This window comes from Camponotus floridanus, unplaced genomic scaffold (genome assembly GCF_003227725.1).
Source record: "Camponotus floridanus strain SB8 unplaced genomic scaffold, Cflo_v7.5 scaffold12, whole genome shotgun sequence".
NCBI lineage: Eukaryota > Metazoa > Arthropoda > Insecta > Hymenoptera > Formicidae > Camponotus > Camponotus floridanus.
The window spans coordinates 880991-989771 of NW_020229237.1; the positions used below are offsets into that span (position 1 = coordinate 880991).

At 29.7% G+C, this 108781-nt stretch overlaps 21 protein-coding genes and 2 pseudogenes across 40 annotated transcripts; 10 read left to right on the forward strand and 13 right to left on the reverse strand.

Moving 5' to 3' along the window:
* Positions 1-357: 357 nt before the first annotated feature.
* Positions 358-1617, reverse strand: LOC105258942 (annotated as a pseudogene).
* A 1025-nt stretch (positions 1618-2642) lies between these two features.
* On the forward strand, positions 2643-3078 carry LOC105258950 (histone H4). Its single transcript, XM_011270544.2, has one exon. It carries the CDS (start codon positions 2673-2675, stop codon positions 2982-2984), a length of 312 nt encoding a protein of 103 aa, XP_011268846.1. The 5' UTR covers positions 2643-2672; the 3' UTR covers positions 2985-3078.
* An 863-nt stretch (positions 3079-3941) lies between these two features.
* LOC105258951 (histone H1B-like) lies at positions 3942-4857 on the reverse strand. Its single transcript, XM_020029930.2, has one exon. It carries the CDS (start codon positions 4762-4764, stop codon positions 4090-4092), a length of 675 nt encoding a protein of 224 aa, XP_019885489.1. The 5' UTR covers positions 4765-4857; the 3' UTR covers positions 3942-4089.
* A 2243-nt stretch (positions 4858-7100) lies between these two features.
* Positions 7101-8699, reverse strand: LOC105258952 (annotated as a pseudogene).
* Positions 8700-9977: 1278 nt separating this feature from the next.
* Positions 9978-10534, forward strand: LOC105258953 (histone H3). The gene has a single exon (XM_011270546.3). The coding sequence runs from the start codon at positions 10103-10105 to the stop codon at positions 10511-10513; it is 411 nt and encodes a 136-aa protein (XP_011268848.1). The 5' UTR covers positions 9978-10102; the 3' UTR covers positions 10514-10534.
* A 1056-nt stretch (positions 10535-11590) lies between these two features.
* LOC105258954 (transmembrane protein 145) lies at positions 11591-14432 on the forward strand. Its single transcript, XM_011270548.3, has 5 exons — positions 11591-12473; positions 12571-13078; positions 13400-13537; positions 13630-13885; positions 13960-14432. The coding sequence occupies exons 1-5, from the start codon at positions 12091-12093 to the stop codon at positions 14148-14150; spliced, it is 1476 nt and encodes a 491-aa protein (XP_011268850.1). The 5' UTR covers positions 11591-12090; the 3' UTR covers positions 14151-14432.
* Positions 14433-16448: 2016 nt separating this feature from the next.
* On the reverse strand, positions 16449-17665 carry LOC105258956 (cytochrome c oxidase assembly factor 4 homolog, mitochondrial). 2 transcript variants are annotated; one of them, XM_011270550.3, is made up of 3 exons: positions 17493-17665; positions 17260-17405; positions 16808-17086 (listed from the first exon to the last, which is right to left on the reverse strand). In XM_011270550.3, the coding sequence occupies exons 2-3, from the start codon at positions 17359-17361 to the stop codon at positions 16982-16984; spliced, it is 207 nt and encodes a 68-aa protein (XP_011268852.1). In that variant the 5' UTR covers positions 17362-17405; positions 17493-17665; the 3' UTR covers positions 16808-16981. The 2 variants fall into 2 exon arrangements, with proteins under 2 accessions (XP_025271106.1, XP_011268852.1); XM_025415321.1 differs by lacking the exon at positions 17493-17665 and having other exon boundaries at positions 16449-17086; positions 17260-17400.
* A 376-nt stretch (positions 17666-18041) lies between these two features.
* On the forward strand, positions 18042-22242 carry LOC105259092 (ras-related protein Ral-a). Of its 3 annotated transcripts, none has more exons than XM_025415318.1 (6): positions 18043-18143; positions 19628-19747; positions 19994-20202; positions 20333-20507; positions 21247-21363; positions 21930-22242. In XM_025415318.1, exons 2-5 carry the CDS (start codon positions 19643-19645, stop codon positions 21361-21363), a joined length of 606 nt encoding a protein of 201 aa, XP_025271103.1. In that variant the 5' UTR covers positions 18043-18143; positions 19628-19642; the 3' UTR covers positions 21930-22242. The 3 variants fall into 3 exon arrangements, with proteins under 3 accessions (XP_025271105.1, XP_025271103.1, XP_025271104.1); XM_025415319.1 differs by lacking the exon at positions 18043-18143 and adding an exon at positions 18179-18509; XM_025415320.1 differs by lacking the exon at positions 21247-21363 and having other exon boundaries at positions 18042-18143.
* A 2212-nt stretch (positions 22243-24454) lies between these two features.
* On the reverse strand, positions 24455-29056 carry LOC105258957 (mitochondrial proton/calcium exchanger protein). The gene is made up of 7 exons (XM_011270551.3): positions 28850-29056; positions 27851-28314; positions 27571-27741; positions 27093-27407; positions 26550-27026; positions 25929-26366; positions 24455-25724 (listed from the first exon to the last, which is right to left on the reverse strand). Exons 1-7 carry the CDS (start codon positions 28905-28907, stop codon positions 25317-25319), a joined length of 2331 nt encoding a protein of 776 aa, XP_011268853.2. The 5' UTR covers positions 28908-29056; the 3' UTR covers positions 24455-25316.
* Positions 29057-29602: 546 nt separating this feature from the next.
* LOC105258958 (alpha-endosulfine) lies at positions 29603-31212 on the forward strand. The gene is made up of 3 exons (XM_011270552.3): positions 29603-30009; positions 30491-30607; positions 30725-31212. Exons 1-3 carry the CDS (start codon positions 29968-29970, stop codon positions 30890-30892), a joined length of 327 nt encoding a protein of 108 aa, XP_011268854.1. The 5' UTR covers positions 29603-29967; the 3' UTR covers positions 30893-31212.
* A 2117-nt stretch (positions 31213-33329) lies between these two features.
* Positions 33330-47425, reverse strand: LOC105258959 (very long-chain-fatty-acid--CoA ligase bubblegum). 2 transcript variants are annotated; one of them, XM_025415383.1, is made up of 14 exons: positions 47318-47425; positions 37958-38016; positions 37251-37307; positions 36870-36921; positions 36419-36626; positions 36002-36136; positions 35644-35839; positions 35462-35563; positions 35220-35366; positions 34582-35057; positions 34240-34454; positions 33978-34129; positions 33749-33874; positions 33330-33590 (listed from the first exon to the last, which is right to left on the reverse strand). In XM_025415383.1, the coding sequence occupies exons 2-14, from the start codon at positions 38009-38011 to the stop codon at positions 33396-33398; spliced, it is 2115 nt and encodes a 704-aa protein (XP_025271168.1). In that variant the 5' UTR covers positions 38012-38016; positions 47318-47425; the 3' UTR covers positions 33330-33395. The 2 variants fall into 2 exon arrangements, with proteins under 2 accessions (XP_025271168.1, XP_011268855.1); XM_011270553.3 differs by lacking the exon at positions 37251-37307.
* Positions 47426-49264: 1839 nt separating this feature from the next.
* LOC105259093 (translocon-associated protein subunit gamma) lies at positions 49265-50696 on the reverse strand. Its single transcript, XM_011270833.3, has 4 exons — positions 50425-50696; positions 50019-50146; positions 49825-49916; positions 49265-49636 (listed from the first exon to the last, which is right to left on the reverse strand). Exons 1-4 carry the CDS (start codon positions 50552-50554, stop codon positions 49438-49440), a joined length of 549 nt encoding a protein of 182 aa, XP_011269135.2. The 5' UTR covers positions 50555-50696; the 3' UTR covers positions 49265-49437.
* A 707-nt stretch (positions 50697-51403) lies between these two features.
* Positions 51404-53848, forward strand: LOC105258960 (TBC1 domain family member 20). The gene is made up of 5 exons (XM_011270557.3): positions 51404-51821; positions 52063-52306; positions 52402-52605; positions 52691-52910; positions 52977-53848. Exons 1-5 carry the CDS (start codon positions 51404-51406, stop codon positions 53280-53282), a joined length of 1392 nt encoding a protein of 463 aa, XP_011268859.1. The 3' UTR covers positions 53283-53848.
* Positions 53849-55068: 1220 nt separating this feature from the next.
* Positions 55069-58277, reverse strand: LOC105258965 (group XV phospholipase A2). 2 transcript variants are annotated; one of them, XM_011270564.3, is made up of 7 exons: positions 57085-57424; positions 56775-56917; positions 56456-56690; positions 56099-56326; positions 55703-55874; positions 55498-55620; positions 55069-55371 (listed from the first exon to the last, which is right to left on the reverse strand). In XM_011270564.3, the coding sequence occupies exons 1-7, from the start codon at positions 57188-57190 to the stop codon at positions 55152-55154; spliced, it is 1227 nt and encodes a 408-aa protein (XP_011268866.1). In that variant the 5' UTR covers positions 57191-57424; the 3' UTR covers positions 55069-55151. The 2 variants fall into 2 exon arrangements, with proteins under 2 accessions (XP_011268866.1, XP_011268868.1); XM_011270566.3 differs by lacking the exon at positions 57085-57424 and adding an exon at positions 58108-58277 and having other exon boundaries at positions 55070-55371.
* LOC105258963 (heat shock factor-binding protein 1) lies at positions 58111-60002 on the forward strand. Of its 2 annotated transcripts, XM_025415348.1 has the most exons (4): positions 58117-58426; positions 58514-58580; positions 58832-59022; positions 59396-59999. In XM_025415348.1, exons 1-3 carry the CDS (start codon positions 58328-58330, stop codon positions 58918-58920), a joined length of 255 nt encoding a protein of 84 aa, XP_025271133.1. In that variant the 5' UTR covers positions 58117-58327; the 3' UTR covers positions 58921-59022; positions 59396-59999. The 2 variants fall into 2 exon arrangements, with proteins under 2 accessions (XP_025271132.1, XP_025271133.1); XM_025415347.1 differs by having other exon boundaries at positions 58111-58580; positions 59396-60002.
* LOC105258962 (protein FAM92A-A) lies at positions 59500-61924 on the reverse strand. Of its 2 annotated transcripts, XM_011270559.3 has the most exons (8): positions 61771-61924; positions 61573-61674; positions 61331-61459; positions 60788-60968; positions 60295-60519; positions 60072-60104; positions 59773-59934; positions 59500-59686 (listed from the first exon to the last, which is right to left on the reverse strand). In XM_011270559.3, exons 1-8 carry the CDS (start codon positions 61800-61802, stop codon positions 59555-59557), a joined length of 996 nt encoding a protein of 331 aa, XP_011268861.1. In that variant the 5' UTR covers positions 61803-61924; the 3' UTR covers positions 59500-59554. The 2 variants fall into 2 exon arrangements, with proteins under 2 accessions (XP_011268861.1, XP_011268862.1); XM_011270560.3 differs by lacking the exon at positions 60072-60104.
* An 18-nt stretch (positions 61925-61942) lies between these two features.
* Positions 61943-65195, reverse strand: LOC105258961 (secretion-regulating guanine nucleotide exchange factor-like). 5 transcript variants are annotated; one of them, XM_025415345.1, is made up of 6 exons: positions 65075-65195; positions 63844-64414; positions 63241-63498; positions 63006-63170; positions 62519-62690; positions 61943-62113 (listed from the first exon to the last, which is right to left on the reverse strand). In XM_025415345.1, exons 1-5 carry the CDS (start codon positions 65144-65146, stop codon positions 62521-62523), a joined length of 1236 nt encoding a protein of 411 aa, XP_025271130.1. In that variant the 5' UTR covers positions 65147-65195; the 3' UTR covers positions 61943-62113; positions 62519-62520. The 5 variants fall into 5 exon arrangements, with proteins under 5 accessions (XP_025271130.1, XP_025271129.1, XP_025271131.1 ...); XM_025415344.1 differs by having other exon boundaries at positions 62022-62090; XM_025415346.1 differs by lacking the exon at positions 61943-62113 and adding an exon at positions 64962-64994 and having other exon boundaries at positions 62498-62690; positions 65086-65195.
* A 115-nt stretch (positions 65196-65310) lies between these two features.
* On the forward strand, positions 65311-67932 carry LOC105258966 (cell division cycle protein 23 homolog). Of its 3 annotated transcripts, none has more exons than XM_011270569.3 (8): positions 65311-65404; positions 65584-65704; positions 65781-66436; positions 66603-66782; positions 66872-67036; positions 67107-67353; positions 67424-67691; positions 67761-67932. In XM_011270569.3, the coding sequence occupies exons 2-8, from the start codon at positions 65604-65606 to the stop codon at positions 67869-67871; spliced, it is 1728 nt and encodes a 575-aa protein (XP_011268871.1). In that variant the 5' UTR covers positions 65311-65404; positions 65584-65603; the 3' UTR covers positions 67872-67932. The 3 variants fall into 3 exon arrangements, with proteins under 3 accessions (XP_011268871.1, XP_025271195.1, XP_011268872.1); XM_025415410.1 differs by having other exon boundaries at positions 65399-65513; XM_011270570.2 differs by lacking the exon at positions 65311-65404 and having other exon boundaries at positions 65601-65704; positions 65781-66006; positions 66081-66436.
* A 591-nt stretch (positions 67933-68523) lies between these two features.
* LOC105259094 (kinesin-like protein Klp61F) lies at positions 68524-74391 on the reverse strand. Its single transcript, XM_025415414.1, has 16 exons — positions 74101-74391; positions 73689-73836; positions 73430-73579; positions 72873-73033; positions 72606-72755; positions 72282-72518; positions 71452-71827; positions 71111-71382; positions 70832-70971; positions 70610-70728; positions 70176-70529; positions 69823-70050; positions 69521-69700; positions 69210-69432; positions 69027-69148; positions 68524-68920 (listed from the first exon to the last, which is right to left on the reverse strand). The coding sequence occupies exons 1-16, from the start codon at positions 74163-74165 to the stop codon at positions 68843-68845; spliced, it is 3003 nt and encodes a 1000-aa protein (XP_025271199.1). The 5' UTR covers positions 74166-74391; the 3' UTR covers positions 68524-68842.
* Positions 74392-75080: 689 nt separating this feature from the next.
* On the reverse strand, positions 75081-76712 carry LOC105259095 (probable oligoribonuclease). Its single transcript, XM_025415412.1, has 5 exons — positions 76569-76712; positions 75962-76041; positions 75683-75844; positions 75370-75590; positions 75081-75207 (listed from the first exon to the last, which is right to left on the reverse strand). Exons 1-5 carry the CDS (start codon positions 76573-76575, stop codon positions 75081-75083), a joined length of 597 nt encoding a protein of 198 aa, XP_025271197.1. The 5' UTR covers positions 76576-76712.
* A 569-nt stretch (positions 76713-77281) lies between these two features.
* Positions 77282-77925, forward strand: LOC105258967 (histone H2A). Its single transcript, XM_011270571.3, has one exon. The coding sequence runs from the start codon at positions 77458-77460 to the stop codon at positions 77830-77832; it is 375 nt and encodes a 124-aa protein (XP_011268873.1). The 5' UTR covers positions 77282-77457; the 3' UTR covers positions 77833-77925.
* Positions 77926-80226: 2301 nt separating this feature from the next.
* Positions 80227-104795, forward strand: LOC105258972 (transcription factor GAGA). Of its 6 annotated transcripts, XR_003123758.1 has the most exons (8): positions 80236-80587; positions 81378-81818; positions 81906-82008; positions 85587-86014; positions 86115-86336; positions 89328-89471; positions 96856-97163; positions 104612-104795. XR_003123758.1 is itself a non-coding variant. In XM_011270585.3 (5 exons), the coding sequence occupies exons 1-5, from the start codon at positions 80408-80410 to the stop codon at positions 86334-86336; spliced, it is 1374 nt and encodes a 457-aa protein (XP_011268887.1). In that variant the 5' UTR covers positions 80236-80407; the 3' UTR covers positions 86337-86474. The 6 variants fall into 6 exon arrangements, 2 of the variants coding, with proteins under 2 accessions (XP_011268889.1, XP_011268887.1); XR_003123760.1 differs by lacking the exon at positions 96856-97163 and having other exon boundaries at positions 104612-104692; XR_003123757.1 differs by lacking the exon at positions 104612-104795 and having other exon boundaries at positions 96856-97737.
* On the reverse strand, positions 86135-108346 carry LOC105258971 (neither inactivation nor afterpotential protein C). 2 transcript variants are annotated; one of them, XM_011270581.3, is made up of 25 exons: positions 108099-108346; positions 104191-104458; positions 103886-104067; positions 100986-101090; positions 95489-95874; positions 95302-95392; positions 95065-95160; positions 94810-94995; positions 94371-94559; positions 94104-94303; positions 93340-93680; positions 93010-93220; positions 92736-92877; positions 92103-92549; positions 91607-91893; positions 91211-91470; positions 91021-91089; positions 90541-90719; positions 90098-90312; positions 89796-89896; positions 89275-89498; positions 88564-88745; positions 88376-88460; positions 87482-87804; positions 86135-86201 (listed from the first exon to the last, which is right to left on the reverse strand). In XM_011270581.3, exons 2-24 carry the CDS (start codon positions 104414-104416, stop codon positions 87496-87498), a joined length of 4713 nt encoding a protein of 1570 aa, XP_011268883.1. In that variant the 5' UTR covers positions 104417-104458; positions 108099-108346; the 3' UTR covers positions 86135-86201; positions 87482-87495. The 2 variants fall into 2 exon arrangements, with proteins under 2 accessions (XP_011268883.1, XP_025271169.1); XM_025415384.1 differs by lacking the exons at positions 86135-86201; positions 108099-108346 and adding an exon at positions 104537-104666 and having other exon boundaries at positions 87496-87804.
* Between the last annotated feature and the right edge of the window lie 435 nt (positions 108347-108781).

The following is a 108781-nucleotide window of genomic DNA, read 5'->3' on the forward strand; positions in this document are numbered from 1 at the left end:
TATCTTTTCATATCTCGTTCGTGCGCAATCGATATTTATAAAACTTGCATAAATTATAGTATTTATTAATAGAGGAATATAAAAATCTAATAATTTTTAATTAATTAATTTCTATTTATTATAGTATGAAAATTAAAGGCGATGTAATAAATACGCTGTAAATATATAATATAACATTAATATAACATAAATATATAATATATAAATATAAAATATTGCATAAAGATAAAACTATAAATGCGAAATTTATATTCAATTATATCAAAAACGCGCGCATATTATGTTAGCATATGTGAATATATATATATTATTATTCTCACAAAATATATATATTATTCTTTAACAATTGATAAAATACATACATTTTTGTAAGAGACAGATTAATGTTACATTTAAAGTGAGAATTTGTATAGCCAAAGAACACAAATTCGTCAATATTTAAATTTTCAACGTATTTTTATCTCTCGCTCTTGCCCAACTAGAGAAAATTCGATTTGTGACCCGCCGGTCTCGACGATCCAGCTCGATCAGCTGTTCGATGGAATAAAAGTAATCGAATTAAAAACAAGTCACATACACCGAGAAAAAAATTGCTAATTCGATTAAATGAGTTCAGTCAATTGTCACTTTTTAGTTGGAATATTTAAATATTTCAATTCAAAGAGTGATAATTAACTAAACACATCTAGTCAAGTTAACAACTCATCTCCATCAATTTATTACATATCAATTAATAATTAATATATATTTATTATATATCAATTAATAATTAATATATATTAATCTATATCAATTTATTAAACATTACCTTTATACAGGTAAAGATCGTGCGGAATAATGAGGGAAATCCACGGCGTATGATGGTTGATCATCCTCGCTCACCCAAACCGCTCCGTTTTTACCTTTCCGTATGAGATCTAGCATCGCGGCGGCCGCATTCTCGATTGACTGGGTCTTTTTAAGGACAATCTCTTCAGCGTATTTCGCGTCGATGAAATGGATAACTTTGTCCAAGATGTTGTCGATTAGCTTTGTTTTTGTGTCGCCTGGACACATTATAAGGACTTGCACTCCGGTGTAGTCGTACAGATCCGCCAGAGCCTGACTGAATCCAAGCACGCCGTGTTTCGAAGCCGTGTATACCGGTGCCGCGGGAAACACGCTTAATCCAAGTACAGACGAGACATTGACGATAACACCTCCCTTGCCGCCCTTGTACTTTCCCATGTGCTCCAGGGCCAGATACGAGCCGCGAATGTACGCCTTGAGATTGATGTCGATGGTCTCTTCCCACTTGTGTCTCTCGTCAAATATACCGGCGTTGTTGATGAGAATATCGATAGTCCCGAACGTATCGATGACTTTCTCGAATGCTCTTCTTAGGTCTTCGGCCTTTGTCACGTCACAGACGACGAAGATAACGCGTCCCGTTCCAGACTCCTTCTGCAACGCGATCGCCGCGTTTTCACCGTTCGACGTCGGCAAATCGATTATTGCCACATTTTTGACACCGTTAAGAAGCAATATTTCCGCGTACTTGTAGCCTAATCCTTGGGCTCCTCCGGTGATCATCACCGTCTTATCGCGCACGTTGTCCATCTTGCCTTCGAGAAGCGTTTAACGAATGCGAATATCACAAAGTGCGATTTGAATTCGATATAAATACATATAGCCCTTTATCGCGCCTTCACTATTCGTCGACGAGCAAGGTAGAGTAGGGATGAAGGAGTATTCGTTGTGTTGTGTACACTTTATTATTTGCAATTTTGATAGATTATTGATTTTTATTCAAATCAATAATCTATCAAAATTGCAAATAAAATGTCTTAAAATTTTAATAAATTTTATAATATTTTTGTCTTTTATATAATTCAAATATTTATTTCGTGACTCGAATCAAATTAAAGATTTAAATTCATACTCTTTGACCGAAATAATTCATTATTTAAATCATTAAAATAAATCATTCTTTTTGCATATTTTGTTAGTGCAATCGTTATTTATAAACTTTACATAATTTCTAGAGATCTATTAAGAGAGAAATTTGGAGATATAATAATTTTTAATTAATTAAGTTCTATTTATTATTATACAATAATAACAAATATATAATATTGTACAAAAAGTAAAACTATAAGTATAAATTTTATATTCAAATTACGTTACGAATAAATTATTATTGTCATGTAAAAATGTGCAGAGTGCGAAGAATTAGTGCAGCTAAAATTGCATAGAAGTTAAAATATTGTATACACACAATATACAAAATATCGAATATAAATATTATGACTATAAAATTGTTCTATAAATAATATTTATGTCATAAACATAAAAAAGTGGCAATCCAGTATTATTATAATGTATATAGCTAAAGTACATGTTATTCTTTAACAAGTCATAAGCTATATACATTTTTGTAAGAGATAGATTAATGCTAAATTTAAAATGTGAGATAACAGCAAAATAATTTGTGTAATCAAAAAGACACAAATCAATTTCGATTTTCAATGCTAACAACCTGCACTCATTTCTCACTGGTCAGCTGATCGGGGATTGGCTGTTGGTGCAGTGGTGGGGATAGTGCTGTCGATGCAGCTTTATAAGAGGCTTCACTCGACTCTCGGCAGCACATTCTTCGTCGAAACGTTGTAGAATACGTATCGTAGTACAAGATGACTGGTCGCGGTAAGGGAGGAAAAGGGTTGGGAAAAGGAGGAGCTAAACGGCATAGGAAGGTCTTGCGTGATAACATCCAGGGTATCACCAAGCCAGCTATACGTCGTTTGGCGAGACGTGGCGGTGTCAAGCGCATTTCTGGCTTGATATACGAAGAGACGAGAGGTGTCTTGAAAGTCTTCCTGGAAAATGTTATCCGCGATGCTGTAACTTATACCGAGCATGCCAAGAGGAAGACCGTAACCGCTATGGACGTGGTCTATGCCTTGAAACGGCAAGGAAGAACCTTATATGGTTTTGGTGGTTAATGCGATCCGAGACTCTTCAGAATCAAAACGGCCCTTTTCAGGGCCACCAATTTGTCATACGTCGGAATTGTCTTAGAAAGCATGTATTATACTATCCAAATTTTATTTCAGAATAAGTAATTTCAAAAGTAATAAAAATATAGTATATTGAAAGTAATTTCGAAAGTAATAAAAATATATAGTATATTAAAAGTGATTTCGAAAGTAATAAAATTAATAAACTTAAGTTATTTAAGACATTTATCGTATAAATAATAATTAATATGTAAATAAGAATTTTATAATTTAAATTCTATATAGATTAATTTATTAAATCGGAAAAAGATTTTATATAAAATTGATAAATATAATATTAATAGATTTACTTGTAAATATAGTGCGCAAAAAGTATAAGAATTATTATTAATTTTGTTCTAAGTCAGCATATTTATGTAAAATAGATGCGCATAAACATTAATGCGCCGTCGTGTGCATACGTAGCATTTTTTACAATCACGTGCATCCTTTTTATTTCCCTCAATTGTACTTTTAAATTGCAAATTTTAATATATCATAGTAAATTTATTAACTTAATTGTGCACACATCAATATAAGGAATCTATATAACAATTTTAATATTATTCATATTTATGTAATAAATTATATATATGTATAATGAAAAAAATATAACTAAGTAGTATCTCATCAGGTACTTTTAAATATTATGTAGTTTTACTATATTTTAATATAATTGTTATCATTACTCTCATACTTAACATTTAAAATTTCTTAACAGAAAACAATATTTCTTGTTATATATTAATCTTATAAATATATTTGTTAATAGATTTAATAATCTCAGTCTCAAATACGTCAAGGTTTTTCTATAATATAACATGATTCTTTTTCTTAAAGTAACATGCTACATTATATTAATGGAAAAAAATTCATGTCAATTTTTATCAAAAGATCTGTCAGGAATATAAATTAAAATGTCTAATGAAATATATTTTGGGAGAGGTAGAATGAGGTATGTATCGATTGCAATTTTTCGAAATGTTCCTCGCGTATGAAATGTGATTTGGGCCCTGAAAAGGGCCATTTGAAATTGTAGCGAGCAGAATAATTATTTTTTTGCAGAAATTACTACGGCTTTCGCTGCTGCTTTTTTCGGTTTTGGCGTCTTGGTCTTCGCCGCGGGTGCCTTTACAGCTTTCTTAGCTTTCGACGGTGCCTTCGTCTCTGCGGCAGCCTTACTCTTCTTCTTTCCGACAGATTTAGCAGCAGCGGCAGTTTTCTTCTGAGCGGGCTGTTTCTTCGGGCTCTCGGTCACTTTCTTAGCAGCGGCTGCTTTCTTCGTGGCGGCTGGTTTTCGCGCTGTCGTGGTCTTTTCGATTTTGTCTTTCTTCGTCACCGGTTTGGAAGCGCGCTTCACTTTCGCTTTAGGCTTAGGCTTGGAAGTGTCCGTCGATAATTTGAAGGATCCGGAAGCGCCTTTGCCTTTGGTTTGCACGACGACGCCCGACGAGACGGCAGCCTTCAAGTATCTCCTGACAAACGGCGCGACCTTCTCACCGTCTACCTTGTAAGTCGCCACAATGTACTTCTTAATCGCTTGTAGAGACGAGCCCTTGTGATCCTTCAATTCTTTGATGGCTGTTCTCACCATCTCGGAGGTCGATGGCCGCGTCGCCTTCTTTTCCTGCGGTTTAGCCTTGCTCTTGTTAGTCTTCTTAGCCGGAGCGGGATTGCTCTCGGCGGCCTCGACGGCGGAGTTTCCAGTGTTAACTTTGTCCTCCATTTTTTTTTTAACGAGTGAGTTTTGCGTACAAAACGATCGTGTCTCTCTCTTTCTCTCTGTGTCTCAAGATTCTACAAAGTGCAGAATAGTCAGTTTGTTCTCGGATCGCTAGCGACGCGCTCTAGTACCGGGAGCGCGGACCATGGAGAGAGTCCTACCCAATATATCGGCCCGTTAGTTTCGTTGAAAATGACGGAGTGGTAAATGCACTTTGACTTTGCGACGTTATTTCTCCGACACCGAGGCCCCGCGAAAATCGCGAACCGGACCGATCGATAGCCAAGTGTATGCGGTTTCGTCCTCGATCGTCCCCGACGTCCCTCGCGTCGTCGCTTTTTATCCATGATGAAATTTTGTCGTTCGCGTCTCTCGGTGCCGATAGCAAAGGTCACGGAAAAACATGAAAACCGAGCTTTTCCCTCGACATTTCCCATGTCATCTCTCCGAGAAGATATTCCGGCGGGACGACCCCGTGCCCCCGATCAATCGTTTCCGACTCGTATCGGCTTGTATTCTGAAAATAAGAAGCTTAATTCGCAGCCTCTCGGGATACGCGCGCTCGTAAGATGCACGAGGCAAATGGCCTTGTTGCTTCGTAGCTTAATGGTATATAATGCAAATCGATGGATTCTTCGATCGAATTTTAATCATCGTCCATAAGGAAGTTTATGGCCGACGTTGCAAATCAATTGTCTGAATAATTAATTCTAAAATGTTTTTTTTTTGACGAGACGAGGAGCGAATACTGCGCAGATTTTCGTACAGTTATATACCTATCCTACGTATTCGAGAAGGATATAATAAATCGATTCAATAATATATTTTTCGTGAATTTGACTCTTTTAAATTAATAATAATTATTATTAATGCAGCAGAAGTGAAAATTTGATTTGTGCGCTTTTAAAGCAACGATAAATTTGATTTTTCCAAACGACTTTGATCATCTTTTTAAAATCATGTAGGTCAATATAAGGTGATTGTGCAAAGTTATTTTATTTATTTCATGTCGGTTAGTTGCAAGAGATAAAGGTATAAAAGTTGATAGAAATTATAATAGAATTTTTAATACTATTAAATAATTTTCATACGATCATTTTGTCACAATTTTTTGCTAAATCAATAGCGTTACTGTCGCTACATATTTGACACATGTTATATCGACAGGACGATATAGTAATTTGTTACATAATTGCATGTATTTGTGACATACTGAACAAGCAAACTAATAAATGCAAATGTTGGAATTGTTATATATATTATTATACATATATTATATTACACATATAGTATTATACATATGTATTAATGATATTTAAAAAAAAAAACTTTTGTGTCTATATTTATTAAAGTCTTATACCGACTCGTACATTACTTCGTTTATTAAAGTCACACTTATTTCATTGTATTTCTCTGTATTTACATACATATTTATATATATATTTTGTAATTTATTAAATTTTCAGGTATATTTTTCTAGAACATTTGTGCTACGTATTGTTTTCTAATTCAACAATATCGATTAAACTGTACCAAACTCTAATATAAAGGCAACAGTTTCTTTGATATCTATAGTAGATAAAAAATATACTTAAAAAATATATTTATATCATCAGTATTGATTCTACAAATTTCTCACAAGAAACAAAACCCTTAAATATATGTTAATAAATCTAATATGTTATATTTATTTTTTATATACTAATATAAAAAAAAACACAACAGATTACGAAATATATTCATAAGCAACAGTCATAATTAGTAGCAAGTATAATTTTTTTAAAATTGTAATTTATCATATGTATTATTTATATTAATTTATTAAATTTTAATATTTTCTGAAACGTGATATGGACATATATATATATATATATATATATATATATATATAAAACTTATAATTCAAAAAATATATTTTATTTATACTTTTCTTAATTAAGTAGATAAGAAACACTTATGTAAACTGTTTATTTATATATTTATATCATACATACATTAAGAATATTTGATAATATCAGCAATCAATAGCAATGTGATATGTATGTTTGGCATTTTTACAATTGTTAACGAATAAATCATTAATGATTTAACAATTGTAATTAATAACTGTAAAAATGTCAAACATACACATTGCTGATATCAGATCATGTATAGATAAGAGAGAGAGAATATTCTTAATGTATGTATGATATAAATATATATTCTAAATCATTAATGATATTAATTATGACTATTACTTATAAATATATTTCGTAATTGTAATGATTTTCTTAAATTATATATAAACATCTTCATGTTTTACGTCTTAGAAAAAATAAAAAATTAATATGAATAATATATAATAAATTGTAATTTAAAAAAAATCACGCTTGCTGTTATGAATATTGCTTGCGAATACATTTCGCAATTGTCGACAATTGAATATTACTTGTACCTTCATAAATGTTACCGATTTTAGAGTCCCTAAAATACTTTTCTTGAGGAAAATCAGTTGTGAAACCGACACCTCCCATAATATCTATACATTTTGCAGTGATACGGCTTGCAGTTTCGGATGCGACGAGCTTCGCCATGGCCGCTTCTTTCATGACATCTTCTTTAGCCTCTACCAATCTTGCCGCATTGTAAACAAGTAATCTAGCGCATTCCAGTTCCGTTATCGCTTGGGCTATTTGATGTTGTAGAGCTTGGAAGGAGAAAATTTCCTTTCCAAATTGTTTTCTTTCCAACGTGTATGGTACAGTCGCGTCTAGGCAGCCCTGTGCTAGACCGATCATCTGCGCCCCGATACCGATTCTACCCTCGTTCAGAAATCCAGCCGCGTACTTATATCCATGTCCAAACTCTCCCAATAAATTGTCCTCAGGAATTCTGACGTTGTCGAAATGGACCATGGAAGTATACGAAGCTTTCAGGCCTACTTTACTCTCCGGTTTAGCTACCGTGAGACCAGGTGTATCGCGGTCCACGAGGAAAGTCGTGATGCCACGATAGCCGGCGGAGGGATTAGCATTAGCGAAAAGCACAAAAACTTGCGCTACGTCGCTATTCGAGATCCACATTTTTGTACCATTGATCACGTACTCGGCACCAACTTTTTTCGCTTCGGTTTTTAAAGAAAAGGCATCCGATCCTGAGTCAGGCTCCGTCAGACAGAAACTACCTACAGAATCCTGAGCTAATTTGGGTAAATACTTCTGCTTTTGCTCCTCGGATCCCAGTTTAAGTATCAATGAATTTATCAAAGTATTGTGAATGTCAACAGGAACGGCCACCGACGGGTCGACTTTGGCGATTTCTTCGATAATCAGTATCGTATTCATAAAGTTGCTTCCCGTTCCACCGTACTTAGTTGGAATTTCGATACCCATCAGACCATTTTCGAAGAGTTTCCGAAAGACACCGTCATCTATCCTTCCTTCCTTTTCCATCTTTCGCACGAGCGGGGCGATCTCTTCTTTAGCCAGTCTAGCAACCATTTCCTTCGTCATAAGTTCATCGTCTGTAAAGTGTGTTAAAGGACCGGTGTTATGACGAAAGCGCGACGCGTGTAAATAAAATTTATGTGTCGCGCATACGCCTTGCTGTACGCAACGTGAAACAGACCGAAATACAGACGGATACATGATTGACGTAAAGCTTCTTCTCTCGAGGAAAAAAAGAAACAACGAACAAGAAATATTCGTAAGAATATAATCAGCGAAACCTGCACTCTCTGATGTTAATTTACCGACTGATAACGTCGATGTTGGACGTGCCAGTTGCAATAATTTTACACAGTCTGATTCGTTAGAATACCTAATGCTGCGATCTAACGAATCTCAAACCGACATACAAATATGAAACGTTACATGACGTGGCATTCGATTAAAAGTCGGCACGCGGACCATGAAGAGATAGCCTTTAACGTTTAAATATCTTGGAAAGGAAATATTACAATACAACAGAACAATGCAACAGGAAACAAGAAGTATTAATTTTAAAAAAAGTAAATAAATCTGTAAAATCATTGAAATAATCATTGACAAATGTTGAGACACTTGTTAAGTTTCATGTATTTGAAGGAAACCTTATGACACTTACCCAATTTGCGTTTTTTATGTTGCAATGATCGTACATTTATTTAATAAAAATTATGATTAAAAATAGATTGTAGAGAATATTAAACTTATTTGCTTTTTACTAAGACGAATATTTGCAATAGAATAATTTCTCAAATTAATAAAATAGTTCTGAAAACATCGAAATATATTCTTTAAATTTAAAAGAAGCACTTTGTTTCAAAATATCTTTTTTTCGTTGTTGTTTAAACCAAGTCAAACTTGTCAAGGTGGCATTCATGCTTTATTAAAGATAAGCATGATTTGAAAATTTTAGATTCGAGAAAGTAACTAAATGCTATTGTATTTATAGCTATCACTCGTCGCTGCAGTAATATGAGGAATATGATTAAAAATGGAAACAATTGATTATTATGACTCATTTAAATGTCTAATGAGTCATTAAAATTTATTTGCCTGCATGAGCCTGCAATATAGGAATATTTAATTTCAAGTCAAGTAAATTCAGCTGAATCATTAAACTATAGAACTAACTGGAACGAGCGCTGCCTTTGTTATTGCCCGGTGACTTCGAGCCGAGGAAGACAGTATCTATTTGGTACTCCCGTCTCTCTTTTTCATGTATTACCTTAACTAAAAATATATATTTGCGCATTAAAGTTGTGTATAGAATTTTTTCACCAAAAATTTAACAAAATAGAACATTACTTTATTTCGTTTATTGTCGCCATTATATTTTCTTAAATAATTCATTTCATTACAATATTTTTTATATATTCGTTATTCGAACATATACTGACTAAGGTATGGGCACAGATAGTACGTCATGAAATTATAGGAGAAATATACTATAGCATGTTAGTGTAACAGAGAAAGCGATTCCAAATAGCGATGGCCTTCGTCGCACAGGCAGACTCGGCTCGTAACAAAGGAGCGCTCTTTCTAGTTAGTTCTATAGTTCAATGAGCTGAACACGATACGTTGGCTACGACATAAAACTCACAAGGCATTAAATACTTAAAATAACAGCACTCGCTAAGAGAGATGTGCGTTGGCCAACGTTAACTGACGAAATGAACGAGTATTCTGGAGTACACGCATTGTGACCTCACCGCCACCTGGACTCGCAATCCAGACTCCAGCATAGGTTATGCATCCCCACCACCGTTCCGCCAGCCAATCAGCTGTCTGCAGACGGAGCGACTAGCCTATATAAACGAAGCGCGTCTCGTGTCTTTCCACATCGCTATAGCTCGCTGTTGTGTACGTATCTGTCCGACATGGCAAGAACTAAGCAAACTGCTCGCAAATCCACCGGTGGCAAGGCCCCGCGTAAACAGTTGGCCACGAAAGCGGCGCGAAAGAGTGCGCCTGCAACTGGCGGCGTAAAGAAGCCGCATCGTTATCGTCCTGGAACCGTTGCTCTTCGTGAGATCCGTCGTTACCAGAAGAGCACGGAACTGCTGATCCGCAAACTTCCGTTCCAGCGATTGGTTCGCGAGATCGCTCAAGATTTCAAAACCGATCTTCGCTTCCAGAGCTCGGCCGTTATGGCCTTGCAAGAAGCGAGCGAGGCTTATCTCGTCGGTCTATTTGAAGACACCAATCTCTGTGCTATTCACGCCAAGAGAGTTACCATCATGCCTAAAGACATCCAGTTAGCTCGTAGAATTCGTGGCGAGCGTGCTTGAATTCATTTTCTTCAAAAAAAATCGGCCCTTTTCAGGGCCAAAAATTTTTTTACGGTGGAATATTTTACGCTTGCATATTAATTTTTATATACACAACTTTATAGATAATGTAAATTTTAATTTATGTAAACTTATATGCATTTATTTGCAAGATATTTAAATTTTTCTAATAAGTTGCGTTCACAGTCTGACTTATATAAGGATCAATTTATAGTTACATTTATATTTTCAGTACAAATTCTATTTGTACTTTAGTCCATTATGCAAATTTCTGTTTCTAGAAAATACTTCATATAAGTAACCGGATGTCGCCGTGATAAGACGCAGTACATGATAAAAAATGATAAAGAACGACGTCAATTTCATTTTTATAAATTATGAATATACGAGTATAATTTTAGCGCGCTTTTGTAGTAGGCGCAGAAATAATATAATATGTTGTGTCATTTTGTACATTTTGTCGGTTAAAAAACGAAATCATTACAAATTAAGAGAGCCAATCATTTTTCTGCTTCCTGCAGAAAATAATATATGCAAGACGATTATGCTTGACAGGTTGTATAAAAAACTTACTGAAATTTAATTTTCCATCTATGATAATTGATGTCATCATGTAAAATGATACGATAAATATCGCTTGATCTTAAAGTCAACATGCAATGGTATTAAATTTATCTATAAATGCATCAATTTCTTCTGAATCATTGTTATTCAAGAAACAAATCTATTTGTACTCGTTTAAAGAGATATTATATTATATTTTATTATTTTTTTTTCATTATCATTTTTAATATTGTTGAAAAAAAATACAATGAAAATCTGCGCTAGAGAATTCGTTGCGAGATTAAATAACGTGGTAATATATGTATATTAAATATCGTGCCCTTCGTATCGCCTTTAGTCGTGCTATATAATAATATATTTTTGACAATTGGCAAAAGACTCGTTATGCTAATGAAAAAGACTCGTAGAGAATCCACGCGCTATAAACGCGATCGTCAGCAGTATTCGTCAATGTATTTAAAACCTCTTTCTCTCTCTCTCTCTCTCTCTCTCTCTCTCTCTTCTGCGCGATTTCTTAACGTCCGGCAGCTCGGGAAACGCGCACCTCGTGGAGGAGAGTCACATATCACATCCACGAGGCGATGTCAGATGAGCAATTTCTCTTCTCCGAGCGGACCGTCTGTTTGGGTGGGGAAAATCGATAGGAAAAGGCGAGTTCAAAGCGCGAGGGAGAGTACACATGACGACGGGTCATTAACGCTCTCCCGACCCGACGTGCCGACAGCTACGTCGACGGTAACAAGACGACGACAACAACAAGAGGAGAATGTCGCAGCGGCGGGAGTGTCGCGAGGGTCTCGTCGCGCCTCGATGAGAAAGGTATTCGCGGGCCGAGTCGGGACGGTCGAGTGTTCGCGTCGCATGCGGTGCGGTAACAGCTGTGGCGCGCGTTATCGCGCGAGAAGATGCTGAGGGTGCCCGTCGTCGGCTCGACGTCGTGACGGCTCTCTCGGGACGAGGCGATCGGGCGAGCGGAGGAACGCGCTCCGGGAGCCGCGTCCGCGTTTCGAAAAATGACCGCCCGTCGTAGGCTGACGCGCGTCCTGTGCGTGTGGCTGCTCTGTCTGTCGCTGCAGCCGGACTACGCGCACTCCACGCACATCACCGGTACATTCAACACGAGGGAGTTCTTCCGTTTCCTCGTCAAGTTCGGCTTCCAGAAGACCGACCGTCATCGGCAGAAGGACTCGTACGGTTATATATTCGGCAATGTGACCGCGACAACGGACTTCGACGTGCCCATCACCCTGGCGATACTCGATCGTGGTCATTTCCTCGAGTATTACGGCAATCGCACGCTGATGGACAAGAGCACCGCGTGCGCCTACATGTTCAACACGTTGAAAAAGAGTTCCTACGATCCGCACTGCAACGAGGAAGGTCAAGATTTCCTGAGGTATGTAACGCGAGATTATCCACTATAATTGGTCATTGGCGTTATTTCTTTTGATTTACACACGTATATTTAATGCAATAATTTTGCCTTCTTGAAGGCGAGTCCCGTGTCCTCGAGATAAATTATGTCCGGACGAAGACTCTGTATGGAATATTGTAAAAGGACATCAATTCACGTACGTTATACAAGATTTTTGGCAGCCACGATTCTGGTACATGAGCCTGGTTGCATGCTATAGAAACAGAACAACTTGTCAGTGGGAATATTACAGCAAACACGATGAGTTGAAATATGATATCTGGCTAGTAAATGGCAATCCAAACATTAGTGGCCTAAATAGCTTGACTTATCAGTTCTCCTACGACAGACAGGACACCATGGAGCTATACTTATTGTTCTTTCTGTGTTACATCATATTAGTGCCACTGCAGTTGTACGCAGTAAGATTGCAAAAGCATCCTGTAACAAGATTGTTCACTGCTAGTTTATTATTAGAATTTGTGGCAATATGTTTAATCTTGATACACGTATTGAAATTTGCACTAGACGGAGTGGGTTATGAGCAATTAGAAGTTGCAGGTGATATTTTTGATATCCTATCACGGGTAAGGAAAATATCTCGTAAATCATCTTTTCATAAAAACTATATGCTGTCAAATTTAAATAATTATAAATTTAATATGTACGTATAAAATTAAACGGTCCAATATATATTTTATGCAATGTTTGCATCCTTTAATCTAATTAATTCTTCAAAAGATTGTTAAATGATTTGAACAGTAATTTATAAAATTCTTAATAATATAATTAATTTCAAAATAATAATTTATGTGACAAATGTGTGTAAATATTTAAAAATTAGATAGTAACTTAAGAAATAGTGATATGTGTGCATCGTAAATACTAAATTAATTTTATATTTTTAGACATCTTTCATGTTATTATTGCTCTTGCTTGCTAAAGGATGGGCAGTAACGAGAATGGAATTAACATGGAAACCACTGGTGTTTGCGATATGGTTTTGTTATGGAGTAGTTCACATCTTGTTATATGTATGGAATATGGTAACTATACGTTGCATACTCCTCCATTAGTTTTGTACATTTGCGATAAATATATAAATTTATTTTGTTAACATACAAATTTTGATTTTCAGACAGAAGTTGACATTATTGAAGACATAGACGAATATCAAACTTGGCCAGGATGGTTCATATTATTATTCCGAAGTGCCATAATGGTATGGTTTCTGTATGAACTTAGAAACACCATGACATATGAGCATAATACTCAAAAATTGAATTTTCTCCTTCATTTTGGTGCATCATCGTTAGTTTGGTTTATATATCTACCTATTATAGCACTTATAGCGCTTCAAGTGAGCGCACTATGGAGGTTTAAATTGTTATTAGGTAAATAAAATTATTAAATTTATAAAATTTCAATTTATTTTTTAATCATATTTTTTACACATTGTTATTTATAGGTATAACATATTCAGCAGACTGTTTTGCTTATTGTGTAATGGCTCATTTATTATGGCCCACCAGAAGTGAACAATACTTTCTACTTGCGCAAGGTACGGATAACGGTGATGAACTCGATGAATTTAACGAAGCGCCGCATGTATTAAATAATTATGTAGAGCCGCCAGAACTCAGTAAAATAATCACTTAATATTCGTCCATTGGAGATATATTAAACAATGATAAACGAAGTTTCTAATTACAAATGATGTGATGTACATTTGCCAAATGGTCACTCTAATAGAATGAATATTCTAATATGTACTATTGAACTGAGATATTGTTGTACACATCTTATAATTAGAGATATGTTGATCATCAAATTCGGCTATGTGATATCAAGTTAATAAATGATGCAACTGGTGAGTAACTGATGAGTATGATATGAGTATGTGCTAAATACAATTTTCAATTTTATATATGCAAAACTAAATAAAAGTATGAATTTTATTCTTAGTAATTTTGTACATATGTATAAAAAAAAAAAGATTAAATATATTAAATACTCATTTGAAAAATAATATATGTATCTTGATAGTAGATGTGTATTCTTATATTATGTTACTAAGATTACAGATAACTAATTTACATATATAATTACACTAGAATATAAAAATTATATATAATAATAATAATATAGTCTCTAAAACTTATTGCGCAAGTATTTTCTCCAAATAGTAATTTTACTTACTCATATCATATTCAAAATTTTAAACTTATAAATAAATATCATTCAAATATATCATTTCCCAGCCATTCAATATACGTTTTGGTTATAAGAAGAATCCTACAGTACATTTATTAATATTGTATATCATAAAAGATCATTGCAAATAATATTGTATATTATAAAAGATCATAGCAAATTGAATTTTATAGTAAGATATATACATTTTTATATTATTATTTAATTTTTCATTATTTGTCACCATCTTGTAGTTATTCCATGTCTCCGTACGAACAATATTACAATGTGCGTTTGAACAAGAATGTGGTGGTAAATAAAAGTTATGTAATTTTCTTAATATTTTGATTTTAGTTAAATAATTTAAAAGTTACACATGTAGTAACTATATATTTATGTATAAAAAATTATAGTGATTTATGTATTATAACAGAGTGCGATCTGTACAAGATGTTCTATAATTATCATATGTTCTTTTAAGTGTAGATTTTTTGGCCAATTTATAGCATCAATAGCCTTTAAATAATTTATAATTGAAAATAGATAATAAAATTATTTTCTTCAGAATTATAATAGAAATTTGAAATTTAGATAAAAATAACAATTAGAAAATTAACAATTAGATAAGATAAATAATAACCTTTTCTATCTATATATTTCAATTGGAAAAAAAGATCGTTTCCAGATTGACCAAAGAAACTATAGTTAAAAGACAATATTATTGGGATATTTGTATAACAAAATTTTTATATCTATTATTATTTTATTTAATTTTAAAAAGAAAAGTGTTTAATTTTTATTTTTTTTTTCAAAATTTTATTAATGCAGTTATTAGGTGCATAGTTTTTAATAGTATCATATATCAGAACAAGAAAAATTATATATATAAATTATTTCTGTAATTTTAATTAAACAATTTAATGTTGTGTTATTCAAAGAGAATGTAAATTATACAATGATTGAGAAAATCTGATATACAATTTTACAATAGTTGCGAATATTTTTCAATCGTACTATTATTGCTCAAGCTTATAACTTAGATTTAGATGATATAATTATATGTATAATTTTTTTATTTTTTTGGGAATATTTTAATGTTTAGCACATATAAATATATATATGCATATATATTTGTATGAGATTATAAGATATGTAAAATCTTTATGTGATATATTTATATCGATATCAACTAAATGAAGACAATTTTAGTATAAATTATATTTTTGACTTCAGTTGTTTTCTTTAATGTATGTACGTATGTATGTGTGTATGTTATAAGATATTACTGACAGTTATAGTTAAAATTTTAAGTACACTTTTGAAAAACTCAGATGAAAAATAAATTGTAGATATGAATATATGCAATATGTATATACAGAGTAAGGAAAAGTGTCGATATCTCTAAATTTTTTTTCTTTTTTTTTTAAGTTAGCACATATAATTATATAATGTTCTTTTTTAAAAGCAAATAGTATGTTTAAATGTATGTTTAATCATTAATAATTAAAAATCATTATAATCTTATTTTAATAACAGATGAGGTTCAAGTAATTATGTATTATATAATTTCTAATATTTTATCAAGAATGCTAAGCAAGGGAGAGAATTTATTTAGTAATACTCTGTAAGTGCAGACTATTTTTTGTTTTTGGTTTAAGAAGTGCTTAAACTACAACTTTTTTTTAAAGAAAAAAAGATTTTGTGAAGCTTTTGTATATATACATGATGCTAAGTTATAATTTTTATTAGGAGATTTTTGCTTGTTTGAAATTTTATCCAAGTTTTTAATATCCTTCAAGATTTCATGTGAAAATTATCACTAATATCTTTCCTTAACATGTATTTTATTTACAAGATACATTTATAATAATCTTAATCTTGATGTAAGACTATCAATAACCTCATTAGATCCTGGTCCTATACCTACAACTGTGACTGTACCAGGTTTCAACTGAGTTCTACCAGCATCTTTTATTATGGCAGTAATTAAACCAACACGTTGAGCTTTATCTGCCAAAATTAGTAACTCTTCTTCGTTTGGTATTTTGACAACAATTTTTGGCTGTCCAATTCGTAACCAAGAATTAAACATTTGTTGTTTTTTTTCATTATTTAATGTTTGCCGGCAACATTCTAATGCAGCATGAGCACATTGAGCACCAATTTTACCCTTTCCCATGGGTATATCCGATCGAACCACTATTACCATTTTACAATACTGTCCATCCCAAGCAGGAGCAAATAGAGATTTAATATATCTATTTATCAACCACATCTTTAAATTCAAATATCTATTATTAATGTTTTAATTCTTGCTGCTTTGTATGTTCACTCATACATTCCTTAAACTTTTTTACTTCATTTTGACATTTCCTCCAATCTCGATGCTCAGCTATACATTCCTGAAAAGAATTTATAAACATAAATATTTCTAATGTATAACTAAAAAATTTACTTTACAGTAATCAATTTATTTTAATTTCGTTTAGATAAAATTTTTCTAAAAAGAAAAAGTTATCTAGATTTTAATTAAAATTAATCAATATTGATATAATTATTACAAGTAAACACACACTTGAACTTGATAATGCAATTCTATGCAACCGGTCTTCTTTAACATCCGTTCGACAGGATCTTCAATTTCTTTTTCGACACTAGTATTTGATGATAAAGTCATATTATGATATTGATGCTTAGATGAAAAGAATCCGAATTATGCAACTAGAATATATAATCATCATATTAAATTATCAAATAAATATTGCTTACACAATTCTAGCGAGATACGTATGCGTAGAGGTTAATTACTTGATAAATAATTTTTTATATCTTTCGATCAAAACGAAATGATAAATGTATCGAAAGATTGAAGATCATGATCAATCCGAGCTTATTATTTGAATCTCTTTTAGGAAATGCCAATTTATCCAAATAAAAACACCGTTATAAAAATACGTATCTACATCAATAAATATAACCTATTCTCAAAAGAGGTATGTAAACTCGATTACTCGAATATCTCGAAGGTTATTTTTATCACTTTTCCGTGATGCTGATTGGTTCTCTGACAATGGCGGCGGCGATCAAATATTTCACAAGTTAGATCATATAAGTTTAATATTTAAAGGATGTTTATCATTATATTATTTTCTTAATAACTCTCTTTTTCCTATAAATGTATATATAAATATACATAATATGTATAATTATATATTTAATATGATGTATGTTTATAAGCATATAATTATATATATATTTTTCGAATTATAGTAGAACGAATTTAAGCATGCGCCTTGTAATGTTTGAGTTTGTTACAGAAAAGATGAGAGATGATTCAGCGATCGAGGCGCCACCTGTCAGAAAGCTATCAGTTTCGTGAAAGTAAATCAACGCGTGTGACGAGTGACGACTCGCACGGATCGCTCAGGGCATTCCGCTTGCACGCATTGACTTTAAAAGGTATTTACTGATAAGAGGCAGCGCCTTTGTTATCGCGTGTTTGAGAGATTCCGGGACGTCGATGCGAAGTATTTGATAATTTCTGACATCGGTGACTATATCCGGCTTTTTCCTGGATTCCGTCCGGAAACGCGGCACCGCCTTGTTTTGTTACTCACATTGCACATTCAAGAACGGAGCTTTTAATTTATTTAATTTCGATCGGTATATTCGCTCGATAATTGTGACGGGTTTCGCACAACGATCCATCGCGCGGATTCTTACCTGTCGCGTAACAATTAAATTATTGATAACAATCACCTGTATCGAATTACCTTCGCGAGAGATATCGAGAAAAGAAAGGAAGTGAATTAAAGCACAGTTACGGTATGAGTAATTTGCGAAATGTGTTTCACATTTTTTGTTTGTTTTTTTGTTTTTTCTATTTTGTGCTCAATTCTCCCTTACGTGAATGAAAGTCAAAGTGAATCTTAAGTAGTAATAAAAATTGTAATATGTGCATCAAAGTTTAATTTGATTAGTAAATTTTATGTTCTTTTTTTATGGTTTCCATAACAATATGTGATGACATCATGTCATAACTTCTAATATTTAATTATGTTATATCTGTGATTAGTTGTAACTCACACAGATACAAGATAAATTATGTTAAATATTAGTTAATTTTTATAATATTAAAAACAAATTCCTGATTATTAAATTCTTTATTTATATTTATGTTACAAACTTTATCTCTTAATGTATGATTTTAATAGTTTTATTTTGTGTGTTTAATGTATGTATGTGAAAAATATCTGAAATTTAAAATAATCTATTTTATTCTTCACATTTATGAGTCAACAAAACTATGAAAGTCTAATAATAATCTTATATGTATAAATAAGTTTTCCTTTACAATAAGAAAAAAATATTTAAATGTTAGATAATAAAAAATTTCTTGTTTCTAATTGCATACATTGGTATTCTAGATTATCTGCTTGTAAATGTAGAAAAGATATACAATGTGTATATTTCTTTATATAGTATATAAGGTACATTATGAATACTTACATGAAATTATATACTTGATCCTAGTCTTAGATTTCTCATACTGACAACATAATTCTCACATCCTGGCATTGTTAACCTTACCCTACTTTAATTAAGATAATTATCACAAAAAAAGCTCTGTTTCTAAGAATTGCAAGATATCTATATATTACAATTATTTATAATTTTATTATTTTAATCTATTGTTATAATATGAAACATATATATATATATATATATATATATATATATATATATAGAGAGAGAGAGAGAGAGAGAGAGAGAGAGAGACTTCTTTAGAAAATAATATATAAAAATAATTAGTAAATAAATTTAAACAAATTATGTTATAATAATTGCATTTATGTATTGAGTATTGCAAGTACAAAATTCCATTACTACATATTTTTTTAATTTGATGATAGAATTTAATGAGTACTTTATCTTAATTGAAGGTAATTACCACAAAAATGTCGAAGAAACCAGGAGCTACCCAAGCAATGCATAAAGTTATAATGGTTGGGAGTGGAGGTGTTGGAAAATCTGCTCTTACATTACAGTTTATGTATGATGAGGTAAGGATATATATACTTTTATGGCAAATATAATATTTGCTTATTATTGATTTAACAAATATTTAGTTTATATTAATATTATATTATTTATATTTCTAAGTTTGTATTATTTATAAATATTACATTTTAGGAAGACATTTTTAAATATTGTATATTTATTTTTAAATATACAATATTTATTTTTAAATATTGTATATTTATTTTATAAAAATTTTCTTTCAACTTTAATCCTGATGTAAAAATTAGTTTGTTGAAGATTATGAACCTACAAAAGCAGATTCCTACAGAAAAAAAGTTGTATTAGATGGAGAAGAGGTACAAATAGATATCTTGGATACTGCAGGACAAGAAGATTATGCAGCAATTCGAGACAATTACTTTCGTAGTGGAGAAGGATTTCTTTGTGTATTTTCGATAACAGAAGATGATAGTTTCCAAGCAACACAAGAATTTAGGTGAGTAAAATTTAATAAAATTTATTATTTTTTTTAATATGTAGTTACTGAAGAAAATTTTAGTATACAGCAATTCCATAATTTCTTATTAGTTTTATATAAACAAAAAAAATTGTTTCCTTTTTTATAGAGAACAAATTCTCAGGGTAAAAAATGATGAGAACATTCCATTTTTATTAGTGGGGAATAAAAGTGATTTACAAGAAAAAAGGAAGGTTAGTTTAGCTGAAGCTCAAGCAAGATCTCAACAATGGGGTGTTCCTTATGTGGAAACAAGTGCTAAAACAAAAGAAAATGTGGACAAGGTAAAATATATTGTGTATATAATATATAATCTTTATTTTTAATGTGTATGTATGCATATATACATATTTACACACACACACACAAGATATACACAAATGTTATTCATTGTTTATAAATATTAATAATATAAGATATATATTTTTTAATTATTAATATTCATAAATAATTTTTTCTTTAATTCTAATCTTTTTTATGTTGTTGTTTTTATGTCTTTATTATGTTTATAGTATGTTGCCCTAAGTTTTTGATATATGGAACAATATACCGTTCCATATATAGTTTTAACTTTAAATTAGAATCTTATATAAAATCAACTGTTTCCCCTTTTAATTAACTTTTATATTAATATAATACGAAATTACATTAAATTTATATTATATTTAACTATATACAAAATATTATACATAAAGCATATATGCCTAAATGTATGTGTAGTTAAATTGTTGAAATTAGTAGATGCAATCATTTTTTTATGTTGCTTTCACTTTCAATTTATTCTCAATGTAATGTAATGTATGGCATATAAATCAATTGCACGAAATATGTATTTTTATATAAGCTTATTTCTGCAATCTATGTATATGTGTTATGTCACAATGTATTGTGCTATTGCTTATGTGCACATTTCTTTTTTCCCTCTTTATAAAGGACTCCAATATAAAGGACATAATATTTATTTTATATTGCACATTTTATATGCCTTAAAGCTTTGAGACAGCATCCATTGCACATTTGCAGGTATTTTTCGACTTGATGCGTGAAATAAGGTCACGCAAAATTGAAGATAAGTCAGCAAGCAATGGTCGAGGTAAAGACCGCGCCAAGAGGAAGAAAAAGAAGTGCATTATTCTATAGGTTTGCTGGTTTTTCTTGCACCATATTTTTTACGTTTTTACGAAACAATATGTAGAACTATGGCATTTTTTTTATTTTGGCACTTAATTAATGTATCTATGTCAAGTGTATAGAGAATGTGTGTGTTAAGTTTAATGCAATTTCTCTATAGCTATTAAAGATATGCCATGAAAATTATGATTAAATCATTATTTTATCTTCATTTCTTAGAAAATATTAACACACAGATATAGTAATTCTCATTAAATATATATTTTATTACATCTCCATTTTTGCTTTGTTTCAAATTTGATATTGATATTTAAAGTATTCAAATTCATATTGATTTAATAAATTATTTACAAATATTTAATAAGTGTGAAATGATAACACACACATATTTATTTATAAAGCAGCTTATGCAAAGCATGTGTGCTTTTTTCTTTTTTTCAAATGATGTCACGATGTTCCATTATATGTCAATATTCTATTATATCTTTCAGTTGTTAATAATCAATGTGCAGGTTTCAAAACATCAGTTTAAAAAAAGAAATAAATTAAACCATATTTACTCCATAACATTGCAGGTTTTCTTTGATCTAATGCGAGCAATAGCTGCTCGCAAGGCACAGGAAAACCAGGGAGATGGGAGTGAACGTAAGAAGAAAACAAACTGCTGCATCTTGCTATAACAAACAACATAAAACAATGTGTAGCTTATGTTACAAAAGGTTCAACTCCTATAATTGAAAACTAAGCATAAGAGAATTGTATTTATACAAAAATGAAATGAGTTTTCTGACACTTTACAGTGAGTTGACACTCTTAATCTTTGCTATTCACTGTATTACGTACAGAATATATTCGAATTCTCTTAAGATACACACATATACAATTTACTCTAATATATTTATATACATATATACTTATACGTATATATTTATATATATATATATATATATATATATATATATAAAATATATATTATGTATTATATATTCACAAAACTTTTCCTATTCAAAATATTCAAAAAATATTAAACGTTTTTTTTTATGAAATTATTAAAAACAAGATTTCAATAGCAATACATTTTTCTATACTATTTTTTTGCCATATTACTAAATATAATACATTCCTATAATGTATAATTTGAGCTACAAGACGAAATTTTCGTGAGAGCACAAAATTGCGTGCAAGATTACTTGCAAAATTATTTAGAGTGCTGAAACATAAATGATGTTAAAATTTGAGAATATTAAAAATGTAAATAATACTTATATATCTTCTAAATAAATATTATTTGTTTTGCATTTCCGATATATTATTTGTGCAAATGTAATTACATTCATGTTGAAATAAAATAATTGCATTCTTAGTTAACCTCTTTGCATTATTTATTTATGGATAACCTTCAATGAGTTCAGCACTCTTGATTCTATTTACAAATTATTAAATAAAAATTATGAAATTGTATTGATAAGATTGATGATAAGAAATCTTTTAAATATTTCGATTTATATCAAATAAAATTGTAATAAGCAGTCATAACACTGTAAAGCAACGAAAAAACTATTACATAAATTATATAAATAATATTTGTTTATATATATATATATATATATATATATATATATATATATATATCTGTGTGTATTTTACATAGTTTTAATATTGCTATGTTTTATTTTATATTTTGTAGTTATTTTTGTTACAGTTTTTATAGTATAACAGTTTGATATCTCGTGGGTGTGTGTGAATTTTATAACATAAATCCGGGATAAAAATTTAAATTTAAGAAAACTTAATTATAATTTCAAATTTTTGCAATAAAATATTGCATCTTATGATAATATTTGTCATTGTTTTCGCACATCTGAAATATCAAACTATAATAAAATAAATTTTTATTTAATATGGTAGACTGGTGATTATAGAGACTGATTGTATAATTATAATATAAGTCGCTTATGTCCAAAAAAAAACTACCTCCATGAGGCGCATTTATGCAAATATTTAGAATAACCAAATTTTAATACAGCTTTTTGAGAAAAATAAATTGACAACTGTTATAAAAAATAATTATTAATGTTCGCAAAATACATGTACTATAATAGTTTTTTTTATGAAAGAACAGCAAAATATCTGTGTATTTAATTTTGATATTTTTGTACTGTTGATATTGATTGTGCCTTTTAAATGTTCACACTGTTAATGTAACGAGAGAGGTCAATCAAATTTTAAGATTATTTAGATAAATTTTATAAACATTTAGATTCAGATACATACATATACACACTACACCATTATTCACATTACATTATATATATATATATATATATATATATATATATATATATATATCTTTGCAATTCTATATGTTTAATATGCTATTTTGTCATAAATTAAAAGCCCTTTTATGTAATCTCAATGTACTTTAATTGATTATTTAACCATGTCATTTATCTATTCCAAATAATTTGATGATTAGCACATTCCAAAACATTTATTAAATTTTAATTGTTAAAAAGTTCTAAAAAATAAAATAATGATATAAAATTATGTTTCTTGTAACACAATATTATGTGGTATTTAGTTGGAATTGAATATTAAAATTAAACATTTTTTTAAATCTAATTATTTCTGAATCAAATGTGAAGAAGTAATAAAATGGAGGAAACAAATGAAATAGAAATATATAGCAATTATATAAATATCTTAGGATACTAAATTTACAATTTTATTTCTGTTTTGAAATAGTATATCCTATAAAAATTTAAAAAAATAATACATGTTTTTTCTTATTACATATACATTTGGACTTTCATGTGCAGAAGTAAAGAGATAGATCATTCTAAGTTTTCTCGTAATTCATATTTTTATAGTACATCTTAGATATACGGTATGCGCCCAATAATATATTTTATAGATGCAATATAATGTAAATGTACAATTAATACTTTTTCCTATTTTCTTATATACATATAGTATTTAAAAATTGATGTAATATTTTGTTTACAGAAATATTTTTTTGAAAATTTTGCAAATTTAATTTTCTATGTGGTACAATTGTATGCAATCTATTTTTATATTACCCCTTTTGTAACGATAGAATAAATAGAATTTTGTTTTCCTGTGTGTTTTATAGATGATAAAATAAATTTTAAATTTACACATTTGTTTTGCTTCACGTAGCTCAATATTGAGATTACGAAATAGTCCATGTACAATGTAAAGCTGCTGTTTTTAATTATGATATATGATCAGAATAATATATCATAAATAATATAACAACGATATTCAAGTAGATGGAATGATTACATCTCGATTTATACTGAACTTGAATTGCACTGCTATAAAAACCGAATATTTTTCTCTTATTTTTTTATTCCGTAATTTATGATCAATGTTAAAAATATAACATCGATAATGAATTCCAGAATAAATATTTAACGATGTATTTAGTATCAATATAAGTTTATCACTGCAAATAAAAGAGAACAATATAAATGATGCTGTTAAATGCATCACAGTCTTCAATGAGAAATTTTTTTTGTGTTTGCATATAAATATCGGGTTCTTGTGTTTGTATATAAATTTCGGGGGTTTTTGTGTTCACATATAAATTTCGGGTTTTTGTGTTTGCATATAATAAAGTATGAAATTAAAATTAAATAGTCAAATATTTCATATAGCAAATATGTATATCTACATATTTTATAACAAAGCAATAAAATACTAACGACTAATTATATTGATGAAATCATCTTTTTCTTATGCAAGTATAAAACGGTTCTTTTTAATTATATATTCTATTTGTTGAAAATAATGTTGGAAATCTTTTTCATACATAAAAATGAAAATATGTATACAGGATATCATACAGACGAAAATCCATACCGGGCTTTACATTGATAAAAATATTGCTTTAATATAATTATACATACATTTTCAATTTATACTTTATTGTGCGCTAATCATAGGTGTTTTGAACCTTCCGCCTTTTTTGCTGCCGGTGGACCTGATGTAAGTGGAGGATTTTTAACTTCATCGGATTTAGTATTACTTTTTAGAACAGCAGCCGATTTCTGTTTGCCTTCTTCGACACATGGACCTGTATAAGATTTGCCAGTTTTTCTAACGGCATCGTCTACTAGTTCCTCTTGTCCAAATCCTGGTTCAATTGTTACTGGTGTAGCTGGAACTGTAGATTTATGTGTAGCTTTTATGTTACCCTCCTCCTGCGATATTTTCAAATCCTTTTCTAATGACTTTTGTATTTGTTCTTCTACTTCTAATACTTCTTCCTTATCCATTAATTCTATTAATTCATCCACCTGCTTTTTACTTAATTTAACTTCTTCTTTTCCTATTAATTCTATAACCTGCAGAAAAATTATATAATTAATATAAAAAGTATATTGTTAATAATATTAGAATATATATAGTTGTGTTTATGTATGTATATATATATGTATATGTAATTATACTTATGTAATTATATATATATGTATATGTAATTATACTTATGAAATTATATATGTTTACATGTTTATTATAGTTATGAAAGTTCGTAATTTATCTTATACCTTCAAGACATCTTCTATTTTGATAGAACCATCTCGATCGTCATCGATTTTTTCCAAAATTTCTGCTATGCGTTTTAATCGATATTCATCAGGTACATTTTGAATTTGCTTAATGGCTGCAACCAATTCGTCTATTCTAACTAATTCCTCGACATCTTTAGCATCCGGTTTTTCGGGACCTAATGACTCCATTCTTTGTTTAACTTTTTTCTCAGATTGTTCGAGCTCTGACAAAACGGCATCCATTTTCGAGATCATTTTGTTTACTTTATTAAACAGCCGTTTAGCACCTTTTGATACTTTAATATTCTCTATATCTTCTTGACCTTTTGCCTCTGCCTTAATTTGATCTAATTCCTGAATATCTTCTTGATATTCTGCCATTTCTTCTTTAAGTTCTTTAATCTCCTCTTTTTCTACAGCCATATTTTTATTGTCCTAAAAATATGGATATATTAATATGGATATATTAAAATGGATATATTAATGGACATATTAAAAATATACAAGATTAGAAAGAGAGAAAATTAACTAATATATGTATATGTATGTGTATATATTATCTGATATATGATATTTATATATAAATGATAGACTTTGTATGTATGTATTTCTTCTTACCTTGCCAATTGAATCCAGAGCTTGCTCCAAAACTTTGACATCTGTAGTAGTAATTTCATCTCCTTTTACATTAGATGATTCCAAGATGATTGGCTGTGGTTCGATTTCTTTCTTTTCCTTTCTCTCTTCTTCAATCTTGCGCTCTTCCATTTTTATAATTTCAATGTTTGTCTTATGATCCATTATACCCTCCTTCTCCCCAATAGCACCCTTTGTACGGGCCACAACTGCATCAGGTAAAGCCGAAATAGTTGCTTTTAACTTATCTGACACAGGCATTGCTTCTGGTATCATAAGCGCTCGTGATAATAACAGTAAGGAGGGTGAAACCTTTTTATTTAAACTCAAATCTAACCACAATGATAATTGTTCCCTTAACCTGCTTTCTGGCAATCCATAAGCACGCATACCACGTGCTTTGCATGCTTGTTGCAATTCAGTTCTAGTTAGAGAATCAACTCCTTCTTTTTCAATTAACTGTAAAAAAAAGTTTTTTAAATATTTTTAGTTATATTAATTTAAAAGAACCAAAAAGATATACACCTTATCATCTGCAGTAAGACTTCTTAATCTCATTCTGAGTAAGAATCGTAAGAAATTGGTAGTTCCAAGTGTTTGCACATCTAATACACGACATAAAGCAATTAATTGCGGTCGTGACAGAGAATCTAATGTAATTTCATCCTCGAAAAGTTTACTAAACTTCATAATTTCTTCATTAGTGGCAACAGCACCGGTTGTTCGTACTTTGTAGAAAAATTCTACAAATTCTTTAGCCTTCTCAGATCTGTGATCTGGTGATTGCACTGCCATTTCATCTAATGTTTTTTGTAAAAATTTTGCCATTTCTATTTTAACCTGTTTATAAAAAATATTAATATTTTTTATTAAATTTTTGTTAAAATATGCTGTTTACATATGTAGTAGTTAGATATATATACTTTTGTAATATACTTTCTTATTAAATATATATGTATAAATGTATTCTGTAATATTTTATTTTAATTTTAGTACTTTATACCTTTAAAGCCTGTTTAAGTTTAGCTTCCTTTTCAGTTGCCGTTTGAAAAGTAGAAGGTAACATACCAGGGAATAATTTAATTGCTACTGGTAGTAAAAATTCCATAAATGGAACAATAATAAAAACAGAGAAAGGAATAAGTCTGAACACATCTCCAGTTGTTTTCACCAGCTATTGAAAGAAATAATTTTTAATAATTGTTTAATATATTTTAATATATTTTAATATATATATTATAGATATAAGATTTATATAACAATTATTTTGTGTCTTTACATACCAAGCGATGTTCCCTTCTACTGAGCTCTTTTCCATGTAAAATTCTCCATATTAACTTTGCCGAAATTTTCATGTCAAGTCCTAATAGTCGAAATCCATGATAATAATGCAATATTTCTCCTTTGACTTTCTGCCATATTGTGACCTTAGCAACAGCCTTTTTTGGCTGCTCGCAGCTTATTTTTGCAGCATTTTCTGCCATTTTATCTTTAAGCTCTTTTTCCTCTTTAATGTTCTTCACTGTTTCTTCAACCTTAGATGATGATTCTTGTCCCATCCAATGAGGAGTTATATAAAATGTACGAACATACAGATGTGTATATGTTACATTATTAATATATTTTGGTGATACTGTGCTGTTGTGTTCCAGTAATAATCTTTTTGGATCCCTCAAACCTGTATAAATTAGAGCTATACCACTCATTGTATGATTGGTATTGTGCCATAATTTAAATGGAGAATATCCTAAAATAATCAAATTTTTTATTATATTTGAATATTTTGTATAATTTGAAATATTATATCAAAAATAATAATTTATTCCAGTACAAATTAAAATCTAATAATAATAAATATAAATTTGTATAATTAACAAAATAAAATAATTATCAAATAAAATAAAATAAAATAAAATAATTATTACATATTTTTGTCAATTGATACATTTACAAAAAAATCATGAAAGAGCAATAGAAGAGATGCATGTTTTATAATAAGTTACAAATAATCATAATTATTAATATCATAAATAATATAAACATGTGGCAATGATATAACCTGTGATTCTTTTTACTATGTAACAGCAATTGAATTATAATAAAATATCACAATTTGAGAGATTATTTAAACGATTGAAACGAGATGCAATTTACAACAGATGTATTCTAAATATATATATAATAGAATCGCATTATCTATAATGCAAATATTACAAGTATTACAAAATCATGTGTATCGGATCTATAATAGGACGTGAAGTAATACACATTGGTACACGTACGTCGTATGATTCCGGAGTGGCCGTTTATCATTGTCTTCGTATAAATTAGACTATTCATGGCGTATTATATTTTTGCTAGTCGAATTTCTTGAAATCGTTATATCGTTTCGCGACAGATCACGGCCATCACAATTCACCGTTCACTTTGAACATAGCAGCAGCAGCAGCAGCTAGGGCCAAAGATCAGCTGGTAGTACCGATGTTACTGTCATGGAATCATGAGTCACGAGATGAGAAACTCTGAGAAAATATTTTATTCGAATCGTCATAAGTCGACCAATGGAAATAAAAAAAAACTGTTCTCCTCTCTTTTTTTGATTGGTCAAAAAAAATTGATTAAAACATTAAATTGTTTGTAACGTCATCGTGTAATGATGGCATTATATTAAAATTCATTCTGATCCATTCATTGTCAGATCCAGATTCAAATTTTTAAAAACTTACGACAAATTGGACTTCATTAAACTAATTCAGTTTGATCCAAATCCATCTCATTTAAAAATAATTAATGGATTGTTTTTATACTTTTGATGGAAAAATAATAGTTCACGGAAGATCAAACTCGCGCGTGACAAAAAGTAATTAATCTCAACTTTTATGAATATTTGCATTTAATTAGAAATGTATTTGATTTGCACGTAAGATCGTTTGTTAAGTATTTCGAATTTTTCGTTTTACATTTAAAAATTGACCTTAACTCGTCATCTTTCAAGTGCGGCTATGAAGATTGGATTAAATTGCATGATAATGGAAACTCGCCACCAGACGCGAGTCGATGTAACGGCCATCAGAAAACATATGACCCTGCATGTGACGCTGTCGCTGTTTTTGAGTGCGTATATGAAAGTGCTTTCATTGTGACAGTCACTTGCAGTTGCTCGTTGTCGCTTGTTTTCCTGGAATATGCGCGTATACTTTGTCGGCTAAAAAAGCATAACGTTTCGAGGATAGAAAATTTAATTGATAAAACGTCATTGACAATATCATCCTTATTACGCCGCTCTCTCTTAGCTTATGTATATTATATACGTTAGTGTCGAAATTAGTATTCGAGAGATAATTGGTCAACCTTCTAAAGGAAGCGATCACTGACGAAAAGTGTTCCAAAATTTATAACGATGAGCGACGATCAGATAAACGAGCAGAGTCCGACTGCAGAGGTAAGAATTCCATTTATCAATCGGACGACACATTTGATTTTAAAGTGGATTAAGGAAATGATAAAATGATCGTAATATGATGTAAAATTATTAGGGAATTTTAATATTTTTTTTATATTGGAAAATTATTAAAAAGTTGACGTATAATTCTTTCTACTCCATTATTTGAAAGTCATTTTATTGTTCTATACCGATTGATTATACACTGAACCTCTTATTATGTACAAGTATACAACATATAAATAGAGATAAAACATTAATGTATGTATGTAAAAAAAAATTATTTATATAAAATAATTTTTAGGTATAAATATAATATATGTATGACAGGACAAAATAAATCATTAATACAGTATTATATATTGATATAGTTTTCAACATAAACTGCTCCATAAATAGAAATTTTTATGATAAAAATTTTGCTTGTGCAGAACATTGTGTTCATATTCAATTAACAAATCTTTATTGAATTTTATTATAGTTGTCATCGAGTGACATAGAAAAGTTGGAAGAAGCAAAGTTAAAAGCAAAATTCCCAAATGCAGCTCGACCATTTGGTGGTCATTCTGCATTTCTGCAAAAAAGGCTAGCCAAAGGAGTAAGTATCTATTTGTTAATATTCTAGAGTCTCATTATTTTAATATTATAGAGATATTTATATTTCTTTTAAAATTTTTTGCTTTGCTAAGATAGTCAATATTTACATTGCTTTCAGCAAAAATATTTTGATTCCGGGGATTATCAAATGGCGAAACAGAAATCTACAGCTAAGCCAAAGCCAGCTGGTGTTCTGCCAACAGGAGACGCTATACCAACACCAGAAACAGTACCACAACGAAAAACATCTATCATACAACAAAAATTTAATACATCAACATCATAAGATAAGAGTGTCATTTTTTAAACTATATTTTGTTAATTAGTCTTATATTTGGATGCTAAAGTAATATGGTTCCTTATAAATAATTGAAGATTTAAACAGTTTCATGTTTGAACAATTTATTTTAAAAAGCTTTCCTGAATTATTTTATACACATAGTACCATAAAATTCTTGTGTCTTTAGCAAATTGATTACTTCCTAGTTGCTTATTCTTAAAAGAGCATCTGTAATATTACAATAAAAATGATGTTCTTTATATGTGCCACAGTGATATCTAAATTTAATAATGTATGTGAGTAAATAGGTTACATATATTATTTCTCTCCCTCAATTTAAAAATTTGTGACTTTTTCATTGGTATACTTTTATTAATTATTCTCAGATATCCTTTTAGATTATTCATTTCATTCAATATATAGATATTTCATTCAATATATAGTAAAAAGACAAAGAAAAAAATTATGAATGTTCACATGTTTATATTATTATATTAGCAATAAATATGCATCTTAGATATGCATATATATATTAAAATTTATATTGAAAATAAATGAGAAAGTAAATGTAATAAGAATCAATATTTACTAACAAATATAAGAATTTATTGGTGATATAATTATAACTTATAAACCACTTGTGCATAAGATTGAAGGTAAAAAAATACACACAGATCTGCATTTTTAAAGCTACTGTGATGTGCTTAGTAAGACTATTTTCTTATGGAACATTCGCGTATATTTACTATGAAGATCTGTAAAATGAATATAAATATTTTAAATGTAACTATATACAGTTTTGCTTATTATATATAAACCATATTTAGTATAATACATTGCAACTAAAAAAAAACTTTTCTTTATTATTTATTGTTACCTTGACGTTAATTGATTTAATTACATTTATTATATGACACGAAAAAAATTATAGAATTTATTATGTCAAAACATTTTATTTCAAATTTCAACATAAAGGATAAATACATATTGATATATTTACTTTGAGCCATTGTTTTATAGTATTTTTTTCTTTAAACAATATATTGTGCAATTAAGAAGAATCACATTATAATTTGTTACTTAACATTATTTGATTATTATTTCTATTAATATTATATTATTTAATTGAAGCTTTAATACGAGTTTACAGAAAATATAGTTTTTTATATTTATTATTCAAAGAAGATTATATCCAAGCAACAAAACATGGAAATATATAATTTCATCTTGAGTAATATTTCGTACAATTTCATTGCATAATCATCACTCATAAATAAGTATTATGTTTAAATAAGATGTAATCCATATAATATTTGATCAATAAATTGTGTTAAGAAATATTTTTATTATTTCTTTTAAACTACAAACAGATTTTGCCCATTTTAATACGTCGAGATTCAGTGTATCTAAAGGTTCACCAGTTTCGCTATTGATATTACTCTAAAAAACTAATTAATAACTAAATTAATATAAATATCTAATAATCTATAAGACAATTTACATTTATATATTTCTACATATTTATACCTTAAGTGTGACAAGAACTGTCAAATATTTTCTTTTGTCTCTAATTATCATAGCATTACTTAATACCGGTAACTTTGACAATATTGCTTGCTCAGTATTTAATTCACTATATTTTCTTCTCCACTTGTGATTATAAGTTCTAAATATGTATAGAAATTTATATAATATATATATATATATATTTATAGAATAAAAGAACTTCTAATCACAAGTACAATACACACATACACACACACACACATACACACACACACACACACACACACACACACACACACACACACACACACACACACACATGTATATATAATTATTTCCAATAGGTATATCATTACATAAAATTATTTTTTAGCACAATTATTGAAATATTACATAAATTACATTTTATTTAAGTATGATACTTATTTGTGAGTGAAAATTATATTAATGAAATAGCAATATTACTGAAAATGCTATACTTGGATATAATCTTCTTTAAATAGTAAATTTAAAAATTATATATGTGTAACTATTAATAAAAATTATATATGTGTAACTATTAATAATTTAAAAATATTTACAATTATAGTAAAAAATCTAGATTACATATAATGTAAATACAAATGTGTGTGATTCATTGGTATTTAATTGTGTCTTATAGATAATTCAAAATACATAATCCCATTTATATTATATTTATATATAACAAACTTGCATTGGTTTAATACAATATTATTTTTTCAATATTATTTTGAGTATATCTATTTAAAAAATATCTATATAAAATATTGGAAATATTGAATTTTGCATATATCAAAGCTTATATAATGTTTAATAAATATATTACTATATATTTTGATTTATTTTTGCGTTTATAATATTGTATATCAGAATATACAATAATTTTATAAAAAAATGGATAATATGAACAGATAAGGAACTTTTTATTATAAACGCCAAAATAAATCAAAATATATAACAATATAACAGAATATAGTGGATTTTACTGATACATTTTATCTATTAAATCAGCATACATTTTCAGAACTATATTCTTTTTAAGCTTTAATGTAGGTCCTAATTCACCAGTTGGAATAGAAAAGTCATGTGGAAGAATTTCGAATTTTTGTACTTTTTGAGCATTACTTATAGCTTGCTCGTTTGCTCTTTTGATCGCTTTGTCGATTTCCTTATATATCTGAAAGGAAATATATATTTTATAACATATATTTCAACTTAAAACATATTGTATAACATATTTTATAAGATTATTTTCTATGCAATGAGATATAAATTTCATTTTAATCGTTTAACATATGCATAAGATACAATTATGAATTTTTTAATCCAACTTACGAGTGGATCATGAGAGCTTATGACATCTGTAACTGTCTTTGCATTACTACCAATAGATTTTGCCCATTGTAATACGCTAGGATTCAGTGTATCTAAAGGTTCACCAGTTTCGCTATTCATATTGCTCTAAAAACATAATATAAATATTTAATAATCTATAAGACAATTTACATTTATTATATACATTTATTATTTACATTTTTCATATATTATTTCTATATATTTATACCTTAAGTGTGACAAGAACTGTCAAATATTTTCTTTTATCTCCAACTAACATAGCATTACTTAATGCTGGTAACTCTGACAATATTGCTTGCTCAATATTTAATGGTGATATATTTTCTCCTCCACTTGTGATTATAAGTTCTTTTATTCTACCTGCAAATACGTAAACAGAAATATATATATGATTATTTTCAATAGGTATATTATTATATAATGATGATTGTTAATTGTATTTATTGTATTTATTGAAAACAATGTTTTACCGGTAATAGACAAAATCCCATTTGAATCTATTTTGCCAAGGTCACCACTATGTAACCAACCATTTTTATCTTTAGCTTCTGCAGTTTTCTCTGGTGCATTTAAATAACCCATAAATATGTGTCGTCCGCTCATGCAGACTTCCCCTTCACCATATTCATCTATATTATCCAATTTTGTATATGCCCCAGATAAAGTAGTTCCAACACCATCTAATCTAATAAAAAATATTTTTGAATACGTATATAAATTTTTGAAGATATATGAATATTAGATTTTTTTCGAAAGCGAATATTTTTTCACCGTAAATACAATATAAAAGAATGAAGGAAAATACGATTTACCTATATTCTGTATAATTGCTTAATGTATGGCCACCACCACATTCAGACATTCCGTATGCCTCTATTATAGGTATATCTAAACTTAAAAAATATTTTTTAATATCGCTATTTAAAGGTGCTGCTGCAGTAACAAATATTCGGCATTTCTGTAGACCCAATGCTGCCTTTATTTTATCAAAAACAAGCCATTTTGCAAAAATATAGCTCCAGTTTTTATAATCCACGCCATTAATTTTATTTGTGTGATAATGAAGCCCTTGCGCTTTTGCCCATCTAGCTATATAGGTCTTTATTACTCCGTTACTGCGTGCCTTTTCTTGCATTTTTTCGTATATCTTTTCCCATACTCTCGGTACCGCTAATAGAAGAGTTGGTTGCGCCACAACCAACGTTTCTACTAACGAACCTTTGAGCGCGTTTTTATCCGCAAAATATACTGTAGTTGCTACAAGTACACTTCCTATAATATCACATAGCTGAAATTTTAATAGAATAATACATTATTACGAATTCTATTTTCCCCTCATGTATATCGTGATAAATATTATTGTGTTAATTGTTATGTATCTAGATATATAATAATTAACACAATAATATTTTCATTTAAAATATGTATATGAAATTTCGAAAAATCTCACCTGAGCTGCAACATGAGATAATGGTAAATAACTAACTACAATCTCCGATTTTTCATTTACTTGTATCGCGGAAAATATCATTCGTACATCGTGCAAGAGATTATCATGGCTCAACATTACAGCTTTCGGGTTTCCAACTGTTCCTGACTATAGGAATAATTGTAAATTATGAAAAAATAAAATTCTACAAAATTTAAATTCTACATATATATAAATGATTGATTGAGATGAATTTAACATACCGTGTAAACTAAAGTACAACATTCGTTTGCTCCAATTGTTTTTAACACAGATAGTAATTTACTGTCTGATTCCTGTTTACCTATTTCCAATAAATCATTCCACTGTAAAATACAAATATAATAAATCGTATATTCTAAGTAAAAAAAAGAGAAAAATATTGAATAATAATCGATTTACGCACGCTTAAAATATCTTTTTCAGTAGGTATACCATTGTATTGGACAACCGCTTTTAAATTAGGCAGATTTTGTCTTATTTGTAAAATTTTCTCCAATTGTTTCGTGTCTTCAACAACTATTATATTTGCCTGACTATGTTCGGCGCAATATTGGCATGCATCTGGAGAACTTGTGGTATAAATTCCTGTAGCAAATCCGCTAAAACAAAACAATAAATCATTTATTTAAACAATCAATTTTAAAAAACTGTAAAATAACTGTTAAAAACATTATATGTGATATTTTATTGTCATATCGTTATAAAATTAGTAATATAAATCATGTATAACGTGCTATTAGATATAATGATCAGAATCTTACCCAGCATATATAGCTGCAAGATCGGTGATGAACCATTCCGGACTATTGAATCCTAATATACAAACACTATGATATCGCTCTAAACCTAATTTTAAAAATGCTTTAGCGACAGTCCTTACAGCCTGTTCGTATTCTCTGTAATAAAGATTGATGCATTTTTTATTATTGTACTGTTTATCATATTAAATGTAGTTGCCAAATTCGTTGAATTTAATTACAAATTAATTCGTGAAAAAAATAAGAGATAAAACGAAAAGATATATAATTAATTTATATCTCGTAAATTAAAGTACAATTAAAGTATAATTAAAAAATTTCAAAAACAAAAGAATTTTAAACATCGTATTATTAGATTTTATAATAATTTTATTATTTAATAATTTAGATAAAAAGAATTATCACAAAGTTTATTTATACCGATAAGTATACATAGTCCTCTTGCCATCGATACCAGGACTAGAGACCAACGCAATATGATCAGGATAACGATTTGCTGTTTTCATGAAAACTCCAGGAATTGACATAGGTATGCACGAATTGTATCCATTCTTATCTAATTTTATCCGCACTTTACCTTTAGCTTCACACGTAGTATCTACGTCTGTAGCCAATACCTGATCGGGTCCTGAAAATGTTTAAACAACATTTTATATAATGCAATTAAAAAGATATAAATTATGAAAAATCATCACACAAAAGAAAAAAAAGAGAACGTATTCCACGTTTTATTGCAAGAAAAAATTGCAAGTAATATTAACTTAATTTTATAATAAATGAATAAGTTAAAGCTGATACGACTTTAATCGCTATGATTATTTTAGAAAGTCAGATACAGATTTTAAAAACCTTGAATATGTGACATTATTACCATCAAGTCCAGTTTCACTAGCTGTTGCATATCTGACCGATAGATTTATTTCCTGTAAATTTTATATATATTTTATTTACATTATTTTATTTACATATATAAGCTAGATGCTCAGATTCATTCATAGAAAATTCAAGATTCGTTCATACAAAAGAAGGAAAAATTTTTTTTTCGTAATGAAATCTTTTTGTTAAAAAGAACATATTATACTTGAACATATTATACTTGATAAATTGCATTGCATAGAATCATGTATTAGATTCATGTAAATTATAAAAAAATAAAACTAGTTCTCCTAAGTAGAGATGATTATATCTACTCCTTTAGTATAACTATCATTTACGTAGTTTTGCAAGAAATTTTAATGAAATGAATACATACACGTATGGAATGTGATAGAAGAGACTTAAAACTGCCGCATTTCTCATCATTTCTTTTCTAAAATTATTAATTCGTGTGATAAGATTGAGATCTTATATATTCATGACAGATTTTTTAAATTGAGGCAATGGAAATGTCAAAATATGACATTTGTATATGATATTTGTATATGACATTTGTATATAATATTTGCATATGATATTTCATTTATATATAAATATATAAATGATATATAAATTGATATATAAATTGATATATAAATGAAATATCATATACAAATATTTCTCTACGGCCAAAAGTTTAAAAAAATAAATATTCAAATTTCAAAAAAAGATTTAAAGAAGCAGGCATATTTAGTGTTGATAGAACTAAATAATGACGATTTAATTTAAAACAATGTGACGATTAAATAAATTGTAAGCAATTAGGTTCTATATGTATTAAACAACACGATAAGAAAACTAGCGATTAAGAGCCACAACGGATGGTAATGCCTAAAAATTCTTTAATACGCGAAAATTTAAACGAGAACGAGGCGTATGCATATATTTTACTTGGTGCATTTACCAAGATATAGATTCTCATTTTTGAGAATTCTATAAACCCTCTTTATCCCTTTAAAGAGATGTAGACGAGAAAAATGTGACGATTTTTCAAGTGTATATTTTTTATATATCTATATTTAATATATATATCTATTATAATACCTTATTGTCTTGTGTAAATCCATTTGTAGCTTCATGAAATTGTATGGCTGACATTTTATCTGAAATAATAATAAACAATAAATAAAATAAATAAGTACAATAAATTAAATCTTGGCGAAGTAATGATTTAATTAATGAGTCTACATATAAAAAATTAAACTCTATTAATGGTAACCTTGCTACGGGATTATGGTAAGATTCGCAAAACGAGTTTTTGCCTAACGGGGTTTGCCTAAGATTCCTAAAACGAGTTTTTCACTACGGATTATTGTGTCATTACTTGGCAGTCTGTTATATAATGTCGCGCAATACATTCACGATATACTACAGATTTCGATTTTGGAACCTAAATTTCATATTAAGGATGGTTGGACTTTGGCCAAAAATTTGAAAGATAAATTTCTTAATGATGACGATTTAATGATTTCACTTGATGCTGCATTATTTACTAATATTCCTAAAGATTTAGTTTTAAATGCTGTTACTAAACGTTGGAATTACATTGCTCCTAACACTAAATTTAACTTGTTTCAGTTTTTATACGCGATAGAAACGGTTTTTGGATTCCACTAGTTTTTCGTTTAATGGACAGTTTTATGAACAGATTTTTGGTAGCCCTATAGGGTCTCCCTTGTCACCTATTTTGGCAGATATCGTGATGGATGATTTAGAAACGCATTGTTTAAGTTTGTTGAGTTTTAATGTTCCGTTGTAGATATATTGATAATATTTTTACCATTGTTCCACGCTCAAAGATTGACGAGATTGTATCGACTTTCAATAATTATTATCAACGTTTAACATTTACACACGAAACTGAGTCTGATTTTTGCATTAGTTTTTTGGACACGATGATTATTCGTTCGGATGATGACTGACTTTTGACTTGTCGGCTTTTGACTGATAGGTATAGAAAAACCTACTTATTCTAATATATACATTAATTTTCATTCCAAGTATCCATTTAAATATAAAATGAACATCATTTATAATCTTGTCGACCGCGCTATTTTATTATCAGACATTCGATTTCATTTTAAAAATATTGACACTGTTAAACAGATTCTTTCCAACAATTGTTTTCCAACTCAAATTATTAATCGTTACGTTCAAAAAAGACTTGATTTTTTAAAACATCGTGATAATGTAAATATGAATACTGAATGTGATAATGCAACTACACTTTGTTACATTTTTTTAAAATGTAGATCTTAGGCCCGATTGCACCAACGTTATTCTAGCCCGTTATTCTTAGCTTTAAATGAGACTTAAATATATATCTATCTTTATCTTTCTTTCTAAATAAATAAAGACAGACATATATTTAAGTTTCGCTTAAAGCTGAAATAACGTTGCAACCAGGCCTTAATGTTGTCTATAATATACCTAAAAAACTGAATGCATTGATTAAACGTGGAAAAGATAGATTCTCTATTAATAGCAGGACTAAAGTCGTTTATAAATTAGACTGTAATGTAAAATTGTAATAATTCATATATAGGCCAAACGAAAAGACATTTAGGCACTCGTGTCAAGGAACATTTTAACAACATTAAATTACATGAAAGCAATCTGTCTGTTATTAGCAAAAATAAATTGGTATTTAATCATGACTTCGATTGGTCAATACCGGTTATTTTACACAATGAAAGACATGTGAGAAAGAGAGAAATTGCTGAAATGTTTTTTGTCAAAAAGTTTGACAACACGATTAACTTACAAAAGGACACTGAAAGTTTAAACAATATTTATGATAGACTAAAGGTTGTTTAGTCTTTCTCTTTGTGTTTGATCGGGAGGTTGACATGACGGAATCTTGACATAGTGATTTCCTCTTTTCTCATTATATATTGGTTAACTAAGATACTGTATTTACATAATTTTTTCTCCTTTTTGTTTACATTTTATTGTAATTTAATTACTGTTTATAATATTAGAAATTATTGTAGTTCACTTGATAAGGACCAAAACCCATGGTCGAAACGTTGTAATTCTTTACCAACCAATAAATTGCCAGTGTGGTCAATTTAAATTACGTTATTTTAAAATAAATAAGATAAACATTAACAAAATTGTACTACAATAAATTTTTATTCACATTTATTCATTTTTATAATTGTTTTTTTCTTTTGTCATTAATCGTAGTTCAAAAGTTATATTTCATCTTTTTTATCATGTAAGAGCTTGTTGATTAATAAAAAACTTGTTGATTAAAAAAACTTGTTAATAAAAAACTTGTTGATTAAAAAAACATTTTAATAAATAAATCAATCTATTATTAAGTGAATATTATGTTCAACAAATTTATTTGTATATGTAAAATATGTATATATCTATAAATAACATGAAAATGTAAGTATTAATAAAAGAATGAAGTAAATAAAAAAAATAAAAGTATATGCACGTTATGCAGAGTGTATCAGAATTCGCGGATGCAGAATGTACAGCGTGATAATTCGTGCCAAAAGAAATAACTTTTTCCTTTGGCAAAATTGCATCTGAATATTATTTTTCTAATGAGAGCAACATTAAGCTAACGAAGCACTTTAGATTACACATGATCAGGGGCGGTACGTGCACAGCTTGCACAGCGTTTGAGCATATACGCTATTTTATTATTTTGCTAAAGGTTTAACTAGAACTATTATGCTGCGCATTCCGCATCTGCAAATTGTGATACATCCTGTATATATCAATAAAAAAGAGAAATTGCTGATTATGTAATTGCTGATAATACAATTGCTGATAATGGAATTTTACTACGAGTTTAGATAAAGGGTTAACAATTATTATTGATATGCGATTTACCATTACTACTAAGTAATATTATAAATAATGTTAAAAATAATCTTAATTAAAAATATAACAATATTAAAAAAAACATGTATTTGTTAAAATGATATAATTTTTTATAGAAGTGTATATTTCAATTGTTTTATAAAATATTTATAATTTTTGAAATTAATGTATATATATATATATATATATATATATATATATATGGAAAAATAGAAAAAAATTTTTATTTAAAATATTACATATTTAACCAGTTTAATATTACTCAATAAATTATTATAATATGATGTTGTAAAAACAATTTATAGTGCATAATTGCAATAAATTATAATTATTTAGGAAATTTAGTAAGAATTAATATACATATATGAGAAATATTAATATGTAAAATTTGATATTTTCACAGGATGATCAAACTGAAACATATTTCGATTTTTAATTTTTTCACCATTAAGCTTCTTATTTTTTATTTAAAGATAAGATTTTGAATATTAAAATATATAGCGTAGGTATTTTAATTAATTAAGAATATATTATACATCGATGTATCATAAAATTTTATGTTTTAATGTACAGGGTATACCAAAATGCATGGAAATGCACAGCGTAATAGTTCGTGACAAAAGAAACAACTATTTTCTTTGGCAAAATTATGTCTGAATATTACTTTTTTAATGAGAGCAACTTTAAGCTAATGAATAAGCGTTTTAGATTATGTGTGATTAAGGAGTGGCGTGCACAGCTTGCATAACATTTGAGCATATACGTTATTTTATCATGTTGCTATATGTGTGTTTTACAAGAATTATGTATGATAATTAAATATCGCTATTTAAATAATTTACATAATGAAAGAACATTTTTTATTTGATATCACCGAAGTAATGACTGGAAGTAAAGTAAATAAATTAGATAACATGTGAGTAATTTTAATCTAAAATTATTATTCCAACGTTCTAAGAATATTTGGCCCTGAAAAAATTAATTAAATGTCTTAAAGCATATTTTGAAATGTAGACTTTCTATTTGTACACATTTTTGCTCTGTGAATAAGATTTTCTTGTATACGTTGGACCATTTCTGATATGATAATTGCTAATACACAATGAAACTGTTCTTCTAAACTTAATATGTGTAGATCAAAATGATTCACATGTTACCTAATCTACTTATTTTACTTTTAGTAATTACTTCGATGATATCAAATGGAAATTTTTTCATTAAATAAATTGTTTTGAAGATAACGATATTTAGTTATTATGCGCATTTCTTGTAAAACCTTTAGCAAAATAATAAAATAGCGTATATGTTCCAACGTTACGCAAACTGTGCGCCCGCTGCGCTAATTAATGCGTAATCTAAAGCGCTTATTCGTTAGCCTAAAGTTGCTCTTATTAAAAAGTAATACTTAAACGCAATTTTGCCAAAGGAAAAAGTTGTTTCTTTTGGCATAAACTATCAACGCTATACATTCCGTATCCGAAAATTCTAGTCTGTATATTATAGTATGTACATTTTTAGAATTATCAATTACTGAGTTATCATATCATTAATTTGAATTTTCACCCCAATCACGTTTAACTTTAATACTTAATTTAACTTAGTTTAACTATTGCTTTAGAAAGAGACAAAGAGTGAGTTAAATTAATTGTAAGATTAAAGTTAAACGCGGTGAAATCGGACATAAAGATGAAAGTTATGTATACATTTCTGGATTTTTACTAAAAAAATACTTAATTTTTTTCTCTTCTTATATTAAATTTCAAATATAATTTAAATTCAATATATATATACATTTGAAATTTAATATAAAAAGAATTAAGCATTTTTTAAGTAAAAATCTAGAAATGTCAAATTTTATAACTCTAAAACTTATTTTAGTATTATTGTATAACTTCTTTCTTTCTCTAAGTAAATTATATCATATTTTTCGACATCTCAGTTCATGTAAAAAAATTGTTAGAGTATTTATAGAAGAGAATATTATAATTTTTCATATTATTTACAATAAATACTGAAATTAAAAGAATTTATTAATTATATGAATAAATAAACTTCTACTCTAATGTGTACTCTCTGTATACAACTGATACAGTGTATACAACTGATGCCGAAAAATAACTGGAGTAACACACAGTTGATTAATACATATTTACGAGATGCTTTTTTTTTAAATACTTGATTGAGCATTGTAAACGTTAATCGATAATTTTCTGTACAATTATATTATATATCGATATAAAGTAAGCTAAGATTTTGTTGAAATGAGATGGATGACCGGTGATGACTACGATATAATTTTGTTTGCATCAAACATAAACATGTTACGCGATACATGGTCAAAGTGCATCCGCAAGATATTAGCATTTATTGAAGACATGTATTACGTAAACTCATAAATTATGTTTAATTCGTAGGCTGCAATGTTGTAAAAACACAATTCGCATTCAAATATACCGGTTGTCATTTCGCTTCAGGAAGAAACAATTTTTTTTATAGAAAGTTTACATATGCCATATGAAAAAAGTGCTGTTATCGCGCAAAATCTCCAACGTCATAACACTTTTGCAGATGATGCAAATAATAGACATAATAAAATTTGCTACCGCTGTTTTTGACTATTTATATTACTAATAATAATACAAAATTGAATTTTAAATTCATATCAATTTAATTTTAAACTTGTTAAGTTCTTAAGCTTGAAAAAATTTATTTACAAATAATATATTTGTTTACATACGTTTACAAGCAATTTAGATTATTATGACATTCCATATAATCAGAAAAAAAATTTTATATCTTTATCTGAAATATAGCAAGATATTAATTATTCAAATAAATTGAGAATAATACTGTTCATTTGCAGAAAGCTTGTAAACAAAAAGCAATACAAATATAACATAATAATATAATTTTGATCTAAATTAAAAATATTTCAAATCAAGAATATTTTTGTTTTTAAATATTTTGAATATTAATCAACAAAGCTCAGATAATCGATTTAAAAAATAGATGATCTTTTAAATTGTAAAACAATGATTCCTCATTTCATCATTACAAATTACAAGAACAAATCACAAATTATAATAAAATATGTATCTCGTTCTTTTTAAATATTTTTCTTTATTTTGTAGAATAGTGCTTTTCAAGAGTCCTATATTAGTTAATTACATTAGTTAAAAATGTTGCTATGTATTAATTTTGCTATATATTTTACTGTAGTATTATCTTACTTCATATGTTAAGATTGACCGATTTTATTTAACACATTACATCATCAAGTAAATTCTTATTTTACAAACAGATTTTGTATTTTAACGGACTTTCTATTTTTTCCTCATTAGATTATTAATTGTTTTATAATATGCATATTTTATACATATTATGAAGGAATTAATTTAATAAAGTTTTTTGAATTTAATAACTAACAAAAAATCTATTAAAATTATTGCTTACAATTCAATCCAATTTCTCCATTGCTTCTTATAAAATATAAATTAATTTTAAACAATAAAAAAACTACAATTAATGAAAAAAGTTAAAATATTTTATATTTCTTCGTTTTTTCATGCAGTATTAATTTCTGACCGACATATTTTTTGTATATTTTATGTTTCTTTGAATAATCACTCAATATTCATAGATAATATCAATATTTTATTTATAACATTAATTCCAAGCAGATTTTTGTTATATGACATTCAAAAAAATAGACGTTACATAATTGCATAATAAATAAAAAACATTTAATTACATGTGATGTATGACTTGTAACTTTGAATCGTAACAACTGCAAATTAAAATAATAAAGCAATGTCAGTGTATAGCAATGTCAGCGAAAAACATTTACGCATATATTACTTTAAAAAAACTGAATTTAATCCTTCACAGCATTACAACCATTCAAATAATATGTATTCATAATCATCAAATATTCATAAATATATTCATTGCCATTTTCTATAACCATCAAAATACACTATAAAAAATATTTTAAAAATTTATTCATTTTAAAATAAAATCTCATGATATTTAAAAAATCGCAAAAATATGTATATATATATGAAAGCATAAAATATTTAGAAATTTTTGTATAAAATATTTTTCATAAGTAAAAATCCAGTGCAGATAGTTATTCTTTGTTTTAATAGTTTTATTTTAATTTTTTGGTTTATCATTACAGTCATATAAATTACATAAGAAACGAGAAATACATAAAATTTTTATAAATTACGTAAAATTTTCATAAAATACATGAAATTTTTTGCATTGAAATTTATGTCGAAGTGAATATCTCAGACATAATAATATTATTATACTATCTACAAATTTATCATAGATATATTAATTACTATACTATCCAAACACACACACATATATGTATATATATATATAAATTTTCAGATATAAAATATATAACAAGAATAGAAAGAAAAAATGAGATTATTTTATGAATAATAAATTTATAATGTAATAATAATTTATAATGTTTATAAGTTCTGTTAAAATAACTTTTTTATAAAACCATAATTTTTGTTATATATATTTATTGTATTTCTAATTTAATTCAAAATATATCTATGTAGAGGCTAAGAAAAAGGAATATTTTTTTATTTTCGATACATAAGCAAATTTTTAAATATGGAAATTAAGATATTATAAATTTGGTCAATTCATCAAAATTATAATACATAAAACTGAATATAACTTTATATTTTTATGTGTAATATATAAATTAATAATTAGTGGCTTGATGTGTTTTCATCATATTAAATTTTAATCTAATCTACAGATTAGATTCTTTTTGATATAATCATCAATTTTTGTTATAATTATCAATTATAATTTTTAAATTAAAGTAATTTATTTAACATTTTATATATAGCAATATGATCGTATTCACACGGGCATATTTTTCTCTTTTCATAATATTAAAAATGTATAGCAACTTTTTCAAAATATAATTATTTGAAAATTTATACGAAACTCTAATATTTATTATAAGTCTTGCTCTTCAGTAGCAAGTTTCGAATAATTATTCTATTAGAAAAATATAATTGTCAATTAATATATTCGCTTGATATCGGAAAAATCTATTATAAATCATAAAAACAAATAGTGTGCGCATATATTTGTACGTCTTGTAATATAGTAAAAAATATAATATTATATAAATAATGCATATATAAGGCATATTCAAAGACGTTTAATATGACAATAACAAATATATAAAACAAAGTCATATAAAAAGATAACAATTGTAGGATATCAAACGGATCATACACATTTAAATATGTCTAAAATATTAGAATATCCAAATATTTAAAAATATTAATATCAAGCATAATAGATAAATTGAGAGTATTAGTAATCATTATATTACTATTTAGTTATCTGAAAATTGATCGCATCTAACCGGTCAATGTTACTTAAAGGCTTTAAGTTAATTGCTATGGACTATGGGATTGCAACGATTATAGTACAATGTGAAATATTAATGTGACAGCCTTCGTCGTCACTTTGAAAAGAATTTCCATAGTATGTGTGCGGAATCATGTCAAAGAAACTATTAAAATACAATTATGTCATATTTTATAGTTATGATACAAGCTATCAGCATATACATGTAATAAAAACTTTGTGTAATAAAAACTATTGATAAATATGTTACTAACTTCTTCATTCCTTATGTGTGAATATGTGAATATATATGTGTGTGTGTGTGTGAATATGTGCGCGCGCGCGCGCACACACACACACACACACACACACACACACACACATATATATATATATATAATCATAAAACATAAAACATAAAACATAAAAAATGAAAAATTAATCTAAGTTAATGTGGAAATTCAATAAAATAATATTAATGAAATCTAATTATTAAAATTACGTAATGTAAAAAATTTATAATCCATAATACATTAGCATATAATAGATATTAATACAATAGGATTTTAAAATTCAAATTTTGTCAAATAATTCAAAAAAATGCACATGATTAAGAACTTTACTACTATTATTTTTTATTATTTTCCTATTTTTGTCACGGATTCACAATTTTCGATGTTAAAGAATAAACTGTAAATTAATATCTTATATTAAAAATTGAAAATCGTTTGTTTAAAATTAACTAAGTGCTATTTTCCAATTCTCATAATTTGCAATAAGTTCAATATTTTTTTCTACAAAGATTATTTCGAAGATTAAATATGGAATATTTTTTTAATAACAAGACTGCTAGATCAAATAATAAGTTGCATTTCTTTTCTTTTAAGAAACGGAAAAGTTAATTAAATTAGTTCTTTATTGTAACAATTTTATGCGATTTTATATATATATATATATATATATATATATATATATATATAATATATATATATATAAACCTCTATATCGTGTGTAAAAAACGATTTACAATTTGTCACACATATTTTACCTTCTTTTATAACCATTTAAATTTTCATTTTTATTTTAATTAACACATTTATACATTAACATATTTATTTTAATTAATATATTTAATTTAAATATATTTCACTATATCGTACTTACCTTATTGCTCTCACTTCTCGATCACTTGTTAAATAAACATGCACAGTTCTGAATAAGGACGTGAATTACTCTGAACTGTATGGAAGCTCTTGCAATACTGACTTTTCAGAAAGAACTTGGTTTGCTTCTGTCGATCACGTCACACATGGACACTTGGAGCATTATATGTATAGCGGGAGAACGTTATGAAATTTTTATTTATAATTCTTAATTACAACCGGAAAATTGAATCAAAATTGTAGCAAATTACGCCAATTATATTCTGTATTTAAATCAGTCTCAAACACGGTAAACAATTTTATTTTTTTATGTTAATTGAAAAAACCTTAATAAAGATCGAAATTGGTTCTACAAAATATAATAACGAGGAATACTTTTTAGCATATACATAAATATTTAAAAATTCGTATTTACCTATCATTGTTACTTAATCCTTTGAACTCAATAATTTTTTTGCTATAAGAAACTAGCAACTCAAAGCTGCTTTGTTAAAAATTGATGAAATTTTTTAACATAAAAACAAATTATATATAAATTATAGCGGATAGAACTACTATTATATTTCAATATATCTTCATTGTTTCATCATTTGATTTCATTTTTATAACCCTTAAAAGTTATTCTTTTATTGCTACTGTCCTTTTTGAGAAACTGCTGTCCAAGCAATGATAAGAGTCTAATTCTTAAAAAAAAAATCTTATCGCCTTCTTAAGGCGAAACGTGCTGCGTATGTTAAAAGGAAATACAATTCATTCCAATATTCAATATAAAAACTAAGCTTAAAATAATAATTTAAAGTAATTTAATTTTACAGTTAAACATAATAGTTACAAATAAACATAATACTTTACTGTGGATTGCATTCAAATCAAACATGAATTATTATCGCCTCTCATTTGCCATTCGAGTTACTACATTAAACCAAGTGGCAACTGAGGATCATTTCTCGAGTATGCAAAAAGTTATTAAATATATTTCGTAGGTAATATATAAGTACATGGCGAAGTATTATCTTTTCCTTCTAGTATCTTTTTCTATAAATTAGTCATTTCCGAAATAATTAGAGTCAAAGTTAACTGACAGCCATATAAAATCTTGAATAAAAAAATATTCTAATGAATAGATGTATTTGTGGCATAATGGTCAGCTCTTAATCTCCTACTTTAATTTGAACATCAGCCCTTTAAAAATTTTTATCATTCTATATTTTTTTAAAATAAAATAAACTAATAAATTACTATTAAATTATTATCAAGATTGCAAAAAATAAAATTATATTAATAAAACAATTATAATTCTTAAAACTTACTTTATAGATGATTTATAATTTGCAAAAAAATTTACAAGATATTCCATTTATAATTTTATTTATCAGGTACAGAAAATATTTGAAGTAAAATATACATATATATAAAATATATATATCAGAATATTACAACAAATATATATCAGAATAGTACATTAGAATGTGATACAAAAAATTTTATATAGAATTATCTTGAAGTTGCATTGCACTATTATACATCATCCAAAGCAAGTTTAAGATAAATAAATAAATATATATCTATCTAAAATCTTTTTATGGAATGATATTGCTTATGGATAAAGTACTAAAAAGTCAGTCATCAGTATAATATATATATGATATTCAATATTCGTAATTAATGTAAACAATTTTTAAATTTGATAATCAACGAATAACAAAATCAATGGTTGTGTACAGCAGAAAAAACCGCTTAACAATTGTTGTAAAATTCATGAATCTAATTGGCATATGCTTTTAATTTTAGCTGAATCTAAAAGCATATGCTAATCAGATTCATTTTGTAACTGTTGCTAAGTAGCTTTTCTGCAGAATGCAGCCATTGACTTTATAACTTAAATGTATATATGTAATATTTAATACATGTTAACTTTGCATAGAAATAACACATAATTCACAGCAAATAGTTTTTTTAATATAAATGGAAATGTTTATTATCTATGATTGTGTTTATATTAAAATAGATAAATCAAATTGACAAAGAATCAATCTTATGAAACAAGTTAAGTAGAATGTATATATATATATATATATATATATATATATATATATATATATATATATTAGATAATATACATTACTGAGATCCTGTTGATAATAATGCTAAGACTGCACTAGTAACTCCTACTGAAAGTATATAGTTTACTGCAGGTGTGAATGTTTTCAGAATATAAAATGAAGATACAATAACAAATGCCAAGAAAAGAGCGTTATTGTAGAAAATTGAAAATGTTGTTGCCTCGTAATCCGCCACTTCGTTCTTTTTCCACAAAATCCTATTTAAACATAATTATAAATTAATATATATGATGTAGAGAAAATAAAAAATAATCTAAGAATAGTGTCCTTTGTATTCAAATTAATACTAGTGGTTACTTAGGAAATATTAAATGCAAAATATTACTAATCGATTTGTTACTTATATTTTATAAAAATATAAAGGAGTATACAAAGAATATAATACCTTTCATCCTTTTCTTTCTTGCTCATCTTCTTATCTTCTGCAAGTTTGCGGCTTATTTCCTTCGTTACAGCATCTTCTCTTTTTACAGCAATCTGTATAATATATAATAAAATATATACAAAAATTATATTTTCATTGTTATATAATTATGTATTCTCATTATTTTTAAATATATGCTGTACATATATACATACCTTATGCTTGAGGATAAATTTGGTATTTTTATATGCCAATGCAAGAGCATATGTACTTGCTAATGTAACTAATACAAAAGAGATTAAATTGGAATATAGATCGATTAAGTGTATTCTCCAAAATAACCCTGTAAATATATATAATATATAATAAATATTAATTAAAATAGTAAATATTAATAAGTAAATTAAAAAAAATATATATGTAATCATAAATAAAAAATATATATAGAATCTGACTATCATGTAGCAACAATTTACTTTTTTAAGACATAATTGTCCAATTTCAGCTGTTTTTTAAATTAGATGATGCAAAATCAATGTAAAATTTTATAATAAAAATCTTAAAACATATAACAAAAATAAAAAGATTAAAAGACAAATTTCTAAAAATTTCTGCACTCACAAATGGGTATCGCCGAAACGATGAAAGCATTGCCATAAAATAACGCCGAGGATTTCGTTGAGACATTTCTGGAGAAATCCTGTAGCAGTAGCTCCTCCTCTTTCGTAAATGCTTTAGATTTTCCCGACATTTTCAAATTAATTTAATTTACTAATAAGCGAAAGATCGAATAACCAAACAACTGTTCGCCACGGGATCTAGATGCGACAGATGAAAACAAACGATACGCATGCGTAAAAATGATATGCAAACGTGTGATATAACGACGTTGGACTTGGACGACGTGTCCAGCGAAACGTCATTGCTATCGATATCGAACGCGAGTGCTGCCTCTTATAGGCATCCACTCCAAGCTTTCATTCATGAATGATTATTATCGACCGTAGCTATATTAATAATTTAATTTAAAAATTATTTTTTCGTTCTCTCCCTCTCTTTCTCTTTATAATTTTCAGTGATATATATGATATTTTTTTACAACTAAAAAATGAGAGGGTAATATCAATAAGTTGCTTTGTCAAATTAAAAAAAATTTAAACCACAGTTTTATAAAAATAGATTAAAATAAAAAATAACATCTTGAAAAAAATCTGTTTATTTGAAAAAATTCATTTAAAATTAATTAGATTAATATATTATACGAATAAGATTTTAAGTGTATTTCTTTTCTTGATGTTTGATATTTTCACATTTATAATTCCTCTTGTATCTTTTTACCATCCGTCATTATGATAAAGTTCATGACTAACTTTAGCAACGTTCTCGCGTTTGGTTGGTACGTCTGGATAACGTCAATCAGCAGTATGTGTCACTTCGTTTTGCTGTCATTCTTGACGGATTAGTAGTGATTAGTAGTCCTGTTTGTTCCTGTTGGAATTTGTAAGATTCCTAAGGAACCTTTTTAACGAAATTATCAGTATTACGATACGCATCCCCTGATATACCTGATGCATAAATTCGCGTGAAAATCGAATAAAGTATGGATGCCAAGAACGAAGAAGTGCAATCCCTGACGGATACGTCAACGCCGATCGAAAATCATAATCGCAACAAAATTCGTAGGAGAAATGTAGCGAATGAATCGGCAATCAAGGAGGACAATTTGTGCGATCGTGTGCCTCTCGTGATTTTGCCTGATTCCACGAAAGCGTGGTATGACGGTGTTGCGCCGCGGATACCCGATGTCATCGACGATGCGGCTACGTCGGGTAAACAGCAGAACGGAGTAGTGCTGACTCACGAGGATGATCATGAATCGGATGACAACACTTCGACGGATCCCCTTACTAATCGAGAGAGGATGAAAATGAACGTTATTCGCGGTACCATCGCCAACCCGGATCTAACTTTAGGAGAGCTAAGACTACTTGGTTGCAGTAGCGAAGGCTTCGTTAATGGTACTTTGCCAAGGTGACAATATATTAGAATCAACAAGGAACCTTACTTGTTATTTTCAAGCTTTGTCGAAAGATTTTAAGAGCATTTCTAATAATTTTGATCATCTATGTCATCATCCGTGTAATTTACAAATACTGATAGTAGTCAGTCAAGCTGTAACATTATCTAAAATTGGTTCCTTTTTGAGAATAATCTTATTTTTTGTAAGCCAAATCTTGAAATCATAAAGATGATCTGTAGATGATATACGAAGGATACTGTGGCCAAAACTTTTGAGACTAGTACAAGAGGAATTTATACCTATTTATGGATTAGAAACTATACATACTCGTATACCAAATGAAGTCTATCAACAGATATTGAAGGATGTAGCACGTAGCGGTAGTCATATTTCTCAAAATGCAACAGAAAAAGAGACAGAGAGTTTTCAAGAACAATTGACACAGCTTATGTGCTGGGTACTTCATAGGCATTCCGAATTAAAGTTAGTATTTTTAAAAACACAAATAATGTATTTTCATATACAAATTATATGTAACTTATTTTATTGTAATATAAAATAAAATAATGCGTACCTAGTTACTACCAGGGATATAATGATGTAGCAGCAACTGTATTACTTGTAATGGGCTTACCAGCAGGCTTATATGTTCTTGAAAGTATATCGTTAGAGTTTTTGGAAAGATTTATGGAAAAGACTATGGAAAAAGTAAATCAAGAATTATTTTACATATTTGCATTATTGGAACGAGTGCATCCAACGCTCCTGGAACATTTAGAGAAGTTAGTTATACATTGAAATATAATATAATATTTTAGATGTTTTACATATTATAGTAACTAATAGCAGAATTATTTTTTATCTTAGTGTAGAACTGTTTCCACACTTTGCTTTGGCTGAGTACACAACATGGTATGCACACAAATATGCAGAAAATAGGACATTATTACATAGATTATTTGATTATTTTCTGGGCAGTCCTCCACTCATGCCTCTTTATTTGAGTACAGTTATTGTTGCACATAGAGCTACCGAAATTTTCAACACTACACCTGATATGGGACACACACATAAGATATTATGTACGGTAAGTGTCATCAAAGAAATTTGACAATAAAAAAAATAATATAATTATAAAAGTTTATATTTTCAGTTACCTGATGACTTGCCATTTGAAACACTTTTAGTAGAAGCAAAAGATTTATATCGAAAATATCCTCCTGAATCTATCAGTAATGACGTCAAAGATTATGATCATAAAAGGAAAATTAAAGAGCAAGAGTGGAAAACAAAGGCAGAAGCAAGCCGTAAAGAAAGAGAAAGGAAACGAAAATTAAAAATTGTCCAGACAACATCAAGAATATCTTATCGCATCAGAAGTTATAAAACTATCACTGTTGTGACTATTTTAGCTTTGGGAATATATGCCTTTATAAGATCTTCGACAGGGCTTAACTGACATTAAGAGATATTATTTGTTGTAAAAAGCTTTCACAAGAATTTTTTCACATTTTTTAAAGCAGAGACTCTCTACTTCTTTGATAAATCAGGAAATAAAAATTGATTGTGAGATTGAAAAAAGATATTAAGATATAAATAAATGGTCAAAGGAATAGCAAGAAATTATGTATTAGGAGAACAATTACAAGAGGTTTAATTGTCAATATTTGAGCAAATCTGTTTTAGGATATATGAATGAATCAGATTTTTATGCATTCCTATGCTGCCTTTATACTGTGTTCTTTGGAGATTGACCTAAACTTTTCGCATACATATGTTAAAAAAAAATCGTAAATATGTAAAAACTTGAAAAGGAAAAAAAATAGAGAGCACACTATTCCAAATATTTAAAATTATTAAAAGTACGAATGTGTGTAAAATAAGAGTTGCATTCGAAATTTACTTTTTAGAATAAAATTGTGTTTGACTAATCAGGACATAAAAAAATTTCTTTGTTTAGATAATCAAACTATTTTATTCTAAAGAGTCAATTTTGGAATGCAATTTAGATATTTAGGAAAACTTTATAGATTGTGTATATAATTGTTATTATAATCTATAATAAAAATTTTGTGTATAGTTAAATGATTGCAATGAAAATTTATAATATAATTAATAATGTTATAATCAATAAATATCTTTTTTTTCAACATTTATTTATTAGCATCATTTGTGACAAGTTTCTTGTTTATGGCAATGATTTACATTATAACATTTCATCTTATAAATGTATGATTAGTGTTACACATTATCAGAATGAATTTAATCGTTATCAAAATGATATCAGAGATAATGAAATGATATCAATAATAGAAATTGAACAAAATATTTATCTTTTATTTTGTACCAATATAACTTTGGAACATTTTTTATGTATTCTGATAAATAATTATTATATATTCATATATTCATGGATTTATATAAAAAAAAATATCTTGTATATGAATAAAATATCAAGAGGAAATTTTGAAATTATAGTAAAAATCTTAAAAAGTTTGTTTATCTGTTGATATTTCCTACAATAATACTTTATATTATTTTTCTTGATTTTCAAATATTCTATATTCTATATTACCATAAATATTTATTACACATTGTGAATAAAGATGTAAATATAACACCGATGTATATTTATAATGCAATAGGTTTGTAAATTATATATAGAACTGGAATTTTATTGTTATTCTAATTGCGCTATGTATCAGCTATTAAATATACATATACACATATTGTATATAATATGGCAGAGATATGAAATATAATTACTATACACTAGTCATCTTAATTGGATCTTTGTTTCATGTGAGATCATACGATTAGTACAACGTAAAAATTGATAAAACGTGTACATATATATACTAATTGTGAGTATAAAAATATATATGTATAAAGAGGAAATATAGTATTATATGTAAAAGATATGAATTAGAATGGAAGTATTGATATTTACAAAATGTTTTTTTGTAACTGCACTACTTTATAATATTCCTGATTAAATTGATGGTATGTTATGTATTGATATATTTTAATGAACAATGTAATAAAAATATATTTTCAATTATGATGTCATTTTTTTCAAAATCAATGAATCATTTAATTTTAATTTTACATAATATTGTTTTGATAATTTAATAGAAACTTTATTTGAATCAGTTTCTTATCATTTTAATCAATTGTTCAATATGTTCATATTTAATGACACTTTTGTATTGCATTTTAAGTATTAATTTATTACCAAATAAAAAATGTTAAAATATTAATGTTATCTAATTTGCTGCAATCTTTTCTATGTACCTCAGTATTAATAAAAATCAACATTATAATCATGTTAAACTTTTAAAACTTTCTTGATATATGTTAAAGTATCGTTATTTCTTAATATATTAGTATGATCTACTCCAGGAAAATCTTGATAATAAATTTTTTGTTTTTGTGACTTCTGCCAATGCATACATGCTTCCAAACTCCTTATATTTACAGTTCCATCCCCATCTCCAGATACTAATTGAGGATAGCCATCTATAGCTATGCCTGGCTTATAATACAACCTGTACATATAAAACAAAAATATATATAAAATTTAAAGTCTCTAATCTCTTATAAATCTCTAGTATCTTTAATAATTAAATAATTATTCAATTATCTAAACTTTCTATATAATAAAAATGATATACTTTTCCACAGTCTGCACTTTGTTGCCATATAAACAATGTACTTCGACACCTGGTGCTGTAAAATTTAATTGATATTTCTCATTGTCTTTTCTGAATTCCCAAGCATTAGGTACATTTATGTCTCTACAAATAAAAATACTTTTAAAGATATTTCTATGTAAATGAGATACACACAAAGATACAATGATTAAATAATCTATCATACATGAAATATTGTTGTAAATCATTCAATGTGTAATTCTTTAAATTTGATTGTATCAAAATTTCTGTTTCTTTCCAAAATAATTTTGAAGGTAATAACCATCCCAAACTTGGACTTGTTATCTGTTCAGTTCTTAATACACTTTCACGAAGAAAATATGCACCTAAGTCATCACCTATAAATTCAAAATGTATAAAAGAAAAAGAAATTATTATACACATACATATATATATATATTTTTTTACATAATAAAGTGGTACTCATGATAAATATTCTTACGTGTTACATTAACAGACACATATTTATAAACACATTATATTTATACACATATAATAAAACTGTAATCTATTTATTAATGATTACAAATAACAACTTTAAGTAAAAAAATGAAATGCTTACCAATGGCAAATACTTTGATAGCTTTAACAGATCCTGCCCACACAGCACTAAGAGTGATGAAAGAATTTATATATTTATCTTTCCATTCCTGACTCTGACGTTGTAACATTATAAGAGTCATAGGTCCACCCATGCTATGAGCCAATAATGTTACTGGTGTATTATTATTCATTGCATATGTTTCCTCAACTAAAGTTTTTAATTTGGCAAAGAATTCTTCATTTTCGCCTGAAATTTAAGATCTGTATCTCGGTAAATTTGTAATATAACTGAATAAAATACATATCGCAAAATATCAGAGCATTTGTCTGTTTGTAAATATTAATTAACTATTAATTAACAATATATTGTACATACTAGGCCCTTTTCGGAAATCATAAGGTGCACCGCGCAACGATAAATTCCTGACATATCCTATATCATTTACTAACATATTTCCAATATCACTGAAATATGAACCTGGTGAAGCTCTACTGGGATCTATATACTCGACTACAAATGGATTGCCCCAACCTGGTACTTTTATATCTACTCCAGGCTGATTGCTAGTAGTTCTCGTCACATTGTTATAGTTAAGCTTTAAGTTATCAATCTGCAATAAAATAGATTTTAAAAAAGCTGTATTTCTGGATGAAATAAAGAAAAATAGAAACATATAATGAATTAACAATCATACAAAGCAGTCAATCACGAGAGGTACAAGAAGTTCCATATTCAACCATAGGCTGAAATAATCATTGGATATTTTCTGACATATATAATGCACCACTGATGGCTTATTAATCTTTGCTTCGATTTGACTACCGCCATCACCTGGAACTGTATAATTTTTATAAATTAATAAACATATTCTTTAACATTTCGATAAGTCGTTATCTCTAAAATTTTATATTCTATGAAAATAATATAAAAAAGGCTGAATTCTAAAATGTATCAGATAAGTGTAACAGAAAATGCTTCTCAAAATACGAATCCAAATTATTTACCTAAAATAACGGGTGATATTTGTTTCGTTTTAATGTGCCAAAGTTTCACCGGTTGCATAAAAAATAAAAAAACGATTATCGTGTTTATGAGAACTACCAGGCGCATTGTTTGTTACAACCACAATATTAAAACCGAAAACACACAGATTCTAAAAATATTTGACACTTTTCAGATAAACTTGCTGAATAATTTTCGTGTATTTCTCCTTGTTTAGAACGAAATGGTACTCATTTGACAACTGTGACTGTAAAGCTATTGTTTATACGCAGTTTCAGTCGGTGTAATCAGCTGATATCGTGCACATGCGTTAGAAGCGAGGATAGATGACAGCCAATCGGAGTAAGATACGACAAGTATTAAAAGAAAACATCGTTTCATTGGTACCTAAGCTTGCTCGAAAGATTATGATTACATCATCTTGCATTTACATATTTAAAAACATGTTTTAATGAGTGAAAAAATGTAGACATATGCATGATTTTCTTTATGTATATTTATGAAACTACCGTTTTTATAAGAGACCATAAAAATTGCATCATACGTCGTAATAAATTTTTGTCTGCATTGTAGTCGGTTTTTTAAATTTTCCTTTTTTGAAGCCTAAGTATAACGTTTATTTTCTATAAAATAAAATGAAAAAAGTGCAATAGACGAAATAATTACGTTGTATACATTTCGAGATCATTTATTGCGTTTTTATTCTGCTCTCGATTTTGTAAATGTCAATTAGTCAGAATTGTATCGAAAATAAATAGCTCGTGCGTAAGCAACAGCAGTATGATTCATTTATCAATCATATGATGCATGATATCATTGTATCGTATGATATGTGACGTCCGAAAGTCTCGAATTACGAAAATAAAGACTTGTAGACTATTAATTATAATTCTGATTTTCATATGTGATTTTTCTATACAATAAATAAGTATAATATAATAAAACATATAATGAGAAAAAACGAGAAATTGCATAAACGAATAAAAAAGATATCTGAAAAATCAAATTTTTGCATTTCATGATACCTCTCTTCTCTTTCTCTTTCCGCACGAGAAGAGACCCGCTTAAGGTTTATAAACATTGTTGGATCAATCAACGGTGCTTAGCACCATCCGTCACGAAGTCACCGTGAAAGATGGAGACGTCGCGTCGCATGCGCCCGTTCGTGGGATCCATTACACCCGCGACGTAGACGTCTCGGATAAGCCCGTTCAATCTCTCTCCGTTCCAACAGAGACATCGAGGATGGCCGACATCAAGCAGGATCACAAGAACGAGGATGTGGACAGTTATGGGATGAGTAATAGTGCCGATCCGAAGAACATGCAGGAGTTGACGCAATACGTGAGTCCACATACACGGAATGATGATGATAACACACCCGGGGACGCATCGCCACGTGACGTTGACGCTACGTTGACTCCTTTGCAGGTGCAAACGCTGCTGCAGAATATGCAGGACAAATTTCAAACCATGTCCGATCAGATCATAGGAAGAAATATCCTTTTTCTGTACTTAACCTAAAAGAAAAATACGCATGAAAATATTGGAATCACATTAAAGACATTTGGGAAAATCTGTAGATATCTCGTACTCTATAGAATAGTAGTATAATTAATTGTATTAATATATATCAGTTTTTTTTATGTATATTTGTTATATGCATGTTATATTTTTATTTGATTAGATGTTATACATATATTTATTTGAATCAATATTAGTCATAAAAAAATCCTTAATAGAAAACACTAGATGAAATGGGCAACAGAATAGATGATCTGGAAAAGAATATCGCGGACCTAATGACACAAGCAGGAGTCGAAGGTGGTGATAAATAAGTTCATTCTTCTTTCAAATGCACTAATATATAAATAATCACTCATCCAAAGCATCTGAGATAGCCATATTATAATTGTGGAAGAAGAATGTATGCAAGTAATGTGAGATATCCATCTTTTTGTTACAATATAAAAATAAACTTACACTTTTTTATAAATGTGCATTTTAATATTTTATATCGAATCTTTGTCATACAATTAACTGAAATGTCAAGTATATAGATATATCTAATTGCATTAGATTTTATAATTTGAATAGGACATATATTTTATATTGACTCCATTTTGCTCTTACCTTATGAAATAATTGTATATCCTTTTTTTTATAAAACAAAATTATTTAATATATAAGTCTTATCTTAGAATAATTTTTGTATCTATAGACATTTAAATTGTGATATAAAGTATAAAATAATCAAATATTTTTAAAAGATAAATATAATGTTTAAAGTTTATTTTGTCTTATTCATTTTAGATGGTATGCGATATATTATAGATGATATTAAAGACTTCTGACATGTAGGAATTGCTGGGACAGGTTTGAGAATGAAACGTTTCTTTACTTTATATCCAGAGTATCTTGATACTGTCTTCTAGAAAGATAGAAGGACAAAAATTAAAAATGTTATTGAAATTACATAGATTTATGCCTAGTCCTCACAGGCTTTTCTTGAATTGATTCTGATTCTGTTTCCTCCGTGCTGTCTGCATACTCCTCAACTTGAACTGATTCAGAAGAATTTGTGAATCCAGTTTGTACAGAATCCTGCAATTTTTATATTAAGATCTTAATAACATAACATAAGAAGATAGACTATAAGGAGCAATGTATGTTCAAATTTTTGCACTTACGACAGATTCAGCTTCTCGATTACTTGATTTCTGCGATGTCACGGGAGAAGATGCGAATCGATTGGCTAAATTCGTTAATGAATAAGCCTGTCGAAATGAAGTTCTATTCACTGTGTCTAGTCTTGCGACGGAATCGGGAACGCGCATTGTCTCTCTAAATTCCTGAGTAACAATATAATTGCATATATTTAAATAATAATTGACATAATACTGTATACTGAACATTTGATAATAATAAAACTATTATTGTAAAATAAGTTATTGAATTGTGATAACATATCAATTTGAAGCAAGTTTACCCCATTCATTTCTCCTCTCGCGATTTGAAAGTCCTGCGCGTCAAAGAAGATAAACGACTACATTTATATAAATATATCGATATAATGCAATTATAATATTTTATAAATTTCAATAAAAAAAATTCTTAAACTTTAATAAATTCTTCCTTTTTCAATAAATTTGTTTTTTTTTTTCAATTTAACTTAATGGAAGAAAAAAATTCAAATTAGATCTACATCTTACCTCAAGATCTTTCATCTCGTTTATAGCCGCGATGTCTTGATACGCTTTAGTCAAAAGCTCGAGAGCCTTTGTGTGAAAACTCAATTCGACGGTAACGAAGTCTAAAAATATGGATTTCAAATCGTGCAATTTTCGCCGTTCGAACGAATCAATTTGTTCTTCCAATCCTTTTACTACTCGGGATACTTCGACGGATGCTTTCATCAGTTCCGATTTGGCTTGTGACTAATATTCTTTTTCAGTTAAAGATTTTATAATAAGAGATATTTATGTGTGATAAAGAATATTTCATAAACAAGATATAGTTATAAATTTAGTTATAAATTTTGAAATAATTTAATTAATATTTAAATATTGAAATAATTTAATTAATATTTAGTTTTTGTTTCATTGTTTTTGCGAAGTTATAAAAGGCGTAATAAAGTTATAAAAAACACAATTATAGCTGAAGCTAATTAATGCTATTGAAGTGAATCTTTAATTATAAGGATACTATCATTTGTTGATTCCTGGGATTTCTTTCTCGGACTTTATCCAATTGTCTTCGTCTTGTAAGCTCTCTATCGCGCGCTGCAAAAGTGCTTTTAACGTCATCACGAGCATGTTTGCAAATCGTTGCGTACTGTGAGAGAGGTGCGGTTATCTTGGCATCTAATCTTTGTACTTCAGCGTCTCTAAAATCAATAATTTTAAAAACGTAAATATCAAAATAATATTGAAAAACAGAATGTAATGTAAAGTAGTGTATATAAACAAGAAAAAAAAATTTCTTTAAAAAGGAGGGAGGAAGAGCATATTAAAAAAATTTTTCTTTAATTGAAAAATAAAAAAAACATGATTATTCAATATAGAAAAATAAATATATATAAATAGTTTTAATTATGCAAGTGAAAATATATCAACATTATTTTTTATATTTAACTTATCCATTATGTTAAACGTAAATTAGTTATTTGTAACAAAAAATAAATTAACATAATTTTTTTAGTGCGAAGAAAATATGATTGAAATATGTGAAATAAAGATGCAATTTTACCTGTAATCGCCAATAACCGATAATGTTGCGGAAAAATTTGCGAGTCCGGCACTCAAGGATCGATTTATAATCTCTGAATCGGCGTAAGTCTGTATTATTTTAGCCAGTTCATCGTTTTTATCGCGCAACCTGAAAAAAAGATTGGTGAGTAATGAACAAAACCGGACGCGAAGCGATAAGAAATAAAAGTTTTACGCATATCGCCGAGGAAAAATAATCGATATAGTTTCACGGAGAAGCACCTGGCCGCTTTTCTGGCGAACGCCGCAAATATCGTGCACAGCTCGGCAAAGTGTTTTTCCACACCCGTTATGCGATCTTGCACAAATTTCGCTTCCTGCTCACTAATAAACAAAAGAAATTTATTTATATATATAATTCGCTCTTATATACAATCTGCCAAATAAAATATAAATATCATGTATATTCGCTTAACTTACTATACGCTACTTTGAGAGCGTGCTCGAAGCATTTCTTTTTCGCCGTAAAATGTATCTGATAAAGTTTTCTGTGCGACGAGTTCCTTCGCCGAAATAAAGGTTTTATAAAGCACAATTTCGCCCGTTTCTTTTCTTACTCGCAACCGCTGACAGTTGCCTACTGACAGGTGGTGAATTGCCGCAGGTGAAGTTGTTCGCCACGCATTTGCTATACTCCCTTCGGGCTAACAATGCAGGGGGTCGATATCTTTATAAATTCGTCTTTTGATTCAATCTGATCTGAATTTTTTATTATAACTCCACGTCTTCTATTTCTCTTTCTATTGTGACAAAATTTTGTTTCCTTTAAAAAGATTTTAAGGCATGGAAATACATGTGTCAAACTTAATATAACGAAAAATTATATAAAAAATTTAGAATTAAAGCATTTAACTTAAAAATGTATTGATGTATTGATTAATTTCATATTTAATATGTAAATTTGTATGTATTTTTCATGTCTTTACACGTATGAAAAAAATAAAATTGATTATATCTTTCTTATGAAATCAAGAATGTATAAGTACAATTTTGTATAATAATTATATTTTATATTTCTATAATTCTGAGTTTTTGTTTTATTCTCATTGCATTGCAATTGGATAACAAATTTATATGTTATATTTAATATATTTTCAAAAATATTTTATTCATACACATAATTGTAACTAAATATTAAATTAATTTTTGCACAATATATTAATATTACAATTAGCTAATATCTTTTATCACAGCAAATGAATGGCCTGTGCCAGCACCAACGAGGACACCAGCAGAATTTGATGAAATCGAAAGAAATTCTGGTTTTAAAACGTTTTCAGTATTTCCATTACCACAATTTCCATGTTCGTTCCAACCCCAGCACAATATCGCACCGTCATCTGAAAAATTAAATTATTATAAACTGACATTGAAAATTTTTTTAAAAGCCCTTTTTCTTTATATTTAATTATATTTTAAAATATTTTTGAAACTTAAGCTAAATACAAGATTTATACATGTCCTTTTTCAGGCTTAATTAAAATTAGAAAAAAATTTGAGATGATTGGAAATCGAAAATAATTGCAAAATTATAATTATTGTAAAATTGAAATTACAAAATTATAATTATTTGATGTATTTTATATTATCTATATTTTAATGTAGTTCGTTCCAAATGTATTTATATATATTTATCATGCAATTGAATAATGTACCAGTTAAGGCAACATTATGTTCTGATCCAGCTGAAAGTTGAACTATTCTGGGGATGTGTTTAATATGATAAAGTTCCTCTTTTATAGAAATTTCATTTCGTGAATTTGATAACAAATGACCCAATTGACCATAATCATTTCTTCCCCATGAAAAAATGATGCCATCTAAAATCATAGTTTTATTTTTACATAAATAAATTAATTATATAATAAGAAAAAAATTTAATATAATTACTGTTTAAGATATTTATGTGACTCCATCCTGCATGAATCTGAATTGGCATATCAAGTTGTATGTCTGGAAGTGGGATACATATAGGTTGCCATAATCGCATTTCAGAAAATGTCTTAGGACAGAATCCTAATTGCCCATGCTTGTTGTCGCCAAAAACGTGTATATTATATATATCTTTTTGATTTTTTGCCATGATAACAGTATGATATTGACCACAGGCAACATTTTCTATATTTTCCCGCAGTATCAATTCTGGAACTGTTCACCTGTATTTTAATTAAGTGTAAACGTTTTCGTTTTTTTACTGTACAATAGCATATATATTATTAGCTATTTGAGTTGTATGTAACTCATATAAAACAATAAATAATATAAAATTGATAAATAAATAAGAGTAAAAATTAATAATAAATGTAAAAAATATAAATATAAAAATAAAATAAATAAAAATATATAATTAGTAATACACACAAAAACAGGAATTTTAAAAAAGATACATAAAGCAAATTCAATATTTTATACTATCAATTTTTTAGAGTTTCCCAATTTGTTCATTTTTTTATAAAGCAAAATGTTCATGTAATGTAAAGAAAATTGTCAAACCTTTAGTAAATGTATCTAGAAGAATGTAAGGTTTCATAGTTTTTGGATTAATTAATCCTAATTGTCCTCTATTATTTGCTCCACAAATATAGACTTCGCGATTTTCTGTCACAATGGCGGTATGTCGTAGACCCATTGAAATACATCTGATTTTCTCACCAATCGAAATTTTGTGGGGCTGCGATATTGTGGGAAATACTATATGATCCAAACCTAATTGCCCATAACGATTGGAGCCCCATACATATAACTCGCCGTCTCTCGTTAACGCTGCGGAACTGTCCCATCCGCAACATACATCAATCACTATTTTATGTTCGAGAGCATGTATTTTCTCAAATGTTAAAACGTTTCTTTGTTCAGTATTGTCGTTTCCAGTTTGTCCCTTATCGTTCAATCCACAAGAATATATCCGACCATCCGTGTCTAAAATTAACGTGTGTCCGGCGCCACCGACAATTTTCCTTATGTCTTCTGGTCTTAGGGAACATCTGGATAAATTGACATTTTGAGGTAAAATAGATTGTTCTGATAATATACCTTGTCCTAATTGACCGTGGGAATTTGCACCCTGTAAAATATTTCCATTATATTTTCGTATTTTTTTATTGATTTGCTAAAGAAATATATATTTCAAAAAAATATATTCCATCTTAAATATTTTACTAATTCACCTATGCCATTTCAAAAGAAAACTAGAAAATTATAGAAATAGAAAATATATGACACCAATTTATATAGTTTGGCTTTATATTTCTTAATTTTATCTTTGAAAAAAATAGTTTATTTTGGATTATATGTTTCATAATATTTTTAAAAAGATAAGATGTAAAACTTCAAATTCTCTTAAATCAAATTTTTAAACTGTTTTAGAATATTGTTCATATTTTTATACAGTTCAAATTAACATTGTTAAAGTACAAATTTTTAAATCTTTGTCCATTTTTAAAAATCAGAGTAAAATTTTTGGGTTAGTATTGTATATTTGTGGTTAGAATCAGGAACTTTATTTCATAGGAGGAAACATGAAAAAGATATGACAATATTTAGCCAAATTTTTAAAAAATGGAAAAAATACATATAAAACTTAGAAAATATGGATAATCAAATAAATTCACCTTTGCTATTAATGTTTGCTCACATATGCATACCTGTTTGGTTCAATTTTTTTTTATTGCAATGGAAACAATAATTCTTAATTAAAAATGAGAAGTTTGAATATTTTACATACAATTGTCTTACCCATGAAATCAGGCGATACGCAGACATCATCGAATGATATTTTCTCTTGATAGATTTTCATTCTTGTGATTCATAGAAGAGGTTCTAGAATTTACACACACAATCGCATGCACGCATACACATACACATTTGAAAAAGGCTGGTATACATGAATCAAAATCGTAACATGAGCATTTTGATCTCGATAATATTCAACATATAATTTACTAAATAATGTTATTCTATTATTTAATAAATGTTAAATATTTCATCACTTAACGTATTCATGTCACGCTTATGTATGTAAAATGTAAACAATAGTATAAGGATGACATACCATGTGAGTATGTATGTATATACGTATCATGAAAATATGTAAACAAAAAACGGTGCCGGTATGATGAATAAGAAGTGCTGGAAAATATAAATTAATTAAACAAAATCTTTTTGTATGCGTTTTTTATTCCTCGATATGTACAGTGCTATGTAAAATGCTTATTATTTTAACGAATGGTATAGGAAAGTAAAGTGGAAACAAGATGCAAGAATCCGTGAAGTTTAATCTTAAGGAGGTTAAATCGGATCTTCTGCACGCGATAAGTGAATGTTCCCAGCGCGGTTTGCTGCATACCACCAAATGGTTTCTTCTTGAATAAATATGTTATTGTTATTACGCATTCAGGCACGTGTTCATATGTATGGTGTTTGATTTGTAGGTTAGCAGAATTAAACTACTCCTTGAAAACTGTACAATTAGATGCGCATGATTTGACTGCGGATGTACCAGAGACGTGTCAAGAGGAGGATACCTACACTTTAGCTAAGACATACTTTGATTTGAAAGAATATGATAGAGCAGCGTATTTTACAAAGGACTGTACAAGTCCAAAAGTTAGATTTCTACATTTGTATTCACGTTACCTGTCAGGAGAGAAAAAGAAGGTGGATGATATGACAGATGTACCACCAGATCCTATGAAGAATGATAATTTGAAATTGCTTTGTTCTGATCTAAGGAAAGATCATTTAGCTTCAAGATTGGATGGCTATGGTTTATATCTTTTTGGCGTGACTTTGAAGAAATTGCAACTCACTAAAGAAGCAACAGATGTTCTAGTGGAATCTATACATAAAGAACCTATGCATTGGGGTACATGGCTAGAATTGGCTGCATTAATCACAGAGAGGGAGAAATTAGAGAATTTATGCTTACCCAAACATTGGATGAAATACTTTTTCATGGCACATATGTATTTGGAATTGCAGCTCATAGATGAAGGTTTAGCATTATATTGCCAACTGCAATCAATGGGTTTTCAGAAAAATGGCTATGTATTAGCTCAAACTGCAATTGCAGTGCATTATAGAAGAGGTGAGTTAATAAATTTGCTAAAATATGTGACTAGAAGTTTGCAACTGAAAAGTTTCAAATTTTCTAAATTTCAAAATTAATGGATTATATTTAACTAAACATCTCTTTTATATATCTTTATAATTCAAATATTTTTAATAAAATATAAAAATATTTTATATTCCAGACGTTGATAATGCAATAGAAACTTTTAAAAGGATAATAGAAGAAGATCCTTATTGTCTTGATAATATGGATACATATTCTAATCTACTTTATGTGAAGGAGATGAAAGTTGAATTAGCATACTTAGCACACAGAGCTACTGAGATAGATAAATATAGATTGGAAACTTGTTGTATAGTAGGTAAGTATCAATCAAGTCTTTATAAGAAAATATATCAATGTTACATTAAAAAGAATATTTTGAAGTAAAAATTAAAATACCTCTTTCAGGAAATTATTATAGCTTAAGAGCTGATCATCAAAAGGCAGTGATGTATTTCCATAGGGCATTGAAAATGAATCCGCAATATTTGTCAGCTTGGACATTACTAGGTCATGAATTCATGGAAATGAAAAACACCAATGGCGCAATTCACAGTTATAGACAAGCAATTGGTAAAAATCTTTGAACATTTTTTGCTTACAATAATAATGTATTTTGTTTATATTTGTTAACTTATTACAGAGGTAAATAGACGAGATTATAGAGCATGGTATGGCTTAGGCCAGACATATGAAATCTTAAAAATGCCATTTTATGGACTTTATTATTACAAACAAGCTCAACTCTTACGACCCCACGACAGTAGAATGGTTCTAGCCTTGGGTGAAGCATATGAGAAACAAGATAAAATTCAAGATGCTCTCAAATGTTATTACAAGGCATGTAATGTGGGCGATATAGAAGGAATGGCACTTTTAAAGTTAGCAACGTATGTAAATATATGTAATATGTAATATACTGTAAAAAATAATATTTATTACTAAATTTTTCTATTTTAGATTGTATGAGAAATTAGGAGAACACGATCATGCAGCGGCAGCTTATACAGACTTTGTAATGGACGAATTCCGAAACGTTGATAGAACGGAATTGAGTCATGCATACAAATATCTTACACAATATCACTTGAAGAGAGAACAATTAGATCTCGCAAATCATTTTGCACAAAAATGTCTTCAGTTTGATGAAACAAAGGAGGAAGCTAAAGCGCTATTAAGAACGATTGCTGAAAAAAGAGCAGAGAGAATAGAAGAAACTTCTATGGTGGTAAGTAAAAAAATATTTTTTTTTACATAACAATTGGCAAATTACTATTCGATTTCATAATTATTCTAGGTGGATGATATGAATGAAACGGATCCTGTGATGGAGCAAAGAGCGCGAACTGATGCAACATCTGGAAGTCAATTGTCACCTATGAATCTTTCGTTCACTCCTACACCATAAACAAAACAATATTTGCTATCTATGATCTGTGGTCCATAAATTTTATTTGTAATTATGTATACAAAATATAAAATAATTTTGTATTATACATTTCTGTGTAATAAATTGTTTTTTCTGAAAATGTTTTTAAATAATCATTCGCTTTAAATGCATATAAAATTAAAAAATAACATTAGGTAATAGGCGCATTAAATATATGATAAGGATCAATTCGGAAAATTTCAATTTCACTACAATTTTAATTTAACAAAAATATTGAACTTAATTAGAACACTTCAGTCAAGACTACAAATGTTCTACTATCATGAGATATTAAGAGCTGAATTTATTTGTAATAATAGAATTTGTAAAATAGCATTTTTCTTAGAGATTAGATGGACATAATAAGATCTTATTATGTCCAAGTATATTCTATAATATATATTCTATAATATATATATCTATATATTTTATAAGCTATGTATTCTATAATCTCCTGTATAGTAAGTTAACAAATATAAATAAAAAATACTATTAGTAATTTTTTAACGTAATTTCTAGTGTAATTAAAGTGTGATATTAGCATAAAAACTGTTACCCATTGTATATAAGAATTAATTATGCAGTCAACTTTTTCATTGATATATATATATATATTTCGTTTATATATTAAGTTATAATAATTGATCTTTTTTAATGATGCAGATTTGTGAAGCACATTTAGATTTGGAACGTAGATTTAGAGATATAGATTAGGTTTGTTTAATATTATTTTTGCTTTAAAGCATCTGAGTCAATTAAGGTGAAAAATTTGCGTTTGAAAGCGAAAATAGTGTCGAGCAAAGTGCATCTTAGATCTATCAAACAGTCAATTTTCTATAAATTCTTTAATTATATTGTTTATTACACATGGTGTCATTGTATCAAAATATTATTATTTAACAGTAAATCTAATGTATAATTAATTTCTATCATAAATATAAAATAATTGGTTACCAATTAGAGCGTTTAATTTGCGTTTGCATCTGTAATTGCTTCTTCGGTGAATTATTATTGATCAACATTGTTTCCTACGAAATGTAATTTAACACTTACATATCACTATATTTGCTTATGTTAATAATCTTTATTTTTAGAAATATGTTTATTCCCAAATAAATTGATATTTATATTTACTTCATCATCAGAGTTTTCACGGTAATTTCTTATTTCTCTGAACCTTTGAATGATTCGTTCATGTGGTGAAGTTGCAGCCAAGCATCGTGGATAATGATATTCTTTTTTCGCAGGTGTTAAACCTGAAAGAAAAATGTTAAATAAATCTAGTTATTAAAGTTAGCATAAAAGTCGAAAAATTACCTGTTGGTGTATCGCGCCGTAAATCTTCCAGAAGAAATTTCCCAATTTTTTCTTGAATTGAATGCAATTCCATAGTGGTCTTGTCACTCCAATCAGACGAAATTTCACTTTGCCTTTTAATTTCATCATTTAATTTTATAAACATTTGTAAGTTTTCTTTTTCCTTTTCTTCTACAAGTTTTACATGATTATTATAACCTTCCATTAGTATATGTTGATTATTCTGTAAAATTATTATTAATAAATATCTTATTAAATATGTCTATGTATTTTGCAAAATAATTTTAATGATAAAGTAATAAAAAATTTACTTCAATAGATCCAATAGAAGAAGAATTATCTTCCATGAATTTTTGTATCATTTGTTTCTTATTATCTTCGATATGTAATTTTTTCTGCATTAATACATTACAATGATCGTTTACGTTAGTTTGAAGTTCATCAGTTAAATTATGGCTTTCTACTGCAATCTGCTCTGCTATTGCTTGATTCTAACAGAACGAAAGAATCAACATATATAATATACTGTAATTTTCATTTCTTACACAGATATTAATTAATAACTTAATAAATTAAGAAATTTGTAAGACGTAATAAAAGTATAAAATGATACCTTTATCAAGTTATGGTCAATATCGCTTTTAAGTGTACTTATATTGCTTTGAATTTTTTCTTCCAGAGATTTATTTTCTTCCATACTTTTGTGATAATTATCAAGAATAACGGTATCCATACTGTCACAAATTTCATTAACACGAGTTAAAGTGATGCATTTATTAGAATAATTTTCGGTCACGTTTTTACTTAAATTATTAAATTGTAGCCATACATTTTCGAATGACTGTGAAAGAAAATGTATATATTTTATAGCTTATATATATATTTTTGTAAGTAAAAATTATTAAAACTATTGAAAGAAAAATATAACAAAATAATATTAAAACTATTACCACATTATGATTATACCTTCTTAAACTTTTCTTGTTCCTCTATAATTTTATCATCACTTTCATGAATAATTTGTATGTTTTGTCTTATCTCATTTATATCTTTATATAAATTGTCACGTTCCTGTATCTTGTGATTACAAATTTGTCTTATTGATTCATTTGTGTATGACAGTAATTTATCAAATTTCTGAGATACGTCATCATTTAAAAGGCGTAAATTGTTTGCCATTTGCGAGCTATTAATTTGTATGAAATCATTAACTTTTGATGTCAGTTTCAGGGATGTGTCATTTAAAAATTCTTGTTCACATTGAATCAAGTCAGATGAAAATTTCCTTTCTGTATCCAACCACTGTTGATAATGTGTGTACTAAAATAGAAAAATTTATATTATACATATTCTTTGGTTATATTATTTTGTTTTTTTTTATATATGTGTAAATAACTCACCGAGTTATTTATATTTTTTGTAAATTCATTTACTGCTGACTGTTCTTTATTAATAATATCATTTGACATATGTTGGATTAATGAATCTATATCCTTTTTGAATAATTTTATTTGTGAATCTACAAAGATAATGTATATTCTGATATATATTCTCTATCCAATGTATATTCCATGATATCCATTTTATATATATAATTGTACGTATTAATAATTGTTACTTGCCTATTTTATTTTTCATAGAAGTACAAAACTGTAGAAAATTTTGCGAATAAACTGTAACATTATTTTCCATCTCTTGAAATTGTTTTGCAATGTTACATCGAAATTGATGACTGAGATGTTCGTTTTCTTGTTCTAATTGCCTATATGTGGTATTACATTAAATATAATTTAAATAATTATAATGATAAGAGACATTGATATTATAAAGTCATTAGTGATCTAGTAAGAGAGATATCTTTTATCCTATATTAAAATAATAATAAAATGAAATGCAATTACCTTTTATGAGAAATTTTATCTTGAAGCTTATTTATATCAGTTGTAACTGTATCAGCAATATTTAGAAGTATTTGTGCCTGTGATGAAAGCTCTTTTTCTGTAGATACATGTTTTTTTACTAAATAACATTGTTCCTCTTTCTCAAGTTCTGTCATTTCTAAAAGTGCAGTAGTTGATTTCAAAACATGTGTGGTAGTTTCTAATTGCTCCTTGGTTTCATGTAGACAATGAGTTTGTTCAATATGTTTTACTTGTAAATCATTGAATATTTGCTAAAAAAAATATGATATAAGATAACAGATTACTATTATAAAATATTATTAATTATTATTTATCTATACCTCCTTAGCTTCCGTAGTTTCCTTAAGCACTTTAATGTGAGTTATTTTTTCTTCAATTTCTTTACTTTGATTTTCAATCAATGATTGCATTTCATTATAATTTTCTTGTGCCAAATATACACCATTTCGTTCACGTGCTGCTAATAAGTCTCTCCTAAGTCTTTCAATTTCTTCCGTATACTCTTTAAGTAATGCTTTTTTAGACAATTTTTGATTGATTTCAGGACGATTTGTAATATTCTTGGCACGATGAGCATAATCTAATGTTGACAACGTTTCTTCAAGATTTATGTTTGCTGGAGACACTGTCGCAATAATTGATGTTTTCGTACGTCCGCCTAATGATTCTTGCAGAAGTCTTGTTAATTTTGATTCCCTAATTAATGTAAGATACAAAAATAATAAATTTAGAGATTAATAAAGTGAAACATGAATTTAAATCCCGTGGATCTATAAGAGCCAGACACAGAATCAACTTCACAGCATCAGTTTCACAGATAATTTTTTTATTCAAGATTGATTAGTAAAAAGATTGCATTAGTAAAGGGCATACTAAATACATCTATAAATTTCAATTCAAGATTTAATTTTAATAAATCCCTTTAATAAATCAGGGTAAATGTGCTGAATCAGAATTCATGTATGACCAATCTGTCTGGTTCTTATAAATTTATAAGATTTAAAAATAATATTTATTACTAATAATATAAATTTCAACTAAGTTTAAATTACATAACTTGAAAAAAAAAAAAGAGAAATATTTATGTTAAATATTTATATGTATATCTGTATAAAATTATACCATTAATATAAATAATTTTGCCAATTACCTATATGGTATGTGAGGTGCTCTTTCAACAAGCGCTGTTATAACTCGACCAAGAGTCAATAATGATTGATTAATGTTTCCTGCTTCTCTTGCTCTCCTATCAACTGCACCAGATCTGCCAATATTCTCACTTCCAGCTAAATCTACCAAATTTAATTTTCCAGTTTTCAAAAGTTCTTCCCCATCTACATTATTTTCTTTTATATGAATAGTAATCGAAAATACTGTATGGGAACGGCTGAAAATGATATTAAAAATGTTATTACAAGTATAGCATAAAATATAGTATTTGTAAAAAATAAATAATATATATAAATAAAAATACCTCGAGTGAGCATTCATTAAAGTTGCAGCTGTTTGTCTTTTTTCAGATCCTTTTTCTAGGATTTTATAAACTTCATTTTTATTATGTACAGTTACTTCTTCTAAACCATGAATGATCACTGAGCCTTTTCTGGTAGCATCTTCATAAAGCCTATATAAGATCACAAATATATATAATAACAATAACTAATAATACATTTATTTTTCACATTATTATAAAAAATACACATAATTATAAAAAATTCAGAGTATTATTAAAAATTTTTACCTTATTTTAGATGCATCATCATTAGGTGATAGCAAGTCAAATAATTCTTCATTATATAATTCGAGGAAACTAACTCGTACTGTATATTCTTGTACTTCCAACATACGTAGTTCATCAAATAAATGACTCAATGCACGAGGTATAATTCCAGCAGTTGTATCCTATATGTATGTATAAATTTATTTTATATAAGCATATGTAGGCTTGCTTTTATATTATTACACTTATATATTGTGACAACAGTTACTAAATTTATCTAATAATATTTATCTAATAATATATCTAATAATATTTTTAGTCTAATAAATATTTTATTTTTACAAATATATGTATAATGTTATTTTTTAATGTCTTGGATTAAATTTGATCATATAATTAAGAAATGTGTCATGCATGTGTATATGCATGATTATTCTTTTTATATTAAATAATATTAAGAATATCACATCAAGCCACATTATACATAATTTATATAATAAGTGTATTATTATATAATATATAATAATACATTTACTATAATATAATAAATATTATTTTATATAAGATATAAAACTAACACTTTGCCAATGCAATGTTGGATCATTGCAAACACCTTCCATAGTAAATGTTTTTCCAGTTCCAGTTTGCCCATAAGCAAAAACAGTACAATTATATCCAGCCAGTACTTCTTCAAGCAATGGGCTAACAACTGCATTATATACATCTATCTATAAATTTCAAATAATATTATATTTCTTTCAAAAGTATAAGTGCTACTATAATATTTAATACAAAAATTTTATAATAGTTAATAAAATAATAAAAATATTTTGTTACTTGTTTTGAGGAAGGTCCAAAAACTTTATCAAATGTAAACTTTTTTGAATGAGTGCCTTGTGATCTTTCATGTACCACTACTTCTTTGTTAGACGGTAATTCTAATGCTGAGTACGATTTTCCAATTTTTTCAATACTATTTATTGGCCTGCAGAAAATGATATTTTATTTTGATAAAGATAATAACTCAATAATGTAAAACTAAAAAAGCCAGCTCTTACTGCATGTATATGTTTATATATTACTTAATTTATATTAATATAAAAAAAATTAAGATTAAAATAAGAAAATAGAAACTTTATCCAGATTTTAGGAAAAGAATTTAATACGCTTTTCTGGATCCAATCTTTTTCGGAACAGTGTAAATCGCTAGCTTTTCAAATAAAATTGTCAAATATAATGTGTTGCTTACCTAACACGCACGAAAACCTGTATATGCTGATTTTTATCCTTCTTCGCGTTACGTGTATCATTCATCTTGAATAACTTTTTCTGCTCCGAATATTTTTCGCTATAACACGGTTAATACGATTTGACTCTTTCGCAATACGTTTTATTTCGGATTTATTTACTGTTTATAAACGCTACACGCTAGAAATCAAGCACAGCATCCGTTGAAGAATTTGAATTAAGGTATTTGACGCGATAGCCGCTAGGTGATGGCGTGCAGAGCAACGATCCTTGTTACCAACTGTCACAAAGAAAAAAACCATATAAACGGTAAAAGAGGAAAACTCGAATCTGATTGGATGCGCCATATTGCTATAATATATACACAAATGTGTGATATAGGCTGCAGACCAATCAGGACAAAAGGAGTAAAGATTTCTTTAGCTTGATTGGTCAATCAAACGCAATTCAAAGCATCCAGCGTCTTCCTGATTATAGCCTATCAATATTTCATTTAATTATGAGAACATGACAGAAAAATGAAAAAATATAATTTCATACATGCATTCTTTTAACAATTATATATATATATGTGTGTGTGTGTGTGTGTGTGTAAGCAGTCATTATATCAAAATTATAAATATAATGAATCTATATACATGACATAAAAATAAGATTTATATATATATATTTTATTATACTGGATGAAAAATACTTTTGATTTAAATATGTTTATATATTCATTTACAATTCATAAATATTTACAGATTTAATTCTATTGATCCAATGAGTTTGCACATTTAAATATGTTTACATATTCATTCAAGTATTTACAGATTTAATTATTGCATTGGTTGATGCACTGAGTATTTGAGTATTTTCTACTTTAAAAAACAGATGTATATTAAATAATGATGTAATTGAAAAATGTATATTGTATTATACATATAATACAATATACATATATGTAATTTTTTTAAATATAAAAAATTACTATTACTATTACTGAAGTTCAAATATATGTTTTTGATAATAAGCTAGCTCCTTAATGCTTTCTTTTATATCATCTAAAGCTCTATGTTTTAATTCTTTTTGTGGAATAGATTTGTATATGTTTGGATTCCATCTTCTAGAAATTATAAAGATTTACTCATGTAATCATATTTTATATATCATATCATTTTTAATATATCTATTGTATGATCAATTACTCCTAATTTTATTGTTTTACAAACAATAAAAAGAATATTAACATTATTATTAGTACTAAAATAGAAAAATCTTTTTATACCTGACAACTTCCTTGATTGTACTAACATCAATAATCCTGTAGTGCAAATAATTGTTAACTAGCGGCATATATTTGTATAAAAAGAAACGATCCATGTAGACTGTATTTCCAGCTAATGGACATACACCTGGATGAATGTATTCTTGCAAAAAATTAAGCACCATATTTTCAGCATCTTTTAACGAAACGGTACTTAAGCGGGAATTTTCCGTCAATCCAGTCTAAATTTCATATATGAAAGATTCAAAATTTATCAATTTGTAAATGTCAAGTTCAAGAAAATATATATCATTCGCATAAAATAAAAACTTACTTTTTTATGCTGCTTTTTACACCATGCATTCATATTGTCTAAAATTATATTCGATTGATGTATTATAATATTTAATTCTGTGCTAATAATCTTCAATGTCTTATCTGTTATAATACAAGCAATCTCTAATATGTGATCTTTTTCTATATCAAGTCCAGTCATCTGTAATAATGTAATATGATCAATCTATATATCTATTAATTTTTAGTAATAATTTTTGGTAAATAATTGCTTTTTTTCATATCCATATAAAATTAAATATTATCTGTATTTAGTCACCTCCATATCGATCCAAACAATATGATCAGCAGGATTGCTCGATTGCTGAATTGATGGAGCATTGCAAGGTATTATTTTGTCTATAACATTGCAAAATCATGTATATCAGATAATTCAAAGCAAGATTTAGATAAAAGTGTAGATAAAAGTATATCGATCATTTGAGAATACAAAAAAACATTAGAAGATTAATATTTATCTCGATATGTTTAGTTTTATACAACTTTCACTTGATATTAATTTCAAATTATACATTAATATAACACATTTGTGTTATTAATTAATACATTATATTCGTTTAATTAAATGCATCAAGGCACATATGCAGATTTGCATTCTCATTTGTGAATTAAATTGATACAATAATTGATAATAAGATGATAAAATAGTAAAATGTTACGAAATGTTTAATATTATTTTATATCAATTACTATTATTTTACTATAAATATTCTCTCATATGATATTTTTTATACATTATATATAATGATATGGAAACCAATTTCAAAGAAAGATAACCTCTAATTGTAAATAAATTGTAGTAAAACACGCTTTTTGAAAATATGTATAACATTATGTGTATGCAGAAACTGGAATATAAAACTTACCAGACATAATGTTATAAAAAAATATTTACTAAATATTACAATGATTATTACAATGATTGTTCCGTTAAAATAAAACGACAGTAATATTGAGACTGCTAATAATACTATAGCTATAACCTATAACTCGACATGCGCTTTTCATCTTGTTAATCGAAATTTATACAATCAGATGCAAATTAGACTATACATATATATATTACATTAATGGCATATATATACATATATACGATGAAATCAAATTATAAAAGATATTTAAAGTTTCACAAGATAACAAGAATTTTAGCTCTCAAATTAATGCAATGTCAAATTTTGACAAAAAAATAAGCAGTTACGTATAATTTTAATTACTTTAATTTATTATTAATTTCATATCTACACATTTTAATATATTCATCATATATTTGCGATGTCATAAATGTTTAACTTTAATTTTACTTATATAAGAATTTCTGTTAACTTCATGTATTTTATAAATTTAAAAAAATCTCTATACATAATGTATAATTTTCATTTTCTTTTCTTTCTTGTTATTTTCGCTAATCACTATTTTTCTTGTTATTTTCGCTAATCGCTATTTTTCTGAGTCTCAAAGTTAATTTTTTCAATGGCATATCTCATTTTTTGAAGAGTGCGACACGTCGATCACCGCAGCAGAGCATCAAAAGCCGTGAAATCTTCAACGCAGCTGTTATATATAGTAAAGCGATGGTAGCGACACACCAATCACATGACGCGCTGCAGTCAATCGTACCAATCCGGCACGCCATTGGCCGCACGAGGTATCGCAGTATGGTATAAATAGTCGGCGAAGCACCTCAAACGACAGAACGTGTCGAGGCACCATCTGCATCGCATCGATAGAGAAGCTCAACTTCGAATCATATTTACCATGTCTGGTCGTGGAAAAGGCGGAAAAGCTAAGGGAAAGGCGAAGTCGCGATCTAATCGCGCTGGATTGCAATTCCCCGTTGGACGTATCCATCGACTTCTGCGTAAAGGAAATTACGCCGAACGCGTTGGCGCTGGTGCTCCGGTCTATCTTGCCGCGGTGATGGAATATCTCGCTGCGGAAGTATTGGAGTTGGCAGGAAACGCTGCGCGCGACAACAAGAAGACCAGGATTATCCCCAGGCACTTACAGCTAGCCATTCGTAATGACGAGGAGTTGAATAAATTGCTCTCTGGCGTTACTATCGCTCAAGGTGGCGTACTGCCAAATATTCAAGCAGTTTTGCTGCCGAAGAAAACTGAGAAGAAAGCTTAACCACGGATCAGCAATAATCATAAACGGCCCTTTTTAGGGCCACCAATTTCTTCATATACGAAGGACATTTAGTTTGCAATTCTTTTCTCTTATTTGAACAACTTGTGTATCAAAAATATAATATTTATAATTGTTTTTCATGATTTTTTTTTAGTTTTTGTTATTTTAAGAGTATGTCGAGAATTTTATTTCAACTTTTCGATTTAAAGGAAATTTCTAGACATTGGATAACTCTGGTATCTTGTATTCGCTATTATTAATCACCCTGTATATAAATATGTAGCTTATATGTATATGCGTACGAGAACAGAATTTAAAAAATTTGAAAATTTAATTTGAACTTTTGAGTGTAGTTTTTATTTTAATTTAAAATGAAATTAAATTTATCTGTTATATTATTTATATTGAATCGATTAAAGACATTTACGAAAATATCGCGTTATTCTGAAATCACAGCGTGAAATGTTCTCCGTTGATTGTATAATTTGCCTTTGCGAAATGATATACCAAGCAGCACCGTTCATAAATCAAGGTAAAGTATCTCGAAAATTGATTACTAAAGTTTCTCGCAAGTGCATTTGATACATCGTAATGGTTGTAAATGCTGTTGAAATAAACACAATCCTTTTTTTAAAACAAATCATTCGAAAGAACACTTATCGATTTCATGTCTAAACATCTTACTCTTTCTCTTTTTTCTCTTTCTCTGAAAATGTATAGATTTTTAATTAATATGTATTTATTATTAGCTATATATAGCTGAATATAAATTTAGGTCTCTTTCATATATACACAATTATTCGTGTATGAAATCTATAATTTCTCCTATAATACATCGTGATAAAATATACTGCGGAAATTGTATCAGTAGCAGGAAGTAGCGACGATCCTAAATGTGATAAAATTGGAGGATATCGCGTGACTTTGTCGGACCGTCTTTTCTCATGTAACATTATTCTGTAAAAATCGCCATGTGAGGCAATCTTTTGGAGCATCAACTTTCTGTGTGTCTTACAACAATCGTTTCTATCTAAAGAGATAGATAGAGCATATACAGAACAAAAATAATTCTTTAGCAATGATAATTCTCAATTATAACTTACAAACACGCGATAATAAAAGTTACATTTCAGCGAACTCGACGATTCAATTTTATTTGAAATTATAATTTGTCTGCGGGAGAAAAAAATATAAAAACAAAATAATATATTCTTCTACGCATATTTATCATTTACCGTATATTTCATAACGCAATATATGATAATTATAAGAATCAAGGATCTTTAACAACTCGAAGCTCACGTTATAAAATTCAACTCCTCCTCTCTGTTGCGTCTGTTTGAAAAAAAATTATAAGGGTAGAAATTATAAAGGTAGAAATTACGGTTAATTATTTCTCCGATTAAACAAAACAAATGCGTCGAGAGAAATGCTGCTAGGTTTTCGTCTTGCATTTTCATGCTTCACGGCCGGGACGCGAAGCAGGGTAGAACCTGGTAAAACCTTATAACGATTATGGAACTCTGCTATAACGCACGCAAGCATACGTGCACGCGAGCGAAAACGCACGCACGCACGCACGCACACACGCATGCACGCACGCGGCCGCGCACGCAGGAATACACAGTTGAATTGTACGCACGCGAGCACGCACGTAAGCACGCACGCATGCACACTCGGCTCCGCTTTAATGTAAGTCTGCTAACCGTGCCGTGGAATAACTTTGCCTTTCGATCCAACATTGTCCGCGCTATTTCCTTACGAAATAATGTTTTTCTAGACGCTTTCCTAGAGCGTAAAATCAACGTGTAGCAATAATATACCAACTTATACCAACGATACCTTTCGAATTAAAAAAAAAAATTCTTTTTAATCGACAAGGAATTTATTAATTTTAAAAATATATAAATGTGACGTAAAATGAAATTTTATCATTCCTTTTCTCTCTTGTTTCTTAAAAAACCAAAGCTTGAATATTTAATAACGATTTGTTGTTACATAAATTGCAGATGATGATTATTGAAATGTTAGTAAAATATTTCGTGCTCCGGTAAATATATGTCATTCAAACACCTCAAACCTAAATTCCTGTTTTATTTTTATTGCAGAAAATATGCAAAAAATGTAGGCTCTAATCTAAAAACAAACAGACCTGCTCTTCTATTTAAATCCGATGAATCATGACAATATTTTTAAAAGTTGTGCGTAAACAAATTCAGGATTATGCATAAAGTATCATTCCATCGAATAGGCTCTCTTCTAGGCAAAATGCTCATTATTTAGGCATAACTATTCTATCGTTTTTGTTTGCAAGACGTAAACAAAACGTCCTTGTCGAAACGCGGGTTTGAAGCGCCGCGTCGTTCGAATTTGCCGCGCAGACGCGAACCAATAGCGTGGACGGTCATGCTGCTCGGCCGTGGTGTTCTCACGATGTTTGTGCGTGCCTGGCACGACTGCCGTCCCACTGTCGCGTTCGCCATCCCCGTCATCGCGTGAGAGGATCCCGCGGACACCACGGTGCGATAGCGTCCGCGACACACCATCGAGCGTACCGTCCGACGTCAGCCGCGATATGTCAAGTCAAATATGTCTAAAGTGGAACAGTTTCCTCAGCAATATCGCGACCAGCTTCGAGAGCCTGTGGGAGGAAGAGGGCCTGGTGGACGTGACCCTCGCCAGTGACGGACAGTGTCTCACGGCGCACAAGGTGATACTCTCGGCCAGCAGTCCCTTCTTCAAGAAGGTCTTCCAGGTGAGTTCGCTTCTCGTTGGCGAACTTGCGCGAGTGGTTCTCGAGGTTCCTCGAATCCCGCGGGGCCTGTCATCTCGTTTCGCGATTGCATCGAACGCGTGTTGTTATTGCCTCGAGGTGATGTACGACAACAACGCGTTTGACAGCTGTCACGTAGCCTTCAAGGTACACTCGCGTCGAGGTTAGAGATGATTGTCGCGATCATTTTCGAGATAAATTGCACGATTATTGACTACGGCGTGGTTATCAATTATAGTTGGTTTAGTCCAAGCTCTTAATCATAACGATTTTCGTGCTTATCGCGGTTTGTTGACAAATGACAATGTGTTTCTATGATGATAATTCTTCTAATTGTAAGATGATAGTTTTATAATGTAAATACAAGTATCTCGAATAGTCGATTCAAATTTATTTTGATATATTTTTTCTATTAATTTTAATATTACTGTAATATAAATATTAAATTTATAAATGTTATTAATTTATTTATATTTCTTATTTCTTTTATATAGATTTTATTAATTCTGCCGTGATCTTTATTATGCATTTTACGGATATTTGGCATTACATTATATAAAGAATATTAATTATATCTGACATAATCAATTTGTAAACTTTATAAAAACTTTATATAATGAGTAATTTATAAAAAATAAATAAAAGAAAAAATTATAGTAATTAAAAAATTTGAATAGCAATTTGTACACAAAATACAATTAATAATACGAATAGTAATATGAATATTAATATAATATGAATATTTTAATAATTTCATTTTTTCATTTTTTAGACAAACCCATGTCAACATCCTGTTATAATTCTTCAGGATGTACATTTTAGTGAATTGGAGGCACTACTTATATTTATATATAAAGGAGAGGTAAATATTGAACAGAAGAATTTGCCAGCACTTTTAAAAGCGGCAGAAACATTGCAAATTCGGGGTTTGTCTGGTGGAGATATCTTTGCAAAGGAATCTTACAAACGATTAGCTGAATTAGAGCAGGCTGTAGCTGAAGATGTACCATTGATTAAAGAAGAGACACCTAAAAAGAAGCAAAAAGTTAGCAAACAACAAAATAATTCTATATTGGAGAAAGCACTAACACCCAGAATACCGCAATCAGAGAATACAAATGAATCCGCAGCCAGTGATCAAAGTGGGAAGGATGGAGAGTACATGTTGCCTGAAACATTACCAAATCCAGTATATCATCGTCTGGAAATGAAAGTTAGTTTAGAAAATAAAAAAAATTATAATAAAACAACGATTTATCGCGTGTATGATTATAATACAACATATTTAATTTAAATGTAGATAGAACCATTGGAAATGGCAGTAGATGATCTCCAAAAACGATCTCCATTAGATAAAGATCCAACAGAAAGGCTAGATACAGGACAAGCAGATGGGAATCAAGGTTAGTGTCATAAAACATTTGTCAGATATATTTTATATACTATAAAATATACATATATCATTATGCTCTATCACAAATATAGTTAAAATCTTAAATATCTTTAAATATCTTATATATTTTGTGTGTTTGTGTGTTGGAAAATTGTGTATTATAATATTATAACGCAATATGAACCTTCTTTGCATTTTCACTGCTATATTATTGATGTTTTTCAATTTTATAATAATTAAATACAAATCCAGTAAATTAGCTATTTGCAAATATTTTGTATGTACAAGCATATATATACAAAATATTTGAATAATGTCTCATACTCTACAATTTTTATATTTTTTTAAAGATTTTTGAAGATTATTCTTTTAATGGAAATTTAATCGAGGATTATTCTTTGTTGTATAATTTTTTTTTACATTCAAAACTTTCATATTACAATCTTTGTATATAAGGAAAGTTTCTTTTATGTGAAATTATGTTACTAAGAAATATCTTTATTAAATTCATCCGACATTTCTATCGATTGAAAACAAGAATGCGACTTATTCTCAGTAATTTGCCGAATTTGTAAATCATTAATAGTATGCATTTATTATTTATTATGTTTATCTTAATCAGCAATTGAATATCATTCGATAAGAATATGTGTTATTAATTTATGTGTAAAGTTTTCATTTGAAATAATAAGTTGCAATCTCTAATGCAAAGGCAATTTTGCTTTTCCGAGGTCCAAATATAAATAACATATATTTAATATGTATTGCTCTATTGTTTTCATTATCATACACACATACATAATTCATATTATCACATGTGCTCTCTACATTTAATCGTGTACACTGATTCACCATCTTTGCGTATGTTTGGCGGCTACTATAGTATCAAAGCTTTTTCTTTGATACGGCAACTCGTAGCTTTTTCGAATCTTCAGTTTGCTTCGTCACACATATTCTGTTCTGCTCGTTTTTTTTTTTTTGGCGCGCCACTTTTCTTTATTTGCTGTGCTATATCGTGAGAGACAAAGATTGCGTGCACGAGTAAAGAGTACTTTATTGAAAAGACAATGAGAGCGACGTAATTAGCATAATAAATGGTAAACGTCTTTGTGATTCATTGCATAGCAGCAAAAATATTTCATAGTATATCCGATACGCGTGATAATATATCGTTGCCGTTATCCTGAAAAACGCGATTGACTTGTAATAACAGTAACTCGTGCAAAAACTGGTAGTAAACTCCGCGTCTTCTTTCATTTCCGTTAAAGTTTATGGGAACGAAGTCGGTTTTTCGGCGTCACGCCTCGATTGACGGTGCATATAAGCGTATGTGCGTGAGTAGTGCATACGTGAAATGGAAGATGCGTGATCGGTCCTTCATTATAGTCTTTACACTCGCTCGCATTTTCTTTATTGTGTGCGCGTAATTCACGTGTGTGTCGGGGCAGCCCGTGTCTAAAGCGCGCTGTGCTGATGTGTGTGGCAGGGTCTGGGAACAGTCCTGCTGAAGACATTTCCGGTTTATCTGGCTTGTCCGGACTAAGTGGATTCTCGGACGTCAAACCGCTGCTTTACTCGTATCAGCATCTACCTTACGCCGATCTGCTGCCGAGCCCGGACATAATCTCGACCTGGGCGTCGTCTCGACCGATGGATCATCTGGCTTGCGATCTCATGAAAATCCTTTTCACGCCGGAAGAAAGGATTCTCTGTAACGTCAACGGCAAAATGGGAAAGCAGCAGTTCGACAGCAACAAGATACACTTAATCCGGGAGGTTCTGCTGCACTTCAGCGGTATAGCGCCTAACAGCATCGAATGGGAGGAGGCGTGGAAGAATTGCGTAACCAAAATTGACACTAGCAATAGGGGCCTGAAAAGGTATTTGTTTCAGAGGCGCTCGGTCTACACCCAATGACTAGGGCGTTTCAGGTCAGGGGTCAAACGGAAACGTTTCCACTGGCTGGAATAGGATCGTTCTTGTAAGCCCGTCGCCCCGTTCGTCGTTCTTACGCGAATGTCGCGGGGTTCGTCCCTCGCTTGTTCCTCTTCGGTGTGAAGCTTTCGCGCAGCTTTACATTTAGGACGTTGTAAAAAATTGATGTAAGTAGACATTAAGGTTCGTGTAGCCGTTATGGGGGAAGAAGAGACGGACGGGTCAGTCATCCTGAGTAAAAATCGTGGGGTTAGCACGTGCAATAGGATCGAACTGCAAACGGTCTTCGATCCGTGATTGATGATTTTAGACTGTAGATTTTGGGGTGACAGGGTGATTAGGCAAGAGCATTGTAGACGCGATCGAGTTATTTATATACGCTTCAGATTCGCCGCTCGACGTGACGAATGATCGAATAATTCTAAGCCTTCCTCTTTCGTATTTTTATTCTAATTTTCACCTTATCAAAAAGTATCCCTCGAGATACTTTGTTCGATCTCTGTCCTTTTTCTCTCTTGCTCTCGCACACCGCGTATTTAAAGGAAAATCTTGACGCTTCTCACGACGCGCTCACGAGAGAGGTCAATCATCCAGCTGTCTGTGTACCTCTTTGTGTTTTTCCTGTAGTACCTTGAATAATGTAACATTCCGTCATTTATTTGCGGTATATTCATGCGAGAATTCACTTTAACAGTAAAACGTTACGATATTAAAAAATTAGCGTATGCCAGGGAGACACGCGAGTCTCCCTTTCTCTCTTTCTTGCACTCGAATATGTACACATATATACATACACACACATCACGCACTCGCTCATACACATTATCGATACACGAACAGGATGTGCGTGTATATAAGCATTCGTTACGCATCCATGTATACGATATATACATGGATGTGCATACGATTCATTTAGAAGTATATGTATGAAATATGTATGTATATATATACGAGGATACACGTATTGGTCATGTGATTACGCGCGTGCGTAACGTAACGCTGCACGACCGCGGCTGCTCTATGTACACTTAAAATTAAAGGAAGAGAAACCGTAGTTATGACAGGAATAGTGATTTAAGACATGCTTGTAGAGTATTTAAATCGCAGTAGAGGGTCACACTCATACACACATACAAAATGTGCGTTACGAACTGTTAGGATATACGTTGCGAATCAATGTGCGATTTCTCATCGCGTGCGTCCTTTCCTCAAGATTCGCGCGAAAGTGTTCTTTGATCTCCGTTTACTTGTAAAATCGAGTCGTTTTTATTGGTTGCACGTGCGATACAGCGTTGATCAGTGGAATATATTTCGATAGCTTCGAGCCGGTTATTATTTAAATCGATATTATTGTAGACGAAACAAACGACTGGTCGCAAATAAACCTATTTTACATTTTTAATTGTCCCTTTATTTCCGCAGTACCTATCATACTGCTTTATGGCGTATCCATACAAAAAAAAATAAATACTTTTTTACAATATTTAGAAAAGTGATAATTTTATCAAATTCTTTTTTTTTCTACAGAAAGACGTAAATATTTTCCATTAATTTTACGCTATGAACATTACTTTCAATTAGATTAAAATTAAAAATCTTTATCAATTTTCATCTATAAAGAGAATTCAAATGATAGATTGAAATTTTTTACAGGATCATTGAAACCGATTGTGACAGTGATAGCCGAAGCTCGCAATACTTCTCCAGTCCCGGAAATGCACAACAGAAATCCAAATTCCACAGTTGAACAAAGTTCGCTGTGGAATGTCACGAAAATATTAAAGGACCCACCATCCGATTCATCGAATCGTCTTCATTTTGAACATGCGTTAGATCAACCGAAATCCTCGAATCTCTTTGCGAAACGCAATCCTGGAGCTTTGCAGTCTGAGAATTTCTTCGCGCTCACTGAATCCTACGGTACAGATTTATCGGACGAAACTATAAAAGGTGGACCGGCATATCCGCCGTTTCCCTGTCCTTTCTGTGATAGGGCGTACACGAGTTGGGGCTTCCGCAGAAGACATATAAAAGCTGTTCACACCATCTCTCCATCTCTTAATTGCAAGTGGTGTTTACAAGTAAGTTTCCAAAGATTCCCACTTTGCCGCAGGATATGAAGTAAGCGAATCTAATAATTATATTTGCATTTATTTGATATTTTATTTTCATTATTGTCAGATTCTTCCCACACATGCGGCTTGGAGACGGCATGTGATAACGGCGCACAATCTATCGGCCAGTGATGCACACAATGGTCTCTTAATTCTAGAAGAAGCGCATATGGTTCTTCAAATAGCACATCCTACTAGATTGGATACACTGGTTAACATTATTAAGCAGAGTTCCCAACAAAAATCATGTAGTCATGATAATGCACATACTCAATCGGATAAAGATTAGGTAATTGCTATTAGTATTTACCGATTTTATATTCAAAACTTGTTATGATCTTTAACTTTGTTCAAATTATTGACATTGTCGGTGACATTATTAATGCATAATGGCAATGAATAATATATAGTCTATATAAAGATTAAACTATGTATGTTCAAACAAATGCAAATTTATCTTCTTGTATTCAAAAATTGTAAATAGTTATAAATATAAAATATACTGTTATTATATATATATATATATATATATATATATATATATATATGTGTATATATGTATGTATGTATGTATGTATATGTATGTTATATATTAAAAATACATACATATAAATGTTTTATAAGATATTTTAGTATATTTTGTTCATGATTGTATGAACAAAGCAAAACATTATATTATATAATTTTATGCTGTTCTCGTCAACTTTAAAAACAGCAATTTAAATATTGTTTAAGATTGAATACATAAAGATGTGACAAAATATGTTTTCATATATATATATATATATATATATATATATTTATATTTATATATACACATATATAAAATACTGTGATATATGTATAGACAAATTATTATTATTTTGTGTGAATTATTTCACATCAGTACTTTTATATATTCTTTCACCCACATCATGCATGTTTATAAATGCATATATTGCGCTAGATATAACTTTAATTATTGATTACTAAATTGTTTATAATGAGATTGAATATTTATTCCCAGTTATTGATAATGAAATATTGATATGAGCATCAATAGAGAAATGATATTCTGTTATAAATAAGTCATCGCCATAATATAATTATATATGTATATTCATGTCTAATAATTATTGATATAATTAATAATTTTACAGAAATTTCTATGAAAGAGTATAATTTCCATCGTTTAGATGAGCTTGATTACAATGTTGTGATATCAGTAATCGACAGTTTTCAAGCTTCAAGCTTGAATTCAAGATTATTTTAATATCTGATTGGTAGATAGAATTTAAAGTTTAAGAGGAAAATTAGGATATTGATCATTTTCATTAAATTTGAACGATTTTTCCTTTTCAAATCAACTCTAGCAATGACAAGTATAGAAAGAGATAGAGAGTTTGATTGATTTGAGATTTGAAATACAACATAATTGATACTGATGCAACCGACCTTTCTTCAATGCTTTATAGCTCAGCTACATAGCCTTTAACGACAATTCCTGGTGCAATCTCTGTAGTAACACTATCGCCATCATTGGCGCATTTCTCATTCCATGCATCCTGTTTCGCGTACTTCTCTGACATGAGAATCATCTCATTCGGACTCCATTCTGGTGAATCTCGACTATCGCCGCTCTTGTTGGCGACATTCGAATTGTACAAATTTTCGTTACCGCGATGATAAGATTCTGGCATTGACGGTGATGTGTTACTCTCATATACAGGATTGCGTTTCATCGAAGCACGCTGATGAGGAGTTTTCCGCAACATCGCCTAAAATAATAGTATCTTTGAAGAATTTCATAATTTGATTTCTTCTTTATCTTCTTTTTTAGTTTTATTAATTATTTTATTTTCAATATCTTATTGTACATAATATCTTAATAATCTTCAAATCACGAATTAAAGAAGTTTCATAATGAAATCAATATTGTATACGATATATAAGATTAATTTCAAATCGAAAATAAATTTTTTAATAATTTTATTTAACAATCCAATTTTTATCAAAGGAAAAAAATATCGATTTTAATTAATTTTTAATATATTCAGGCTGCGTTTCGATATAAACTGCCAGCATTGAAAATCTATAGTATGCGTGATGCAAATTACAGATTTTCAATACTGGCAATGAATATCGGAACACGGCTTCAGAAATATATACATTATAAATAAAATAATATAAATATTGATTGTGGAAATAAATATGTTTAAATTGATGCTAAACTCTCTGTAAACTTTCAATAACAATCCGAGTGATTTTATTGCATAGACTAATTCTAATAATAATTAAAAATAACTAAAAATATATAAAAAGTGGAGTAAGTAAATCAATATATTTCACCTGAAAGTTAAACGGAGGTGCATCATCATTTTCATCATTATTATTTCTGTGTCCGATCATTTCTAATTCTTTGATGGCATTTACACTGTAATGAAAAATAAAAATTATACTACAAAAAGAATTTATTAATTAGAAATATCATTTATTTTAGTAATGATTATATCAAAATTTATCTCAATAATGATTACCGAATATTGTTGATATTACGATTAAGTTCATTCTCAAATGTCCAGCTTGTGTCTCCATCAATGTTTCTGTTTGGAACATCTGATTCATAATTGTTGAAAGTTTGCATTGTTGAGGATTGCATTTGATTGAATGGTGGTATTTTTTGTCTGCAGCGTGCTGATCCAGCATTATCGTTATTATTCTATAAAAATAAATATCTGTAAAATATATCTTATAAAAATTGTAATCGTAATCATATTTTAATGTATTTTAATGTAAATTTTTAACATATTTTAATGTAAATTTTTGATGCATAATACTTTTTAAAGCTCTGCTTAAATATATTATTTTTAATACTACTAATCAAGAAAATAAAATTTTGAGTTAAAAGCTTAAAGTTATGAACAATTGCATATGTTAAAGATCTTATCAAATTAATCATTTGGCAAATAAATCTCCATCATTTAATTATATGTTTTATATATTTGCTTCAATAATATATATATATATATATATATATATATATATATATCTTAATCAACTCATAATTGTTATATATAAAAAAAAGCTTTTATTCTCGTATTTCCATTAAAAACATTATTTCTTTTCAGTGAAATTATTTTTTTGAATCTTTATTATTTAATCTTCAATATTAAATAAAAATAAAATTTTTTATTGAAGCAAATATTGTGCATATAAATATTATATAATAACTAAATTTGTAAATTTACAGAGTGAGGAATGTGAGATTCGGATGATTGTATGGTATCACGTTTATTTGCAGTTTGAAAGCCGGCAATTCCACCCTTGTGGCGAGTTGGATTTTCCAGTGGACACTGAATCGGAACATTGGGATCCCTGGTGAATGGAATGTTGATCAAACTTTGATCCCCACCGATCGACGAACGATGAAGGAGCACGCGATGTGGTGAGTTTGTCGTTTGAACTTCGACATCTAAAAATGTATCACATTGAAAGAGAATTTTATTTTCTGCATCTACTATCGCTTTTAAGTTTGCTTTGCTTTTTCATCTTAAAAACGTATTCTAAGTTTGCTATTTTTATAATTGCATATTATATAATATGAATATTATAATAACATTTTTATTAATTAAAAATAGTGACAAAATTCATAAATAATACATATAATGATAAGAGTCAATATATATATAAAAGCGAATGTATGCATATATTTATTTGCTTTAAATTCTTAGAATGTTAGAATTTTTCTTTTTATTTAATAATGAGGTACCTCTAGTGTTAACGTTATTATTAGCCCAAGGAACGGTTTGCCTACGTAATGGTGCATCCCAAGATTCGTGCTCATCGTCGCTCATCATGGATGTTATAGATCTGTGAAAGTATTTTTAAAACGTAAATGCATTATTTGCATTTGTGTGTTTTTAATTGTACATAAGATATTTTTAATTCGATATATACACGTCATGTTTGCAGGAAATCAGTCTATATAAATTTTATAAATATCTTGTAATCAGTATTTAAATTATTGCTATAGATAAAAATCAAAATTTAAAAAATATATTAGGCGATTACCCTGCACGTTTAAGGTTTATGTTCGAGGGGTCGTTCATATAGTTTGTATCGAAGTACGATAGTTCTTGTTGCAAATTGAAAGGTAGTTTGTAAACTTGAGGGGGTTTCATCTCACTGTAGGCATCTATTTTGTCGTTTGGATCGATTTTTTCAAGAGATACAAATTTATTTGTCTCATTCAACACTGCCATTATTGATTGATTATATAGATGAACCTATCGATATGTGAAACAATATATGTTATATTTGATATTCATTTACATTTATGGTTTTATTGAAAGTTTTTACATATAAAGAGAAATATATATAGGAAATTTATATAATATTATGAAACGTAAAATGTTAAATCTAATTAGACAAATTTATAAGCGTTTATTTTTAAGCGCTTTGCTGTAAATATTTTAAAGTTTTAAAGTTTCTTGATAACGTAACTTTGTCAATACCTGTTGGGAAAACTGCACAAGATCTTGGTAACGGGCTGCACGATACCATAGGAGGACTTGAAACATACTTTTCAATCTCCACTTGCTGTAATAGAATTTGATAAAATCTTTCGTTTCTTGGTCCATTTCTCCCTTCAGTAAGGGCCCCATTTCTTTCCTCACCATATGTCCCCTGTATGCTAGTGAATATAATGAATATGATGAATATAATGAAGAGAAATATATGAAGAGAAAGAGAGAGAGAAGAAAAAAGAGGGAAGAGAGAGAGAGAGAGAGAAGGAACAGAAATATGGTTTGAACATTTTTTGACAAATTGTTAAAAATTTTATAAATATATGATTGAAATTTAACTTGGAATATCAAAATTTACTTATCGAATATATTTAAAAACATATTGCTTAAATAATAGATAAAATGATATAAAACTTTTACATTCTTCAAATTTCAAAATGTAGAATTAATCATTACTTTTTTAATTACCTTTCTGTATCATCACTGCCGCTTCATCAGCTGATAGTAAATTTCTCCTCTTGATTGACGCTCTTTTTTCTGAAATAATACACGTTACGATTAATCGAAATATTTAAAACATAAATACATATATTTATCGAAATATAAATAATCAAATAGCATTAACTACGATTCCCTTATGATGAATTTAGATACTTACCAATCTCCTTCTTAATGTTGCTCATTTTTGAAACAATATTTTTGCGCGCTAAAAAGGCACGCATCATACACTGTATTTTTATAATCTTTCTTACTTGTGTCTCATATAAGCGTGACAAATATTCTTCATTGTAGTACTTTAAAAAGACCTTAGTCTTGCCAATAATCCATCCTTCCATCTTTAATCTGATCAGAAGTAATCTACAATTATCCTTCGTCATCTCGACTGTTTCGTTAAAATCGAAGGCCAGAAATTTATATCTGTAATTAAAAATAATCTGTTTAACACGTAACAGAACGAATGTTTTTTTATATTCAATTTTATGAAATATGCACATATTTTCCTGCAACTTGCTGTATTCGATTAAAAATACTATTTTCAAAATTATTAAATTACCTGCGAAGAAATTCTTGGAAAGGTATCCTATATGGATAACCGCGTTGTCTGGCTTTTGCTGTGTCAAGTACTGCTAACGCTCTGATTTGCTGTCTAACAACTTCCCGATAAAAACCGCAAGGAACATCCTCGAGGTCAGAGCGTATGCATCTAACAAAATGCGTACCACTACCCGCACTTATCGCAAGATTTTTCAAAATTTCAAGACTCGTCGCTCTGAATGTCGACGAACACGTCCTCATTTTGCGAGTTTGCGAATATTGTCCTCTAGACGCAGTATTATATTTCTATTGAATTAAAACAACAAATAAGATTTTTTGATAAGTTGCAAACTAGAGAAGTTTAATTTTTGTGAAAAATTCTTCATCTTCAATGTTTCTAACGCATTTGAAATACAAATGTTTCGAAATATTAAGAAATATTGACTTGAAATTGATAAAATATTCATGTTATCAAAATTGCGACATATTAAATATTTACTTATCATTTTACTCACGCGAAAATTGGAAGATTCTTGCATAAGAGCACTCCATTTGTTTTTCTTCGCGAGACAAGATTCATGGATAATCGTTAAACTGCCTGATTTGGTCAGTTTGTTGGTGAACATTTGTTTGACTACATCGCACGAGGAGAATCTCATCGTGCTGATCATCTCTGGCGGCACAAAGTCTCTATTTTTCGCTGCGATTTCGCTGGCGTCGTATATCAATTTGCCGGTATAGTGTGCGACCGTGAACTCGTGCGAGCTCACCGGTTTTATATAAATGCCACGCTTATGCTCTTTGATCCTCTCGAAAATATATTGAGCGTCCTGCAATTGTCGCGAAGCATCATCGATAATACGCAGGAGACCATTCTCCTTGCTCATCAGCTGATCGACCGCTTCCTTATTATCATAAAAGCGAAATCTTTTTATGGGTATATCTTCCTCATTTTGTTCTTGCTAAAATCACGAAGAAGAATATATAGTACAGATTTTTATTCTTTTCTTTAGTAATCGATTTCATTAACATATTCGTTATTTAGTGGCTCGTAACTTTATTAATTTACTTTATAAATTTTATAAATTTATTATAGACGTTATATGTTTTAATAAATTAGCCATCTACTAATTTACGAAAAAATTTACCATTTCCCAGGTGAATATTCTTTGATTATAATAATATTGCATTTGCTCGTTCATTGTATTTATTAGGAGTTGCTCCAATCGATTTACTGAGAAACATTCAAATCCAAAATAATCGAGGATACTGATAGAATATTTGTCACCGCTGGAAATTAAAATATAATTATATTATTATAGATGTATCTATCAATGTACATAGAAAAAAATCGAGAGGAAAAAAGTTTTATCTACGTTTCATCTATTGTACAATTCCATGTGTGAAACTTTTGTAACTTACTAAAGGCTGCGAGTCATTAACAGCTTATAATTGATAACGTTGATTATCCAGTCTACTAAACGCTGATAAAGAGTATTCGCTATGACATCTCGTGCTTCTTTTGCCTCTTCGCAAGTGTGTTTTCTACGCATCGCCGATCCCTTCACAATCAAGCAATAATTAATTAGAGCCCAGATAAATTTTTTCGAGTCTAAGCCAAGGAGTTCGGCTACTGCAATTTAAAACAGTCAATCAGGTTTTGCATCTAATAGACAAGTATTTTAATACGATTCAATGTATCAAAGTAAATCTTTTATGAGAAATATCAGTGCATTTTTAAAAATTTTTTACCTCTGTTAGCGGCTTCGTTATTATCCAATTCAGCTTCTCCGTTATTACCTTCGACGAATCGGATCTCCCCGAGTATCAGAATAGCTGCGAGGATTTTCCAAATAGTTTCGCAATGCTCTTCCATATCCATAAATTTAAAATGTTCTATAAGTTCTTCAAACTTGACTACGTTGTGCTCCGGATCGTTTCTCACCTTGAACGCTCGTTTCTTTTCGATATTCTTGTCGGTTATTCTAAGATATCGAAGTCTTCTTCCATTTGGTAGATAATAATCCTTTAATTTCCCTGACGCATCGAAACCATCGTACAAGTAATAAAAGGCATGGAAATTTGATTGATTTCTACAAAAGAGTATTTCACTGTTATAATATAATTATTTGCACATTTTTTGAGATATTATCTTAAAAAAATTTTAATTTTTACTATTTTTATTTTATCAGAATTTTGTATAAATTATATTAGAATATATTTCGTTCTTTTAATTTTATTATTTTAATGTGTTAATTACACTATTTCCGCGAATCGTAAGAAATTAATTGTAAAGAATTGTTTTTTTATCAGCTTTTGCTGATCAGCGCCTGCAATAGTGACCCGTTATACATGAGAATATAGAATGTAGAATATAGAATATAGAATGTGGCATATTCTTTGCTTCGATGAAACTAAAGATTGCGAAATGGTCAAAGATCTTTAATAAAAAATATTAAAAATTTACGTGAAATATTATGTTGTAATAAAAATAATCTCGTCGAAGAATAGGTTACCTGTCGCGAGTGGAAACACGCCACTTTTCCAATTGATATAGCCAAAATATTGCACCGGATGCTTTGCCGGTCGAGCCGAAAGTCGTCTGTATTTGCAATATGCATCTAGTGGAATTAGCATTAAGCGGTGTCGCCGCGTTGGTAAAAGCATGAATAATTTGTATAGCTCGGAGTACTCTCATTCCCGTGTCCTGCAGACCCTAAAAAAACATGATTATATTATTCGTAATTATATTTACAAACCAAATGTATGCGCGTTCAACTTACTTTTCCGAGAAACATGAGATGTTTTATTAAATGCAGCATATTCGTCGTTTTTCCAGAATTGCTCTCACCGGCTAACAAAATGTGCTGCGGTTCTTCATTATGCATAACGTCTTGAAATGCGCTGTCCGCCACGGAATAGATGTGAGGGGCGTTATCTGATCGCGATTTGCATTGATATTTCATATGATGCTGTAAATAAAATCGCGCGTTTAGATTTATGCTCCAATTTATAATATAAGATGCAATTTCGTTATTAGATATGCTTCGAAATGCTTTTTTGTATCTAATAATAATATTTGATTCGCAAATGAGATGTCAAATGAAATCTAAAGGCAAGCAGAAAATATATATGAATGAAATTTTTATTCTAAAATTTATACAAAATTCTTTACCAAAACCGAAGGTCAGAGTACACTCAATGATTCAGCATAAAACTTACATAAGCATCGTAAATAACGCGTTCCTCGTTTGGATTGAGTATCAGCAGAACATCGCCGACAAATGTGTGATATTCACCCCGTTTTAATCTTTCGCAAAGTTCATCTAGAATCACATCTTCGGTTAGGATCTCCAACGCCGCCAAATCTTCCGTGAGCATCTGTTCCGCTGATTCATCCTTACGAGTCTGTTAAGCAAATTATAATTTTTAATATGCATTTTAAGTTGATCATTCGTTTGTCTTGTGTCTCGTTACCTTCAGAAAACCGTTGCGAACTATCAACTCTGCTTTTCTTTGTTCTCTGCCCTTCTCTGAGACATCCATCATCAATGTTTTTATTTCTTGCGACAGCTAAAAATTCATGTTACAACATGTATTATATTTTTTACTCATTGCATTTTTCTAATTACTTCGATTAATTATATCTACATGTTCTGTAATCTTTTTTTGCTAATTAATAGCTTTTTACACTGAAATATCATATCAATTTACCGTGTAATCGTTTCCAGGTAGCTCTGCTAGGAAGGGATGTTCGATGATCTCTACTATATATGGTCTGTTCTCGGGATTCTTTTCGAGACATCTGAAACAAACGTATCAGACGATGATTCTCGCGTCATTTCATTCACATGACGTTTGTTCACGACAAAGAGATTTTCATATCTGATTGATCACGTACTCCGAGATGAAGTCGTTGAGATTCTCCGACCAGTTGGCGGGTCGGTAAACTGTCGGCGGTGGATTCCGGACTATCTGGAAGAGAGCGCGTGTCGGATGCATGTCCTCGAAGGGTGCCTTGCCATCGGCGAGCTCTATCGCCGTGATGCCCATTGCCCATACGTCGATCTTGTTATCGTATCCATTATTAGCTCCGGTGCTTTTGATGACTTCTGGCGCCATCCAGGATGGTGAGCCTACGCAGGTATGTCGTTTCTCGAGTTCGCTTTTCATTGCCCTGGAAAGCCCAAAATCGACCAATTTCACTTCGCCTTCCTTCGTTAGGACGATATTGCTGCCACGGATGTCTCTGTGGATCACATTGTGCTCGTGCAAGTGGATTAAAGCCTGAAATAAAGAAAAAATATATTATTTGATTTTAATAATTATCGTTATACATATTTTAATTTACGAGACCACAAAACTATACCATTGACAAATATTTGAAAGATCAAATAGATAAATGAATGTTACAGTTGAATTATATTCTTATGGGGAAAACTCCTTATTATAGATCTTAAGAGAATATTCGATTTAATTTTAAAATTGAAAAAAATACAAACAAAATGTTACATATAAATGTTACATATGACATCACGCATGACATCCTAGACTGAAATGGTTGAATCTTCAGAATAACATGCATGTAATATTTTTGAGATATGACGATGCGGAAGAGAAGTTGGCAACTCGGCACCTTCAGTGTCTTGCGAGAATCGTTTTTATAGATTTACTGCAAATTGAACGATCTATAATTTGTGGCCGACCGTGCTCGCAGCGCGTAACAAGCGCGAGTCAATGAGCAGTTTCAACGCGGCGTGGGCATGAAATCATTAATACCAGGCTCATCAGCAAGCTGCTTCAAAGAGCATTCTCCGAAGCTAAAGCTAAGTTATTGCAAAATTGCTCACAATAATAAACATGGACATTTTCATACATCTTTTGCAGATCTTTAATTCTGATAAATTCGCATGCCTCAGATTTATCGATATCAGATCGATAATAATAATAAAATGTAAATTCTTTGTATTTCATTCTTTGTATTTTCTTTTAAGTCAAACTTGATTTACTCAACAAATATTTTTATTACATTTATTTTTTGATATTTTTAAAATAAAATAGTCACGTGCATTCTGCAACGTTTGCTGTCAAAATGACATACAAAAAAAGAGCTACGAGGATAAGGAGAAAACTCGAGGACGAACGAATTGTTAATTGGCGGATAAAGATTAAACAGGATATAACGATCATATAGAAGAAGCATAGTGGTAGTAGCCTCCATTCGTCTCTCGTTCTTTATCCGTTTTCTCTTTGTGTTTCTGTTTGTAGCACTGCGTACTGCTCTTCGCGAGCATTTATTTCGCGTGTAATTTGCCGGCATTAAACGTCAACGTGGTCTGATTTACCGCACGAGTGACCGTGGACGAATCGCTACCGGGCCCATGGAACACGTATCCGTGAGGAAAGAGGAGAAGAACAGGAGGAGGAAAAAGAAAGAGGGAGACGGGGTGTTGCGTGCAGTTTCCAAGGCAGAAAAGGAACGACATGGACTCGGGAGATGAGGAGGATATGGCGGGGACCGCTAGTCCCAGTGGCGAAGGGCATCGGATTGTGCGTGCACGAGGCATACCCGAAAGGTATGGACCCACATAATGATTTAGTGATAAACTACCTGGATCGTAAATATTATCGCCATGAACCATGAGAGAGCCACTCGCGAGAGAAAGAATGCCGGGCCCCATTATACGCGTCGTGCCCTTTCGGTGAACCTATGATGAGAGATGTGGATTTCAGAGGAAACATCGAGATTCGAAAGAGGAAGTGTTCGTCGCTGATATTGCGAGACTTTTGATAGTTTATCAATTTAGAACAACTATATGTTTCCTTCTTTTAATTATATTGACTTTGATAACTAAATAATATATGTTAGGCTTTATAATAACGTAAATGGAAATATCTTGAAGAAGGTAAAGACGGTGCTGTAATGTACTCATCGATCCTCTTATTGCCCGCTTATCTTGTACCGGTTACAGAAGACATGACAGTAATGATGTATTTTAAACGCTTACCGTTTAACAGCTCGTGATGTTTACATCTAGTACTAGTCTATAGTTATGATGATATAGCGATCAAATAACGATTAAAATAGACATACAATCAATGGAACAAATCTGTGTACTGGTATTTATAACATAAGTATTGCAGTTTGATAAAGATACAAAGACAAATTTAAATTATTTTTATTAGTTAATTTAATAACAAGTTCACAAATAAATTTATTTTTGAGATTTTTTTAAAATAATTTTTTTAACTACATTTTTTTACTTAATTATTATATAACATCAAAAATATAAAAGAGAAATATCGAAAAATTATATAAATTAGTTATTTTTTAAATAATATACCAATAGTACAGTAATATCGCCTCACAAAACTTTATCTATTGACTTAATTATTTCGTCCTTTTTATGTAGTTATAATTAAAATACACCTTCGTTCCATAAACATAAATGATAATAAATAAAGAAACAAATAATCAGAAGCAGAACACGAGCAAGGAAAAATCAATGACACACACGAATCGAAGCGGAAGCAGTCACTTAAGTTTCATCCTGCTGCGTGTCTCAGTGTCATTCGTTTTTTTTCTTTAAATTCTTGTCTCTATTTTTCCTTTAATACGCACTTCTTAAGTCGGTTGAGAAATGAGCACGATATCCTCGCCAATTATTCGACCTCCTAGGAGAGACCGGAATCATGGAAGGCAGTATCATTGTAAATAAGCGAATCCGTCTGCCGTGATCATTAACTATTAAGTAAAATCATAGCAGTCTAAAAACGGAAGGATGTTTAACTTTTCGTTCCTCCTCGAATCATTCTTTCTCTTTTATTGCTTTACCTGTATTTATGTCTTTCTTATTTGAGCATTTGTCTCAGTTTGTGTTTTATTTGCGTTTCTGAACGGAAACAGTTTGTATTTTGCCATTTATTCTACGTCAATTCTTATTTTTTCCTTTTTCGAAATTCTCGTGGAAAAATTGGCACGACTTATATTTTATGATTGTTGTAAACATAAATAATATTTAATTAATGCAGTGGTTTAAGTTTATCGCGATGTTAATTAATGTTAATAATCAAAATAAAAAAATGGATATTTTACAGGATATAAATTGCCTTGTTGCGATGAAGATGCTATTTTATTTTTTATTTTTCATCAAGATTGTTAATTTGCTCGTATATACATTTTGATAAAATATCAACGTACTACTTGATCTTTACATAAGATCAGTAAGATACAGATGAATTAATTGGTAAAAATAAAATTAGATATGCATTTTATTTTTTATATTGTCTATATTGAACATAGTTGTTTCAATGTCTAATATATAAATTATTTTCACTACATAAAATAAAATTATTAGAATGAAAATAGACGTGAATGTAAGCGCGAGAGAAGAGGATGAGGCAGTAGTCTTTGTGTTTCATTTTGAATAGATGCAGGGATAGTTGTACGAGGGAGAAGATCATCAAGAGGGAACTCTCATTTGCGGAAGTTAATTAGCAAAGCAGTTCACTTGTCTTATTGTAATTTCTACGTGCAGCGTCTATACATGTCTGTTAATCTCAGGAATTTTTGTACTATTTATAATCTCAATTCTATTTATTTTTATTTATAAATTTAATTGAATGCATGTGTAAAATAAAAGTTTTTAACAAGCTTGAATATTGATTATCTGGATAAACTCTATTAAATTATTATCAAATTTAACTTTTTAAAATTACTGACACACTTGACTGCAGATAATTATCATAAAATATTACCATTAAATATTTCATATAAACATAAGTTTGAATATTGATTATCTTGGATAACTTTATTAAATTATTATCAAATTTAAAAGTTTTTAAAATTACTGATACATTTGACTGCACATAATTATCATATCATTAAATATTTCATATAAACAATTGCTTAAATATTTCATATAAACAGTGCTTTCAATCTTACAGAAAATTAGCAAATATTAAATTATCAAATATTTTATAATATACAATTTTCTTTCATATTTTTGAACAGATAGAAGTGCCTAGAAATATATACTGATTTAAGAATCACAGATTTAAATTTTTATTTGAAAAATTACGAAAATGTATATAAACTTTCTGTAAACATAAAATAAGTCGCTTGCATGTATGTATTTTTATTTTCTCTTCAATAATTACTCTTCAAATTCGCGCGAACGTATATATATGACGTTCAGAAATCAGGTTCGATGTCATGATAATTATCAAAAAAATTATAAACACCTCCCCTGAAATGCTACGAATATTTCGAAACGTTTAATTGACGGAAGGAGCAACAATTTTTCTTGATTGGTTAGTTAAATGAAACTTCGAAAAGTTCGTAATGTGCAGTGCGCCCTCTATTATAATTACCTATCGATGAGAACTAGTTGATGGGAACGAGTCCGACATTATAGAACGCGCGCGAAATGTACTCGATTTTTCTGTGCTCTCTTTAATTGTTTATTGCACGAGTTCAGTGCGTGAGTAGTTAAATCGGTGCCAATGCGTCTTCTGTAATTAGCGGGATAATCTGCCGTGGAATAAAGCATCTCGCCGAGACATATTGTCGAGCACATAATTGTACTGTAACAACGCGAATTTCCATTGCCATGGTTACTATTATCTCTGTCGCCCCCTCCCCCCCTCTGGGTTCACCAACTTTTATATAGGTAATATATCTTTATTTTACTTATTATATTTTCTATATTTTGAGAGGAAAGGTGGTGGAAGGAGAGAGAATAATGAAGGATAACGAAAAATATGGTGACGGTTAAGTCGCGACGTAATTTTCTGAACATTTTTGCGACGATCATCTTTCTCGGCTACCGTGTACATCGCTCCGTATCTCAAGCAAAAACTAATTACCTTAATCGAGCGTGCTTGTTTTCGGTCAGCCAGACTTTTTCTTGTATTATAACATCAATGATTTATTATTAATCGTCTTGTGCAAGACTTGCTTCCTACCGAAAGTATCTCGATGGTCACCGTGCGCCGTACCTCGGTTAATTAATTTTATTTTTTTCGTATTATGTTTTTTTTTTCAAGTCTATATTTCGGTGACGGTAATTAGTTTTTGCTTGAGTTACTTGAATTTTTATATCGTCGTTTTAGTTATATTCTCTTACAGTAATAAAGTAATTTTATGTAAGTTTGCTTCGCATGAATACATGTTTTGTCATGGATTTTTTATAATTACGTTGAAAATATTATATTGTGTCTATATTTAAAATCGTTTCGTAGTTTGTTTCGTAATAGATTTTGATGGCAAATTGATATTTTAAGCAAGGTAATGTAAAATCGAAAAAAAAACAATATGGAAAAATATTGTGATATATACAATATTCATATTATATGTATATATGTATGTGTCTACATTAATATATTATATAATTTACCTTGATCACTTCCTTCAAGATAAAGGCAATGTGCTCCTCTCGCATTCTTTTGCAACTTGCGATCATCCCACGAACAAGATCCAAAACTGTTCCTCCTTCGCAGAACTACAATATATAATGATAGTTAATTAGAATTTCATAATATATAATTTCAGAGTACAGAATATAAGTTGGATGAAAAGAGCAAACAGTAGATTTGTGTTCATTTAAATACTACGCGTAAATACTTAAAATTATTACAAGTATTATGAAAAGAAAAAAACAACACTTTTTTATATTTTCTCTTTTATAATGCAATGACTTTTACGTAATAATTAATCAATTTTTTCCTTTACATGAAAATTAATTGAAACGTCATTCTAATTGCGGAAATAATTTGAATTATAATATATGAGATTAGAAATTATATTTCGTATTTGTATGTATTCATTTTCGCAAATATTCGTCTTTCCTTGAAATTTTTAAAAATTCTTGAAATGAAAAAAAATTGTTTTGAAAATATCTTAACAAACACTTGAATAAAAAAAATTTATTACGGATATTTAATAATTTTTGATTTGTTACGCTTTTTACAAACAAAAGTTAATTCACTCAGAGAAGGATCCTCGTAGTTGATGTTTGCAGGAATTAAATCTGGAGAACTTATATTCAAAGCGTAATAAACTCATATATCTACAATTACCTGAAACGTGCGGTAATTTTGAATAAACGTGATCTAGCGCGCTTCGTCCACGCATTATCTCAGAATACGGTTTCGTGTGAACCGCGGAACCAGGTTGTACTTTTTTCGTGGTTTTAATGCATGCTTATATTTTCTTATCAAAAGATTAAAAAATATATTTATAAGATTATTTTTTCCTTCAAAGAAAATTGCATTTTATGTAAAAATGTCTCGAGATTTTATTAGCTCATGATTCAGGTGTCTTAAATACGGTTCTCTTTTGCTAGGGTTAATCGTGAACGTGGCGATAAATCTTTTTTTTTTCGGATGTTGCAATGCGATTCAATAAACTCAATGTCGTGTATAAATGAGCATCTCGTCGCGAGCCTTCCTACGCATATCGCCGTATCAAAGCCTACACGACCATAAAACTCGCCCGATATGAAATACCACCGGTGATAAATCCTTGCATTGTCATTGCGTGTCCTCTTTTTCTTTTCCTTTCTCTCTTTCTCCTTCCTTCCTATCTTTTTTTTCGAAATTTCAGCGCTCGTTTCTGCCCGAATCGACTTAAAGCCGATTGACTTACAAAACTGCAGTTTGGTCCATGATACACCATCGATGCGAGATGCTGTCTGACGTTTTCTCTCGATCTCGCGGCACCGACCGTTGCGGTCCGTTGCATCTTTATTGCGTGTAATCTCCGGCAACGAGCAATCAGCGGGCTTAACGTAGCGATCGGCGACTCATTACGTTTCTTCGTTGCGGATACTTAGCCCGTCTCTGAGCTTCGCACGCGAGTTCAAAATGGATCGTGAGATTCAGAGGATTTCTTGTTTTTTGGCGCGTTCACGCTTAAATATATGCGAAACACGAGAGAGGAGGAATATATGGATAATCGAAAACATGTAAAAATTTTAAAAAGCTCATTTGACGTGTTAAATACACATGTGATAGTAGATTGATTAAATATTTATAAATCAAATTAAGAGTATATGTTTTTAAATTCCAAAACATGCTCTCGCGCCTATAAATATGTTTCGAAATATTTGTGAATTATTTGCACACATTTTTTCAAGCGAAAATACTAACAATGAATATATCTCATCAATTTAGATTAAAATAATGGAGAAATTAGAGGACGATATACTCTTTTATTTACTTATATTTTTTATTAATATTAAAAAAATATTTCATATTTCTTTATGACAGTATAATTCCCAACGCCAATGCAAAAGGAGGCACATCATATTTCACTGTGTACAGTTACGTAAATTTTGCGAAAAGAAAGTTTGTCGGAAAAAGAAAATCGATGTGCAGTTCCTTCAAGAGTTCAGTGCATCGAACGATAAAGGCGTGGCCGAAAAGGCGCCGATTCTCAAGATAACTCGGCCGATCTTCGAGCACACGTATTACGTCAACTATCGTCGCTTTACTCGAGATAAATAATAATGTTTCGGGCACACACACCGCGGTGGTCCGTTCGTAAATTAGGGCCGCGACGTGCCGGGCCTCACCTGCGTACACGAACGAGTTTAATGATTGTTTAATGGGAGCGCGCGTGTCGTAAATTATCCATGTATTCGACGCTCAAATGCTTGAAATTGCCTCCGGGTCCTGAGCACGGGTATACACGGGGCAAACCCTCACTTCTGGCCTCGCTTGCTCCCCTTCTCCTCCATCCCTGTCTCCTTCATGCCGCCTTCATCTTTCGTTCTGCATCTCTGTTTTTTTTCTTTCTCTCTCTCTCTCTCTCTCTCCCTCCTTCTCCCTTTCTTTTCTTCTCACTCTTATTGGAGAATTACGATGTTAAAAGAAACGCATTATGGATATATCGCGCGGCGTCGATAGGAATTTCGACCTTCGGTGTAATAATAACAATAATTGCAACGATAATAATACAGCTTTGGTACTCGAGCTGTGGTCTACAGACTATTCGTAGTGCTAACAATAAGCCATTTTTTATATCGTCAAGATGTATGTAAATTTTTTTATGGAGATATAGATTGTTATATTAAGATGATCAATTTTTTTAAGAGACTTAAAGATACCCAGATAAATATTAGATATAGCGATCATCTTATTCCTATATCAACAATTTACGAGATTTAGTGCAGCAAAAGTGAAATTTAATGTAGCGAAAATGAATAGATTTAAAAATAGACAAGCGAATTACAAAAATATGAACCTATTAAACTTGAGATGATTAATCACTTTAATTTTATAGTCTAACGCTTACCTCCATAATGAACCATATCTCATCATACTCGGACTTCTTCGCGGATCGTCTACGATATATTCCATAAAAATCCGGGAGATTTGGATGACCGGAGAAATCGCGAAGAATTCGATACTCCTCCACAATCAGAGACTGCGTTTCCGGCGTGAGCTTTTGAATCTTGATGGCAACCTTTTTATTTCCTGAAACATAATCGATATGTATCGCGTTTATTTCTGCGCAATTATTTTTGACAGATTATAATTTTTCTATGCTATATATATCTTATATCTATGCTATATATACTCGATCTTTTTATTGCGTACCGGCTTGTTGATCAATTCCCTCGTACACGTTGCCGTATACGCCAACACCGATACAATCCTTCAACGCGTATCTTTTTCCTGGATCCTGAATGCTATCCAATCGTTTAAGAGTCCCAGACCCTGTGTCTTGATTCTTACTCCGATTTTCCATTTTCATCCGTTCATCTCGATTATTACCGTATCGATCGTTACTTGCTTTTCGTTTCCCGTAACCAAAGTCGTTCATCTTGCCGACAAACAATGTCTGAAATGTTCCTATATAGATTCTCTGCAAAAAATAGACGAAATATTATTAATATAACAATATAAAAATAATAAATGTTTACGTTGTATAATTTATACATACTTTATATAATTCGAAATTGGCGATATATCTTTCAATACTACTTATATAATACACGTGTACATATGTCTTTTTCAGAAACTTATGGACGTGAACATCAAGAAATATATTCAACGCCTTTTTTGCATCCTTGAAAAATCATTATCAACGCCTCTTTCTCATGATCGAGCCGCGGAATTGAAGCGATGACTCTCCGGATGTTCTTGGAATATTTTAAGAGACGTCAGGATCTGCCGACCCGGTCGAATGTTTTAGCAGCGCATCTCGGTGAGTGCTAATTATATTCTCTCTTCCCGTGAACGAATGGTAATCGTTAATTAGTAGCTTGCTTCCTGAAAGCTTCGGCAGGCATTGTCGAAGAAGGATGCAACGAGAAAAGGATCGAGAAGGCGTTGTCGGTTACGAACCTGACTCGCATCCCTGCCTATTTATCGGTCGTACGTTTAATCGAATTATATTAAGCCTTTGTACGCCGCGATCTAATCGAATTCCTTCTGCTCAAACAATTAAGACACATCCGTCGAAATATATAGTGGGACTGTATATGTATGATTCTCTCTCTCTCTCTCTCTCCCTCTCTGTCTATGTACATGACAAATAATTAAAATTTTTTATAAGAACGTTAAACTTAGCTTATTATTATTTTTGCGTCAATAAATATTTGCAATTAATTGGAATAAAATATTATATATTTTTGGAGTAGCATAACATTTTAGTTATCAAATATGTCTAAATTTTATTTTTACGTGCAACATACTTTCCTCGCCTTTTCGTAAATATTAATTAATATTTATTCTACAAAAAATTACTAATTTTATATGTATAATCATTAGAATCGAATTTACATCGAATACTAAACTTGTAGATCTTATATGTATTTCAAGATGTGCTATTATTGCTTTAGTCAATTTTCTTATTTGCCTTATTTGTGATGGTTAATTAACACTCCCGAATGCCTACAAAAAAATTAATTTCCATTTTCTCGACATGTATTTTCGCATCTCTGCGAACTCGTATAAATCCTTACGCAGATCGGCGAGGAAACTACGCCGATACGTAGGGTGAGAACAGAGAGAAATCACACGTCGTTAGCCAATTCATTTATTCCCAGTCGGCGCCCGTTCGGCATAATCTGTCGATTTGTCGGCGCGACGTGTCCCGTGTAATGCCGCTTCTTGCTGCTTGTAATCGAGTCCGAGAGAAGGAGAGCGACTCGAGCGAGAGGACGGCGCGTCCCTGACTATATGTGAACGATCGTAAGAAACTCGATCCGTAGGACGTTCACAGTTCCGTCTTTCAACTCCTCCCCCTGCTTCTGTTAAATCTCGGCGCCCTCGGGGATCTTCCTGCCTCTGTCTCTCCCCTTTGCACCCTCGCTCCTCTTCTCGCTTCACATCAGTGTCGGTTTATTGATACGGTAGGCGCTAAATTATTGATGCTTGACTGCACGTCGCGAGACAATGAAGAAGGAGAGGAGAAACGGGAGAAGGAGGTAGACGAGAATGGACCTCGCGTTTTCAAAAAAAAGCTCTCCGCGTCACTCGATCTGTCATTTGCTCTTTCCACCGCTTCTCGCCCTCTTCGCTTCGACCTCTTCTGCGTATTAAACGTCTGAGATGGACTCGAGCACTTCTTTAAAAGGAAGCAAGATCTGCAGGACGACGAAATGCGCGTTTGTGAAAGTTTCGCGAGATATTTACGAGGAACCATCGCGAAGTATCTGTTAATAGAGTCTAGTTTGATCTTTTCAAATTTCCTTTTTTCTGAAAAATTGACCAATTTGCTCGTCACTTATGTTGTTTCACGTTGAACTGATTAATAAGAGCGTACGCGAATTTGAATAATCGATTTTTTTTAAGAATTATTATTGTCGAACAGATATAAATATTGTTTTATTATCTTATGTTTTTATTATCAGTATTAAAAAAATTAGTATAATGCTGTTTGTTCAAAAAAATAATATGATTATAAAATAATATAATTATTACAATTATAAAATAATTATTATAAATTTTAATAACCTTTTGAGAATATTAATTGCGCAATATATAGTTGAGTATCTACTCAAGATACGTAGATAATGTAATTGTTGCAAGACAACTGCTATTCTAATTCTAGCTCCTAGTTGTACCTCTCGTACAATTAATTGTTGCCGTCAAAATAGAGATCAATAGGTCTTCCGTCATTCGTTTCTGCGAAAATTGCAGAGGAGGGAAGACACGCGTTTGTTTCTCGAAAAAGCAACTGTGAGAAAATCGATATCTGTTAGGGCTTGGAGAATTGTCGTTCGCCACGATGGAATGTTAGCATCGTGAATCCGTGAGAAGAAACGGCAACGGTAGTAGTAAAAAAAAAAAGAGGAGACTTGGGGGAGGAGGTAGACCGAAAACGAATATGGTTCGAGTTTGACCGGATCCAGGACCAGTTGAAAAGGGTTCGACACTCTCGACGAAAAGCACTACGGTGAACCACTGACAAGTGGACGCTCGCTCACGTCTCTTCCATACTTACGTAAGAATCATGTACTCGCATAATTATTTATAATGCATAATTATTTATGTCTTGCTTTTTTCTTGCGATCAATTAACGATCATAATAATTAGATTGTCCAGAGAGTTTTCGTTTAATTTCTACAAAATTGAATCTTGGATATTATAAATGTTTAAAGTTTCTGATTGTGAAAAATACGCGAGAACGACATAGATTTAATAAATTATTTTCTGATTATTTCTGAAAATATCTTTTTCTCTTTCTCCAAATTTGTTTATAGTTTAGATCTGTATTATTTTCTCGGTGCAAGCTCCTTGCAAGGAAGGAAGCGTACGGATCGAGTCTTTCCGCATACTGGTTTGAACTACTCGCGGCGTAAGAGCTCTCAGAGGCACGACACCTTACACATTCCTTTTTTGCTTCGTAACTTGTTCCTTTTACAGATGCTCAACGATCGATGCTTTCAATAGATAAAGCTTGTCACAGCCTTGTGTTTGTAGATTCCGAGCTCGAGGTGTTGCAGCTCTCGCGTTTTCGTCACGAAAAATCGCACCGATCATATGTTATCTGTCAGCGGGCTAATTGATACCTGGAATCTAGTCGGTCTTCCTTGAAACTCATGCAATATTTAACTTCTCGACATGTTTTCTTGGATTCGCTTTTCTTTCCAGCCTTTCCTCGGTTTTCTCCTTCCTTATACCGTTTCACCGATACAATACATAACTACTGTAAAAACTTAGTGGCTATTATATTTAATTAATATAATAGTATTTCTTGTATTATTCAAGTAAAAGAAAGAAATAAGATTATGTGTGTTATATGCCATAACTCGGTAAAGCTCTGTTGGGTCAACACTTCGTTTACGTCCGTATTGATATTGCACTTCGGGCACATATTATTTTTCAGGCATTTTTTGTACATTTGTCATTTTTTGACATTATTATTTCTCGTTATGGGGGGCTTTTTTCTCGCGATTTTCACATTCGCGATATAGTAAATATAATAACGACGAGAGGAGAGAGAGAGAGAAGAGAGAGAGGACAGAGAGAGAAGGGCGTGCGAAAATTGTACTTACTTAAGGAACGCCGTTCTCTCGAGTAATCCCGCGCACAACGGAATTCACCTCTAATTAAAACACGTTTGGCAGGTCGTCATGCCCCGCGGCGTTCACCCTTTCAGCGCGGCCTGAACTATGACTAAGTGTACTACGACGTATTTGTGTAGGGTGGCCGGCTGCGATCTACATGGCGAGGGATGCGAGCGCGATGCTTGGCTTCCTTGATCCAATAATGCCGACTTAATTAGCTGTCTAACTCCGAGCAAGCCTGTTAGCTCATTGATTTCACTCGACAGACTGCCGTTTGTTCCGTTATATCCTTTTCTATCCTTTTCTATCCTCTTCCCTCGGAAAGATATTCTCTTTTATTCATCGTTAATAGAATTGCGTTTCGAGTTCTATCGAGAATTCTCCGCGCCACATGGATTGGTCCTTCTCATCCGTTTCTCATTCGAACTTTTGAGAGAGGAAGAGAGAAATCGTTTATCTCGATCGAGATTCTCTTAATAAGTTCGTTGCGAATGATGATGCTTTTCAACGTTTTCTCTTATCGATAGGTAGAATAAGTCTCAATCTTATTCATAGAATATTCGCGCATGTAAAGAGGAAAGAGTTACTTATAATTCTTGCAGAACTTAATTATTTTTTACTCTAATATTTCATTATTTCATATTGTCATCTCTCGTAAAATTTAAACAATA

Bases quoted from the DNA above. Each gene is read 5' to 3' on its own strand.
- LOC105258963 (XM_025415347.1), top strand. From the start codon at position 58,328: ATGGCCGACATCAAGCAGGATCACAAGAACGAGGATGTGGACAGTTAT. The intron at 58,581-58,831 runs ATATCCTTTTTC...AATAGAAAACAC, and splicing joins CGATCAGATCATAGGAAGAA to TAGATGAAATGGGCAACAGA.
- LOC105258967 (XM_011270571.3), top strand. From the start codon at position 77,458: ATGTCTGGTCGTGGAAAAGGCGGAAAAGCTAAGGGAAAGGCGAAGTCG.
- LOC105258966 (XM_011270569.3), top strand. From the start codon at position 65,604: ATGCAAGAATCCGTGAAGTTTAATCTTAAGGAGGTTAAATCGGATCTT. The intron at 66,783-66,871 runs GTAAGTATCAAT...TACCTCTTTCAG, and splicing joins GGAAACTTGTTGTATAGTAG to GAAATTATTATAGCTTAAGA. The intron at 67,692-67,760 runs GTAAGTAAAAAA...TAATTATTCTAG, and splicing joins TAGAAGAAACTTCTATGGTG to GTGGATGATATGAATGAAAC.
- LOC105258956 (XM_025415321.1), bottom strand. From the start codon at position 16,959: ATGTGGTTGATAAATAGATATATTAAATCTCTATTTGCTCCTGCTTGG.
- LOC105258960 (XM_011270557.3), top strand. From the start codon at position 51,404: ATGGATGCCAAGAACGAAGAAGTGCAATCCCTGACGGATACGTCAACG. The intron at 51,822-52,062 runs GTACTTTGCCAA...GATGATCTGTAG, and splicing joins TAGCGAAGGCTTCGTTAATG to ATGATATACGAAGGATACTG. The intron at 52,606-52,690 runs GTTAGTTATACA...TTTTTATCTTAG, and splicing joins CTCCTGGAACATTTAGAGAA to TGTAGAACTGTTTCCACACT.
- LOC105258965 (XM_011270564.3), bottom strand. From the start codon at position 57,190: ATGCGCCTGGTAGTTCTCATAAACACGATAATCGTTTTTTTATTTTTT. The intron at 56,691-56,774 runs GTATGATTGTTA...ATTTTATTGCAG, and splicing joins CTCTCGTGATTGACTGCTTT to ATTGATAACTTAAAGCTTAA. The intron at 55,875-56,098 runs GTAAGCATTTCA...TTGAATTTATAG, and splicing joins TATCAAAGTATTTGCCATTG to GTGATGACTTAGGTGCATAT.
- LOC105258950 (XM_011270544.2), top strand. From the start codon at position 2,673: ATGACTGGTCGCGGTAAGGGAGGAAAAGGGTTGGGAAAAGGAGGAGCT.
- LOC105259094 (XM_025415414.1), bottom strand. From the start codon at position 74,165: ATGAATGATACACGTAACGCGAAGAAGGATAAAAATCAGCATATACAG. The intron at 72,756-72,872 runs GTAAAAATTTTT...GATCTTATATAG, and splicing joins GATGATGCATCTAAAATAAG to GCTTTATGAAGATGCTACCA. The intron at 69,149-69,209 runs GTAATTTTTCGA...TTTTTCTTTCAG, and splicing joins ACGGCGCGATACACCAACAG to GTTTAACACCTGCGAAAAAA.
- LOC105258962 (XM_011270559.3), bottom strand. From the start codon at position 61,802: ATGCTTCGAGCACGCTCTCAAAGTAGCGTATA. The intron at 60,520-60,787 runs GTATCCTTATAA...AAAGAATATTAG, and splicing joins CCAGGAATCAACAAATGATA to TCACAAGCCAAATCGGAACT. The intron at 60,105-60,294 runs GTAAGATGTAGA...TTTGACGCGCAG, and splicing joins ACGAGATGAAAGATCTTGAG to GACTTTCAAATCGCGAGAGG.
- LOC105258972 (XM_011270585.3), top strand. From the start codon at position 80,408: ATGTCAAGTCAAATATGTCTAAAGTGGAACAGTTTCCTCAGCAATATC. The intron at 80,588-81,377 runs GTGAGTTCGCTT...TTCATTTTTTAG, and splicing joins TCTTCAAGAAGGTCTTCCAG to ACAAACCCATGTCAACATCC. The intron at 82,009-85,586 runs GTTAGTGTCATA...AATTTTTTACAG, and splicing joins ACAAGCAGATGGGAATCAAG to GATCATTGAAACCGATTGTG.
- LOC105258957 (XM_011270551.3), bottom strand. From the start codon at position 28,907: ATGAATAGTCTAATTTATACGAAGACAATGATAAACGGCCACTCCGGA. The intron at 27,742-27,850 runs GTATGTAAAGAC...TTCTTTCAATAG, and splicing joins GTAGAAGGGAACATCGCTTG to CTGGTGAAAACAACTGGAGA. The intron at 26,367-26,549 runs GTAAGAAGAAAT...CCATATTTTTAG, and splicing joins CTCTGGATTCAATTGGCAAG to GACAATAAAAATATGGCTGT.
- LOC105258953 (XM_011270546.3), top strand. From the start codon at position 10,103: ATGGCAAGAACTAAGCAAACTGCTCGCAAATCCACCGGTGGCAAGGCC.
- LOC105258951 (XM_020029930.2), bottom strand. From the start codon at position 4,764: ATGGAGGACAAAGTTAACACTGGAAACTCCGCCGTCGAGGCCGCCGAG.
- LOC105258971 (XM_011270581.3), bottom strand. From the start codon at position 104,416: ATGAACGACTTTGGTTACGGGAAACGAAAAGCAAGTAACGATCGATAC. The intron at 94,304-94,370 runs GTAAGTTGAACG...ATGTTTTTTTAG, and splicing joins ATCTCATGTTTCTCGGAAAA to GGTCTGCAGGACACGGGAAT. The intron at 90,720-91,020 runs GTAATTAAAAAA...TATATTCACTAG, and splicing joins GGCAGTGATGATACAGAAAG to CATACAGGGGACATATGGTG.
- LOC105259092 (XM_025415318.1), top strand. From the start codon at position 19,643: ATGTCGAAGAAACCAGGAGCTACCCAAGCAATGCATAAAGTTATAATG. The intron at 19,748-19,993 runs GTAAGGATATAT...TGTAAAAATTAG, and splicing joins TACAGTTTATGTATGATGAG to TTTGTTGAAGATTATGAACC. The intron at 20,508-21,246 runs GTAAAATATATT...GCACATTTGCAG, and splicing joins CAAAAGAAAATGTGGACAAG to GTATTTTTCGACTTGATGCG.
- LOC105258954 (XM_011270548.3), top strand. From the start codon at position 12,091: ATGACCGCCCGTCGTAGGCTGACGCGCGTCCTGTGCGTGTGGCTGCTC. The intron at 12,474-12,570 runs GTATGTAACGCG...GCCTTCTTGAAG, and splicing joins GAAGGTCAAGATTTCCTGAG to GCGAGTCCCGTGTCCTCGAG. The intron at 13,886-13,959 runs GTAAATAAAATT...TGTTATTTATAG, and splicing joins GAGGTTTAAATTGTTATTAG to GTATAACATATTCAGCAGAC.
- LOC105258961 (XM_025415345.1), bottom strand. From the start codon at position 65,146: ATGAAAATCTATCAAGAGAAAATATCATTCGATGATGTCTGCGTATCG. The intron at 63,499-63,843 runs GTTTGACAATTT...ACAGGTGAACAG, and splicing joins TCTAGATACATTTACTAAAG to TTCCAGAATTGATACTGCGG. The intron at 62,691-63,005 runs GTACATTATTCA...TTAATTTTTCAG, and splicing joins ACATAATGTTGCCTTAACTG to ATGACGGTGCGATATTGTGC.
- LOC105259093 (XM_011270833.3), bottom strand. From the start codon at position 50,554: ATGTCGGGAAAATCTAAAGCATTTACGAAAGAGGAGGAGCTACTGCTA. The intron at 49,917-50,018 runs GTATGTATATAT...TATATTATACAG, and splicing joins AATTTATCCTCAAGCATAAG to ATTGCTGTAAAAAGAGAAGA. The intron at 49,637-49,824 runs GTATTATATTCT...ATGTTTAAATAG, and splicing joins AAGAAAGAAAAGGATGAAAG to GATTTTGTGGAAAAAGAACG.
- LOC105258958 (XM_011270552.3), top strand. From the start codon at position 29,968: ATGAGCGACGATCAGATAAACGAGCAGAGTCCGACTGCAGAG. The intron at 30,010-30,490 runs GTAAGAATTCCA...ATTTTATTATAG, and splicing joins AGCAGAGTCCGACTGCAGAG to TTGTCATCGAGTGACATAGA. The intron at 30,608-30,724 runs GTAAGTATCTAT...CATTGCTTTCAG, and splicing joins AAAAAAGGCTAGCCAAAGGA to CAAAAATATTTTGATTCCGG.
- LOC105258959 (XM_025415383.1), bottom strand. From the start codon at position 38,011: ATGTCAGCCATACAATTTCATGAAGCTACAAATGGATTTACACAAGAC. The intron at 36,922-37,250 runs GTATGTATTCAT...TAAAATTTACAG, and splicing joins TTCTATCACATTCCATACGT to GAAATAAATCTATCGGTCAG. The intron at 33,591-33,748 runs GTAAGTTGGATT...ATTTCCTTTCAG, and splicing joins TAAGCTCTCATGATCCACTC to ATATATAAGGAAATCGACAA.
- LOC105259095 (XM_025415412.1), bottom strand. The intron at 75,845-75,961 runs GTGACTAAATAC...ACATTATTACAG, and splicing joins TTGTTTGGATCGATATGGAG to ATGACTGGACTTGATATAGA. The intron at 75,591-75,682 runs GTAAGTTTTTAT...TATGAAATTTAG, and splicing joins GTAAAAAGCAGCATAAAAAA to ACTGGATTGACGGAAAATTC.